Source organism: Pinus tabuliformis, chromosome 6 (genome assembly GCF_031772625.1).
Source record: "Pinus tabuliformis cultivar Carrire ecotype Pingquan chromosome 6, CPIR1, whole genome shotgun sequence".
In the NCBI taxonomy this organism is placed as follows: domain Eukaryota; kingdom Viridiplantae; phylum Streptophyta; class Pinopsida; order Pinales; family Pinaceae; genus Pinus; species Pinus tabuliformis.
Genome location: NC_142292.1, coordinates 1,151,117,952 through 1,151,262,130, shown reverse-complemented (window position 1 = coordinate 1,151,262,130; position 144,179 = coordinate 1,151,117,952). Strand labels below are relative to the sequence as shown.

General features: G+C 38.4%; 2 pseudogenes; one reads left to right on the top strand and one right to left on the bottom strand.

Moving 5' to 3' along the window:
- The first annotated feature begins 64,366 nt into the window (after nucleotides 1-64,366).
- LOC149262908 (putative galacturonosyltransferase 13) lies at nucleotides 64,367-116,773 on the top strand (annotated as a pseudogene).
- A 1,391-nt stretch (nucleotides 116,774-118,164) lies between these two features.
- Nucleotides 118,165-119,474, bottom strand: LOC149262907 (caffeic acid 3-O-methyltransferase-like; annotated as a pseudogene).
- Nucleotides 119,475-144,179: the final 24,705 nt, after the last annotated feature.

Here is a 144,179-nt window from a genome sequence, read left to right as displayed (position 1 = left end):
ATCAGAGAGGCACGAGAGGATTGTTTGCAGCAGCAAAGCGAGTGTTATCTCCACCCGGTGTGGAAGGGGCCTCGATTTCGACATCAGCATCATGGGTACAAGACATAGGCAAGAGGCCAATGTAGGATGAGGGGCCTTAAGGTGAGTGGGAATTTATTCTTATTCAGGATGACGATACGGACATGGGCCCACAAAGTGCACATCTTAGAGAGATCATCCAGGGGCAACAAACAGAGATCAAAGCCTTATCCCTTGACTTGGAGAGGGCTAAGTGGACTATGAAATACTTGGAGCATAGGAACAAACAGCTTGAAGATCAGCAAGAAATCATGGAGTTACAAAACATCCGCGAAAATTGCCAAGCTGCACAAAGGAGGAGGATAAAGTTTACTTCATTGGAGCAGGAGATATAGGCTAATCGAGAGTCTTGGGTTGAGAGGGCCAATACTCATCTTGAAAAGCTATTGGCAAACACAAACAAGGACAAGGACATGCTCAGGCACATGAAAAACCATTATTGGTCACGAAATCACGTTTGCAATGCAAAGATCAAAATCCTGAAGGCAAGACTAAGGAAGGCACTAAAACGACGCAAAAGGCATGATAGGCTCCAAATCTTGGCTGAGGCTTCCCTGGATGAACATGATACTCAATGATAGACCTCCAGCCCAAATTTCAAGGAATTTGGAGAAAATTTTGTCAATTTTGAATTTTTTTGGCTTTAAAACAGGTTTTTCTGCCCAACGCGTAGTGCCACTTCACGCGCGCTTATAATTAGGATATCCTATGGAGGAAAACTTCGCATTTCTAGGTTTTTTTATTGAAATTTATGCATGCTCATGGATTACCTAAGGATTCCATCAAGTTCTGGGTTGCCTAAAAGGTCAAAAACACCCTAAAAATGACCTCTCTGCCACCTTTTGCACCCACAGTAAGAAGTCTTGGATGATTGAATTTTTGGAGGGGAAAATAACATCCAAATCTAGAAATTCCACTTGGGTTGGAGAGTAGACAGGTCGGGCTTTCCAACGAGCTATCTTGGGCTCAATTTGGACTTCAGGAAGTGCCTCAAAATCAGCTCCAAAGTTGTGTTATGCATACAGATTTTGGCGCGGTGCATAGAGAATTTTGGCCTGTTTTTCACTCAGCAGCTCAGAATTTCACCCCGTTTTGACCAGTTTTACTTTTTGATGTAATTATTGATCTATCTTGATGTAACTTGATGACTATGATGTAATTTTGGCACATATTTACTTGTTCTAGAAGATTCATTCACTAAAAAGTGAAAATTTAGTGAATGAATCAGTTTCCTAGCATATAGGGGTAAGTTGTTTGACTACCTAGATTTCATTTCCTTATTTAGAATTGGTTCAAACAGCTCCTAGAATGATGAGCTCGACCCCTAGAGGCAAGGGAATGGGTTGGGCTAGTATATATCATATATTTTCTGAGTCATTTTCAGGGTTGGATACTTGGGATTTCTTGGCACTCCATTGTACATTTGATTTCTGCATTTTTGGCAAAGGAAAGACCAGGGTTTTGCAGCACTTGTTGGGATCCATGTGGCTCTATGTTTTGATGGTGTGTTTCTCTATGTATTTGTAAGTTCACTGATGTTTATGTGTATCATTTTCCCTTCTCTTATCTTCTGAAATTAAACAAATGAGTGATTACGGTAGAATTCATTGGACTGCTATGCTCTGCCTTGATATTTTGTTTAATTCTACATGTTTTCATATGTTTGAGGAGGACTCTTGAGACTTTCTTGCCCTCCTTAACCCCTCAACGGTCTGATCCATCCATTCATTCAATCCAAAGCATCAAAACGATTGCCTTCCTTGCCCCAATCAGAACTCTGCAAAAACTAGGCCTCATCCCCAAACCCAAATTTGCCTTTCCCTTTTTCCAACACAAAACCCCCAAAAACTTAAAACAAATCCTTGCACTTCATACCTAGCCTAAGATTAGTTTATATTTGAGTCATCTCAAGCCCCATAGATCATATTTTGTTGAGATTGACCCGGAGAGATCCCTCTCATGTCCTCGTAGGGCTAGCTACGAGGCTAAGCGTGGTTTGATGTGGACCAAGAACCTTGTCTTTTTAGCCTGAGGCAAATCTAGGCTCTAACATAGTGGCGATCTTACTAGGGAGAAAATGGTTTGCTTGTTGATGTCATTTGTTTTATAAGATACAGACGGAGCCTGAAGTTATGCCAGGTAGCCTTCAAAACGCTTTTGCTTTGCATTAGTGCAAGTAGATAAACGCTGCTTCAGTCAATCTCCAGTCTAGCTTGTAATCGTGACACTTGACTTGTAAATCACCCCAGTACATCTGAGAATTCTAAGCTTTTGGATGATAAGTTTAGAATTTGAAAGGCTGAACAAGTTGTTTATGTCCCTTTGATTTCTTGAAATAATAACACACTGGCTTCCAGAAGACATACCAGAGCAAATCCGGATCCTAATCCTCCTCCTGTCTACGAAAATCCTAATTTGATTCCAAGAATTGTTCGCCAAGGAAGTTCTACCATTCCTGTGTTTAAATCCCGTTCATGTCCTGCAATTTTTAAGTATCTTGAAGAGCTTGATTTTGATGAAAAGTTTGAATTGTCATTGTTTGAAACCAAATCCGAAAGTTCTCTTGGTTCTATAGTCCCAAATCCTGACTTTGCTGCAGCTCTTGAAGTTGAAAGAAAAAATAAATCAATTGAGAATTTTATCTTGAAGCACCTTCAAAGTGAAATTCACACTTAAAATATCACTGATTTCTTAGAAGTTGCATTTGCAACCCTCAGATCTTCCGTAACGGCATCCACCTCAAGAATTCTTACCAAACCGCCCTTCATTCCCACCATCCCTGTGCAGCCTATTATCTCTGATCAAAATTCTACTGCAAAATTCACCTCCATCTACTCCTTCGATATCCAAAATCACTTCTCCTTCGCACAACCCTCCTCATACACCTCACACATCAGCTGCACCTACTCCCCCAACATCTCCAAGGCCGATTGCAAATCCACCAAGAGTGATGGCTGCTCGGTTTGCACCTCTCGTGCTACCTCAAGTTTTGGGTGACATGCCCGCAAATTATCAGAGTAAAATTCCTTTGTTTGATGGCACTCCCCAAGGTACCACGGCTCAGCAACATGTAGACAAAATGATAGATTTCTTCGAGCTTCATGAGATTGATGCAGAAAACATGACCATGAGATTATTCGTGCATACTTTCGTAGGTGAGGTAAGAAAATGGTTCAGAGCCTTGATAGCTAGAAGTATTCCCACATTAGAAAAGCTTCAAAGACAGTTCTTAGATCGCTGGGAAGTTAAGAAAGATCCTCTTCAAATCACTTCTGAATATACCAAGATCAAGCAGAATGCTGGTGAGTCCGTGCAAGACTATTGTATTAGATTCAATGTGGTTTATAATGCAATTCCTGATGATTTGAGGCCATCTAGAAAATCCACTTTGCTTAAGTTCCCAGATGGTTTTGATCTGGACATGGCTTATCAATTAAGAGAGAGAGATCCAGCTACCTTAGAAGAAATGCAGAAGATTTTCGTTAGTGTTGAGGCAAATTTGAATGACAAGATCGCTAGATTAAAAGCTGAGAAGAGAGTCTCAATAAAGGAAGAAGCTTCTACCTCAGATCAAGTGCTCCGCAAGGTAGAGAAGATGATTGAAAGGCTAGCACTTGACAAGCCTAAACCGCAGATCCAGAATCCTAATTTCCGTGGACAGTAGCAACCTCAATTCAGGATCAAACAACGTGAGCAACGAGCACAAGAACCGACATCACAACAGCAGCAAGTAAAGACACCTCTTCAGCAGAATTTTGTTGGTCCCGAATCTGATGATGAAGACAAAGTAATAGGAGAAGAAAATCACTTGTTTACTCTTGATGATATGCCCACCTTTATCACTGAAGATGATGAGTATGCAGAAAGTTCAGTTGTACAGCAGGATGCAAATTTTATCTTGGCAAATGACATAGCTCTTGAAGAAGAGTCAGATGAGTATCAGAGAGGTTATATGCATGCTTTGTCTGCCCAGCAGCGTCAGTATTCACTAAGAAACAGAAATGTCTCCATCAATCCAATCCAGAAGAGAAAAGAAGTTCCAGCATCTAAGAATGAGCCACCTGTCATACCAAATAAAGGAAAAGAAGTTGTTGATCCTACTTCTAGCAAATCTCCATCATAAAATGAAAGAGTAAATCAGCCAATTGTATCAAAAGATAATGCTGAAAAGAAAGATGTTCTAGCCAAAGAGGTAGAAAAGACTTCTGCTTTTAGTTTAGAAAATGAAATTTCTAAATTGAAGGTATCCATTCCCTTGACTGAATTGATGAGGAACAACAGTTATAGAGGTCAGGTTTCCAAAATTTTTAATTTTGATCCAATGTCTGATATGGTGAGTGTGGAAGATGATCAACCTGAACTGATTTTTGGACCAACATTGAATGGTGAGTCTCCAGACAACGATGTGCCTCCTTTTTATATCAGTTTGAGAGTGCATGAGTTTGTGTTGCATAATGCTATGTTTGATTCTGGCGCCTCCCACAATCTTATGCCAAAAGCTATCATGGAGAAGTTGGGTTTGGACATCACTAGGAAATACCATGATCTTTATTCATTTGATTCTAGTTGGGTGAGATGTATTGGGTTCATTAAAGACTTGGTGGTCAGTTTGGATCAAATTCTGGCTAAAAACATTTTGATGGATGTGGTGGTGGCGGATATACCTCCTAGATTTGGAATGCTTCTTTCCAGATCTTGGGGAGAAAAGATTAAAGGAATAATGCAAATTGATTTCTCTTATGCAACGATTCCTGTTTTTGGCCAAATGAGAAAACTTTATCGGGAGAAAAAAATGAAATACATGATTACAAGCAAGGAGAAACCAATTAATCATCCGATTAATTATGTACATACAGATTTAGAGTCTTTTGTTTTGCATTTAGATAGTTTCAATGAGATTGATAGTCAGTTAGTTGCAGTAGATGATATTCCAAAAATAGCAGAGAATTTCAGAAAAGTTTTGAAGAAAGAAAGTCAAGAAAAGGACAATACCATTCAACGATCAGGAAAAGATAATGGACATCAAGCAGAAAAAATACAGCAAACAGAATTTCAACACTTAGAAGAAGATGAAGAGGGCCTGTGGACCATGGATTTCTACGGTGCAGTGGGAAATGATGGTGCTGGAATAGGTATTTAGGTACACAGTCCTTTTTCTGCTCCGAACAAAGTGCCTAGTAATGTGCGCGTATGTTCTTACAAGCTTCTTTTGATTGCTCAAACAATGAGGCTGAGTACAAAGCTTTGATTGTTGGCCTAAAAATCCTAAGAAAGCTTAATGCTAAGAGGATTGTTGTATATGACGACTCCGAATTGGTGATTAAGCAAGTTAAAGGCGAATATCAAGCAAAGCATCCTTAGATGCGGGCATACCGGAATGTTGTTCTAGACATTTTGAAGTTGTTTTCAGATTATACCTTAACGTGTGTGCCTCATATTCAAAATAGTATTGCAGATGCACTTGCTAAGGCAGCGAGTAATTTGAAGATTCCTATGAACTCCAGTAATAAATTTGAAATCCATGTGAAACATCGTCTGACTGTCCCAGACAATTAGAGATATTGGCAAGTTTTCCAAGATGATGAGGAAATTGATGATTTTCTGCAAAACAAAGGTAAGTTCAAAGATACCTCAATTGATGTAGAACATGATGATGGTAAAGATGATGTGAAGATCAATCAAATGGAAGTGATGCATCTCAAGGATAATGTGATTCCTAAGGGCTTGATACCTTTAGAAGAACTCTTTGGTCATGATGACGTAGCCCGCAAACCAACATTGCAGCCAGTAGAGAAGGGAGTCGAAGAGGTGAATATTGGAACAGTTGAACATCCGAAGATGGTAAAGCTATCCAAAACATTGCCACAAAAGGTAAAGGCCAAATATATCAGTTTGTTGTCATCCTTTACTGATGTGTTTGCTTGGGACTATTCCAACTTGAAGACATATGATACCAATATAATTCAACACACAATTCCTATTAAGCCTAATCAAAAACCTTTCAGACAGAAGTTAAGAAGGCTTAATCCAAAATTGTTGCCATCAATTGAGAAGGAGGTAAACAGGTTGTAAAAATCAGGAATCATCGTTCCCATCAGATTTTCTGATTGGATATCTAATTTGGTGCCCGTACGAAAGAAGATGGGTGACATTTGTTTGTGCATTGATTTTAGGAATGTCAACAAAGTTTCATTAAAGGATAATTATCCGCTGCCAAAAATGGATCACATACTTCAGCGAGTAGTTGGAGCATCTCGTATGTCACTACTCGATGGTTATTCTAGATATAACCAAATTTTGGTCCATGAAGATGACCGAGACAAAACAGTGTTCACCACTCCGTGGGGGACTTTTCATTACGCTAAAATGCCTTTCGGTTTGAAGAATGCAGGTGCCACATTTCAGCGGGCAATGGATATGGCTTTTGCAAATGAGAAGGATGTCTTTTTGGTGGTGTACCTTGATGATTTGATGGTGTTTTCTAATTCAGATGAAGAACACATGTATCATTTGAAAACTGTCTTTCAAAAGTGCAAAAAATATGGTGTGTTGCTGAATCCGAAGAAGAGCTTGTTCGCCATGGATGAAGGCAAACTACTTGGACACATCATATCAAAAGATGGCATTCGTATTGATCCAGCACATGTAGAAGTGATTCAGCAAATTGATCTTCCCTGGAACAAGAAGGAGATTCAATCTTTTAATGGTAAGATGAATTTTTTACGCCGCTTTGTACCTAATATTGCTGAACACCTAAGAGAAATTACAAACATGCTAAAGAAGGACAGCCAAGTGAAATGGACCAAAGAAGCTATAAAATCTTTCAATCTAGTAAAATTGGCTCTTTCTTCAGTTCTGGTTTTAATCAGCCCGAATTACACTCAGGATTTTATATTGTTTTCATTTGCTTCAGAGCAAACTATGGCAGCTGTATTAATGCAAAAAAAAGATGAGCATGAAAGACCCATTGCTTTCTTCAGCCGAACTATAAGAGATGCAGCCTTGAAGTACAACATTATTGAGAAGCAAGCCCTTGCACTTGTAAAAGCATTGAAAGATTTCCGCGTATATATTCTGCATTCCCATATTTTGGCTTATGTTCCTAACGCTGCTGTCAAAGATATTTTGGTACAAACAGATCCAAAAGGAAGACGTGGCAAGTGGATTGTAGCTTTACTAGAGTATGATGTGGATATAAAGCCCACAAAACTTGTTAAAGGACAGGGATTGGCAAAGTTAATGGCTGAATCAAATCTGCATGTCTTGGACATAAATCTGATTGCTGCTATGTCCGATGAAAATGAGGAAGGTTTGTCAATTCAGGTAGCTGAAATATTTGTTCTTTCTCCGTGGTATTTAGATATTATATATGTGCTTCAGAATTTGTCCTCGCCGCCTGGTATGGCTAGAAACAAAGCTAGAACTCTTAAGTTAAAGGCTACTAAGTTTTTTATTTTGAATTATGCACTTTATTGGAAAGATCTCGGTGGCGTTTTGTTGAATTGTTTGGTGGAAGAAGAAGCGAAGCAGGTCATGGAAGATTTCCATAAAGGAGATTGTGGTGGTCACCTTTTTTGGAAAACAACAGCAAATAAAATTTTGAGAGCCAGATACTATTGGCCGACATTGTTTGCTGATGTATATAAGACTGTCAAAAGCTATCATAACTGTTAGATTTTTGATGGAAAACAGAAATTACAGCCTTTTTCCGTTTAAACCCATTGAGGTGAGTGCTCCTTTTCAGCAGTGGGGGTTGGATTTCATTGGTGAAATTTATCTTGCTTCTTCAGGTCAGCATAGATGGATCCTCGCGGCGACAGATTATTTCACGAAGTGGATCGAAGCAATTCCCACTAGGAAAGCTACGGATGCGGTAATAATTTCATTCCTTGAGAATAATATTTTGTCTCGTTTTGGTTGCCTGAATAAGCTAATCATTGATAACGCAGCAGATTTCAAATCAAAAAGGATGGTTGAGTTTTGTAATAAATATCACATTACTTTGGGGTACTCAACCACCTATCATCCATAAGGCAATGGATTAGCGGAGTCTTCCAACAAATCTTTGGTTAAAACCATTAAAAAGTTGCTGAAAATAAACAAGAAGAGTTGGCATAAGAAGTTGGTTCATGCACTTTGGGTAGATCAAGTGAGTCAGAAGAAATCCATTGGGATGTCCCCTTTTGAGCTAGTTTATGGAGTTGATACAGTTTTCCTACCTCTCTCGCAGCTCCGGTAGTCAAACTTCTTCAGGAGGCTGGTAGTGAAGATGATCCAATGCAGAGAAGACTAAATCAAATGATCCATTTGCAGCAAACACGTGAAGAAGTTTTTCAAAACATGTTCAAGTTGCAAGAGAGAATTAAGAAAATTTATGACAGAAAAGCGAAGGCGGACAAATTTCAGTTGGATGATGTGGTGCTGAAGTGGGATGCAAGGAATGAGGAAAAGGGCAAGCACGATAAGTTTGAAAATCTTTGGAAAGGTCCTTTTAATATTGCAGCATATCGAGGTCAGAATTCCTTTCTTCTGAAGGAGATGAACGGAGAAGATTGTCCAGGAGGGCCGATCAATGGTCAACTGCTCAAACGGTATCATTTCTGAGTTATTTCTGTTGTTTACATTGTCACTGTAAATACCATTTTATTTCAGTTTCATTGCAAGAGTGTGCTGTGATATTTTCTTCAATCTGGGGCCCTAAGTGAAGGCTATAATTTTGAAAAAAGATTTCAGTTTTGAGTTCAGTTTGTCGAGTCAATTTTTCAGTCATTTCAGTTTCACAATTGAGTCGATTTGAGTCAGGTTTGAGTCAATAAATGAGTCAAAGTCTTGTGTTGTTTGTCGAAATAATGATTCCATAGCCCAATGGATGAAGGCACTGTCTAGCTCTTCCAGAGATCTGCCATTCTTGGCACCTCCCAGGAGCTACCATCCCCATTGGAGCCAATGTTAGAGTCGGTCTGGTCATCCCTCCATCAGAGATCATTTCTCTTATTGCATTTCATTTTTAGGTGTCTTGCTTGATTCACTCAACTACATTCCGCTAGGGGCATGCCATAATCTGACGGAAGGATCTTGTCATTCATTACCCCTCATGCCTTATCCATGCTGGCTCAGGTATGTTCATCAAAATCAAATTTTAAAGTCACTTATAGTCCTGTCTTAGTCTCTTGATCAACGAAGGTCATTTCAGTCACTAGGTCTAGGGTTTCATAAATTTTGTCTTAAAAGTGTCCAATAATGCCAGCAGACCCATGAGGGAGGTTCTTAATAAGTTTTTATTTCCAAATATTTCCATCATCATATGCTCGACTATGTCTTTTCTTCAAAACTCTGTTTTGAAGAAAATTCATCATTTCGTTTTGTAATAAATTGCCATGTAATTTTCAAAAGTTTTTTTAGTTGTTGAATTCTTCAGATGCAGCCCTGGTCATCCTTTGCCGAAACTCAATACCATCATCCCTGCAAAAAATTGACAAGAATTTCATCATTCTAAGCCAAAAATCAAAGAGGAAACAAAAAGAACAGAGTTGTATTAAAGTGAAAAAGTGCCAAAGTTAAAACATAAGAAAGTTGGTTTTTGGAGAAGCAAAAATCAAACCCACCAGTGTGTAAGACATTTTCATTGTTTAAAACACCATTAGTATGCCAAGAGACCATTTGAAGTGGACTTGAGTTTGGAAGGAGCGAATCTACTGTTTGAAAGCCAAAACTGTGCGGTGGAGGAGGTCGCGGCGCATTGGAGGAGGTCGCGGCACATATAGGCCGCGCGGTGCATTGGACCGAATTTTCCTGTGTAATTTTGCACTGTCACGATGCATCCAAGAGGCATGGCACACTGGGTTTTTGCGCAGCACACAAAGCCGACAAGCCAGTTTTTTATCCCTGCGGTCATCAAAACTCAAATAGCGCCATGTCTTTTTTTCCAAGTAAGTCTGAGCATTCTTGCTATTGAATTTAGCTTGGTTGGGTATTGTTTGGAGCGAAGCTTTAAAGGTTTGAAGTTTGAAAATATAAACCCTATGTGCTGCTCCTTTGGGGTTTTAAATTTGTTGTTTTGAAATTATGATGGTGGTGCCAACACTCCTTTCACACCTGTGATCTTTTCCCATGCCCTAACTGCCTAAACCACTCATATCCCAGCTTCCCATTTTCCCTATTCTACAATCATATCAGTCCCTATCATCATTCTCCCTCTCCTATATCATCTATCACTATATCATTCATAAAATCCCTAAACCCCCACTCCCTAAACACAGTCAAGTGACTGTTTGCTCATTTTAAAGGTTTCACTTGACAATTTTCACCATCCACTTTTACCCTTATCCCATATTCCTCACAGTCCCATTTCCCTTTGGCACATTCGGCATTGAAAACCCATCACCTATTTCTCTTTATCAAACCAATCAAACATACACATTGTAGCACCATGACAGAGACAGATTCATCATATGAGCAAGAATATGAGAAAGACAGTGACTCAACCACTGAGCTTAATGTGCCGAGAAGGCCTTGAAAAGGTGGCAGACATGTCAGAGAGGAGCGTACTTCCTTAACTCAATTGCAGGCCTGCCCACTTGCAATGACATGCTTTCAGCAACTGTCATGCTTTTAGTATTGTGAGATGATTGCTCAGATCCAACATCATCAGGAGTTAGTTCGGTTGTTTGTTTTACATTTGCATGATAGTCATGTTACTCTTGTTGGAGTAAACTTCACCTTGACACCAGAAACCATCTCTCAGGCCACCGGGATACCGAATATAGGGGAAGAGTGGAACAAGAGGCAGCAGCTAGATAGATCATATTATGAACCTTACATCAAGCCTAGCTATTTGAAGCAGCTCAGGAGAGTATTCCCATTTCAGTTTCTGAAGGAATCTTATGCGTCGTTGATGAGACTCATTATCAGATACTTCAGTTGTGAAGGTCGCTTCTCACGCCTCTATGCATACCATATCAGGTTATTGATGCATTTCACGAGAGTGAGGTTGATGAACATTCCATATTTCATGTGCCAAAGCATCAAGATTATGACCACTCTTGTGCAGAAGAAGACTCCGGAACAGCAGTACAACAACATTTACCACTACACGCTCATCAAGATCATTGTTGTGCATCGGCTTGGTTTGCAGGGTATCACATGGGAAGATTTCATTTCCCGTGAGTTTTTCACAGCTTTAGTAGTTCATCAAGAGGTTTTCCATCATACCGGTGAACCTTCATATCAGCATGAATGTCAGGAGGCAGAGACTACTAGTGTGTCGGCATATGTCACCTATCAGAGAGGCACGAGAGGATTGTTTGCAGCAGCAAAGCGAGTGTTATCTCCACCCGGTGTGGAAGGGGCCTCGCTTCTGACATCAGCATCACAGGTACAGGATAGAGGCAAGAGGCCAATGCAGGATGAGGGGCCTTCAGGTGAGCGGGAATTTATTCTTATTCAGGATGATGATACAGACATGGGCCCACAAAGTGCACATCTTAAAGAGATCATCCAGGAGCAGCAAACAGAGATCAAAGCCTTATCCCTTGACTTGGAGAGGGCTAAATGGACTATGAAATACTTGGAGCAAAGGAACAAATAGCTTTAAGATCAACAAGCAATCATGGAGTTACAAAACATCCGTGAAAATTGCCAAGCTACACAAAGGAGGAGGATACAGTTTACTTCATTGGAGCAGGAGATAAAGGTTGATCGAGAGTCTTGGCTTGAGAGGGCCAATAATCATCTTAAGAAGCTATTGGCGAAGGCAAACATGGATAAGGACATGCTCAGGCACATGAAAAACCATTATTGGACATGAAATCACGTTTGCAACGCAAAGATCAAAATCCTGAAGGCAAGACTAAGGAAGGCACTAAAAAGACGCAAAAGGCATGATAGGCTCCAAATCTTGGCTGAGGATTCCTTGGCTAAACATGATACTCAATGATAGACCTCCAGCAAAATTTCGAGGAATTTGGAGAAAATTTTGTCAATTTTGAATTTTTTTGGCTTTAACACAGGTTTTTCTGCCCAACGCGTAGCGCACTTGGAGCGCGCTTATAATTGGGATATCATATGGAGGAAAAATTTGCATTTCTGGGTTTTTTTATCGAAATTTATGCATGCTCATGGATTACCTAAGGATTCCATCAAGTTTTGGGTTGCCTAAAAGGTCAAAAACACCCAAAAAATGACCTCTCTGCCACCTTTTGCACCCACAGGAAGAAGTCTTGGAAGATTGAATTTTTGGAGGGGAAAATAACATTCAAATCTAGACATTCCACTTGGGTTGGAGAGTAGACAGGTCGGGCTTTCCAACGAGCTAGCTTGGGCTCAATTTGGACTTCAGGAAGTGCCTCAAAATCAGCTCCAAAGTTGTGTTATGCATACAGATTTTGGCGCGGTGCATAGAGAATTTTGGCCTGTTTTTCACTCAGCAGCTTAGAATTTCGCCCAGTTTTGACCAGTTTTAATTTTTTATGTAATTATTGATATATCTTGATGTAACTTGATGAATATGATGTAATTTTGGCACATATTTACTTGTTCTAGAAGATTCATTCACTAAAAAGTGAAAATTTAATGAAGGAATCAGTTTCCTAGCATATATGGGTAAGTTGTTTGACTACCTAGATTTCAGTTCCTTGTTTAGAATTGGTTCAAACAGCTCCTATAATGATGAGCTCGACCCCTAGAGGCAAGGTAATGGGTTGGTCTAGTCTATATCATGCATTTTCTGAGTCATTTTCAAGGTTGGATACTTGGGATTGCTTGGCACTCCATTGTACATTTGATTTCTGCATTTTTGGCAAAGGAAAGACCAGGGTTTTGCAGCACTTGTTGGGATCCATGTGGCTCTATGTTTTGATGGTGTGTTTCTATATGTATTTGTAAGTTCACTGATGTTTATGTATATCATTTTCCCTTCTCTTGTCTTCTGCAATTAAACAAGTGAGTGATTAAGGTAGAATTCATTGGACTGCTATACTCTGCCTTGATATTTTGTTTAATTCTACATGTTTTCATCTATTTGAGGTGGACTCTTGAGGCTTTCTTGCCCTCCTTAGCCCCTCATCAGTCTGATCCATCCATTCATTCAATCCAAAGCATCAAAACGATTGCCTTCCTTGCCCCAATTAGAACTCTGCAAAAACTAGGCCTCATCCCCCGACCCAAATTTGCCTTTCCCTTTTTCCAACACAAAACCCCCAAAAACTTAAAACAAATCCTTGCACTTCATACCTAGCCTAAGATTAGTTTATATTTTAGTCATCTCAAGCCCTATAGATCATCTTTCGTTGAGATTGACCCGGAGAGAGCCCTCTCCTGTCCTCGTAGGGCTAGCTACGAGGCTGAGCGTGGTTTGATGTGGACCAAGAACCTTGTCTTTTCATCCTGAGGCAAATCTAGGCTCTAACAGGAGGAATAGCATCAGTTAAATGTGGCAGAATATTGTTGGGTGGTGAAAATAGTGGGATGTCAAATGACAGGAAGTGTGGATGGCGAGAGATAAACTGGAAGAAGAGTGGTTTGTGGGGGGAATGTGGCACTGTAAAATGGTATTTAGCGGAGGGGGGCCACAATGGTTTCAGGGCTTCCACATAGAAAAAGAGGGATTTCAGAAATCTTCTTTACTGACCCCCCCCCCCCGTTAACGTTCGAGGATGAGGGGGGTCCCGCTATTAGCTGGGGGCCGTAGATGTAGGTGGGAATAATCTCCACTGTTGATTGTTGTGCCCTCATTAATTGTTAACATGCAACAATCACATCAAACAATTTTATTATATAAAACTAAATACGAAATATAATAATTATAATGGGTGGCATTTAAACGTGTGCAATATTTATTGGGATTTTTACTTTTATTTTATTTTTCTATTCCTTTTTTATTTCTTTGAAATTTTCATTTTCATTTCTTTCTTTTTTCAATCCTTTATTTCTTTTTTTTTAATATTTTATTTTTTTTCTCTATTTCTATTTATTTTTTTCAATTTTTTCTTTTTCTCTTTATTATTTTTTTTTTAATTTTGAACATAAAGGGAAAAACTATAAAATATTAATAGGGTAAAAATAAGTCATAGTAGGTTGGTTCTAGCAAAATTAGTTTTGGAAGCAATTCCTATTTACTCGATGGCATTGGCATGGATCACAAAAGAGATTTTGGAGAAGACTAGGAGGATCTATTTCAAATTTTTGTGGGAAGGTAGTCATGAGAATTTTTTTTGCCTTGGGTAAAGTGGTCAAGGATTTCAAACCCAAAGTTGTTGGGGGGTTGGGGTTTAAGAAACATTTTCCTATTTTCCAAGACTCTAGTAGCCAAATCGAGGTGGAGGCTTCTTTCAACTTCTAGCTTATGGACTGAAGTTATCTATCATAAATAGATCAGCCCTCTCTCCTTGGAGAACAAGATCAGACTCCTAAACAAAGACAAAGGAGACATCTCTGTGGAGGTTTGTGTTGAATTCTTTTGATTTATTAGCATCATTCCTTGCCTAGATCATATGGAATGATTAGAGGGTCCTCCTTGGGTATGACCCTTGGCCTTGAAGTGGCAGATATCACAGGCTCTCTCATAATATTATAATTCATTTTTGAGATGAAGGATATACCTGGTAGCACAAAATAGCAAGTCGAGACTCTACTACTATATGGAACCAGGGGTGGAGATTTGTTGAGGATTTAAACATCCCTGTGGAATATTGGGAGAAATGGAGATAACACATGGAAGCTCTAATAAGGGCTCACATCGGACTCACTGACCGAGAAGATGGTCTTCAACCCCACATGGAATTCACACTCCTAAAATGGGATATATATATCTAATGATCCAGACTCAAATGAACTAGCTGGAGTGGTGGTGGAGACCAGTTTGGAAGGAAAAATGCCAACCAAAATCCAAGCTTTTGGCTTGGTGCATTATGGAAAAAAAAAATCCAACCTAAGAAATTATAAAAGGAAGGTTTATGATCATACCAAGTTGGTGTGATCTATACAAGGGCTCTAATGAGACTATAGATCATATTTTTATATCATTCCCTTTCACTCAACAAATGTGGACCAAATGTAGACAATCCGTAGGATTACAGTGCAATTAAAATGGTCCCATTTTTGCAGACTCCTGGCAATATTTGCTACAAGACCGAGCTAAGAAACTTACTAGTGCCTTCCCCATCATCATCAATTTAGGAATTTGGATTGTGATAAATAAGGAGATCTTCTAGGGCCTCTCCTCATATCCAAGGAGGATTGTTGCAAAACATTTAGCCATCCTCAGTCACTTCCCACATGCACAAATAACTGGGTTGAATCCCTTGCTTGCAGATCTTTGATAGCATATGCCCATGAGAAAGGTTGTGATAGATTACAAATATTTGGTGACTCATTGTTGGTGATGAATTGGTTCAATTCAAATAAACAATGCAGAAACATATTTTTGTCAAAAGATGTGGTGGATATTACATTATTATGTCTTGATTTTGCACACTTCTTTTGTAGGCACATATACATGGAAAGGAACCAGGAAGCGGGTATGATTTCTAAGGAGGGATTTCTCCTAGATAGGGGGACCTTGAATGTAACTGCGATCTGAGGAGAAGATCAATTTCACTACTATCATCGGTCATATGGACACGGTATTGGTTTTTTGAGGCTTGGCTATACTCCAAGCACTGACATGTTTCCTTTTTTTGTATTTTGTGATTGTTATGGTGACTATAGCCTGAGGATATCAAGTTAATCATATTTTGTTGGTTGTCTAGAAATCTAATAAGGAATCATTAGGGTGATTTCTCTTAAACTTGACAATTACTTATGATGTTTTTATTCTTTCTTCTTGAGTATTATTATGTTCTTATCATCAAATAATTGACAAATTATTGAATGTCATGGACAGTAGAAATGAACACAAGATATAAGCTTTAAGCCAGGGAAAACCCCCTCAAAGGGGGAACCCAAAGGAACTTCTATTCTTATAGGATCAATTCAAATAAGACTTATAAGACCCATAATAGAAGACCAAGAACTAGTCCAACCATCAATAATTCTTCTTCAAAACAAGAACAAAATCTTTCAAGAGCAGCGAAGCAAAAACAAGTTTTTTCTAGCCTTTCATCTATCCACAAAGAGTTGTAACACCTTCTATAGTTTTTGGACCCATGGAGAACTTCAGAAGCCCAAGCATACTTCACATGTTTGAGTTATATCAAGGATATTTCAAATATTTTAATTCTCCTAAGGTTATCTACCTCTTTACTAGACTTCTTTCAGCCTTCCAAAAATATTCATTCTTCCTCACCAGCAACAAATCAAACTTCAGTGTATGTGTCCTCAAATATGGCCAAATGGTTTTATATTTATACACTTTTCTGGGGTTTGAATGGCCACAACTGAGCCAAATTTGATTGGCTAGGCCAACTTGTTCTTGGAGGCCTCTAGACACTCTTAAACATAAAAATAATAATTTCTCTTGGTTACAAATTGCTCGAAAGGGTCTTTGACATATAAATAGGACCTTCTTGACTTTAACAAACCCTGGGAGCATTAAATGGATGCTTTACCTAGATGACCATATAAATGGAGCATGAAACACATGCTTATAAAAAAAATTATTTTTCTTACTTTTACAATTTACAATAAGTATGCAATGACAATATGAATATTGAAACTAGTCACATACTTCAACACTCCCTCTTGACTAGGGAGGTATTCATACAACTGGTACAAGGATATTCTCAAATTGAAATGTTCTAAGAAGAGTATCACAATCAAAATATACAATTCTTAGAGATCTTGATCCCATCTAGGCTAACTACCAAGGTATCAATTCATCAAGGGATTAGGTACCATCTAGGCCACCTACCAAGGTACCAACCGAACAAGGATCTAGGTGTCATCTAGGCTACTTTCCAAGACACCAACTCAACAGGGATCCAGGTGTCATCTAGGCTACCTACTAAGACACAAATTCAACAAGTATCTAGGTGTCATCTAGGCTACCTTTCAAGGCACCAATTCAACATAGATATAGGTTTCATCTAGGCTACCTGCCAAGACACCAATTCAACAAGGACCTAGGTGTCGTCTAGGCTACTTGCCAAGGCATCATTTTAATAGGGATCTAGGTGTCATCTAGGCTACCTGCCAAGACACCAATTCAATATGGATTTGGGTACCATCTAGGCTACTTTCCAAGGTACCAACCCAATGGACATGTAGGTATCATCTCGGATACCTGCCAAGATACCACCAAGGATCTAGGCATCATCTAAGCTACCTTCCAATGTACAAACCCTAACAGGGATCTAGGTGTCATCTAGGCTATCTGCCAAGATAGAATCCCAAATAGATCTTGGTACCATCTAGGCTATCTGCCAAGGTACCAATAGAGATATTAGCCAAATCTCCCTCTGTCCATATGGGAGAGTTAAAATCTTCATTATCTTCTTAAATCTAGTTATATTTTATGCCACATGTTTATTACCACACATTCTTTAATGATAATGTCATCCATTCAATTATTCTTCCATCTACATCACAAAAATATGTCCTTTTAGGTAGAAAAATCACATCCTAATGATCTGAATCAGATCCTAAAGGCCCTCTAAGTTTTCATCAACTCGTTCAAATTATGCCAAAAAGATTCAAGTCTTAGAAATATCAAGCTATCAAAAGGAATCCTCGTGATAGTTGCAATTGTGATCAATGCAGAGCAACGAGGACCCTCGGTCAAGCGCATAGACCATTGACCCATGGTAACACGCGCTGGCACAAATTGGAAAAACCAAAGGCTAATTCAAGAAATGGGGGTGGTTTCTGATACGTGAAGCTAATCGCATATCGCAGGACATCCCCCTCAGTGAGGGAAAGCCCTAAAGTGCCTAGACTCGAAATGGATATGAAATGCGGAAAAGTAATAAATTTGGTTCCGTGGATTCCACAAAACCGGCAGGATATCAGAAGGCCTCAAGGCGGTAAGTAGTTTTGACTAAGTCCCGCCCGATGCCACACACTGAGTGACATGCGTCCGGCAGAAAAGAGAGAAAACCGCTCACATCGGACGGATAAACATCACGCTACTTACCGGCCGAAAATGAACGATGACTGTAGGATCTGGGGGGCCTAGATCAATGACGGAGGCGCGTCCCAATAAATGATCGGATTTGACAAGGTTATAAAGCAACATTACATGGGATTTGAAGTCTGACGTTGACGATGAGTTGGCAGGAGATTCATGTTTCTTGGGCATCTTGGAGCAAACGGAAATAATGACCATTCAAATGTGTCCAAGGAACCTGACACACTCACCCATTGCAGAATAGGTGGCCACCTCCCTGTGAAGCGTTACACAGTGATGATGACGTAGAATAGGGGAGTTCGAATGGACAAAGGTGGGAAAACCATAAAGCCAGGAAGCAGAAACGAACCGACAGAAAGCAGACTGGATTTAAAGCCATAAATTGATAGAAGCAGAGGACACACACACATAGAGGAGTTAGTTAGACGCAGAAAGCTAAGAGCAGAGAATAGAGAGAAGAAGCCAAGCTGACCTGAAGGCAGCATTGAGCCAGACAGAGCCAGAGAGAGTTAGAGAGTCTGTGCACTCTAGAGAAAGCTTGAGAGGTTCAAGCGAACTCCTCGGCATAGGCATGTCATGTATGAGTTTCAGATTGGGCTCATACTACTATGAGCAGTAGAGGTCAAGTACCAGTAAGGAGAGTCTGTGTACTCCAATCCTACTAAATCATATCTGTTGAGTGAGACTCAAATGGAGATCACTGTTGTAAAGAAACTCTGCTTTGAAAACATAATAGAGAGGCCACCACTGAAAGTTGGACCAGGAGACGTAGCCCAGGAGCATTGGGTGAACTCCTTATTAAACTTGTTGTATTACATGTTTTCCTATTATGTTTTATCTAACTGCCTCAGTGTCTATGTATTTCGTAATCTTATCAATCACTTGCATAAAGTAACATAGGCACATCCATGCACATGAGTATGTAATACCTTTAATTCTTTGTCTTGGATAAATTCCAGATCAAGTGGTATCAGAGCTCTAGGTTACTAAGGTTAGAAAAGCTTGTGCTAGATTTTGTTGTTGAATGCTAACTAGATCAAAGCTTAAATTAGGAGAAGGAGAGTTGGTTGAAGCTAACCCTGAAATTGGAAGAGTCCACTCTAAGAGGAAAATGTTAGAAGAAAACCCCTTGGAATCAGACTCCCAGGTCATGGATGGTTTCCTGACCATGAAAGCCATGGTGGAGGAATTGTATAGAGAATTTAAAAAAGGCAGAGAAGGAGATCCATCAAACTCCAAACAAGATAAAGGAGCAGAAGAATCTCTCCTCCATGACCACTCTAAAGGCAAAGGTAAAGAAGAAAAACTTACCACACCTCCTAGTAGCCCTGAAAACAAAAAGAAAACATCCTTGATTAAATTAAATGTTAAATTTGATTTACTGATATATGATGGATAGTTGAATGCAAAGAAGTTGGATAATTAGATTAGACGGATTGATGTTTATTGCAGAGTGCAAAGCATCGATTCAAACAAGAGTAAGATTCAGCTGGCCAACCTACACCTTGGAGGCACTGCCTTGGTATGGTGAGAAGGCAGGACACAAGCTGACATGAAGAAACATGGTAAAATTCTTTCTGTCTGGAGTGAATTTGTTTCTGCAATTAAAAAGCAATTTTATCCACTAGCCTATGTGCAACAAGCCATGATGAGCTGGCAAACTCTTCGCCAATTAAAAGGGCAAAGTGTACAAAGTTACACTCAAGAATTTAGGAAAAGAGCTTTGATTCTAGGAATTTCTTTAGACTCACCTGAAACTCTGCTGAAGTATATAGGTGGTCTACGCTACTACTTAAGGCACACTATTCTCATGATTAATCCCACTAGCATAGATGAGGTATCTATTCAAGCTACACATCTAGAAGCTAGAGGAAAGAATGTGAACTCAGAAGTTGGGGGATCATCAAAACCCACTGCAAGCAAAAGCAAGGAAAAGAGAAAATAGAAATGGAAAGAGAGGAAGACCAATACTGTACAAAAGACCAAGTCTTCATGCACTCACTGTCAGAAGGATGGGCATGATGATAAACACTGTTGGATCTTGCATCCGGAGCTGAGACCCAAGAAATTCAAGGGAAAGAAGAAGACTATTGTTGCAGCTATTCAAAAGGATTTAGGGTCAGACTTAGGAGATAAAACAACAATTGCAGCCACAGGTATAAAAGGTAAAAATGCTGAAGCATATACTAGTAATTCTGCACAATCTATTGATAGTGAAGAAAATGAGAGGAAAAGACATGAGTTTTTTCATATTCGAGTTATTTCCAAGCATTAAAATATTGATACTTTGTTTGATAGTGGCTCACAAGTAAATTTATTTTTTGAAGCAATTGTAAAGAAATTGGGATTACTAACCACACCTCACAAAAAGCCATATCCATTAGGTTGGTTATGTGATAAAGCACAGCTACAAGTGACTAGACAATGTAAACTTAGGTTTTCTTTTGGGTCAGTATCTGTAGATGAGGTTGAGTTAGATATAGTTCCTTTGGATATATGTGGAATTGTTTTAGGAAGTCCTTACTTGTATGATAGAAAAGCTATTTTCTATAGAGCCAAGAACAAATATCAACTCGTTAAAGATGGAATCGAATATATAGTAAGAGCTGACAAACTCAAGAATAATTATACTCTCATAAAGTCAGGGCAGATGAAAAGAATTGTAAATTCATGCAAACAATTTTTACTAATGGTTGTAAAGGAAAAGAAACTTGATAAAACCAATGTATTTGAGGGTTGTGATGCTAAACAATAAGCTGATTTAGAAAAAGTTATTTTAGAATATGATATATTGTTTCAAGAACCTAAAGGTATACCACCCAAAAAGGAAATAGTACATGATATTAATTTGCAGTAAGATGCTCCATTGCCTAACATCAGAATGTACAGGTTGTCTACTTTAGAGAATGTAGAAATCAAGAAGTAGGTACAGGAGCTGCTCGAGAAGGGGTTCATCAGACCTAGCACATCACCATGTGGGTCTCCAATTGTCTTGGTGAGAAAGAAAGATGGCTCATGGAGAATGTGCATTGATTACCGAGCACTGAATAAGATAACGATAAAAAATCGTTATCCCCTTCCTCGCATAGATGATCTATTGGATAAATTAAAGGAAGCTGTTTATTTTTCCAAGTTGGACTTGCATAGTGGCTATCATCAGGTCAGAGTTGCAGAGCAAGATGCATGGAAGACTGCTTTCAAAAAAAAGCAGGGATTGTATGAGTTGTTGGTTATGCTTTTTGGCTTAACTAATGCTCTTGCTACTTTCATGAGAGTAATGAATGATGTACTCAGGCCTTTTCTTTATGATTTTGTCATTGTATATTTGGATGACATTCTTATATTCAATAAAACATGGGAAGAACATTTAAAGCATGTTAAGCAGACTCTAGATGTTTTGAAAAAAGAAAATCTTTATGTTAAGCTCTCAAAATGTGAATTTAGCAAAACATCTTTGAATTATTTGGGTCATATTGTAGGGGGTAGTGAATTGAAGATAGACCCCTCTAAGGTTGCAGTCATTGTAAACTAGCCTAAACCCAAATCTGCTACAGAAGTTAGAAGCTTCTTAGGAGCAACACAGTATTGGAGAAAGTTTATTTCTAACTTTTCCTTAATTGCAACTCCCTTACATGCTTTAACGGGATTGAACAAGGCGTTTCAGTGGGGAGGCAAACAGCAAAATCCTTCGACAACTTGAAAGAAAAGATTAGTACAACACTAGTACTAGCATTGCCCAATCTTCAAAGACCATTTGAGATTGAAACAGATGTTAGTGACTATGCCATGGGAGCAGTGTTGATGCAGCACAATAAACCCATATGTTGTCATTCTGATACATTTAATTCTGCAGTAGCTAACTATCCCACATATGATAAAGAATTGTATGCATTAGTACAAAGTGTGAAAAAGTGGAAACATTACTTAATGGGAAAAGAGACAGTTATACATACTAATCATCAACCACATCAATATTTACACTCCCAAACTAAGTTGCGAAAATCAATAAATTATAGATGGATGGGTTTTGTACAATAGTTTCATCTAGTCATGAGGTATAAAAAGGGCATACACAATAAATTTGCAGATATGTTGTCCAGACCAATCATAAATGCATCCACTATATGTAAGCATAATTCAATATTGCATGAAAGCTACATTGAACAATATGCTCAAGATATAGATTTTAAAGATGTATATGCAACTTTAAGTCATGGAAAACAAGTAGAAGGATTGGATTATCATGTTAAGGACCAGCTCTTGTATCATTTTGGGAAGCTATGAATTCCACAAACTGAAAGAGTAAAGATAATTTGAGAGGCACACACTTCTCTAATATCAGGTCACTTTGGTGTAAGTAAAATAGTTGCACAGCTACAAAGATTTTGTTATTGGCAAAAAATGAATGAGACAGTTTCTAGATATGTAAGAGGGTGTACCATGTGTGCTAAAAGCAAGCCCGGCAATAGAAAACTAGGCTTGTACACTCCACTACCAGTTCCTTCTCATCCTTGGGAAAGTGTTTTCATGGACTTTGTTGGAGGGCTGCTTAAATCTAGGAAAGGCCATGACTATTTATATGTTGTTGTGGATAGGTTGAGCAAAATGTGTATTTTAATACCTTGTAACAAACATATTACAACTGAACAAACTACAAAGTTGTTCTTTCAACATGTATGGGTTCATTTTGGATTACCAACTTCCATTATATTTGATCAAGATACCCGATTCGTTGGGAAATTTTGGTCAAGTTTGTGGGAATTGATGGACACCAGGGTGAAGAAGAGCACAACTTTTCATCCGCAAACAGATGGCCAAACAGAAGTAGACAACATGACAGTGATCCAGTTTCTTAGGGGCTATTGCAGCAAGAATTCCAGGCTTTAAGATGAACACTTATGTTATGTGCAGCATGCTTACAACCGAGCTAAACATTATTCTAAGCAAAGATCTCCTTTTGAGACCTGTTTTGGTTTCACACCAAGGTCTCCCTTGGATTTTGTCTTTTGTAAAGACATAACGGTTGATGGACACAGTGATGTGGACAAGGCAACCAAGTTCATCGAACAAATCCAAGAGATTCATCGGGCAGTACAGGAACAATTGGAAAAGAGCCAAGCCAAGTACAAGGCAAGGCATGACAAGCATCAGATGGAACATAGTTTCTAAGTTGGTGATCAAGTCTGGTTGTATATCAGCAAAGACAAAATGCAATGTGAAGGTAAGAAGCTGAAGCCAATAAGGTATGGACCTTTCAAGATACTTGGAAAATTGGTGAGAATGATTTTCGCCTTGATTTACCAGCTTACATGCACATCTACTCAGTTGTTAATGCAGACAGCTTGAGATTATTTGAACCTTCATTAATTAAGGATCATGAAGAGTAGAGTCAATTGCCTTCTATTGATGATATGTTTCCTAAATATCTTAATGAATTGCAAGAAGATACAGTTCTGGATAGGAAGGTGAGAACTACGCGCAGAGGGGATGTTGAGTACCTCAGGATTGGACTCAAAGGTTCAAAACCAAGCAGTGCAAAATGGATAGAAATTGGGCAAGCGAGGATTCAATACCCTCACTTGATTGATGCTTAAAAATAAACTTTTGGGGTCCAAAATAATTTTCAGTGGGAAGGCTGTGATCTGAATCGGATCCTAAAAACTCTCTAAGTTTTCATAAACTCGTTCAAATTATGCCAAAAAGATTCAAGTCTTAGAAAGACAATGCTATCAGAAGGAATCCTCATGACAGTTGCAATTGTGATCAGCGCAGAGAAACGAGGACCCTTGGTCGAGCGCGCAGACCATTGGCCCATGGTAACGCGCGTTGGTGCAAATTGGCAAAACCAAAGGCTAATTCAAGAAAATGGGTGTTATCAGGAAAACTAGTGTCTATGCAGAGCTGCTAGTCCCACTAAGGTTGGTAGCTACCTTAGAAAAAAACAAACTAAAACTACTTTCGTTTTCCTTTATGAGAAATAGATAAGAGGGGAATAAAGGAGACCAACCTCTATCTTGTGCTTGGTTCCTTGCTTGATTCCTCTCCTTTCTGATAGATCTTTTCCACTTGCTTCCTCATATACCCAGCTTCAAAGAGCACCTGTAGAATCAAAGCAGCATAACACTATCCAAGAACATAGATCTATTATCATAAACAATATAGGACCAGATATATATTGCCCACACAAATGCATATATCATCAATCATACAAGAATGTGGAGGAAAAATTGAATAGCTTTATTAATAATCAAGAATAGCAAAGAGGATTACAACCAATTGTTCTGACCCAGCATCATCCTCTCAGCAAGAAAGCCCTTCTTCACCTCATGAAAAGCTTAGATCACCCAACACTATGATGTTGCACCAAGAAACCAGCAACACTTCCTTACAAGATACAAAATTCCAGCCTCCTGGATCTCTGGGATGAGAGATCCATATATAGATGTTTGCAAGGGGGGTGAGTTAGCTTTTGAGAGTTTATTAGTGTCTTCTCTCTGATAGTTCTTGATTCCACTTGGAGATTGATGATCTCTTACTCATCCTGGGCGAATGTAGAGAGGCAAGTGTCACAGGAGAAGTTTCTAGAAGATTCCATGATCCTCCACCTTGCAGATTGACCCTGCCATTTGTCCACTCTCGCCCATCACACCCCATAGAAGGGATTTTCAAGATGCATCGCACCTCCCGTGTGTATTTAGGTGGGATGCAACGCACTTTGACCATGGAGCAGGTGAGATGGTCCAGTTTTGACCAGTTCTGAGCAGTTTTTCATGGAGAACTTCTGGGAGAAGATGTAATCAGTTGACCTTGTTCTTTTAGAGGTTGGAACAACACTTTTATGGACTTAAGAGCCCTTGGTTTATGGACATTTATGATTGGGGTCGCAGTGCCCAAAAATGTCTATAACAGTTGCCCCCTAAAGCATGAGGTCGTTAATCTGTTGATGTCGGGTGAAATGCTTTATCATGAGGATCTGAAGTTTTTTCAAACTGGAAGGCGACCTATAATAAGGTACAGTACAATACATTATCTTCATAATATTTTCATGATCTAGTTGAGGCGGGCATTCCCATGCTCAGCTTTATAAATTCATTTTCATGTACATAAGACAGACAATCGTCGAGTGTAGACTGCTGATTCTGATAGAGCCATCATCCCTTAGGTTGGATGATTATCTGTGCAGTAATGATGTACATTTGATGTTTTTATTTTCCTGAATATATATCACAGCCCGTATGGATGAAACTAGATCCGGGGTCTTCAATCTCGTTTGATATTCACTCAAAGTACAAGTCGATCCATGTGAGAGATGTTCTGGAGTAGAACATGGAAAGACATCGCCTGATTACCAGCCAATGGTGTAAGTTGTTAACAGGCGCGAGAGGAATCGCCGATAATGATGATGACCCTCAAGGTACTACAGTACAATTCACGTGGTGTGAATAAGGGACTTGGCGTCAAACACCAAGCAAAATATTTTGGTCGAAGTCCATTGATGCAAACCTGTCGCCGGAAGTGAGAAACTTGCCAATGAGGCATGCAATCTTCAAAGTACTGAAAGGGTTGTTCCTAGATCAACTTCTTGGATAATGAGCTGATGTCGACAAGAAGTAATCTGTCATACGAGGGCCTTAGTGCATCCCACATCAATGACACAGAATAGAGCAAATTATTTTAATGGAGGTGAAAACGATCTGGTGATATAAGATTCAGGGTGGTGGTCATGAAAGAATGGAGCGTAAATGTGTTGCAGTGGGTGAGACATAGGTGAATTCTCTGAGTGACTTCTCTTAAACATATCGGCGACACTGATATGATGGATTGGTAGAATTAACCCCAAATATGGATGGTGTGACGGAACCATGGTGATGTGACCAGTGAATGGAACAACCCAACCCGACTCGGATGCGGAGAGAAAGTGTCATGTTGATTTGCTACCAATAAAGTTTCTTCAAGTTTTCTTCCCAATTTTCCCCAGTCATTGCTGACCAGTACCTCTTTATTTTTGTCAAGCTTGAGGAGGATAACATATGCTTGTTCTATAATTTTCCCTTCGGGCAAACCATCGCTATGTTTTAACGAGCCTAGCGATAGTGAAACTCGTTCTTGTCTGTATGGAAAAGTTTGTCGCTATTTGGTTTTAACGAGTTTAACGACAAGGATAACTCGGTCCTTTCCAATTTTAGAGAATCTGAAGAAGGGAAGAAAAGAAAACTCCAATAATCCTTTTTCGTCATATAATCCCTTGAGTCCGAAAAAGTATAAAACAATACAAAAGGGATGAATTTTCGGTACTTTTAACGAGCCGAACAAAACAAGCGCTCGATCTTTTTTTGTAATAATCCCTCAAGTCCAAAAAGATTAAAATCTAAAGGAGGGATAGCACTTCCGGTCCCTTTAACAAGCTGGAGAGGCCAATCGCTTGACAATCTTTTGATTTTTTATGAGTCAGTTGAAAAGAGCTTAAAGGAGACTCGTTTTTTGAGGAACGAGTGATAAATTCGGGTAGCAGCTGATTCCAGGTAAGGTTTGGAATTTTCCAATCACGGCAGTGTCACAAGGATGGCTAGCAGGATCACTCTTCGTAGCTGTTCCTCAAAAAGGGTAAATAATCAAATGGAGGTGAATGATCGGCCAAAACAAAGTGGAGGTGATGATGAGAACACGACCAAGGCTTCAAAGGCTGATGGTAATACATTCAAAATGGTTATTTACCAGAGAATGGTTCATTTTTTAATGAGTTTAAACTCCGGGGGAACATTTGTTCATTGCTTATGTTTATTTTTTAACGAGCTTGAATTCCACATTAAAATTGCTTGATATGATGGTCATTGGTTGTCTTGATTTTACCATTGACAACTTTGTTCTTTCAAAGGTTGTACCTCCTGCTCAATTGCTTCATAAAACTAGTTAGAAACAAATAATATATGTTTGAAAAATGAGTTAAAACACTAATATTTACTTGAATTACGTGAAAAGTAATTTAAAAGTGATTTTTACCTCTCATTTTACCATTTCATTTGAACTTTGGTTTGTTGGAGCTTTAGAGGTGCTTTCCCCCTTGATTTTCACTAGCTGATTCTGGGAGATTCTATGGATGATTCTCAACGCCGTCTGGACCAGGTAGGAGCCAAACCTGAGCTCTTTAATTTCATCCTTTCCATTTTGCATTCTGAGCATGTTTTCTGGTTTTTCTGAGCCTCTGGGGTTTGAAAAACTCGCCCTGGCTCCATCGCACCTCTTCTACATCAAAAGGTGCGATGCATTTTGGCTTGGCCATTGGCCAGTCAGCATGCATCCCACCTAGAACACTGCTGGGGGTGCGATGGGCGCAAAGAGGGCCATTTATGCACAGTTTTTCATGGAAATTTTTGCCTGTTTCTCACCAAAACAGGACCTTGACTCTTCTCTTGTTTGTTTCAGAGATTCATTGGAGCAAAATGCCTGTTACATGGTGAGAACGTGAGCATGAAGAAGAGGACATTCTTGCTTTACATGATCCGGTTACGGTAAATGCACTGCGGAATTGTGGCCTGTTCAAGTTTTTCTGCATCTCTTGCATGAGGCAACAAATCAACTTGTTGCAATATTTTATTGATGGATGGGATCCTACCACCCAGGTGTTCTAGATTAGGGGCAAGTCCATCCCCTTGAATATTGTGGACATCTATTGTTTGACCGACTTATCGAGGCGGGGTGCCCCTATCTCATTATCAGGTTCGGTCCGTGGGGGTGAATCTGTGAGAGATTACATTCGCAGGTATTGCAGAGAGGGATCTCAGCTGAGTAAGGACAACAAAAAAATCATTATCCGAGATGTCACTGACAAGTCCCTGAGGACCATTCTGTTCACTTTTGCTACACTGGCTGGTAGTGCGGCACTTCACGTGGCCAACAGGTATTATATGCAGTACGCCTTGGAATTCCTTGAACCAAAGGTGTTCAACTGGTGTGATGTACTACTCTCCATGATGAAAGAACAACTGACCAAGGTGAAAAACGGAAGATTGAAGAACTTTGGATATGGTTCTATCTTGACAGCTTTCGCCTTGGAAAAGATCCTGTTGATGCAGCCGCAGTATGTTTCACATGGTTTACCTCCACTAACTGAGCCACGGATGCAGAGATGGGTCGACCTCATGGCTAGACATGCTAGTCATTCCCAGATTTCCTTTTCTGATACCTTTTTCGAGTGGTTCAACTGTCAGGAGATGGTTTTTTCCGAGTATCCATATGTTGGTATGGATTTCTGGGGTGATCCGGATTTGGTACTGCCTGCTGGCGAGCAGTGGGGTGTCATCGGTAAATTCTCTGACCATATCTCTGTTTATCGTTTCTCTTTATGATGTTCTTGTGCTTTCTTCTATCAGGATTAATCAAAACTCATGTGCTCATGCAAATGTTGGACCAGTTTGACCAGTAGTATGCCTGAGAGTGCCAGCTGTCACTCTAGCAGGAGAGGGTGCGAGAAGGGCTATCGTTCGCGACCTTGATGTGGTCGAGACTCTTTCAACATTGTAGGACTAGGTCGAGGGCCTTACTCTTGGTATTCTAGATGTGAGGACCGACTAGCTGCCCTTGAGGTTACAGCGACATACTACTGGTGTGCCGAGTCGGTGGACTAGGTTTTTACACATGATTGCACAGGCGGTGACTTGTTATCACCAGCACCATTAGACTAGGGTGCCCCCTAGTATTTTGAGTTTTGGGTCGTTTGACCAATTTTGTCTTGGTTACAGAACATTATGTGTAAACCATAAATAGTTATATATATATTTTTGATTTTCGGAGCTTTATTTTGGTTAAGTTACATGATCCTGATGCAAATGCTGATGAAATGCTTATTTTTACAAATGTTGCAAATGTCTATCTAACACATAATTTTCCAATGAGTCTGTTAATGTGTTTAAGTTTCTCAAAATATGCTGATATTGAATAAAATCAAATTGTCTTTCCAAAATTTTGACCCTTAGTAACATGCGATAGATAGTTGGACTTCGGACAGAGTGGATACCAGTGAGTTGTAGTATGACGAGCTGTGAGTCTAGCCTAACGACAAGTCAGCTTATGCCATGTGTGATGGCATCATAGAGAAGTTATATCAACACGCTATATTTGACGATGTTATTTGTTGACCGACCAATACATACCCCTCTGAAACTTACTAACTCGCCGCTTGGATCAAAAATGGCCCAGGCCGCAGAAGATAGATTTCACGAACTACAACTCGCTCCGTCGGCATATCCAACGAAAGATTCCAATAGGTTTGACATCTGCGACAAATGTAAAAAGTGGATTACTTGACCAAAGCAATTACTCTTAGCGAAAACAAAAATGTAACAAAAGCATATGGGTTACCACACTGAATCACGCATAGTAACGTTTAAGGTACAACCCGTTACAGGGTTGCGCCAGTGGAATCCCGCCATAATCCATTAACTCGTAGGCTCCTTTTGCTAACACCTGCTTAACAATATAGGGGCCCATCCATAAAGACTTGAACTTACCTGCTCCCAATTTATCAGATTCCTGGTCGTAAAGTAAGACCAAGTCACCTTGTGAGAAGACACGGGATTTGACATTTTTGTCAAACTGCACCTTGACTCGTTTCTTATGGGCTTCATTAGCCAAAGCGGTATCAAGACGGGTTTCATCCAATTGGATTAGTTCCAAGAAACGAGCCTCCTCTTCTAAAGTTCCGAGGAGAAGGTCGACTGTGAGTTTGAGGGACGAGATTTCACAATGAACTGGTAAGATTGCTTCTAGACCATACACCAGTTGAAAAGGTGTAAACCCGATCACATTTCTTACCGATGTTCGGTATGCCCATAAGGCTGAGTACAGGATTAGGTGCCAACTCCTTTTGTGGACTCCAACCATTCTTTGCAGCATCTGCTTCAGGACTTTATTGATTGCTTCAACTTGTCCATTGGCCTACGGGTAATATGGAGTAGAGTTGTCGTGGGACATCCCTAATTTGGCAGCCAATTCGACCATCATGTGAATGCGAAAATGTGATCCATGATTTGTGACTATAGCCTGTGGAATGCCGAATTTGGCGACTACATGATTGAAAAATAAAAGGGCAGTTGTTTCACCAGTGTTATCTAATGTAGGCATCGCCTCGGCCCATTTGGTAAAATAGTCTACTGCAACTATGATATACCCATGCCCCTCGGTCGACGTGGGATTACATGTCATGAAATCAATGCCCCATTTGGCGAATGGCCCAACAACAACTATCAGTTGCAGAGGTGCGGGTGGTTTTCTGTCTTTGCTATCGAAAATTTGACATGCATGGCAACTTCTGACTACGGTTATGCAATCTTTGAACATTGTTGCCCAGAAGTATCCTGCTCGTAAAAATTTTTGCGTTGTAGTGTAACTAGATTGATGCCCCCCACACGCGCCTGAATGGCAATCGTTCAGGAATTTTTTGGCCTCCTCTTAGGTTAGGCACCTTCTCAGAACTGTATCGACACCACGACGGTAAAGTGTATCACCGATGATCATGTAGTCTTTTGATTGGTATCCAATACGTTTTTGTTCCAAGCGGGAGGTATTAGGCCTATATTTTTGGGTTTGGAGATAGATGATTATATCTCCATACCACGGATTGTTCCCCAGCGGAGTCACCATTTTGTTATTGGGAAAACTAGTGTCTATGCAGAGCTGCTAGTCCCACTAAGGCTGGTAGCTACCTTAGAAACAAACAAACTAAAACTACTTTCGTTTTCCTTTATGAGAAATAGATAAGAGGGGAATAAAGGAGACCAACCTCTGTCTTGTGCTTGGTTCCTTGCTTGATTCCTCTCCTTTCTGATAGATCTTTGCCACTTGCTTCCTCGTATACCCAACTTCAAAGAGCACCTGTAGAATCAAAGAAGCATAACACTATCCAAGAACATAGATCTATTATCATAAACAATATAGGACCAGATATATATTGACCACACAAATGCATATGTCATCAATCATACAAGAATGTGGAGGAAAACTTGAATAGATTTATTAATAATCAAGGATAGCAAAGAGGATTACAACTAATTGTTCTGACCCAGCATCATCCTCTCAGCAAGAAAGCCCTTCTTCACCTCATGAAAAGCTTAGGTCACCCAACACTATGATGTTGCACCAAGAAACCAACAACACTTCCTTACAAGATACAAAATTCCAGCCTCCTCGATCTCTGGGATGAGGGATCCATATATAGATGTTTGCAAGGGGGGTGATTCAGCTTTTGAGATTTGATTAGTGTCTTCTCTCTGATAGTTCTTGATTCCACTTGGAGATTGATGATCTCTTACTCATCCCTGGGTGAATGTAGAGAGGCAAGTGTCACAGGAGAAGTTTCTAGAAGATTCCATGATCCTCCACCTTGCAGATTGACCCTGCCATTTGTCCACTCTCGCCCATCGCACCCTATAGAAGGGCTTTTCAAGATGCATCGCACCTCCCATGTGTATTTAGGTGGGATGCAACGCACTTTGACCATGGAGCAGGTGAGATGGTCCAGTTTTGATCAGTTCTGAGCAGTTTTTCATGGAGAACTTCTAGGAGAAGATGTAATCAGTTGACCTTGTTCTTTTAGAGGTTGGAACAACACTTTTAGGGACTTGAGATCCCTTGGTTTATGGACATTTATGATTGGGGTTGCAGTGCCCAAAAATGTCTATAACAAGGGGGTGGTTTCTGATATGCGATTAGTGCTAAAGCGCTAATCGCGTATCGCAGGGCATCCCCCTCAGTGAAGGAAAACCCCGAAGTGCCCGGACCTGAAATGGCTATGAAATGAGGAAAAGTAATAAATTTGGTTCCGTAGATTCCGCAAAACTGGCAGGATATCGGAAGGCCTCCAGGTAGTAAGCAGTTTTGACCGAGTCCCGCCCAATGCCACACACTGAGTGACACGCATCCGACAAAAGAGAGAGAAAACTGCTCACATCAGACAGGTAAATGTCACGCTACTTACCCACCTAATATGTACGATGACTATAGGATCTCATGGGCCAGATCAACGACAGAGGCGCATCCCAATAAATGACCAGATTTGACAAGGTTATAAAGCTAGATTACATGGGATTTGAAGTCCAATGTGGACGATGAGTTGGCAGGAGATTTGTGTTTCACGAGCATCTTGGAGCAAATGGAAATAACAACCGTTCAATTGTGTCCAAGGAACCTGACACACTCACCCGTTGTAGAATAGGTAGCCACCTCCCTGTGAAGCGTTACACAATGATTATGACACAGAACAGGGGAGTTCAAACAAACAGAGGTAGGAAAACCAGAACGCCGGGAAGTAGAAACGAATTGACAGAAAGAAGACTAGATTTAAAGCCATAAACTGACAAAAGTAGAGGACACACACACATAGAGGAGTTAGTTAGAGATGGAAAGATAAGAGTAGAGAATAGAGAGAAGAAGCCGAGCTGACTTGAAGGCAACATCGAGCCAGACAGAACCAGAGAGAGTCAAAGAGTCTGTGCACTCCAGAGAAAGCTTGAGAGGTTCAAGCAAACTCCTTGGCATAGGCCTGTCATGTATGAGTTTTAGATTGGGCTCATACTACTGTGACCAGTAGAGGTCAAGTACCAGTAAGGAGAGTCTATGTACTCCAATCCTACTGAATCATATCTGTTGAGTGAGACTCAAATTGAGCTCACCATTGTAAAGAAAATCTACTTTGAAAACATAATAGAGAGGCCACCACTGAAATCTGGACCAGGAGACGTAGCCCAGGAGCATTGGGTGAACTCCTTATTAAACTTGTTGTATTACATGTTTTCCTGTTATGTTTTCTCTAACTACCTCAATTTATATGTATTTCGCAATATTATCGATCCATTGCATAAAGTAACATAGGCACATCCATGCACATGAGTATGTAATACCTTTAATTCTTTGTCCTAGACAAATTCCAGATCACCTAATAATATTGGTTCAATAATTTCCAAGTCAATATGATGGACTCTACAGCTACCGGCCTCTTCGTTCCTCAACTTCACATTGATTTATATAAATCATCATGTTCTTGGAATGAACTAGTCAGCAAGCTTTGGATATATGATCCAAGAGGGATTTTATATCTTCCATATAAGTTGTCTTTTCTCCCTTTCTTAAAGAATCTTACAATAGATGTTGATCAATATCAACAAGCTTCTTTTACAGATCCATTTTTCCATCATGCTCGTCATATTTAACAGAGTTATCAACAGGCATGAATACTTTTATTTTTCTTATCTTGCTTCACCCCTTTATTATGTACCAAGCATGATGTCAATTTTGTTAGTCTAGGGTTTCTCCTTACTGGGAAACATTTGTTTCTAGGGTCCTAAGATCCATTTGCATCCCAACCTTAGGTAGGGTGTAGTACATACCCTACTCAAAACTCCATTATGGTTTTGAGATACTTAGCAAAGAAATAATTCAGCTAGCAAACCCTAGATGTCATATCGCAAGAACTAGGGATTCATAGGGATAAAAAACAATTATGGTTAGGGCTTTTGTTTCTAGGGTTTACTTCCATCTAGGGTTTGGAAACCCTAAATACCGGAAAACCATAAATTATCAAGATATACAAAATAGCTTCAAAACCTCATAGGTACTCTACATAAATATTTTCAAATAATTACAAAGACATAATATAGAAAACATACCTTAAACATTATTCTCCTTCCTTTTGGACTGCACTTCAGAGAATTCATGTTGCAATTCCATTCTGGTATAGGATCCTTATGATGCCATAATATTGTTGCATAGGATCCTTAGGATACTACTAATTTTAAAAAATTAAGATTTGAACTTCTCCTTCTGAATCTAGCCATAATCTTTTGACTTCATTTACCTGCAATCCTTTTCAAGGAGATCACAAAAGAAAATATTATAATAAAGTGATAATACAACTATATATAATAAGGAAGTCAACAACAATTTAATGAAAGAAAATAAATAGAATACTTATCTTTTGTGAAAAACAGTGGCTCCCTCTCAAATGTAGAGGATATCAATACTCCTTTTCAACATAGAGGAATATAAACACAAGCCCTTAGCTTGTATCATATATGAAACAGCTACCATTACTTCTGTGGAGATATTCAAGTGTAACTTCATAGGATTCTTTCTTGCATCACTTCACATGCTTGAGATTTTCACTATCTTGAATGTAGTCAAACTCTTTCTTTAATCTAGGATAAGGTAATGGTCATCAACCTTTCGCATCACTTTCCTTTCTTTTCAACAAGATCATATATTTGAACCAATTAATGTAGAGTGATTTATATGATCCCCTAATCATTCAGGAACTAAATTTCTTCATGTTCATCAGGTAATATTTCGTATTGCTACCCCCTTCTCGTATATTCATCCTTGTCATATCTTCCTCACAAGACTCTTAAAGTCATTCACTTAATTAAAGTATTGAATCCAAACCAAAACAGTTGTAGATATATCATATCAATTTTCATTATGCATTTATGCAACATCCTCATCGGTAAAAGAATCATATCCCAACTAGATAATCAATTCATCAATACTAGAATTATTTTGTCATGATAGTCTTTTGTCAAAATAGCAATTTCCTTTTGGAGATCAACATCTTCTTGCATGTTATTTCTTCATACTACAACGGAATCCATCTCCAAGATATCCATGAACCAATTAGCAAGGTTCTCCTTCTTTTTCATATCCATTAGAGACTTACTTCCTTCATTATGTGTTTGTTTTCCATAAATCTAGTCTTTCTTCAATTCTCCAACATAGATGGTTCAACTTTTCCTACGTTGAGCAGCCATCTTTTTTTCAACACTACTTTAAAATGGAATGAGGTAATCTTTTAATTTCATCCTTTAAGTGTTTATTCCAATCCTTGGTATTGTTTTTTTTAGGTTCTACAATTTTTCTTGATGATGTGTTCAAATTTCCTTCCATTGTAGGTTTGTTCTAAAGATGGTCTCAAGATGCTTGCCTTCATAAATGTCTTTCAAGAATTATTGTAAAATGTTGATTAAAGATTTTTTTCCTAAGCAGATCAGTTTTTGCTCCTCTTAACAGTCCTTATAATTCATCTTCTATTACTTTTCCTTGCTTCAAACAATACTCGGATATATTTTTCAAATACTTTTCTTATTTTGGTGCCTTCAAAAATAGACCTAGTACCAATGTATATTGGACTTGTGCTATTACTTTGCAACCTCAACCTTCAAGTTAGGCCTTTTTGTTGTCATTGTAATAGTCTTCCAGAATAGGCCTAAGATGCTTCTTTGATTGTGGTATTGATCCTTTTTTAGTTTTCTTGCCTTCGATGGACTATTAGCCCACTGACAATCCTTATATGGACTATTAAGTCTCGATCTTCCTTATAAAGGAATACAAGACCCTCGACCTAGTATAGGCTTCTTGTTATACCTCTCAGATCTACCTTAAATATGATTTGAATGCCTGAAGTGTGTTATTCAGGTCTTCTAAACATCTCAGAACCCTCCATCCCTTAGCCCAAGACTACAGTCTTATTTCAAAGGTTTGGAATTACTGGAAAAAAAATTGTACAATGATAGCCCATAAATATCCTTATCTTGCTTGGATCTTGATCTAATTAAGATAGTCTTCAAGAAAATGAAAACAATCCCTTTTTCTTCACTGTGAATACTTCAAAGATATATAAACCTTTGAGAAATACAAGTGATCAAGCTGCCATAAAATTTGACCTTAGCTCTAATACCATGTTGAGAAATCTAATAAGGCGGCATTAGGGTGATTTCTCTTAAACTTGACAATTACTTGTGATGCTTTTATTATTTCTTCTTAATTATTATTATTATGTTTTTATCATCAAATAATTGCCAAAACACTGAATATCATAGACAATAGAAATGAACACAAGATATAGGCTCCAAGATAGGGAAAAACCCCTCAAAGGGGAAAACCAAAGAGGAACATATCTTCTTATCGAATCAATTCAAATGAGACTTCCAAGACCCAAAATAGAAGACCAAGAACCAAGCCAACCATCAATACTTCTTCTTCAAAAAAAGAGCACAATCTTTCAAGAGTAATGAAGCAAAAACAAGGTTCTTCTATCCTTTCGTCTATCCACAAAGAGTTGTAATGATAGACGAAACCTATTTTTGGACCTGTGGAGAACTTCAGAAACCCAAACATACATCGCACGTGTGAGCTATATCAAGGATATTTTAGAGATTTGAATTCTCCTAGGGTTAGTCACCTCTTTACTATACTTCTTCTAGCCTTCCAAAAATATTTAATCTTCCTCACCAACTGCAGATCAAACTTCAGTGTATGTGTCCTCAAATGTGGTCGAATGCTTTTCTATTTATACACTTTTCTAGGGTTTGAATGGCCACAATTGGGTTGACTTTGATTGTTTGGGCCGACTTGTTCTTGGAGGCCTCTAGACACTCTTAAACATAAAAATAATAATTTCTCTTGGTTACAAATTGCCCAGAAGGGTATTTTACATATGATTAGGATCTTCAAGCCTTTGACCCTAGGAGCATCAAATGGATTATTTACCTAGATGAACATATAAATGGAGCATGAAACCCCTGCTTAAAAATAATTTTCTTTTTCTTATTTTTACAATTTACAATAAGTATACAATGACATATGTATAATGACAATATGAAGATCGAACCTTGTCACATACTTCAACACTGGCGACAGCGCTAAGGAACACTGCTTTTTGTTGACTCACTACCAGAGGGTTAGACTTCACATAGGTTTATTTCACGGATTTGCCTTTGCGCCATTCTATGTGACAGTATCAACTCCTTCTAATATTATTGTTTGGATGTTATATTATGATTGTGTTTAATTATGGACTAAAAGCATATCTGTAATTTGTGAATCTTCTTGTTATGCTCATACAGTTTGATATGTGGTAAGCTATGTCAAAACTATCAAATGCACTTTTATAGAGTATATGTTGAATGTAATTTTGTTTGAAATATTAATGAAATTATGGACTTTTCATGGAATATATATATACCTGGAGAGACTTAATCCCTCTTTACAATTAGTAAATCCATAATTAAGATGGATCTATACTGGTTCTTTAATTATGGATTTACTAAGTGTAAAGAGGGATTAAGTCTCTCCAGGTGCAAACCTTTCTTTAAGTTTTATACTCAAAAATAGTTTGCATCTTAAAAAATTTGATTCCTCTTTGTACTTGGTAAATATGAAATTAAGATGGATGTGAACTAATTATATACTAAATTATCTATTATTGGCAATTTAATTTATACATTAATTAATATATGAAAATTACATCTCTTTTTAGTTTATGTAAATCTTAAATCATAATCATCACAATATTAACATATTTGAAGATTTTGAAATTTTATTTTTCTATTTTTTGAAAAAAAATTAGACAGTGAGAAAACCTATCATAACTCAGTTGTTGAACCAACAACCGGACAACCATCATTGGTTGTTATTTGTGAATGTAGGTTGACTCATCCTTGTTACTTCAAGGAAAACTATGCCTAGTAGTCACTAAGGAGGCAGGCTTTCACTCCTTCCAGTTTCCTCTGGGTTTTGGTTGTTAACATATTTCCTTGTGTCCAAAAAAACAAACTCTTAGCCAAACAAAAGTAATTTGAAAATTTTAAATATATACTTAAATTCACATTTTATCATATATTTATTTATTTATCCATTTTAAAATTTTATTTATATAATTTTTCATTTTTGTTTTACCCATTATGAAGAAAATGAACACAAACATTTAAACTAAATATCAATATTCAAAAAATTTCAATATTCAAAATTATAATAAAATATTAAAATAGATAAAAATTTATTTATATAATTTTTCATTTTTTATTTTACTCATTATCAAGAGAACCAACATGAACATTTAAACTAAATATCAGTATTCAAATTTATAATAAACTACTATTTTTTAATTTAAATTTTATGTAGAAAAGTAACACTTTAAAACACTTTTGCATCGTGGATATGCATTTAAACTAAATATCAGTGTTCAAATTTATAATAAACTATTATTTTTTCAATTAAATTTTATCTAAAAAAGTAACACTTTAAAACACTTGTGCATCGTAGATATGCATTTGGTGACAATGGTTGAGATACACATAAAAAAATATTATATAATTTAAAAAGTATTTTTTATATAGAGTTTAAAAAAGTCATATTTATTTATAAAAGGTAACATTTATTATAAATATTTTATTTGGCAAGAGGGTTGTTAATATTTAACGTAATATTATCGGATTGAGATGTGCTTTATAGTATAGTATAAGTGAGATGTGTAAATATAATGTAAGAAAATTTGTTATTTTTACATTTTTTGAGTAAGACGCAAAAACTTAATAGTAATAAAAATAATAAAATTTAATTGTTATATTATAATTTTGTTTTTATTGATAAAATTATGAATAATTTTGTAGATAAAAAAAAAATCATAATATAGATATACATTAAAATATATAATATATAAGTAGTAGTTATAAGTTCAGATCCATTTTAACGTGTAAATTAAAATAATGATTATGTAACCATAAAAACTGTAATGCTCACAATATACGAATATTTTTAACCATGGATATTCACGCCCACTTTACCATAGATATTATTAACTTGTAAATAGGTTTTGATATCATGCATTGGAGCAATACCATGGCTCATCAATACCACATGCCCAAAAACCATCTCTCATTTCACACTCAAAATATTTTATCAATAATTAATTTTATAACTTTTTTTTTAATTAAATCTAAAAGCAGAAATATTATAACTACCTTTGACATATATCTAAACTCTCTATCACATTAACAATGGATATTCTCACTTTACTATAGGTATTATTAACTGGTAATATCACATTAACTATGGATATTTTCACTTTACTATAGGTATTATTAACTTGTAAATAGGTTTTGTTACAATATCATGGCTCATAGATACGACATGCCCAAAAATCATCTCTCATTTTACAATCAAAATATTTTATAGATATTTTATTTGAATTTAATTTTACAACATTTTTTTTAATTAAATCAAAGAGCAAAAGGATTATAATTATTTTTGAGATATATCTAAACCCTTTATCACATTAAAATATTTATTTGAATTTAATTTTACAACATTTTCTCAATTAAATCTAAGAGCAAAAGGATTATAATTACTTTTGGGATATATCTAAACCCTTTATCACATTAAAATATATAAGATATAAATAATAGCTATAAATTAAGATCTATTTTACCATAAAAATTAAAATAATAATTTTGTAACCATATTCAAATTTCATTAATAAGCACATAAAAACTTAGTGCTTAAAATAAACAAGAATTTTAACCTTGGATATTCACCCACACTTTACCACTTTACCATGGATATTAACTTGTAAAGAAGCTTTGTTAGAATACCATGGCTCATCAATACCACATGCCCAAAAACTATCTCTCATTTCACAATCAAAATATTTTATAAACATTTTTATTTTATTTTATTTTATTACATTTTTTCACAGAGAGACACTCTCCAATATGGAAGATATATTGTAATATCTTATGTTATGTTATGTTATAGAAAAATTTTGAATCAGTCAAATTACATAACTAGAAATCCCACCACATGAAAAGTTAGCATAGGAAAGAAGATGTGATATGTTATGTGATTTAATTGAATATTTAAATTATAAATATGAGTTATTTTATTTAAAAAGAAATTTTAGGTTTGAAGAAATTTTGGATAAAGAAATTGGTTTTTATAGCCTAAGGTCATTATAGATAGTATATAGAGTATATTCACTGAAGGACACAACAAACTAACTCTACAAGCAACAATATAATTGATGTAGAAATTATGTTGAGTTATAGTGCAATGTTTATGAAACAATGTAATGAAGACTATATGTAATGATAATTGTTATCATTGTGAAAATTATCTATAAGTCAAAATATTTAGAATTCCAACAGTGAGAATTGTTGGTCATTGTATGTTGGAGCCTTGAAGGAAAGTTGATTAGCCTAATGGATTGTTGACTAATGAAACTAATCCCATTACTTGGAATACAAGCTGATGGGAAAGAGTGTTATGTTGGAGCCTTGAAGGAAAGTGGATTAGCCTAATGGATTGTTGATTAGTCACATTGATCCCATTACTTGGATTACAAGCTGACGGAAAAGAGTGTTATGGATCGGGGTTGTTGTGATGACCCCGGAAAAATGTAGATATTTAAATTTTACTGTGGTAAAAGACGAAATTAAGAATAACATTGGAAGACTGTTTAAAAACCTTAATAGTATTCCTTTCTATTTTTATATGTGCATTAAAATATATTAATAAAGAAATACTTATGGTAATGTTGGCAACTTCCGAGAGGGAGTTGGAAAAGAAAGTCAGTTATTGAAACTGCATATAACTACCTTCCCTAACTGGAAAGGCTTCCAGGGAAAAGGGAAGGGGTATGGAAAAAATCTGCGCTGTAGGGACAGGCAGAGGAAAAAAGCAAAAAAAGAAAAGATGGAAAGACTAAGTTTGGTAAGGACCAGATAGTCAAGCACGAAGTGTAACCTTGCTGAGGATAGTGATCCGGCAAGAGAAAGCTAGGGGGGAGACTCTGGTCTTGAAGGACGAGTCTCACGGATGGGCGGATAAACAGAAATGCACAGATTTTGCAGGTGATATACTGAGCGATTTAACTACTGGCAGCGACCAGGTAAGTAAAAAAAAAAACCCTTGAGCATCTGCAAATTTATCTATATTGTTTGTTTCCTTGAAAAGATATAATCAATACTTAGTATAATGCTACATTGGAAAAGGCTGGAAATGATAGATAACTCAACATAGAGACTGTGTTCTTTTACCCCTGTAAAGGGCAAGGAAAAGGAACCGGTGTAGGGCAGAAATATTTTTAAGCAAGGGTTTCAGGCACAGAGATTCGGTACTGAGGTTAACCTCACCAAATCACTGAGCAGAGAACAACCCTGAGCTGCAAAAGTTTTCAGTCTCACTGTCAACAAACAGGGACAAAACTGTAAAACTAGTCGTAATTAGGGTTATCTGTAAAATTGTTCCCCGAATATTTTAGAAGAAAACCTTTGCCAGAACTAAGAAATTACATGTATAAACGTAGTGGAATGAGATAATAATAGCTCGAATCCTAGTATAAAAAAAATGGCAAACTCTTGAAATTGTAACGAGTTCTGGATACATGTAAGATCAAGGAAGGAACAAGACAGACTATAGCCGCATGCTAAGAGAACCGAGATAGGTTTGTTAAACTGGAATAAAACAAAACATAAACCCTTAGAGCCGGGTAAATTTCTATGGTACAGAACCTTCTTTCAATAATACTGTAAACAAAGTATACATTAGCGAATATCGGAAGTGTGATAGCATATTCCGGCAATCCACAATCTCACAAGAAAATAGAGCTATAAATCAAGCTATTTAGCCGAGAAATAATCTTTGAAAATAGAGCTATACATTGAGCTATTTAGCAGGGAATTAATCTTTGAAGACAGAGTTATAAAACGAGCTATAAAACAGAGAACCAATCTTTGCCTATTTGACATGAGCGAAAACAACAGTCGTTTTACTTATACAAGGTAATGCATAAAGTCGAAACATGACCGAAACTACCTTTAATCAATCATGTGAATTAATCCATGAATTTTCCTTACCAAAACCATAAGGAGGGTTTCGCCAAACAAATATATATGAACCTTTACCATTAAAAAAACGACTATGTAACATTTTTAGTGAACAACGAGTGATTGTTGAGAATATGCACAATATCTGGGTCGTTAGTACCCATAATAACCCTCTTAACTAAATTTCCAATCATAGGAATAAAAGACAAAGATCTAATGTTAAAAATAAGCAAAGGCCGCAAGGCTACAACATTCTGATTATAAGAAATAAACAGAAGTCTGGGTCCAAGAACTGTAACCAACAGGAATGTGCTTCGAATTTTATTTCCAAACACATATTTAGAATATCAAGTCAGATTTACAACTCTTTAGATTAGCCGCTTACAGGCCTTTATAGTTTAAACAACTCTTCCAATTCTGGAACTTGAAATGTTAGGGTTCCACCTGGAACCCATACATTTGCAATCAGAGGAAGTGCAGAGCAGATCAAATGTGAGCCTCCCGTCGCCATCTACGACCAACAATGGGAAGGGTAAGGTAAGGAATCACAAGGCTACGGCCAGGGCACGAGGGAGACCCTCTGCTGTCAGGTATAAAAAAAACGAAACAATTAACCCAGAACTATTTACCTTAAGAATGATTGAAGGAACGCACCTGTTGGACAGCCGGATAACCCGTAAATCTTGAAAGAGACCCTCCTCTTCTTGTATCGAACTCGGAAGGCCGGGCAGCCCGCACCCACAAAACAATAAACCAGCAAAATGACCATTAGCTCTGTTTCATCTCAGGAGAAAAAAAAATATTAAAATACAGACAGAAGTTGAGAATGATAAAACTTAGAAAAACACATGATTAGCCGATGTAACCATACCAGGAATTCATTGATGGGTGCATATAATGCCTCAGGATGGTCGCTCGATAGTATGAGGAACTCAAGTCGATCCTCTAGTCGCTGTGAGGTGGAGTGGATGGAAGCAGGATCGCCAAGCCTTGCGGAAATCTCGATGAGCTGAATAGGAACTATGATATAGAGTTAAACTCCGGGAGTAACGCCAGAGGGCAGCGCAATCCTTAGATTCACACCAAATCATCCTAATCGTCGAATGACGCGGTAAAACCTAAGGCACGAACCTTTGCACACCGGGACCTCACCCCCTTCACGTGAACAGGCCGGCGTAAATAAATGTCATGGCCAGGTGTTAACTGTTGGTAATGCCAGCTGTTAGCTACCTATACCAATAGGTTTCATATTTCATGATTGGCAAAGAAAGGTCCAAATATGCTCTGCTTTGGTGATGCAAAGATCCCATATTTCCAAGAGAAAATAATGTGTGTACATAGCTTGAGGTTGACTAAATTTTGATGGGTGGTCCAACAGCCTAATCTGGATCATACCATATTTCAATTTTCTGTTGTAAAATAGAGAAAGAAGTCTGTCCAAACTGTTTAACCTTGGCAGACAAGTAGCTTAGGTAGAGAAGTAAGGTTCCCAACTGCTTAATCGGGACCTTGGAAGCAATAAGGGTAATTCTAGATAGAAAATCAAAAGAAAAAGCCAAGAGAAAAGAAAAGGCAAATAATGGTCTGCAAGTCTAAGTGCACCCTCCAAGAAGAAACAAAAAATGCTAGGCAAATAGATGGGTAGGCAGATGGGGTTGCAGAAATGTCATTCCTTACAATTGAATGTGTGCTAACCTATTCACAAAGGAAAATCAATGGATTGAGAAGGTCTTCTTCTCCATCATGTTGCAGCAAAGCAAAGGAGCATGTCTAACTTCACATTTTCCCCTTTCACATTCAGTACTAACATCCCTTCATCAGTTGAGATTTAGGGAAGAATTTGAGGTTTTATGGTGGTTCTTATTCCTTTAAAAGCCACATTTCTTGTCTAAAAAACCTTTATTTTGATCTACTCCCTAAGCTAAGTTATCTGCATATAAACTTAGTGATATCACTCCTCATTCACTTTTCTCACTCATATTAACCCCTAACTTCTTATTATCTAAATCCCTTATGATTCCCTTCCCCCTACTACTATAACACCATGGTGTATAAATCCCCAACATTATATAAATATTCTCCCTTTTAGCACTATAGCTAAATAAGTTTGTTGAGGGAGACATTGGTCCACCAGGGACCAGGGTCAACCCTGTCATGGGATTGCTCTAGCCTCTGGTTGGAGTAATAACCTCCCCCTAAACACGCACCTCCCCTCTGTTCAGAAATTCCACAAAGAACCCCCTTAGCTCTGCTAAAAACCCACTAAAAACCCTTTTTCCTACAAAGAAAACCCTTAAACCCACAAAAAACCCTTAAACCTAAAGTTCTCTGCCCAAAATATTAATTTGAATATTTTAATATGCCGGCGGGACCCCCCCAACATGCACGATCCGTCGGGAGGCCCGCCAGCCGTCCATCATCTGCCACCCCCGATCCAACGGTGGGCGGGTATTTTCAGATTTGGATCTGCCGACCTTTAGCGTCCGGGGAACGGTGGTTTTCCGCCCCGTACATGGGACGCATGGCAGGCGGCGGGGTTGTTCGGAGCCCTCCTCCCCGGTACCGCCTTTGCCCAAAGGTGGTGCGGGGAAACCGCTTACCACCATCCCCGTTACCACCTCCCCCTTATGTCATCCATGCGTCATCATGACGTAGCACCATCTCCCGCCCCCGCGCCGTGTGGCCCTCCACGTAGCCCTGCCACCTTATCCGCCCACCACCGTGTCCGGCCACGCTGGCCTACACCTCAACAGCCACGTCACCCTCCGTACCCGGGCCCGCCATGACGTCATGCTGACGTCATCGGCGGAAAGGCGCCAATTACTCAATTTTTCCGAATTCGTCGTTAAAAGTCACGGTTTGGGCCGTTTTATGTCATTTTCGAATGAAAAAGACATAGCCGTTGCCACTGGTTCACTGCCAAATCGCCTATGGACCTCCAAATTCAAACTTGCGACCGTGCCAACTCATCAACTCAGCTACATTCAGCCTTCACAGTTCGGCCCGCAGGCTTTCTAAGCGATTTTATACAGGTATTCACCATAATTCTCCCATTTCGCCCATGCATACCATTTCTCTGCAAATTCACCATTTCTCTGCAAATTCACCATTATAACACCTGTCAAGTTCCACAATTAAGCATTGTCTGCTACTTAAATGAGAGCTAAAGAAACCTGCATTGCCCCAGCACTATAATTCGACATTGAAACAGTCAATTCGCGGACCAAAATTGTAAATTTGTCCTCCAGGTGCCCAGCATTGTTCCCTTTTGCCGGGTGTAGACCAGCTGCAGCTTCTTACCAGAGTAAATCTCACATACCCTCTGCAATTTACCCCTAGCAATTCACAATCCCTGTGAATTTACCAAAAACTGCAGAAACAAGCCTGCCTTTTCCACTGAGAAAAACATTTCAAACATTGTCTACAGTGAGTCTATCACTTAAGCTCTGAGGAACCTTGCAATCCATTGCACTCACCTTGTTCAAAATCAGATTATACAATGGCTGCCCCTGCACCCTCAGCCCTCAGTGTAGCTCCATTAAATCCACCAAATAAAGACCTGGAAGCCTTGCCCTTTGCTGACAAGGACTACCTCATTGAAGACTTTGTGGGTAACAGGGACTTTCTGCAGACCTTCAGGCAATTGAGAGAGGACTACCTGAATGGTCATGATACATATGGGATATGGGAGTCAAACCTGCCATACTATTGTCTCCCCTCTGTCAATGTCTTTCCTGAGATCATTCGCCTATGTGCAGAAAACTATGATGTGCAGCAAAGAGCTATTAAGTCTCCATCTGGGAGCATCCTCTTTCACATCAATCCTGAAACCATCAATAAGATGCTCCACTTTGATCAAACTGAGCTGTTGTTCCCATTTTCTATGAATTATCTGCTGGACAATGGTGCCAAGATGACCAGTGAAGAGATCCAAAGAATCACCAAGACATTTATGAGGCCTGAGTGCCAGCCCACAGGGCCACCTCCCTACCTGGATGTCTTTTTCACTGATGTAGGCAGGCTTTTGCTGGACATGATTGCCTATGTGTTGGGGTACAGAACCAGTGAGCATGTAGATGCAACAATGCTGGTATTGTTAGCTGCTTACAGCCCAGGCCAGCCCCCTGCCCGCAAGTACAACTTTGCTAAGTTCATAGCTAACAAGATTCATGATCAGTTGAGCAAAGTGGACAGACAGGGTGTCTTCAAGTACTCAGCCTATATCTATCACCTTTTCATGTACTATCAGTCTGAGGCTTTTCCATGCTACATCAAAAAGCTGGATTATAGAGGGGAAAGAAGATTTGTTATCTTCTGGAACTCTGTGTATCACAAAATCTCAAATTCACCTTATTCCTATTGTGAATTTGTTGACCAATTTGTATACCCAGTCTCTTGCCTATTGATGAGGTCCCCTCCTCCCAGAATATCAACTGAGATACAGAAAGCTCTGCAGCTTTCCAAAAAATACAAAATAGGTGATTGGTACCTATATGAGAATCATACAGTCATCAGAGTCTATGGCTGTGAGCTCTGTCCATACAGGCTCCCAAGATATGTGCCTATGAGGTTATTTGCCTTGGAGTATTACAGGCAGTTGATTCAGTCCGACCTCACCCACTTCCACAGCTCCAAAAAGAAGGCCCACCTCAAGTTCAAACACCAGTTGGGCCCCTTCATCATGAATAAGAAAGACGGATGGGAAGATGCCGACCTAATCCTCAAAGATAAATACAAGCTGTCATATAGTTTTCGGTGGGTCCCTTATGACCCTCAAGGCTTCATCACTGCTAGAAGAACCAAGTACAGGCTTCTAGGTTATAGGCATTGTCAATACCCACACATTGAAAGATATGCCAACCAGCAAGAATGGCAGCAGGGTACTCTAGTTGAAAAGCTAACTGAAGAAGAGACAATGCTAAAGAATGTAAAGGAGCTTGAAAAAACTATTGACCTAGACTCTGTGCAGCAGGTACCCTTCAAGCGACCGCACTCAGCAGGAGAAGGGACCTCAGCCTCAACAGCTGCACCAACTACACGGATACCCTCTACAACAGCACCAGGTACTGACAAAGGCAAAGGAATAATGGGTGCAGAAGAAGAAACAGTGAAAGAAAAGCCTGCCCCCTCAAATGAGCAGCAGCAAGGGCAGCAACAAGAGCAGACTGCCCCTCCACAAACGGAGCTACCAGCAGCTCCAGCAATGCAAACTCCACCTCCACAGACTGAGCCATTGACTGCTCCAATTTTGCAGACCCCAGCACACGAGGAAAGGGGTATGAAAAGAGATAGAGAAGAGTCCACTCCTATTAGTGGATCCTCCCAACAACCAGGAGCCAAAAGGCAAAAGGTAGACTCCCCAGAGGTAGAAGACATCACTGAAGAATTCCTGGATAGTGCAAGGAAAGACATAGAGGGCAGCCAACAGACAGGTACAAGCTCCTTTCAGCAGGAGCAAGGATTACAACTTGGTTTGGAGGTGTCTTCCTCCTCTCAGCAGAGCAAGAAGCCTAAAAGCACTAAGGCTTCTTTCAAGCAAATAAAGGCTCAGAATGATCTGCTAAGGGCAGAGGTCTACAAACAATTTATAGATGCAACACCAGCCCAGCAAGAAAGGCTAATGTCTGTATATGACATTAAAGAGGAAAAAATCATCCTCAGTCACTTTAAGCCTACAATACCGCAGCCTAAGTCAGCTGCAGATTTTGTGAAGACAAGGGTGGAGGTCATGGCCAAAGACATCCATCCCATGGACCAAATTGAACTCCACAAGCAAGCTGGAGAGATGGTTTATGCAACCTTGGTGGAGAGGGCAACCATGGCCCATGAGCTAAAGGATTCCCTGAAAAATACCAACACACAGTTGGATTTTGAGAGAATGTCCTCCCTGGCCAAAGACAATAGAATAAAGTCACTTGAGGACATCATTATTGATCTAGGACATGATCTTAGTGATCTAAAGGGTGTAAAGGCCCTTCTGAAGAAGAAAGAAGATGACCTAAATGCATTAAAGAAGAGGTTAAAGCTGCTGCCCACAGAACACCCTCAAACAGCAGAGCTACAAAGGGAAAAACAGGTTGATGACCAACTGGACCTCATAATGCAGCTAAACCAGAGGGTCCTAGATTTGGAGAAAGAGCTGGAAGGAGCATTACAAGATAAACAGGGAGAGTCCACATCCCAAGCTCCTCCAACTACTTCAACAACAGCAACAACTACAGAGGCAGCAGTGGCCCCCACAACAGAGGCAGCAGTGGCCCCCACAACAGAAGCATCAGGAACAACAACAGCTCCAGATGCTAGCACAAGTGTAGAAGAATTGACTAAGGCCATCAAGGAAATGGAGCTCCAGGCAAATGAGATAAAGAAGGCCAAGGAAAAATTGGCAGAACTGGATGCCAAGTATGACAAATCAAAAGTAACTGTAGCAGAGCAGGGCAGAGAAATAAAGGCCCTAAAAGACAAGATAAAGGCCTTAGAGAAGGAGCTGAATCTAGAGACTGCCATGGCCGACATAAAAAGGATTCTATGGGCCAAAATTGGCCAATCCATCAATCAACAATGGAGGTCAATCAAAACAATACATGAGCAGATGGACTTAATGGGCCAAGCACAAGCAGAAATCCATAAGGCCAAAACATTACTGGGAGACAGACCTGAACAGGCCAACAGAATGATAGACTTCCTGAACAGGCAAGAAAAGGAGGAACTGGCAGCCATAGGCATTGCCAACAGAACAGAGGCTGTCCTCACTGCCAAGAAGGTACTAACTCTCAGGAATTATGTACAAACAGTGGAGAGGAAGTGCTATGAGATACAGGGTGATGTGGAGGAATATAAACTCAAGATGGCAGTGCTGCAAACAAAGGGCCTGCCCAGCCTCCTAAGCGGTGCAGGAAGATTGATCTCCCGAGATCAATTTGCCAACAGAATGGCAACCTATATTGAAAATCAGATTACTGCATCTGGCAGTACATCTGAGCAAACAGTGCCTCCCACGGGACAGAGCTTATATGATAAACTTGAAGGCCTGTTCTTCATTGAAAATGAGGTGAATCATCTTTTTGAAACTCCTCCTAACTTTTATAGATATACAGAGGCCGATGAGACTTTGATAAAAATTTGGAGACATCAAATGCCTAAGGAGGGTTGGTGGCAAGCAATGCTTCAGATTTTGCCACAGTAGCCTCAGTTGTTCGGTCACTGCCAGCTCCAGGTCACTACAAAACAAACAGCATGACAAAGTCAGCATTAAAGGCAGCTGAAAGTTGACTCAGCGCATGGACAATGACAGCTAGCCTAAGGGATAAGACAATACGCAAATTTTGACAGCGTATCCTCAGCCGACTCCAACAGCCGCCAAACCAACTGCTTCTGACCATTTTTGACAGCTAAGGCACTAAAGAGTTATTTCAGCATTAACTCTCTCAGCTACAATGCTCCAGGAGTTGGCATAGCATAAATGAGCCATTAACTCATTCTCTGATATTTCTCTTATGTAAATTTTGTATATATACCCCCCTTGGCAACGCATTAGGGGTTGATGATCTTGACTCTAAGCCAAATCTATTGTATACTTTCAGTTGATCTAATACAAAGGGTTGGACCAGCTCAGTGATTTCCTGAAATATTTGATGTCTGGATGATGCTATGTGTGCTGATGCAGAATTCCTGTGCTGCCTGATGAAATAACAAGTTTTCCTCAATCTCTGTTTTTTGTCTTCTTATGTTTATTAAATCATACTCATGTTACACTAAACTAGCAGTAGAGAAAAAGAATAGTGCAGGATTTGTTTTATTACACCTTGCACTCAATTTTTACTGCTGTAAATGTTTGTCTTCAGAATTAACCATGGACATGAATTCTTAATTGCTCATGTTTCTATTAATTCTATAAGTTTGAATGTTATCTAGAAATTCTTCATTGCTTCCAGAATAATATTCTCACTGTCTTTCTTTAGCAGTTTATTGTAAGATTCTTAATTGCCTTGCATAAACTGGATACACCACATTCAATCACCATTTCAAAAAATTGTTTCTCAGACACTAATCTGGCTCTGCAGCATCACTTCATTATCACACAGCACATCAAGCAAACTAAAGGACCACTGACTCCATGCCCAATGGACTAAGACATGCTAGTAAGCACCTATATATATTGGCTGGAATCATCACCAAACACATTCCAAAAACAAAACCTTGAACATCAGAGCTAGCCTAAAATACTATCAGAACAAAGACAAATCATAAAGAGAGAGCCCTCTCTGATTACAGTTTGGCTAGAAACTGTAACCCAAAGATTGGTTAGTGGTTACCCCAGCCGTATTCCCTTGGGAGTCATAGGGAACAACCTGGGTGTTAACATAATTGGCGACTCCACTGGGGACGTCTTATTTCTCAACTGTTGTCTGTCTATAGACAGTGGTTCTGAAAATTTGAGCAGTCCCTTGAAAAAGTTCTAAAAATATCCTAAAATATCAAAAAACAAGTTCAGAAGCTGGCTCCTAAAAGGGAAACTAGACATACTAGGTCAAACCCTGACCCCAATCCACCAGCTATTTTTGAAATTCCTAATACCATCCCCAAGATCATTAGGAAGCAGCGGGAACAGGAGACCCTTGCTGACTCAAGTCCTGAGACAGCTCATCCAAACCCTGTGCCAACTCCAATCAAGGTTTTATTTCGGTCTACCCTCGGTTCCCCCAGCTCACCATCCACATCTCAAAGCCCTCCTTTCACACCTTCAGCCACTGCACATATTCCCTTGACCAACACTCTAGTTTCTACCAGTCCCATCAACCCTGTAGTACCCATCGTCCCTCTTATCCCGTTTATCCCTGTCAATCCCATAAACCCTGCAAATATGGCCAATAGGTATGCACCCTTGCAGTTACCTGCTAATGCTGCAGCTCTACCCCAAGACTACCAATCTAAGATCTCATATTTTGACTCCACTGGCCCCTTCACAGCTATTCAGCATGCCAAAAGGATGCAAGATCATTTTGAGACCTATGAAATAGATGATGACAGTGTGATAATGAGGATGTTTGTTCAAAGTCTGACTGGGGATGTAAGAACTTGGTTTAGATCCCTGAATGCAAATTCCATCACAACTCCTGATGAGCTTTATCAAGCCTTTACTAACAGATGGGAGAAAAAGAAAGATCCTCTGCACATACTTGGTGAATATGACACTATCAAACGAGGTCCTCAAGAGACTGTTCTGGAGTATTGTGCAAGATTCAACAATGTATATAACGCAATCCCACAAAATTTAAGACCTCCTCCTGATTTGGCCTTGTACAAATTTCCTGATGGTTTTGACCCTGATATGGCCTATCAGTTGAAGGAGAGAGCTCCTGAAACCCTTGCAGATGCCCAAAAGGTTGCTGTCACAGTGGAAGCTAACCTGATTGCCAAAAGAAACAGAGCAAGGTTGGAAAAGAGAACCACCTTCAAAGAAGAACCCTCAGCCTTTGATCAAAAACTGGATGCAATACTAACTGGTATGAAGAGATTGGGTGATAGAGTGGAATCAGTTGAGAGAAAGTCATCATGGGAAGCACCACAAAACAACCCTCCTAGGAATCCAAATTTTAGGAGAACTCAAAATCCAAACGTTGGCAAGACCAGTTCTGACCCAGACATAAGACCCCCTTTCCAAGAGAATTATGCTGACACTTCCACATCAAGTGAACCCAATGACATTAATTTAATGGGTTTGGATGGTGAAAGTCAAGTCTTTTTAACACAAGAAGATCATGAGAATGATGAAATCAAGCTATTCCAAACCAAATCAGGTGAGTCATTTGACTTTAAACAAGGCTATGACACAGCTGTTTATGAAGTCCATAAACAATACAAGTTAAGGAGTAGAACTGTAAATGTAACGCAGCCTGAAAAGATAAAGGATAGCCAGCAGCCCAAAAGAGCCATAGTCACAGAGCCAAATGACACAACAGAATCACTTGCAAAGGAAGTAACCATTGAAGAAGTCACTGAACCATTTTCTTCAAAACAGCAGCCCATGGCTACATCATCCTTGCACCCTAACCCAAGTGTCACTCCTCAAGAGATGAGCAAGAAGGACAAGCCTCAAGATCAAGATAACAATCAAGAAGAAGAGTTAGTGAACAAGGAAAGAACTGTCATCCATAGCCAAAAGACCCAATCTAAAAAACCCTTTGACCTGGAAACTGAAATTGGTAAATTGAAGGTAGCTATTCCTCTTTCAGAACTAGCCAAGCATGACATTTATAAACAACAAATCAAGAAGTCCCTTCAACTTACTAACAACAAAGATGATGTCAATGTGTTGGATGATACCCCAGAATTGCTGTTCAGTCCAGAAGTTGATGGAAAAACAATAGTCACAGGGATCTTACCTTTTTATGTTAGTTTACATGTTCATGATAAGATATTGCACAATGCAATGTTTGACTCAGGTGCCTCTCACAACCTCATGCCAAAAGCAGTCATGGAAAGATTGAATCTAGATATTACAAGACCATATAAGGACCTATTCTCCTTTGACTCCAGCCAAGTCAAGTGCTTAGGTCTAATAAAAGATCTATGTGTATCCCTTGTTCAGTACCCAAATAAAACAATTCTAATGGATGTTGTAGTTGCTGATATCCCTCCCAAGTATGGGATGTTGTTATCAAGGTCATGGGGGGCTAAACTTCAAGGTTCCCTACAACTGGACATGTCATACGCCACCATCTCTGTTTTTGGGCAACCAAAGAGACTGTACAGAGAAACACTAATGAAATACATGGTCAGCAGTGAAGAAAAACCCCAAAATTTTCCCATATATGCTGTCCATTCAGACATAGACTCATACATTCTCTTCAATGATAATACAACTCCCTCAAACAAGGATGTTGAAACCAATACACTCATACAAGGGGAGGACACTGATGAACAAACCGCTACCCAAGAAATAATGGTTAAACCATCTCTAAACAAAGCTGCTATTCTAGAAATCAAGATAATTCAATCAAGTGATCAGACTGTCCTAGAAGACAAACCAGGTGAAAAACCAAAACTTCAACTTATGATCCCAGATCACAGGGAAGTTATTAAATCTCCCCTAGAAAAAGAGAACCTATGGTTTCTTGAATTTGATGGGTCAGTCAACAAATTAGGGGCAGGAGCTGGAGTTTGGATACATAATAGACAAAACAGTCATGCAGAAGGCCGAGCCTACAGACTAAATTTCAGATGCACTAATAACATGGCAGAATATGAAGCTCTTTTACTAGGCCTCAAACTAGTAAAATCCCTACAAGCCATAAAAGTGTCAATTCTAGGAGACTCAGACCTAGTTATCCAACAAATAAAGGGAAATTTTGTCACCAATGACAAAAGACTGAGATCTTATAGATCTGCTGCTACTGAACTGCTACAGTCCTTCACTGAATTTCAAATAACCAAGATTCCCAGAATCCATAACTTGCATGCTCACAGTTTAGCCACATTTGCAAGTACCTGCAAACTACCTTTTGAGCCTCACCATTGTTTTACAGCTGAGGTAAAACACAGACCTTCTGTCCCAAACAATGTCAAGGACTGGCAAGTATTTGAAGATGATGCACAAATAAATAATTTCTTAACCTTACAGCAAGAATTTTCAGGACTAAACATTGACACTCAAAGAGCAAGTCAATCACAAATACCTGAAAGAGCAAGTCAATCACAAATACAGAGTAAACAGAATAACAAAGCAATATCACCCAAAACAGCTAACCAAATGCTACATCCTACAATTTTCAACAAAGACAACATACAAGAAATCCAACAAATTAGTTGTGAGGAGACAGCCGAAGATGAAGCTGAAGTAATACAATTGAAGGACAATTTTCTTCCAACAGGCTTAGCTCCTTTAGAAGACATTTTCGACTCCAATGATGTTCCCAACAAACCAAAAATGCAGCCCCTCAACACTGCCATAGAAGAATGTAACATTGGGACTGCTGAACAACCCAAAATAATAAAATTGTCTGCTTCCTTACCTCCTGACCAAAAGCCTAAATACATTGACCTTTTTAAAGAGTTCCAGGATGTCTTTGCATGGAGTTATGAGGATTTAAAATCCTATGACACCTCTGTAATTCAACACACTATCCCTCTCAAGCCAGATCAAAAACCCTTTAAACAAAAATTGAGGAGAATCAATCCTATGCTTCTCCCAGCAATGGAACAAGAGGTACAGAAAATGTTTAAGGCAGGCATCATAGCACCAATCAGATTCTCTGATTGGATTTCAAACTTAGTCCCTACAAGAAAGAAAACCGGTGAAATAAGGCTATGTGTTGACCTAAGGAACTTGAACCAAGTATCCTTGAAAGATAATTACCCCTTACCCAAGATGGATCACATCTTGCAGAGAGTAGTGGGGGCCTCAAGAATTTCTCTACTTGATGGATTCTCAGGTTTTAACCAGATCCTAGTTCATCCTGATGATCAGGACAAAACAGCATTTACAACCCCATGGGGAACCTTCAAATATGTTAAAATGCCTTTTGGGTTGAAGAATGCAGGGGCTACATTCCAAAGAGCAATGGATATTGCTTTTTCCAAAGAGATTCATGACTTTCTTGTCATTTATTTGGATGACCTCACACCTTTCTCCAAATCTGACCAAGAATATTTGAAACATCTAAGGCAGATATTCATAACTTGTAGGAAATATGGGATTTCCTTAAATCCTAAGAAATCCCTGTTTGGTTTGGAGGAAGGTAAACTGTTGGGCCACATCATTTCTAAAGATGGCATTAGGATTGATCCAGACAAAATCCAGGCCATCTTACAAATGCCTCATCCAAGAAATGTAAAGGAATTACAAGCCTTTTTGGGTAAAATCAACTTCCTGAGGAGATTTATCCCAAATCTGGCCGAATTGAGCAGGTTACTAAATAACATGTTAAAAGAGGATTCAAAGGTAAAATGGACGATAGAAGCAAGTCAAGCCTTTGAAGGAATAAAGTTGGCCCTCACCCAAACTCCAGTCCTAACAAATCCACAGTTTGATAGGGAATCTATCATATTTTCCTTTGCTTCCCAACACATAATTGCTGCTGTCTTATTACAGAAAGATGACCAAGGAAATGAGAAACCCATTGCTTTCTTTAGTAAAGCTCTTAGAGATGCACCCCTGAAATACCAGATTATGGAAAATCAAGCATATGCCTTGGTCAAAGCTATTAAAGACTTTAGGATCTACATCCTATACTCCCATGTTATAGCCTATGTACCAAGCCCAATTGTGAAAGACATACTTACTCAAGAGAACTTGGAGGGCAGAAGAGGAAAATGGATTGCAAATATTTTAGAATTTGACATTGAAATAAAACCTACAAAACTAATAAAAGGACAAGGTCTGGATAAATTAATGTCTGAAACAAATTTCCAAGCCTTGGACATCAACCAACTGGACAGTGAACCGGAGCTGGCGACTCCAAAGATCAATGTAGCCTTTGAACAATCCCCCTGGTACTCTGATATCTGTTATGTGTTACAAAACCTGTGTGCTCCCCCAGGATTGTCCAGAACTAAGTGTAGGTTCCTAAAAATGAAAGCTTCTAAATTTTGTGTTATAAATGGCAATTTGCTTTGGAAAAACCATGAAGGTATACTGTTAAACTGCTTGATTGAGAATGAGACTAACAATGTCACCAAAGAATTTCATGCAGGTGACTGTGGTGGACACTTGTATTGGAAGTCCACTGTGGATAAAATAATGAGGGCTGGTTACTATTGGCCCACTGTTTTCTCTGAAGTCAAGAAATTCACCACCTCATGTCATAAATGTCAAGTGCTTGAGGGAAAGAGAAAGTTACTGCCACTTCCTTTGAGGCCTATTGCAACAGAGAGACCTTTTCAACAATGGGGCTTGGACTTCATTGGGGAAATTCATTCCTCATCTTCAGGCCAACATAGATGGATTCTAACAGCTACAGACTACTTTACTAAATGGATTGAAGTTGTTCCATGCAGACAAGCTAATGATTCCACTATCATTCAGTTCCTTGAGACCAATATTCTTTCTAGATTTGGTTGTCCTGATAAGATAATAACAGACAATGCTGCTGCTTTCATATCTAAGAAGATGGTGAATTTCTGCCACAAATTTCACATTACCTTGGGCCATTCTACTGCATACTATCCCCAAGGAAATGGCCTTGCTGAATCATCAAATAAAAGTCTGGTAAACATCATAAAGAAAGTGTTAGAAGAAAATAAAAAGAATTGGCATAAGAAACTTGTGAATGCCTTATGGGCAGATAGACTAACAACCAAGAGATCAATTGGGGTCAACCCATATGAGTTAGTCTATGGATTAGAAGCTAAATTCCCTTCATCACTAGGGATTCCTATCATGAAACTTCTTCAAGAAAGTCAAGCTGAACCAAATGACATGCAAAGAAGGATCAATCAAATAATATGTTTGCAGCAAACTAGAGATCAAGTTTACAGCAGGGTTCAAATTTTACAAGAAAAATTAAAGAAAGCTTTTGACAGAAGGACTAAGGCAGAAGATTTCAATATTGGAGACCGAGTCCTCAAGTGGGATTCAAGAAGAGAGGATAAGGGAAAACATGGAAAATTTGACTCCCTTTGGACAGGGCCTTTTGTCATACAAGCAATACAGGGAAATAACACTTACTTTTTGGAAAATTTGGATGGCACTGACTTAGGTGAAGGTCCTGTGAATGGCAGGATGCTGAAGCACTATTTTGACTACCATCCATGAGTGCAGCCAAATTTTCCTTTGATAATCAGCTGTATATATTTTCTTTCAGCAGATAAATAGTTCAGTTTGAGAAGTCACTATAAATAAATAGAAAGGGGGCTTTACATGCCAGAAAGTCCACAGAGGTAATAGCTTCTAGTTTTGAAATACAAAGAGAGAATTTTCAAATTTTGGCAAGAATAGATCAAGGGCCAAGGCATTCTGACCTGCTGTTCTTGGTCTTTCAAGAAGAAAAACCATCCCCAAGTGGAGCCACTGTTAGCTACCTATACCAATAGGTTTCATATTTCATGATTGGCAAAGAAAGGTCCAAATATGCTCTGCTTTGGTGATGCAAAGATCCCATATTTCCAAGAGAAAATAATGTGTGTACATAGCTTGAGGTTGACTAAATTTTGATGGGTGGTCCAACAGCCTAATCCGGATCATACCATATTTCAATTTTCTGTTGTAAAATAGAGAAAGAAGTCTGTCCAAACTATTTAACCTTGGCAGACAAGTAGCTTAGGTAGAGAAGTAAGGTTCCCAACTGCTTAATCTGGGACCTTGGAAGCAATAAGGGTAATTCTAGATAGAAAATCAAAAGAAAAAGCCAAGAGAAAAGAAAAGGCAAATAATGGTCTGCAAGTCTAAGTGCACCCTCCAAGAAGAAACAAAAAATGCTAGGCAAATAGATGGGTAGGCAGATGGGGTTGCAGAAATGTCATTCCTTACAATTGAATGTGTGCTAACCTATTCACAAAGGAAAATCAATGGATTGAGAAGGTCTTCTTCTCCATCATGTTGCAGCAAAGCAAAGGAGCATGTCTAACTTCACATTTTCCCCTTTCACATTCAGTACTAACATCCCTTCATCAGTTGAGATTCAGGGAAGAATTTGAGGTTTTATGGTGGTTCTTATTCCTTTAAAAGCCACATTTCTTGTCTAAAAATCTTTTATTTTGATCTACTCCCTAAGCTAAGTTATCTGCATATAAACTTAGTGATATCACTCCTCATTCACTTTTCTCACTCATATTAACCCCTAACTTCTTATTATCTAAATCCCTTATGATTCCCTTCCCCCTACTACTATAACACCATGGTGTATAAATCCCCAGCATTATATAAATATTCTCCCTTTTAGCACTATAGCTAAATAAGTTTGTTGAGGGAGACATTGGTCCACCAGGGACCAGGGTCAACCCTGTCATGGGATTGCTCTAGCCTCTAGTTGGAGTAATAACCTCCCCCTAAACACTCACCTCCCCTCTTTTCAGAAATTCCACAAAGAACCCCCTTACCTCTGCTAAAAACCCACTAAAAACCCTTTTTCCTACAGAAAAAACCCGAAAAACCCACAAAAAACCCTTAAACCTAAAGTTCTCCGCCCAAAATATTAATTTGAATATTTTAATATGCCGGCAGGACCCCCCCAACATGCACGATCCGTCGGGAGGCCCGCCAGCCATCCATCATCTGCCACCCCCGATCCAACGGCGGGCGGGTATTTTCAGATTTGGATCTGCCGACCTTTAGCGTCCGGGGAACGGTGGTTTTCTGCCCCATACATGGGACGCGTGGCAGGCGGTGGGGTTGTTCGGAGCCCCCCTCCCCGATCCCGCCTTTGCCCAAAGGTGGTGCGGGGAAACCGCTTACCACCATCCCCGTTACCACCTCCCCCTTATGTCATCCATGAGTCATCATGACGTAGCACCATATCCCGCCCCCGCGCCGCGTGGCCCTCCACGTAGCCCTGCCACCTTATCCGCCCGCCACCGTGTCCGGCCACGCTGGCCTACACCTCAGCAGCCACGTCACCCTCCGTACCCGGGCCCGCCATGACGTCATCGGCGGAAAGGCGCTAATTACTCAATTTTTCCGAATTCGTCGTTAAAAGTCACGGTTTGGGCCGTTTTATGTCATTTTCGAACGAAAAAGACATAGCCGTTGCCGCTGGTTCACTGCGAAATCGCCTCCGGACCTCCAAATTCAAACTTGCGACCGTGCCAACTCATCAACTCAGCTACATTCAGCCTTCACAGTTCGGCCCGCAGGCTTTCTAAGCGATTTTATACAGGTATTCACCATAATTCTCCCATTTCGCCCATGCATACCATTTCTCTGCAAATTCACCATTTCTCTGCAAATTCACCATTATAACACCTGTCAAGTTCCACAATTAAGCATTGTCTGCTACTTAAATGAGAGCTAAAGAAACCTGCATTGCCCCAGCACTATAATTCGACATTGAAACTGTCAATTCGCAGACCAAAATTGTAAATTTGTCCTCCAGGTGCCCAGCATTGTTCCCTTTTGCTGGGTGTAGACCAGCTGCAGCTTCATACCAGAGTAAATCTCACATACCCTCTGCAATTTACCCCTAGCAATTCACAATCCCTGTGAATTTACCAAAAACTACAGAAACAAGCCTGCCTTTTCCACTGAGAAAAACATTTCAAACATTGTCTACAGTGAGTCTATCACTTAAGCTCTGAGGAACCTTGCAATCCATTGCACTCACCTTGTTCAAAATCAGATTATACAATGGCTGCCCCTGCACCCTCAGCCCTCAGTGTAGCTCCATTAAATCCACCAAATAAAGACCTGGAAGCCTTGCCCTTTGCTGACAAGGACTACCTCATTGAAGACTTTGTGGGTAATAGGGACTTTCTGCAGACCTTCAGGCAATTGAGAAAGGACTGCCTGAATGGTCATGATACATATGGGATATGGGAGTCAAACCTGCCATACTATTGTCTCCCCTCTGTCAATGTCTTTCCTGAGATCATTCGCCTATGTGCAGAAAACTATGATGTGCAGCAAAGAGCTATTAAGTCTCCATCTGGGAGCATCCTCTTTCACATCAATCCTGAAACCATCAATAAGATGCTCCACTTTGATCAAACTGAGCTGCTGTTCCCATTTTCCATGAATTATCTGCTGGACAATGGTGCCAAGATGACCAGTGAAGAGATCCAAAGAATCACCAAGACATTTATGAGGCCTGAGTGCCAGCCCACAGGGCCACCTCCCTACCTGGATGTCTTTTTCACTGATGTAGGCAGGCTTTTGCTGGACATGATTGCCTATGTGTTGGGGTACATAACCAGTGAGCATGTAGATGCAACAATGCTGGTATTTTTAGCTGCTTACAGCCCAGGCCAGCCCCCTGCCCGCAAGTACAACTTTGCTAAGTTCATAGCTAACAAGATTCATGATCAGTTGAGCAAAGTGGACAGATAGGGTGTCTTCAAGTACTCGGCCTATATCTATCACCTTTTCATGTACTATCAGTCTGAGGCTTTTCCATGCTACATCAAAAAGCTGGATTATAGAGGGGAAAGAAGATCTGTTATCTTCTGGACCTCTGTCTATCACAAAGTCTCAAATTCACCCTATTCCTATTGTGAATTTGTTGACCAATTTGTATACCCAGTCTCTTGCCTATTGATAAGGTCCCCTCCTCCCAGAATATCAACTGAGATACAGAAAGCTCTGCAGCTTTCCAAAAAATACAAAATAGGTGATTGGTACCTATATGAGAATCATACAGTCATCAGAGTCTATGGCTGTGAGCTCTGTCCATACAGGCTCCCAAGATATGTGCCTATGAGTTTATTTTCCTTGGAGTATTACAGGCAGTTGATTCAGTCCGACCTCACCCACTTCCACAACTCCAAAAAGAAGGCCCACCTCAAGTTCAAACACCAGTTGGGCCCCTTCATCATGAATAAGAAAGAAGGATGGGAAGATGCCGACCTAATCCTCAAAGATAAATACAAGCTGTCATATAGTTTTCGGTGGGTCCCTTATGACCCTCAAGGCTTCATCACTGCTAGAAGAACCAAGTATAGGCTTCTAGGTTATAGGCATTGTCAATACCCACACATTGAAAGATATGCCAACCAGCAAGAATGGCAGCAGGGTACTCTAGTTGAAAAGCTAACTAAAGAAGAGACAATGCTAAAGAATGTAAAGGAGCTTGAAAAAACTATTGACCTAGACTCTGTGCAGCAGGTACCCTTCAAGCGACCACACTCAGCAGGAGAAGGGACCTCAGCCTCAACAGCTGCACCAACTACACGGATACCCTCTACAACAGCACTAGGTACTGACAAAGGCAAAGGAATAATGGGTGCAGAAGAAGAAACAGTGAAAGAAAAGCCTGCCCCCTCAAATGAGCAGCAGCAAGGGCAGCAACCAGAACAGCAACAAGAGTAAACTTCCCCTCCACAAACGGAGCTACCAGCAGCTCCAGCAATGCAAATTCCACCTCCACAGACTGAGCCATTGACTGCTCCAATTTTGCAGACCCCAGCACACAAGGAAAGGGGTATGAAAAGAGATAGAGAAGAGTCCACTCCTATTAGTGGATCCTCCCAACAACCAGGAGCCAAAAGGCAAAAGGTAGACTCCCCAGAGGTAGAAGACATCACTGAAGAATTCCTGGACAGTGCAAGGAAAGACAGAGAGGGCAGCCAACAGACAGGTACAAGCTCCTTTCAGCAGGAGCAAGGATTACAACTTGGTTTGGAGGTGTCTTCCTCCTCTCAGCAGAGCAAGAAGCCTAAAAGCACTAAGGCTTCTTTCAAGCAAATAAAGGCTCAGAATGATCTGCTGAGGGCAGAGGTCTACAAACAATTTATAGATGCAACACCAGCCCATCAAGAAAGGCTAATGTCTGTATATGACATTAAAGAGGAAAAAATCATCCTCAGTCACTTTAAGCCTACAATACCGCAGCTTAAGTCAGCTGCAGGTTTTGTGAAGACAAGGGTGGAGGTCATGGCCAAAGACATCCATCCCATGGACCAAATTGAACTCCACAAGCAAGCTGGAGAGATGGTTTATGCAACCTTGGTGGAGAGGGAAACCATGGCCCATGAGCTAAAGGAGTCCCTGAAAAATACCAACACACAGTTGGATTTTGAGAGAATGTCCTCCCTGGCCAAAGACAATAGAATAAAGTCACTTGAGGACATCATTATTGATCTAGGACATGATCCTAGTGATCTAAAGGGTGTAAAGGCCCTTCTGAAGAAGAAAGAAGATGACCTAAATGCATTAAAGAAGAGGTTAAAGCTGCTGCCCACAAAACACCCTCAAACAGCAGAGCTACAAAGGGAAAAACAGGTTGATGACCAATTGGACCTCATAATGCAGCTAAACCAGAGGGTCCTGGATTTGGAGAAAGAGCTGGAAGGAGCATTACAAGATAAACAGGGAGAGTCCACATCCCAAGCTCCTCCAACTACTTCAACAACAGCAACAACTACAGAGGCAGCAGTGGCCCCCACAACAGAGGCAGCAGTGGCCCCCACAACAGAAGCAGCAGGAACAACAACAGCTCCAGATGCTAGCACAAGTGTAGAAGAATTGACTAAGGCCATCAAGGAAATGGAGCTCCAGGCAAATGAGATAAAGAAGGCCAAGGAAAAATTGGCAGAACTGGATGCCAAGTATGACAAATCAAAAGTAACTGTAGCAGAGCAGGGTAGAGAAATAAAGGCCCTAAAAGACAAGATAAAGGCCTTAGAGAAGGAGCTGAATCTAGAGACTGCCATGGCCGACATAAAAAGGATTCTGTGGGCCAAAATTGGCCAATCCATCAATCAACAATGGAGGTCAATCAAAACAATACATGAGCAGATGGACTTAATGGGCCAAGCACAAGCAGAAATCCATAAGGCCAAAACATTACTGGGAGACAGACCTGAACAGGCCAACAGAATGATAGACTTCCTGAACAGGCAAGAAAAGGAGGAACTGGCAGCCATAGGCATTGCCAACAGAACAGAGGCTGTCCTCACTTCCAAGAAGGTACTAACTCTCAGGAATTATGTACAAACAGTGGAGAGGAAGTGCTATGAGATACAGGGTGATGTGGAGGAATATAAACTCAAGATGGCAGTGCTGCAAACAAAAGGCCTGCCCAGCCTCCTAAGCGGTGCAGGAAGATTGATCTCCCGAGATCAATTTGCCAACAGAATGGCAACCTATATTGAAAATCAGATTACTACATCTGGCAGTACATCTGAGCAAACAGTGCCTCCCACGGGACAAAGCTTATATGATAAACTTGAAGGCCTGTTCTTCATTGAAAATGAGGTGAATCATCTTTTTGAAACTCCTCCTAACTTTTATAGATATACAGAGGCCGATGAGACTTTGATAAAAATTTGGAGACATCAAATGCCTAAGGAGGGTTGGTGGCAAGAAATGCTTCAGATTTTGCCACGGTAGCCTCAGTTGTTCGGTCACTGCCAGCTCGAGGTCACTACAAAACAAACAGCATGACAAAGTCAGCATTAAAGGCAGCTGAAAGGTGACTCAGCACATGGACAATGACAACTAGCCTAAGGGATAAGACAATACGCAAATTTTGACAGCGTATCCTCAGCCGACTCCAACAGCCGCCAAACCAACTGCTTCTGACCATTTTTGACAGCTAAGGCACTAAAGAGTTATTTCCGCATTAACTCTCTCAGCTACAATGCTCCAGGAGTTGGCATAGCATAAATGAGCCATTAAATCATTCTCTGATATTTCTCTTATGTAAATTTTGTATATATACCCCCCTTGGCAACGCATTAGGGGTTGGTGATCTTGACTCTAAGCCAAATCTATTGTATACTTTCGGTTGATCTAATACAAAGGGCTGGACCAGCTCAGTGATTTCCTGAAATATTTGATGTCTGGATGATGCTATGTGTGCTGATGCAGAATTCCTGTGCTGCCTGATGAAATAACAAGTTTTCCTCAATCTCTGTTTTTTGTCTTCTTATGTTTATTAAATCACACTCATGTTACACTAAACTAGCTGTAGAGAAAAAGAATAGTGCAGGATTTGTTTTATTACACCTTGCGCTCAATTTTTACTGATGTAAATGTTTGTCTTCAGAATTAACTATGGACATGAATTCTTAATTGCTCATGTTTCTATTAATTCTATAAGTTTGAATGTTATCTAGAAATTCTTCATTGCTTCCAGAATAATATTCTCACTGTCTTTCTTTAGCAGTTTATTGTAAGATTCTTAATTGCCTTGCATAAACTGGATACACCACATTCAATCACCATTTCAAAAAATTGTTTCTCAGACACTAATCTGGCTCTGCAGCATCACTTCATTATCACACAACACATCAAGCAAACTAAAGGACCACTGACTCCATGCCCAATGGACTAAGACATGCTAGTAAGCACCTATATATATTGGCTGGAATCATCACCAAACACATTCCAAAAACAAAACCTTGAACATCATAGCTAGCCTAAAATACTCTCAGAACAGAGACAAATCATAAAGAGAGAGCCCTCTCTGATTACAGTTTGGCTAGAAACTGTAACCCAAAGATTGGTTAGTGGTTACCCCGGCCGTATTCCCTTGGGAGTCATAGGGAACAACCTGGGTGTTAACACCAGCAGTGCCGCTAACCAGTGCCGTATCAATTTGTTATTTCCGGAAACGAAAAAGGTGATGATGCTTAACCAAAGTTCATATATGGTGGACTTTGTGTGAAACGTTAAACTGAAGTAGTATTTCGTACATGACTAATGTTAATCCATGGTAAATGTAAATATCATTTTTTTTTTTTTTTTATCTTCGGGGTATGTGACAAATTGGTATCAGAGCAAAGGTTTCCATACTGTGACCTCTAGGACAAGTCTAAACACATTAAACATGTGGTAGTAAACACATCATTTTTTTTTATGCAGTCACTAAATATTATGTACAAAATAACTAATAATGCCAATTACTCTTCTGATTTCATTTTAGGCCAAGGCGAAAAAAAAAAGAAAAAAAAAAGGGCAACAGCGAGACACTAGACAGTGACAGTAAGTATGCAGAGAGCTAGCAGTGCTCCGCACAGATCGATAGCAGGCCAGGAACCTGCAATAAATCCTAGGAACAACCTAGAGCTGTGGGTACAACTTGGCGAGGAGACACGTAACACGAACCTTGCCATATTAGAGACAGTCCAGGAACTGAAAAATGAGATGGCCCGATTGCGAGAGGATAATGCACGACTGACGGTGGAGCAAGAAAGAATTTTAAAGTGTTTGTCTGATAGGCAGAACCCGCCACTAGCCAACCCCAGCACGGAACAACAGAGAATGACAGAAGAGAAAAATTATCAAACAGAGCCTGAAAAGTCAGAAGAGGGAGAGGATCATTCTGATAATGCATCCGAACAGCAGACCTCAAAACGTCAAAGGGTGGAATTACAGGGAGAATTTCAGAAAATTAAACCCCCACACTTTGATGGGGAACAGGAGGAAGCGGCTGAAGCATGGCTAATTAACATGAACAAATATTTTCAGCTGTATGAATATGACCATAACCTGAAGGCACGACTGGCCATATTTCAGTTACAAGGGAAAGCGACCCTGTGGTGGGAAGAGGTTAAGATCGTCAAGGGGGTAAGTGAACGAACCATAACGTGGGAAAAGTTTTAGAAGTACTTCAAAGAAAGATATCTGACCGAGTGCTTTTATGATGAAAAGGTAAGGGAATTCCACGATTTACGGTTAGGACAGCAGACTATGGACGAGTTTATTAATCGTTTTACCTCCCTGCTTCGCTATGTGCCCTACATTAAAGAAGAGAAAGCCAAGGTGCAAAGATTTGTTAGTAGTTTACCCATGTATATACGAGAAAGGATTGAGTTTGACAATCCTAGGATGATGGACGAAGTTATCCGCAAAGCTAGAATCTGTTATCAGCAGAATAAACAGAAAGGGGACGCTTCAAATAAAAGATGGAATGAAAAAAGGGGTAGTAAAACAGCTGGAAACAGTAAAGGAAGTCGCGATAGTGGAATTAAGGGAGGTAGTAAAGGGCAGAACAACAGAACTGTACAAAGAGGTTCGTTCAGGTCCAAGACAATCGGTGAATCCAGAATGAGCGAATACTCTGCCAGGCTGGAGGGCGAAGGAATAACCAGACCCCCAGTTCAATGCTGGGGTTGTGGAGGACCACACTATGTCAAAAATTGTCCGCAACGGAAGGGAACTAATCAGATATCCCAGATTCATGAGGTATCAACCGTCGGCGATGTGGGACGTAGCGTGCCAAGGATTAATGCAGCCCTAGATGACCGTTAGGCGGAGTACCAGCCAACCATGGTGGAATTTGAAGGTAAAATTTCAGACCTTTCTATAGCTGTTCTAATTGATCCAGGAGCTAATTTAAGTTATATTAGCCCAAAGATAGTAGAACAATGTAAGCTACAGCCTGAAAAATTCAAGAATCCATGGCTGGTACAGCTAGCTATGGGGGCCAAGAGACGAGTGTTGGCAAAGATTAATAACTGCCCCTTAACAATAGCGGGACAGCCAGTAGTGGCAGATCTGAATGTGCTTCCTCTTGGTTTGTATGATGTTCTGATTGTGATGGACTGGCTAGAAAAGCACTAGTCACTAGTAAACTACAAGACGAAAACCATTTATTACAAAGATGACTTTGGAAACGAACAGGAGATGCAAGGGATTAAATGACCAGTGCAGGTTCGGCCAATCACTGCATCTCAGCTAGCTAAGTGTATCAGAAAAGGATGTCGAATTTATGCCATTCAGGTAAGCTATGCAGATTCCAAGGATAAAACAACCATGCTGGAAAACCTCCCTGTAATACAAGAATTCGGGGATGTATTTCCAAAAGAGATACCCGAGCTGCCCCCAAAAAGGGATATAGACTTCACCATTGAATTGATACCAAGGGCAGCACCAGTATCGCGGGCACCTTATAGAATGAGTGTACCTGAGTTGACCGAATTAAAAATGCAACTACAGGAACTGCTAGTGTTATAGACATTTTTGTACCTTACAGCTATAAGCAGGAAATGTCCATAATCCAAGGGATCCAAAGTCCCTAAAGATGTTGTTACAGCTCCTAAAGGAACAAGGTCAACCAATGACAGCTTCTCCCAGAAGTTCTCCACCAAAAACCACTCAAAAACAGTCAATTCAGGATCAATTCAAATGCTCCACTAGCTGCCTGCGTTGAGCGGGAAAGGACAAGTGGCAGAGTCATTCAACGAGGTGGAAAGACCATGGAAGCTTCCAGAATCTTCTCCAATGACACTTGCCTCACTGAATTCGACCAAGTGATGAGTAAGAGGCTCTCAGTCTCCAAGTGGAAGCAAGAACTGACAGAGAGAAGCCACAAGTCAAAACATAAGCTGACTCATCTTCTCTGCTTACATCTATATATGGATCCCTCATCCCAGAGATCTAGAGGCTGGAATTTTGTACTTTGCAAAGAATTGCTATTGGTTTGAGATTGAGATTAGTACATTGGGTGATTTATGCTTTGTTGGAGGAGAGGAAGGGATTCTTTTGCTGGGAGGTAGATGCTGGATCGGAACTCACTTGGTTGTATCTCCTCTTGGACTTTCTTATTCTATCAATAAACTATTTGAGTTTCTCCTACATGCTGTGTATCAATGATGTTTTGTTATATTTGCATGTTTAGCTTAATCTAATCTTGAGCTTTTTATGAATGTATATCTATATCTTCGTGTAGTTTCTCTCTCTTGTGACCTTGCAGGAATTCGGTGAAGCTGGGCCGATAAAGGAGCAGGGAGCTGGGAGCTATTGAAGAGAGGAACGATTGGATCAACAAACTAGCGGAAGACACAAGTTAGTTACATCCTTCCTCCTCATTTACATTTCATAAAGAAGAAATATTCAAGTAGTTTTCCTTGTTTGTTGCTAAGGCACTATCACACCTTAGAGTGGGATAGGGGCGTTCTAAATAGATACTTTTCCCAACAACAAATTGGCGACTCCGCTGGGGAATGTATCTAGTTAGTTTATTTTTGTTTATATTGTTGTTCTTCTCATAAACTTAGGAGTGCTGAATCGAACTGCATTTTCCATTTACAAATGCAAAGTAGAGATTTGCCACTCTAGTCCACTCACTGAGCCTATTTATGATCTGAACAAACTGATCCACAAATGCTCTAACTGCCCTTTGTGATAGCTCTTAGTCCTCCTTTAAATCATCCTCCTAATTGTACCTTATTGATAGCTTTTATCCGGCCAAAAACCTCAGATCAAACTGCAAACCGTGACCCAGAACCCAGAGACAATTCTCGTTTCTGCTTCAGCGCAAGCTCTGTGAAGAGACTCTGCATTTCAACGCAGGTCCCGAGAGGGCTACCTGCGCTGCAATTCAATTTCTCTGTGCTGCAGGTGCGCTGATCAGCCTTTTCCCTGTGCAGCTGTGGTTCTTTGCATCCTTGTGTTCAGTTTCATCTCTGTTTTTGCAACCTGTTATCAGTGTGTGTACCTATCTGAAAACCCCTTTTCTCTGCCTTAATTCCGCCTCGGTTGTATAAAAGAAACTGTATTTGTTTTTGTGTATTTTTTACATCATTTGCAGTTTCCCATTACAAAAGTAAACTAGTCATACTGTCGCCCTTAGATCTAGACCTATCGTAAGTGTCATTTTGATCTTAGGAGTAAGTTTGTTTGCTGTTGACAGTTGATTGCGCTTTTATTTTTGTCTTTTGGTTTGAATTTATGAATTTCTAGTGTCGAAACAAGTGTTTACTTCAAAATCATAAAGTGTCGTAATCGTCTTTTTGATTTCAAAAAGAAACTTGTTTGTGTTTTCACTTGAAATCGAATTCAAAATTTGTACAACAGCTTTCTTTTTAGGCATCAATATTAAGAAAGTGAAAACAAATACATGCATTTGTGCATTTGCATATTGATAGTTTGTATGGTTTGATTTAGGAAAATTGCATTTACAGTGTGCTCTTTTCTCTTTGAGAAAAGTTTGTGTCTTTCTTTTCCCCTTGTAGCTAGGATTTTCATTGTTGAAAAGAGATAAAAGCTTGCTTATCATCTTTAGGCTGCATTTAGGAATTGTATATACATCTCGTGGTGATCCAAAAGGGAAAACTTCTAAGAAAGATCAACCTAAAATAAATTGAATGAACTTAACAACGCTTTGTAATTTAACGCACAACATAGAGGTCTAGGCTAGAGACGTGTTCCGGCGTCATAAAACCTGGTGACTGTCGATCTCGCTGATGGTTGGGTGATTCCTCCTGAGAGACGATAAGCACCAGTACGGATTGTGCTCCCACGTACCGTCGAGTATATATTGGGATACCCCTATAGGCATAAAACCTTTATCCATAGGAAGCCGTGTCGGCCACCCTACTGATCGCAATGCACTGAACACAACATTCGGGAAGATTGACCGCCCGTACCTTAAAAAGTATTTTGTGGTTTTGCGAAAAGTTTGGCACACCCTCTACCTAGAACTCCAGAGCAGTCCCTTTCGTTCCTTTTCAGACTCCTTAACGGAAAAGGTCCATCTGAGCACTTGTCACTTCAGGCTCATTAAAAATCGAAGGAGACTAGAGTCATCTTTTTCTTTTTCTCGACTCTTTAAAATTGAAAAAGAAAGTTGTGTCTAAAGCGTCTAAAATTCATTTAATTCGAAAACACATTTCCCTTTTTGTATTTTAGTTGATCGAGTAATCCGCAATCGTGGAAGAAAGTCAATTGAAACCCCGTCGTTCGCAGAGGCTTACGAGTCAACCGTCTTTGTCTCCGGAATCGAAAACAGTACGGACAAAGCGAACTCGTTTAACCGGTTTGAAATCTCCTATTAAAGTTAGAACAAGTGTTCCAACAACATCCGAGATTCCGGTTACTCCAAACATTTCTACAACCCTGCCTCTACAGAAGAAGTTCAACAGCCACAGAGGGACAGTGATACTGATCCTAGTCTAAGAGCAAACACTTGTGTTACTGAGCCAGTTCCATCTACAACCGGTTCGAAGAGTCTTGCTCCTCAAACATCGGTCACTGTCGATTCAACCCCTTCTTCGGCACCAGAAATATTTTACAGACCTGACGGTCTTCCCCTTCCACCTGGTTTGATTGCGATAGAGGAAATTGTAGAAGATTCGCAAGCAAGTACTCCAACACATTTTGGAGTCGGGGTCACTCTATTTCCTTCGACATCAGAAGTTAGTCTACCACCAGTGGAAGTTCCTGTAGAATCGCTAGGTAATCTTTTGGATAGACTCAAAATGTCTGAACAACTGTCAACATCTAGGACTGTGTCGACTGACACAACGACAGCAGAACTCCCTGTCGTCACTCCGACAATGTTTTCCGGCATACCATCTGTCCCGACTAGCTCACAACCGCTAGAAGGAGTCCATCCAGGGGCTATTTCGACAGTATGGTCCGTTCCTGTTTGTTCCTCCGGAATAATATCCGACAACTCTTATTTTGAGACTCGCCAAATTGATCCATTTGGAGGTCAATTTGGGCAATCCAGTCCCCAAGGGCAGACAATCTCTTTGAGTTCCGGATTGCCACCGTATGGGGGGCAGTATGCCCTTCATTACCCCCTCCAGGAGGATATCCATACGGGAGTTCGCAACAGTATTCAGGTTATACTGGAGTTACGTCAAGTGGTTGGGTACCTATACTACCCCAACAACCAAGGGTTGTGTATTCTATGCAACAATGTGTACCTATGTCGAACATCCCGACTACGCCAGCTATTGTGACAGTGTCACAAGTTCAAACGCTGCCTGTTGTATATCAACCTCATATTTCTCAGGTTGTAATGCAACAGCCCCTTCACCCTGTGACTCAACCACAATCGCCGACTGGTGGGACGACACAGGTCCAAACGGGTACAATTACCCCACACCTTGGTCCAACGGTTAGTATAGCGCAACAGAACATGGCTTCACAACCATGGCTGGTGCAATACCAACAACCACAATTCCAACAAGTATACCAAGGTTCTGAGCAGCAGATATTTGCGAACAGTGGACAGCCGTACATTCAAAACGGTCAAAATCAACCACTTTACAATGGTCATGTCCACCAACCATATCAGTCATACCAGCATCAACTACATTATGCTGGTATGCAAAGGCCAACTGCTCAGGCAATTCCATCATATCCTGGGTATGCTTCACCTAACCTAAATCAACAATTACCATTCGTGGCAACTTTAGAGTTACCTGATTTACACCGGTTAACGAACGATCCAATTGCTTACGCCCCTTGGTGGCTAGTGATCCCTCATAAACTTCCATCAGATATTCCTAAATTTAATGGAAATCCAGGTGAAGATCCATCGAATCACGTGATGACATTTCATCTATGGTGTTCGTCAAACACCCTAAACGATGATTCGATAAGGCTTCGCCTTTTTCAGAGGACGTTAACGGGTCCAGCGGCAAAATGGTATATTGAATTGCCTAGAGCTTCATTCGACAACTTCAGTACCTTAGCCACGACTTTCTTAACCCATTTTCAATTACCGATAAGGTATGAAACGGGAACGGAAATCCTAACCAACTTCAAGCAGACAACGGCCACTCACATATCTGATCATATACATGAGTGGCGACATCGTTGTAGGATGGTAAAAATGTACGTTCCCGATCAGCTATTAGCTGAATGGTTTATCAAGTCATTACTTCCTGCTATAACGAAAGATGTGGCAAAGGGGGGAGTCGTAACGGAAGAGCAAGTCATCGCTCGTGCACAATATCTAGACTTGGTCTATACTCAGTCTGGCACGCTCTACGACAAAATACCTGATGCCCCTAGACCGGAATTTTCAATTCCTCCTCCTCCTAAATCAAACAATGACTCTCACACCGGCGATGGCGTGATTGGCATGACAAACGCGAAATCGACAAAGGCTACGTCCAAGAAAGCCCGTAAGATTTCAGATCAAAATGCAAAAGACGAAATTCTTGCTTCGGAAGTAAATGCCGTATCGACAGATAAGGGCAAAGAAACCAAACAACCAGGAAGCAAGAAGAAGCAAGGCAAAGGGAAGAAGAAGAAACAGGGTGAGCCATCTCCTGAAAAAACTTCTTCAGACCCTCCTGGAAATAGGAAACCCCCCTTTGGGTGTTAGATATGTGATGAGAATCACTGGACGAAAGAATGTCCATACAAAGCTGAGCTTAAAAGATTATTTAAGAGTTCACAAACCTCAGCTGTGTTAACTGATCCATTTCCAAATCCAGGAACAAATCTGGTTGATAGTGGAAATGCTTCCCCGTCGCAACTGCTAATGTTGTCGATTTCGAAGCAGCAAAATGATGCTTTGATTTCGACAAGGAACAAAGATTACGGGAATCCGCAGCTGTCGAACGACAAGGATAAAGATCAACCAAGTAGTTCGACGACAACTTCGACAGAAGTTGTACCACCCATCATTCCTGAATTAACAATAAAACCGCCAAAGGGAGTAGTACACAAGTTGACGTTTAATCCCCGCGCTAGAGCGGCGCAGCATTATAACATAGTGGAAGATTTGGCCCAATCTCCATCCGCTATGTCGACTCTTGAGGTGCTACAAAATTGCCCATCCCAAAGGCAGGCTTTGTTATCAGCCATTGGTGGGGTTGATCCTAAGGATTCCAATCTTGTATCCTTCGACCACAAAGGATACGATCCTCAGTTACCAGCACAACTAGCTTTCCTTATTCAAGTGAAAGCCCTCAAGAAAACTGTTCATCGAACAATTATTGATGAGGGGGCATCTACATGTATTATGTCGATGAGTTGGTGGAAAACTTTAGGATCTCCAACCTTGTCGCGATCTTCGACGACATTAAAAGCATTCGATGGAAGGTCATATACCCCATATGGTGTCCTAAATAACTTGAAGGTTGAACTAGGGGGAAAAACAGTAGAAATAGATGTTGAAGTCATCGATGGAAATTTTGATTACAACATCCTACTAGGAAGACCATGGATATATGCCATGGCAGCTGTTGTGTCGACCTATTTTAGAAATATTGCATTTCCCTTTCAAGGAGGGATTACAATCGTCGATCAACAAAACTTCCTCCCTAATGGTTCTCAAGTTATAGGAAGCATTCCCATGATCCATGGAAGCCCCAATTCGCTTCAGAATATCGGAGTAGGCCTACTTAAAGATCCTATACTAATGGGAACTTTCGCTCTTCCACCTCCAATCAATCTGGCGGAAGTAGCATCGATAGGAACCTGCAATATGATATCTTCCACAAAGATTTCAGAAAACGATATCGACATGGATCATGCTATGGTTTTACCCCCAAGCCCAATAGAAGTATTATAGCAATCAATGTTTCTAGCATGGGAGGCAAACCCGAATCAACGCTCGTCAAGCGTTTGGGTAGATAGGTCTAGAGAATATGGTACCCCTTCAGATCCTTGGTCGCGAGTGCATGGAACCGACGAAGGAATTGTACAATCAATGTTGATTGAAGGGGCACCATGGAATGATTTCCACCATCGTTCCCTTCTTCTGGATTATGAAGAAGATACTCAAGATGACCTTTATCATCCTTCAGTTTTTGAATTCCTTTCAAATACTGTAAATACGGTGGATTCCGAGCGAAACTTATCCAACATTGAAGAGACTATAGCCATAAATATCTCGACTAAAACAGATGTTGTAGAGAATATTTATGTTGGCAAATGTTGTTCTCCTTCGGAACTGGAAATATATAATGCTCTTTTTCGCGAATTCAGAGATGTATTTGCTTGGTCATATAGTGAAATGCCAGGCATCGACTCGAGTATCGTTGAACACGAAATTAAGATGTATCCAGATGTCAAACCGGTACGACAATGGCTCAGGCAGGTGCACCCCAAGAAAGCCGCTGCCATTAAAGCAGAAGTTGAAAAACTTCTCCATGCTGGTTTCATCTACCCGGTTCCTCTAACCGATTGGGTATCAAATATTGTCCCCGTTATGAAGAAACAAGGAACAATTAGAGTGTGTGTAGATTATAGGGATGTAAATCAAGCTTGTCCGCAAGACAACTACCCTACACCCTTCATCGACCAGATAATTGATGAATGCGCCGGATGCGAAATCTTTTCATTCACGGATGGATTTTCCGGGTATAATCAAATAAATATCCGCCCACAGGACCAGTGAAAGACTGCATTCATTTGTCCGTGGGGCACATTCGCATATCGAAAATTACCCTTTGGTTTAAAGAACGCAGGGGCGACGTTTCAGAGGGCAATGAATTATGCCTTCCATGACATCAAGAACATCGTTCAACCATACCTCGACGACCTTTCGGCTCATTCGCGAAAGCGGACTGATCATCCGCAACATTTAAGGGCGATATTTCTACGTTGCCGACACTACAAGATACGACTCAATCCGCACAAATGTGTATTTTGCGTCAGTTCTGGTCGTTTACTAGGCTTTGTAGTCTCCAAGGATGGGATTCGTCTCGACCCGTGCAAGGTACAGGCAATCATAAATTTGCCTCCACCTTCAAATTTGCTTCAGATTCCGAAACTCCAAGGGAAAGCAAACTTTCTGAGGAGGTTCATTCCAAATTACGCCGAACTTGCTAAAGGTTATACACGTCTTTTGAAAAAGGAGGTACCCTTCGTCTGGGATCAGGTTGCGCAAGCTTCCTTTGATGCTTTAAAAGATTCCTTAATGAAAGCATCATTAATGTACGCCCCCGATTATCAAAGAGATTTTAACCTGTATTTGGCTGCAGCAGATACAACCATTGGAATGGTATTAGTTTAAGAAGTCGATGGACTTGAACACCCTATATATTATTTAAGTAAAAACTTAAATGATACAGAAAGTAAATATTCTTATGTTGAAAAACTAGCGCTTGCAGCTGTTCAAGCGATACAAAGATTTCGACACTATGTCCTCTTTCGGAAAACTACCATTTTGTATGATTGCAACCCCATGACTTATATATTGTCGCGACAGTTGCTGGGGGGCAAATATTCAAAATGGATAGCAATCCTTCAAGAGTTTGATCTGGAATTTGTAAAATCCAAATCAAAGAAAGCTCTAGTTTTTGCAGAATTATTATGCGACCTCCCATCGTCGTCCAACGATGAAACATCCGAAGAATCAATCATGGACGAGAATTTTTTTCTGATATCCACAAGAAATGAGTGGTATGGAGATATAATAATTTATCTCCAAACCCAAAAGTTTAGGCCTAACACCTCTCACTCCGAACAGAAACGTATACGATACCAAGCAAAAGACTACATGATCGTCGGTGATACGCTTTACCGTCGTGGTGTCGATACAGTTCTGAGAAGGTGCCTCACCCATGAGGAGGCCGAGAAAGCTCTGAATGAGTGTCATTGAAGAGCTTGTGGGGGGCATCAATCTGGTTATGCTACAGCACAAAAAATATTACGATCAGGATACTTCTGGCCAACCATGTTCAAGGATTACATAACCGCAGTCAGAAGTTGCCATGCTTGTCAAGTTTTTGATAGCAAAACCAGAATACCACCTGCACCTCTATAGCCAATAGTTGTTGTTGGGCCATTCGCCAAATGGGGCATCGATTTCATGACATGTAACCCCACCTCGACCGGGGGGCATGGGTATATCATAGTCGCAGTTGACTATTTTACCAAATGGGCCGAGGCGATGCCTACATTAGATAACACTGGTGAAACAACTGCCCTTTTCTTTTTCAATCATGTAGTCGCCAGATTCGGCGTACCACAGGCCATAGTCACGGATCATGGATCGCATTTTCGCAATCACATGATGCTTGAATTAGCTGCCAAGCTAGGATTGTCTCACGACAGCTCTACTCCGTATTATCCGCAAGCCAATGGACAAGTTGAAGCGATCAACAAGGTCCTGAAGCGTATGTTGCAAAGGATGATCGGAGTTCACAAAAGAAGGTGGCACCTAATCCTGTACTCAGCCTTGTGGGCTTACCGAACATTGGTAAGGAATGCAACCGGGTTTACACCCTTCCAACTGGTATATGGCCTGGAAGCAGTCTTACCAGTCTAGTGTGAAATCTCGTCTCTTAAACTCGCAATTGATCTCCTCCCCGGAACTTCAGAAGAAGAGGCCCGTTTCTTGGAATTAATCCAATTGGATGAAACCCGTCGCGATGCCGCTTTGGCTAACAAAGCCCATAAGAAACGAGTCAAGGCGTAGTTCGACAAAAATGTCAAACCCCGTGTCTTCTCAGAAGGTGACTTGGTCTTGCTTTACGACCAAGAATCCGATAAATTGGGAGCAGGTAAATTTAATTCTTTATGGATGGGCCCCTATATTGTTAAACGAGTGTTAGCAAAAGGAGCCTACGAGTTAATGGATTATGATGGAATTCCACTGGCGCAACCTCGTAACAGGTTGTACCTCAAGCGTTACTATGCTTAAATAGTAACCAATATGCTTTTGTTGTATTTTGTTTTCGCTAAAGTGTTCGTTTTGGTTGAGTAATCCACCTTTTTACATTTATTGTAGATGTCAAACCTTTTGGAGACATGTGTTGGATATGCCGACGGAGCAAGTCGTAGTTCGCGGAACCTGTCCTCCGCAGCCTAGGCCATTTTTTATCCAAGCGGCGAGTTAGTAAGTTTCAGAGGTGTATGTATCGGTCAATCAATGAATAATATCGCTGAGTATAGCACGTTGATAGAACTTCTCTCTGATGCCATCACCCATGGTATACGCCGACTAATCGTCAGGCTAGATTCACAACTCGTAATACTACAACTCAATGGTATATATTCCGTCCGAAATCCAGCTATTTATCGCATGTTCCTAAGGGTTAAGATTTTGGAAAGACAATTTGATTTTATTCAATACCAACATATTTCCATAAACTTAAACACATTAAACGACTCATTAGAAAACTATGTGTTAGATAGACATTTGCGACATTTGTAAAAAGAAACACATCATCAATTTTTTACATGTGGATCATATAACTCAACCAGAATAAAACCCGAAAATCAAAATATATATATAGTTGTTTATGGTTTCTTATTATGTTCTGTAACCAAGACAAAATCGGTCACATGACCCAAAAACTCAAAATGCTAGGGGGTACCCTAGTCTAATGGTGCTTGTGATAGCAAGTCACAGCATGTGCAATCATGCGTAAGAGACGAGTCCATCGTCTAGGCACACCAGTAGTATGTCGTTGTAACTGCAAAGGTAGCTCATCGATCCTCACATCGGGAATACCGAGAGTAAGGCTCTCAACCTGCTCCTGCACAGCTGTGAGAGTCTCAGCCACATCAAGGTCACGAAGGATAACCCTCCCGACAGTCTCTCCTGCTGGGGCAGCGGCCGGCACTCTCAGACGGACTACTGGACGAACAGGACCAACATCTGCATGAACACAAGAGTTTGATTAAAAGTCTTGATAGAATAAAGCACAAGGACATTATAAATAAAAACAGTAAACAGTGATATGGTCAAATATTTTACCAATAGCGCCCCACTGCTCGCCATCCGGTAGTACTAAATCCGGATCACCCCGGAAATCCATGCCAGCATATGGATACTCGGCATAAGCCATCTCCTGCCGATCGAACCACCTGAAGAAGGTATCGGAAAAAGAAATCTGAGACTGACCAGCATGCCTAGACATGTGGTCAACCCATATCTGCATGTGTGGTTCAGTAGGAGGAGGTATGTCGAGTGCAATGTACTGCGGCTGCATCAGTGGTATTTTCTCCAAGGCAAAGGCGGTCAAAATGGAACCAAACCCAAAGTTCTTCAACTTCCCATCCTTTACCTTGGTCAACTGGCTTTTCATCACCAGAAGTACTGCATCACACCAGTTGAATATTTTCGGTTGGAGACACTCCAAGGCATGCTGCATATAGGACCTGTTGGCTACATGAAGAGATGCACTCCCGGCCATCCTACCAAAAGTGAACAGGATAGACCTGAGGGACCTGTCAGTGACGTCTCGGATGATGATATTGTCGTCTTTACTCAGCTGAGATCCTTCCCTGCAATACTGGTGGACATAATCTCTCACAGAGTCACTCCCTCGGGCCGAACCTGACAAAGAATGGGGGCACCCCGCCGCGACAAGCCAGTCAGAAGTAAATGTCTACTGCAGTCAAAGGGATGGATTTGCCCCTGATCTGGAAAACTTGGTTGATATGATCCCAAGCATCGAGAAAATACTGCAGTAGGTTGATCCGCTGTCTCATGCTAGAGATGCGGAAGAACTTCAGCAAACCACAGTTCCGCAGCGCGTTCACTGTAACAGGATCATGTAGGGCAATCATGTCCTCTTCTTCATGTTCTCGTTCTCGCCATGTAAGGGTCATTTTGCTCCAATATCTCTGCAAAAACAAACAAGAGAGGAGATTAAATCCCAATTTTGATGAGAAACAGGGAAAAATTCCATTAAAAACTGTGCTACATCTTTCCTTTCTGCGCCCAACGCACCTACACAGGTGTTATGGGTGCATTGAATGTCAAGTCACCTTCATGGTGACCCACAATCAGCGCAGGTTTCGACATGCCTAGGGTGCGTTGATGGCAGAACGCTCCCATCAAACCCCAGGGGCTCAGAAAAGCAGGGACTGAAGCACAGAATGCACAAAAGAAACCATGAAATGAAAGAGCTCAGGTTTAGCTCCTACCTGGTCCAGACAGTGCCGAGAATCGTCCACAGAATCTCCCGAAATCAGCTGATGAAATTCAAGGGGGAAGAGGCACCTCCAAAGCTCCAACAAACCAAGTTCAAATGAAATGGTAAAATGAGAGGTAAAAACACTTTTTAATTGATTTTTACGTAGTTCAAAAGTAAAATATTAGCGTTTTAATCTCATTTTCAAGCAAATGTTGTTCATTTCTAACTAGTTTGATGAAGCAATTGAAAGAACAGTACTATCTTTGAAAAAGTAAAGCTATCTATGGTAAAAATCAAAACAAGACCATGTTATCGAGCAGTTTGCACATAGTTCATGCTCATTAAAAAAAAACATAAGACCGAGAAAGTGTTTCAACCCGCATTTAAGCTCGTTAAAAAATGAACTATCCTCCGGTAAATAACCACCGTGAATGTAACATTATTAGCCATTAAAGCCTTGGTCATGTTTGCACCGTCACCTCCACTTTTCTATTGGCCGATCATTCACCTCCATATGATTGTTTACCCATTTTGAGGAACAGCTGCGAAGAGTGATTTCACTAGCCATCCTTGTGACACTGCCGTGCTTGGAAAATTCCAACCCTTACCTGGAATCAGCTGCTACCCATTTTTATCACTCGTTCCTCAAAAGACGAGTCTTCTTTAAGCTCTTTTCATCTGACTCGTAAAATATGAAAAGATTGTCGAGTTTTGGCCTTCCAGCTCGTTAAAGCGACCGGAAGTGCTATCCCTCCTCTAGATTTTAATCTTTTTGGACCTGAGGGATTATTGCACAAAAAGATCGAGCGCTTGTTTTGTTCGGCTCGTTAAAACTATCGAAAATTCATCCCTTCTGTATTGTTTTATACTTTTTCGGACTTAAGGGATTAGATGACGAAAAAGGACTTCTGGAGTTAACTTTACGTACCTTTTCAGACTCTCTAAAAATGAAAAGGACCGAGTTATCTTTGTCGTTAGACTCGTTAAAAACATTAATAGCGACAAAATTGTCTTTAGACGAGAACGAGTTTCACTATCTCTAGGCTCGTTAAAACATAGCGATGGGTTTGCCCGAAGGGAAAATTATAGAACAAGCATATGTTATCCTCCTCAAGCTTGACAAAAATAAAGAGGTACTGGTCAGCAATGACTGGGGAAAAATTGGGAAGAAACTCAAAGAACCTTTATTGGTAGCAAGTCGCTCTTTAACATGACACTTCCACTCCGTGCCTGAGTCGGGTTGGGTTGTTTCATTCACCGGTCACATCACCATGGTCTCGCCATACCATCCACCTTTGGGGTAAATGCTACCAATCCATCACACAAGTGTCGCCAATATGTTCAAGAGAAGTCATCCAGAGAAGTCAACCGTGTCCCATCCACTACCATACATTATACTTCATTCTTTCATGACCGCCACCCTGAACCATATATCATCAGATCGTTTTCACCACCATCAAAATCATTTGCTCCGTTCCATGTCACTGATGTGGGATACATCAAGGCCCTCCTTTGACGGATCACTTCTTGTCGACATCAGCTCATTATCCAAGAAGTTGATCTAGGAACACCCCCTTCAGTACTTTGAAGCTTGCATGCCTCAATGGAAAGTTTCTCACTTCCGGTGATAGGTATACATCAATGACCTTCGACCGAAAGATTTTGCGTGGTGTTCGACGCCAAGTCCTTTATTCACACCACGTGAATTGTACTGCAGTACCTTGAGGGTCATTATCATTATCGGTGATTCCTCTCGCGCTTGTTAACAGTTTACATCATTGACTGGTAATCAAGCGATGTCTTTCCATGTTCGACTTCAAAACATTTCTCACATGGATCGACTTGTACTTAGAGTGAAGATCGGACGAGATTGAAGACCCCGGATCTAGTTTCATCCATCCGGGCTGCGATATATATTCAGGAAAAATAAAGACATTGACATGTACAGCACTGCAGAACATATAATCATCCTACCAAAAGGATGATGATTTCATCAGAATCATCAGTCTACCATCAGACGATTGTCTATCCTATGTACATAAAAATGAATTTATAAAGCTGAGCATGGGAATGCCCGCCTCAGCTAGATCATGAAAACAGTATGAAAAATAATGTATTGTATTGTATCTTATTACAGATCTCCTCCCAGCATTGAATGAACTTCGGATCCTCCTAATAAAGCATTTCACCCGATAAACGGCCTCATACTTTAGGGGGCAACTGTTATAGACATTTTTGTGCCTTACAACTATAAGCAGGAAATGTCCATAATCCAAGGGATCCAAAGTCCCTAAAGATGTTGTTACAGCTCCTAAAGGAACAAGGTCAACCAATGACAGCTTCTCCCAGAAGTTCTCCACCAAAAACCACTCAGAAACAGTCAATTCAGGATCACTTCAAATGCTCCACTAGCTACCTGCGTTGCAAAGCACCCCAGTACACTGTCTAGGTGCGTTGCAACGCACTTGAATGCACTACCCAGGTGCGTTGAGCGGGAAAGGACAAGTGGCAGAGTCATTCAACGAGGTGGAAATACCATGGAAGCTTCCAGAATCTTCTCCAATGACACTTGCCTCACTGAATTCGACCAAGTGATGAGTAAGAGGCTCTCAGTCTCCAAGTGGAAGCAAGAACTGACAGAGAGAAGCCACAAGTCAAAACATAACCTGACTCATCTTCTCTACTTACATATATATATGGATCCCTCATCCCAGAGATCCAGAGGCTGGAATTTTGTACTTTGCAGAGAATTGTTGTTGGTTTGAGATTGAGATTAGTACATTGGGTGATTTATGCTTTGTTGGAGGAGAGGAAGGGATTCCTTTGCTGGGAGGTAGATGCTGGATCGGAACTCACTTGGTTGTATCTCCTCTTGGACTTTCTTATTCTATCAATAAACTATTTGAGTTTCTCCTATATGCTGTGTATCAATGATGTTTTGTTATATTTGCATGTTTAGCTTAATCTGATCTTGAGCTTTTTATGAATGTATATCTCTATCTTCGTGTAGTTTCTCTCTCTTGTGACCTTACAGGAATTCGGTGAAGCTGGGCTGGTAAAGGAGCAGGGAGCTGGGAGCTATTGAAGAGAGGAGCGATTGGATCAACAAACTAGCGGAAGACACAGGTTAGTTACATCCTTCCTCCTCATTTACATTTCATAAAGAAGAAATATTCAAGTAGTTTTCCTTGTTTGTTGCTAAGGCACTATCACACCTTAGAGTGGGATAGGGGCGTTCTGAATAGATACTTTTCCCAACAACAGCTAGACAAAAATTATATTCGCCCCAGTGTATCTCCATGGGGAGCTCCAGTGTTATTTGTCAAGAAAAAGGATGGAACTCTTCGAATGTGTATAGATTATCGTCAACTGAACAAGCTCACGATCAAAAATAAATATCCTTTACCTCGGATCGATGAACTTTTTGATCAAGTCAAGGGTGCAACAGTATTCTCTAAGATCGATTTGCGATCAGGTTACCATCAGATCAGGATTAAGGAGGAAGATATCGCTAAAACAGCTTTCAAAACATGGTATGGGCACTACGAGTTTGTAGTGCTACCTTTCGGGTTGACCAATGCACCTGCCACCTTTATGTGTTTAATGAATAGTGTGTTTCATCGATTTTTGGATAAATTTGTGCTAATATTCATCGATGATATTTTGATTTACTCTCGTTCTAAGGAGGAGCACGAGGAACATCTCAGGTTAGTACTGCAAACTATCCGAGAACACCAACTGTATGCTAAGTTCAGCAAGTGTGATTTCTTCAAAGAGGAGATATAGTATTTAGGCCATATAATCACAAAGGAAGGGATTGCAGTGGACCCTGAAAAAATAAGGACCATAATGGAATGGCCTGTACCAAAGGATGTGGCAGATATCAGGTCTTTCATGGGGTTAGCCGGTTATTATAGAAGATTTGTGGAAGGCTTTTCAAGAGTAGCATATCCTATTACTTCCTTGCAAAAGAAAGGAAGGGCATTCAAATGGACTTCAGAATGTCAGCAAAGCTTTGAGCAACTTAAGCGTTTGCTCACCTCTGCTCCCATCTTGAGTATAGCTGATCCTAATAAGGATTACGTGGTATGTACTGATGCAAGTAGGGAAGGTGTGGACAGTGTGTTGATGCAAGAGGGAAGAGTGATCGCTTATGAATCAACAAAGCTGAAGGAGCATGAGCAGAAATATTCTGCCTACGACTTAGAATTAGCAGCCGTCATACATGCACTAAAAATGTGGCAGCACTATCTTATGGGAAGAAAATTTCTGTTGTTAACAGACCATCACAGTTTGACAAATTACTTCAGCCAGCCTACCTTGAATACGAGGCAAGCCCGCTGGGCAGATTTCTTAAGCGGATTTGATTTTGACATTAAGCATTTGAAAGGGAAGGAAAACTGCGTGGCTGACGCGCTAAGTCGGAAGGTGCAATGTTTATATGAAATTTCATCTAGTAAATGGAAGAATCCCTTGAAATAAATGATAAAAACAACAACAGATCAAGATGTTGAATACCAGCAAATAAAACAGCAGGTACAACAACTTTCCAGCAAGGAAAATCAGTAGGGATATGAAATAGATGAGGCTGGAATGCTGCTCTATAAAAAGAGGTTGTATGTACCTAGTAAAAATAGTCTTAAAAATCTGATTTTGGATGAGTTTCACATCAGCCACTATGCGGGACATCCAGGGTACCAAAAAATGCTCACTGCACTTCGAAAAGAATACCATTGGCTAGGAATGAAGAAGAATGTAGCTGAATATTTAGCGCGGTGTTTGGAATGTCAGCAGATCAAAGCAGAGCATCTCCATCTAGCGGGGTTATTGCAACCTTTACCCATTCCGGAATGGAAATGGGAAACTATATCTATGGATTTCATAACAGGGCTGCCTCGGACAAAGAGGAACAATGATTCTATTATGGTAGTGGTAGACAAATTGAGTAAGGCAGCACACTTTATACCCATGCAATCTACCTACAGGGCTGTGCAAATTGCCCACATTTTTATGCAGAATGTGTTTAAATTGCATGGACTCCCGAAGACAATAATATCTGATCGTGATGTAAAATTCACGTCAACCTTTTGGAGAGCATTGTTTACGGAACTGGGTACACAGCTGAATTTCAGTACAGCTTATCATCCCCAGACTGACGGTCAGACAGAACGAGTGAATCAAGTGTTAGAGGACATGTTAAGAGCATGCGTAATGCAGAAACCGACACATTGGGAAGAATATTTACATTTGGTTGAATTCGCATATAACAACGGGTATCACACATCAATACAAATGACCCCCTTTGAGGTCTTGTACGGACGGAAATGCCGTACACCCTCAAGTTGGAGTGGACCTGAGGACAAATTAATATTGGGGCCAGAAATGCTGAAAGAAATGGAGGACATGGTAAAAAGGGTACGGACTAATTTAAAGGCTGCTCAAGACAGACAAAAGAGCTTTGCTGATCGGAAAAGAAGGTTCAAAGAATACCAGGTCGGAGACCATGTTTACGTAAGAATTCAAGCCAGAAAGAGTACCCTGCAATGGAGCGGTTGTGCCAAGCTTACACCTCGTTATTTTGGACCTTTCCAGGTCTTGGCAAGAGTTGGGCCGGTAGCCTACCAGCTCGCCCTGCCAAGCCACATTAGAATCCACAATGTCTTCCATGTTTCTATACTTAAAAAATACATTTACGACCCTAAACATGTGATCAAATGGCAGGACATACGGGTAAGGACTGATTTCAGTTGAACTAATTAAAAAATTTATTTTGAAGGAAAAATGACTGGTAATGTTGCTGATTGTAGGTCGAACCGGAAGGAGAGGTCCTGGTCGAGCCGCTGAGCATCCTCAACCGGAGAGAAGTACAACTGCGGAAGCGAGTTATTACCCAAGTTAAAGTGCAGTGGCAGCACTATGGGCCTGATGAGGCCACTTGGGAAGATGAAGAGCTTCTTAAGAAAGCTTATCCGGGGTTGTTTGTGAACATCAGACATCGGGATGATGTCCAATCTCAGGAGGGGGAGATGTGATGACCCCAGAAAAATGTAGATATTTAAATTTTACTGTGGTAAAAGACGGAATTAAGAATAACATTGGAAGAATGTTTAAAAACCTTAATAGTATTGCTTTCTATTTTTATATGTGCACTAAAATATATTAATAAAGAAATACTTATGGTAATGTTGGCGACTTCTGAGAGGGAGTTGGAAAAGAAAGTCAATTATTGAAACTGCATATAACTACCTTCCCTGACTGGAAAGGCTTCCAGGGAAAAGGGAAGGGGTATGGCAAAAATCTGCGCTGTAGGGACAGGCAGAGGAAAAAAGCAAAAAAAGAAAAGATGGAAAGACTAAGTCTGGTAAGGACCAGATAGTCAAGCACGAAGTGCAACCTTGCTGAGGATAGTGATCCGGCAAGAGAAAGCTAGGGGGGAGACTCTGGTCTTGAAGGATGAGTCTCACGGATGGGCGGATAAACAGAAAATGCACAGATTTTGCAGGTGATCTACTGAGGGATTTAATTGCTGGCAGCGACCAGGTAAGTAAAAAAAAAACCCCTTGAACATCTGCAAAGTTACCTGTATTGTTTGTTTCCTTGAAAAGATATATTCAATACTTAATATAATGCTGCATTGGAAAAGGCTGGAAATGATAGATAACTGAACATAGAGACTGTGTTCTTTTACCCCTGTAAAGGGCAAGGAAAAGGAACCGGTGCAGGGCAGAAATATTTTTAAGCAAGGGTTTCAAGCGCAGAGATTCGGTACTGAGGTTAACCTCACCAAATCACAGAGCAGAGAACAACCCTGATCTGCAAAAGTTTTCAGTCTCACTGTCAACAAACAGGGACAAAACTGTAAAACTAGTTGTAAGTAGGGTTATCTGTAAAACTGTTCCCCGAATATTCTAGAAGAAAACCTTTGCCAGAACTAAGAAATTACATGTATAAACGCAGTGGAATGAGATAATAATAGCTCGAAGCCTAGTATAAAAAAAACGATGGCAAACTCCTGAAATTGTAACGAGTTCTGTATACAAGTAAGATCAAGGAAGGAACAAGACAGACTATAGCTGCATGCTAAGAGAACCGAGATAGGTTTGTTAAACTAGAATAAAACAAAACATAAACCCTTAGAGCCGGGTAAATTTCTATGGTACAGAACCTTCTTTCAATAATACTGTAAACAAAGTATACATTAGCGAATATCGGAAGTGTGATAGCATATTCCGGCAATCCACAACCTCACAAGAAAATAGAGCTATAAATCAAGCTATTTAGCCGAGAAATAATCTTTGAAAATAGAGCTATACATTGAGCTATTTAGCAAGGAATTAATCTTTGAAGACAGAGTTATAAAACGAGCTATAAAACAGAGAACCAATCTTTGCCTGTTTGGCATGAGCGAAAACAACAGTCGGTTTACTTATACAAGGTAATGCATAAAGTCGAAACATGACCGAAACTACCTTTAATCAATCATGTGAATTAATCCATGAATTTTCCTTACCAAAACCATAAGAAGGGTTTCACCAAACAAATATATATGAACCTTTACCATTAAAAAAACGACTATGTAACATGTTTAGCTAACAGCGAGTGACTGTTGAGAATAAGCAGAATATCTGGGTCATTAGTACCCGTAATAAACCTCTTAACTAACTTTCCAATCATAGGAATAAAAGACAGAGATCTAATGTTAAAAATAAGCAAAGGCCACATGGCTACAACATTCTGATTATAAGAAATAAATAGAAGTCTGGGTCCAAGAACTGTAACCAACAGGAATGTGCTTCGAAGTTTATCTCCAAACACATATTCAGAATATCAGGTCAGATTTACAACTATTTAGATTAGCCGCTTACAGGCCTTTATAGTTTAAACAACTCTTCCAATTCTGGAACTTGAAATGTTAGGGTTCCACCCGGAACCCATACATTTGCAATCAGAGGAAGTGCATAGCAGATCAAATGTGAGCCTCTCATCGCCATCTGCGACCAACAATGGGAAGGGTAAGGTAAGGAATCGCTGGGCTACGGCCAAGGCACGAGGGAGACCCTCTGCTATCAGGTATAAAAAAAAACGAAACCATTAACCCATAACTATTTACCTTAAGAATGATTGAAGGAACGCACCTGCTGGACAGCTGGATAACCCGTAAATCTTGAAAGAGACCCTCCTCTTCCTGTATCGAACTCAGAAGGCTGGGCAGCCCGCACCCACAAAACAATAAACTAGCAAAATGACCCATAGCTTTGTTTCATCTCAGGAGAAAAAAAAAAATCTTAAAATACAGACAGAAGTCGAGAATGATAAAAATTAGAAAAACACATATGATTAACTGATGTAACCATACCAGGAATTCATCGATGGGTGCATATAATGCCTCAGGATGGTCACTTGGTGGTATGAGGAACTCAAGTCGATCCTCTGGCCGCTGTGAGGTGGAGCGGATGGAAGCAGGATCGCCAAGCCTTGCGGAAATCTCGATGAGCTGAATAGAAACTATGATATAGAGTTAAACTCTGGGAGTAACGCCAGAGGGCAGCGCAACCCTTGGATTCACACCAGATCATCCTAACCGTCGAATGAAGTGGTAAAACCTAAGGCACGAACCTTTGCACACTGGGACCTCACCCCCTTCACGTGAACAGGCCGACGTAAATAAATGTCATGGCCAGGTGTTAACTGTTGGTAATGCCAGCAGTGCCGCTGACCAGTGCCGCATCAATTTTTTATTTCCGGCAACAGAAAAGGTGATGATGCTTAACCAAAGTTCATATACGGTGGACTTAGTGCGGAACGTTAAACTGAAGTAGTATTTCGTACAGGACTAATGTTAATCCATGGTAAATGTAAATATCAAAAAAAAAAATTATCTTCGGGGTATGTGACAGTTGTTGTAGGTGAAAAATTGATTGTGAATAGAGGAATTGGACTATGTGAAGAGAGTTAAAGTCAACCATAGGTAAATCACCTTTGTGGATTCATAGTTTTAGCTTAAGGGTTGGCCTCTATTACAATGAGAGTTGGTGCAACAGGGAGCCTATGGTTGGGTGGAGTGTCCCTTTTTCACAATCAGTTAGTAGATACTTCCTAGAAATGTAAGTGTTCATAACTTGTGATTATGTTGCATTAATATTGTTTTGTCATGGATTATATTACTTTCTTGTTTGTTCAATTCTATTTGCAAGTTTAAGTCTGCATTTTAAATTTATGATTTATGATGACCAAATGGTTTAATTATATTGTATAAGCTCGTATTCTAGTGACTGCATATGTTCATTCATTAATAGTGTAGTTATCAAAACAGAAATTCAGAAATCTAAGTAACAAATTTGGAGTATAAATTGGTGGTTTCAAGAAGGGTATTGGGTAGATAACCATAATGCCTCAACCTAACTTTGCACTAATTGCTCTAGACGCTCAATATCGACAAACTGCAAAATTGGATAAAAATCAATATGATACACAAACGATCATGTAAGATGGAGATTTCCAATGCTTGATTTTAGTACTAGAACTAAATAGCATGAAAAATTGGATGAAATGATAGATTGGAGATTCATATTTTTCTGGAATTCCATTTCAAAGTTACAACACATTGAATATCAAGCAATTTTGAAATCGTAAGTGGATAACAGAAGAAGAGAAGAAGAGCATAGATGAAGACATATGTGATATGTTACAGAAGTCAACCCAATTATTGCAATTTAACATAACAACATTGAAACAATTTTTCAACATATTTTAAGTATATGACCATACAAGGTAGAAAAACATGTGAACCCTAATTGAAAGCCATATTGTTTCCTGATATCCCATCTTCTGGATACCCTGCATCTCAGTGCCCGTGATATTTTCCACTCCCACTCCATGAGATCATTTGTCATCATGTTCTCATTTAATTAATCTCTTGACAGCTTCTCAATTGTGCTTGACATTGGGCCCAAGGCTAATTAAGAAAGATCATACGCACAATATGAACTCTCTCATCACTCTCATCTATTTCACCTTCTTTAATCTCTTCATCTTCTCTTTGTTTCCCTATATTCTTTTCGCAAGAAAATTCTTTTTATGTTTCTATGCCCAAAAAAATTATTGTTGCAACAACAAACTACTTTTCAGCTAAATCACTCTTATACATCTTAAAACAATTAATAACAATGTTAAAAATTTAAATAAAAAATATGATAAAAAGAAAATTTCAAACCATTATTTACCAAATTCCCATATTGAACAATATGAAATGAAATGAATTGTTAAACTCAAGCATATGAAGTCAATAATAATTTGATAATTAATTTATAAATGGAAAATGCCTATAGGTAAAGTTTGTCTCCGTCGTCTTTCTTATGTATATGAACTCGATAATTAGAAATTTTAAGTCATAAATTATATAAAGATATAAAGTGATATTGTTATAACGTTATATTATATTTCATAGTTATAATGTTATATTAAAATTATATAATGAATTCATTTGTAAACATGTTATTAGATTTTATGAAATTGTATATTAAAGATTAACATTATAAATTATATGCTTATAATTATTTATAAAATAAAGCTATTAAAGTCTAATACATAATACAAATTATAAATTTTATTTTTGACGCAGGGTTATCCCTGCTTTACCCATAGTATGTATACAGACCTATGCATAAATCGTTTTCCCAAGAATAGATATGACCTACCAGGTCAAAACTTCATCAATAGTGATGGTTAAGGCCCTTTTCATTATCTTTCATGTGGAAACATATTAATAGACTAATCATAGTCTAAACCCTCGTTATCGGGACTCATATCACCCCGCTTAAAACTCATATCAGAACTATTTACCTCCTCATATCCTTCATTTCAAACTTCGTTAAAGCCTTCCCCAAATCTCTCTTATCGAGACTGTTAAAACCCTTCGCAACCTTTATACAACCCTTTTAGCCACATATATATAACCTTTCCCTCTTATCATTGGTTATATATGGTTAATACGTAAAACTTACCCATCGGCGCTATTTTCCTTATAAAACTAATTACAAAGGAAAACATACGCAAACACACCTTTTTCCGCCTTTATACGGCTTCAGCACAATTCCCGAGACTACCTTTATCGCAATCACTCATCGCGACTTACATGGTTATGATCTTATCACCCCTCCAACTTCGATATGTGACTATCGGAACATTCAAACCACACCTTTGCATTAAAAGACTCATTCACAACACTTTACGATCACAAAGGAAATACACCAAATTTTCACCCGAACCATATAAGCAGATCTAAAAAGCTTATACACCCATGTGTATATTTATCATTGGATCTGCCCTTTCATATCAAAACTTCTGTTGCATTGCTCCTCCTCCGATCTTCGATCACCGAAGCTTCCGATCAAATCTTGACCGTCTGTTGTATCCTTCGATCCAACGATTGATATTACCCCTGACCGTTTAAACTTGCGCGCCTCTTCTCCACCATTGATTTGTACCCAACAGATTCGACGGTTGTCATTGATATCAGATAGATAAAAAACATGAGGATTAACCACCTGATAAAGTGGTTTCCTCTCTCCTCTCGCTACCACGTGTCATTTGATGAGTGGAATCGGGTGCGCCGCACTCAATACCACTTACGGTTTTGAGGCCGCCCAAAATCCGCTTTCACTATTACAAAACCGCCCTTTGTTGATTGTTCTCCACTACCCCTTTTTACTTAGCTTTACGTTGTTTTCCATTGTTGATGTGGTTGTCAGGTTTCTTCAAAGGTTTCACCCTTTCGCTCTTCCACTGCACCATTTACTCTCGAACTCGTTTCTGCGTCTTTCTTCAAATGTTGTCCCTTTAAAGCTCTACTTTGGTCCTCCAAATGGATTCAAAGATCCATTACACTCCTCTGTCTCGCTCTCCTCTTTGCATTCACGGAAGTTCGCCTGCATGAATATATATATTATGCAATTCTCTAATATACTCATAATTTATCAGTCAACACTCGAATCACACATCTACGCACTCAGAATTGAATTCTCTGTGTATAAATACATAAACAAATTATTACATATTGAGACTCTGTCTCTCCTCGACCTGATCTTCTAATTAATCGCCTTTGTTCATTATCTGCCCGTAGGCTTACAAACACTCCAATCTTCTATCTGTCTATCCTATCCAATCTCTCCAACCTCTCTATTTCTAACCTCCGTCTATGCCTTTTAGGCTTTCATTTATACAAATGGATTCTAAAAATGATTCCTGGTTTAGATCCATAGATTTCTCAACAAAATCCTAAAATCTCTTTCTCATCCCAAGGATTCTCTCAATCCACAAAATCATGAACTGACTCCTAATTTAAGATTTACAATCAATTCTAAATCCTCTCATCACTCAACTATCCTAAATCTCTTATGTTCTCCTACATTCGAGAACATTTACAATTATGCCTCACAATATTCAATTAATTCCTATTCTCATTAAAATCACTCAAAACATTAAATAATTACATTAACTCAATGCTCAGGAAACCAACTTCCTTGAAACACACGACCCCCTATGTCTACTAGAATAAAATAATGATGTTGAGCTGAATACTCATGCATCAGACTCCCCATGTAAGAAAATTTATGACCACCTGGTCATAAGTCTGGATAATTGTTTCCTCCTGGATCCCAGACTTTATTTTGTAATCTATCTTTGCTTGTCAATTGTTCTATTGTTGTTGTTGTCTGTTGTTGTTCTCTAGGTCTCCATACCTTATGCTGCAATGCTCCACTTGCCTTGCTTTCATAGTCTGCTACTGTCTTCCTCTTGTTGTCACTCCTCTCCTTTCTTGTTGTTATCTTCTTCTGACACACTTTCATCATTATCCTCCTTATCAATTCAATATCTCTATCCAATATATCCTCTGTCTATTGATTGTTTCCACCTCTTGATTGTTGAACTCTCATTCTTGCTTGTTCTTCACTTATCCTGATTGCCTCCTTTTCATCCTTACCCTCTTCTTTACTGTTATCTTGCACCTTTTCTGCTGCTGCTATATTGGCTTTCAGAACAATTTCTTGCTTTTGTTTTCTGCACCTGTCAACTTCTTCTTGATTATTATTTATGACAACTTCTTTGTCATCCTTCATTAGCAATTTATCCTGAACATTTATCCTCTGCTCTTCTAACTTCCTCCTTTGAAAGTCTAATTCTCTATATAACTCAATGATTTTACTTGGAGTGAACTTTGGAAATTTTACACAATCTCCCATTTCTTCATCTGTTATTGATCCATCATCACATGGTCCTTCTTCCTCTGCTAAATCTTTCTTGACATCCTTCAGTAGATGTTCTTCCTCTTCTTCTTTCATTTGGTTGTCCACCTGTGCCAAATATGTCCCAACTTCTGCAACAACATCTTCAATTATAAGACAATCATTATAATAAAAAACATAAGGTCTTTGTACCTCTTCTTCCTTTGGCAACACTTCAGTATGATACTCATATCTCTCTTCTTCTATCAACATATCAGTATGCTGATTCAAACTCAAAGAACTCTTGATACTGTCAACTAGTCTCTCCTTCTCATCATTTGTTTCAATGAAGTGCTTCGGCACTTGTCCACTGTAGTGAAATGATTATTTTCTAATCCCCTTGTCATATTCTTCTTCATAAATTTCATCTTCTGGAAGGTATTCTTTCATGTTTTTGATAGCTTTAAAAGATTGTCTATCTTCTTCCAAACCTGCAATCATACACAAATCATTAATTTTAAAAATGCAAGACCTTTCAGTCTCAATTAATGCTTCAGTCATCAAGTCTTTTGGTTGCTCTGAATCATTCATATGATTCAACTCCTCTGGCTCTTCATCACTTTCAAAAAGTAATGGTCCACATTCTAGTTCACATATAAAAACTTCAACATCTTCCTTTTGTTGTAGCTCAACTCTTTCTAGCTTCTCTATATTCTGTTCAACTTCCCTTATCTCCTTTACTATCTGCATTTTCACCTGTTGTTCACTCTTCTCTTGTAGCCTCTGCCACTTCACTTTCTTTCTCATTACATAACCATTCTTCTGGTATGCTTCATTTCTTTGCAACATTTCATTTAATACTTCAAGCTGAACTGTTATCTCAGCCTTATCCCTCTCATATTCTTCTTTACTTAACTGTCTCTATATGCCATTTTCCTTGGCACCCTTCTCCTTTTGGCCTTGGCTGTGGTTTCTTTCAGAACCCCTATAATGACTATCACTACTCATCATCCTCTCCATCTCTATGAGTTCTTCACTCACTTCACTATGAGTTGCACTAAAGCCTCTACAACAGCAAGTCCTCCCTGCTACCACTTACCTCACCAAGCTCCCCTCACTCAGTCTTTTGGCAAGAAATTGGTTCTCTATCTCTGGAACCTCCTTTAAGAAATTCTCTTTTCTCCTTCTAGGCTTCACTCATCTGCACCTTCTCAAGAACAAAACTGTCCTCTTTATCCAATCTCTGTTGGAATTATTCAAGGTTTTGCCACATTTTTGCTTTCACTTAGAAACTCTTACCAAATTCCTTTATCTCTTAGCAATTCTACCCACATCCTTTGTGGAATTGCCTTTGGGAGTTGCAATAATACTTTTGCATCAATGCAAACACTACAACTTTCTAATCTTCAAATCCAAATAAACCATATCATTTTACTTTCAATATCTTTGTCTGATCTTGTCCTCCCATTCACCTGCACTTTTGAATGGAATGTTCTTTTCACTAGCCTTCAGCTGTATCTTCAAACTCTATTACTTTAAGAATTTACAAAATCCCTCTTACAATTTAACTACTGTAATCCTGCTCTAAAATTTCATTCATTCAATATCTGTTAATCATTGGACAAAAATGCATACCTTCACCTACCTTCAGGATCTCGCCATTTTTGCAAATCTATTCCAACAGATCTTTATGCTTCCAATGCACAAATTCTCAATATTCAGCTACTGTCAATTAGATTTAGAATCTAATTTTTTTCTTCCAATCTTCTGGCTTTATCTTGGCAAAGCTTAACTATTGCAACAATTTCTCCTTTGCAGAGTTTTCTTCTACTCAGAAATCCTTAACAATTTCCTCCATTACTGCTTCTTAAGGCTTGACCTTCCTTTGCTGTATGATTTCATAAGCAGTCTCCATCCACTATTCAAATTCGAATGAATCTCCATTCTCCAAAAAATTGTTGTAGATTCTTTATATTCCTATAATCTCTTCTTAATTCTGCCTTACCTACCTCTAAGAACTTAACTGTTCTTCTCCATTCTCCCAGTTGTACTCTGGTTTCTTAACTGTAAAATTAGAACATGAACTCCCTTGCATGCATATACATCTTTCCAAATATCTCTGTTTTAAACTCTTTCAAAGAAACTTTCACACATAATTTCTTTGTTCAGCTCTGATACCAAAATGACACAGGGTTACCCCTGCTTTACCCAAAGTATGCATACAGACCTATGCATAAATCACTTTCTCAGGAATAGATATGACCTACCAAGTCAAAACTTCATTAATAGTGATGGTTAAGGCCCTTTCTATTATCTTTCATGTGGAAACATATTAATAGACTAACCATAGTCTAAACCCTCGTTATTGGGACTCATATCACCCCGCTTAAGCCTCCTATCAGAACTATTTACCTCCTCATATCCTTCATTTGAAACTTCGTTAAAGCCTTCCCCAAATCTCTCTTATCGACACTATTAAAACCCTTCGCAACCTTTATACAACCCTTTCAGCCACATATATATAACCTTTCCCTTTTATCATTGGTTATATATGGTTAATACGTAAAACTTACCCATCAACGCTATTTTCCTTATAAAACTAATTACAAAGGAAAGCATACACAAACGCACCTTTTTCCGCCTTTATTCGGCTTCTGCACAATTCCCGAGGCTACCTTTATCGCAATCGCTCATCGCGACTTACATGGTTATGCTCTGATCACCCCTCCAACTCCGATATGCGACTATCAGAACATTCAAAACACACCTTTCAATTAAAAGAATCTCCCACGGCACTTTACTAAATACAAAGGAAATACACCAAATTTCTGCCAAAACCATATAAACAGATCTCAAAAGCTTATACACCAACGTCTATATTTATCATTGGGTCCGTTGTTCCATATCAAAACTTTCGCTGCGCTGCTCCTCCTCCGATCTCCGATCACCGAAGCCTCCAATCAAATCTTGGCTGTCCGTTGTATCCTCCGATCCAACGGTTGATATTACTCCTGACTGTTTAAACTTGCGCGCCTCTTCTCCACCATCAATCTTCACCCAATAGATCTAACAGTTGTTGTTGATATCGGATAGATAAAAAACGCGAGGATTAACCACCCAATAAAGTGGTTTCATCTCTCCTCTCACTGCCACGTGTTGTTTGATGAGTGGAATCGGGTGTGCCACACTCAATACCACTTATGAACCACCTGAAATCGGCTTTCACTGTTACAAAACCACCCTTCGCTGATTGTTCTTCGCTACCCATTTTTACTTAGCTTGACATTGTTTTCTAGTGTTGATGTGGTTCTCAGGTTTCTTCAAAGGTTTCGCCCTTTCACTCTTCCACTACACCATTTACTCCCGAACTCGTTTCTGCGCCTTTCTTCAAATGATGTCCCTTTAAAGCTCTACTTGGGTCCTCCAAATGGATTCAAAGATCCATTACACTCCTCTATCTCTCTCTCCTCTTTGCATTCACAGAACTTCTCATGCATGAATATATATATATATATATATATATATATATATATATATATATATATATATATATATATATATATATATATATATATATATATATATATATATATATATATATATATATATATATATATATATATATATATATTATGCAATTCTCTGATATACTCATAATTTATCAATCAACACTCGAATCACACATCTACGCACTTAGGATCAAATTCTTTGTGTATAAATACATAAACAAATTATTACATATTGAGACTCTGTCTCTCCTCGATCTGACCTTCTAATTAATGGCCTTTGTACATTATCTACCCATAGGCTTACAAACACTCCAATATGCAATCTGTCTATCATATCCAACCTCTCCAACCTCTCTATTTCTAACCTCTATCTAAGCATTTTAAGCTTTCATTTATACAAAAGGATTCTAAAACCAATTCCTGGTTTAGATCCATAGATTTCTCAACAAAATCCTAAAATCTCTTTCTCATCCCAAGGATTCTCTCAATCCACAAAATCATGAAATACCTCCTAATTTAAGATTTACAATCAATTCTCAATCCTCTTATCACTCAACTATCCTAAATCTCTCATGTTCTCCTACATTCGAGAACATTTACAATTATGCCTCACAATATTCAATTAATTCCTATTCTCATTAAAATCACTCAAAACATTAAATAATTACATTAACTCAATGCTCAGGAAACCAACTTCCTTGAAACACACGACCCCCTATGTCTACTAGAATACAATAATGATGTTGACTTGAATGCTCCTGCATAAGACTCCTCATGTAAGAAAATTTATGACCACCTGGTCATAAGTCTGGATAATTGTTTCCTCCTAGATCCCAGACTTTATTTTGCAATCTGCCTTTGCTTGTCAATTGTTCTATTGTTGTTGTCTGTTGTTGTTCTCCAAGTCTCCATGCCTTACCTTGTACTGCTCCACTTGCCCTGCTTTCATAGTTTGCTACTGTCTTCCTCTTGTTGTCACTCCTCCCCTTTTTTGCTATTATCTTCTTCTGAGACACTTTCATCATTATCCTCCTTATCAATTCAATCTCTCTGTCCAGTGTATCCTCTTTCTGCTAATTGTTTCCACCTCTTGATTACTGAACTCTCATTCTTGCTTGTTCTTCACTTATCCTAATCGCCTCCTTTTCATCCTTACCATCTTCTTTACTGTTATCTTGCACCTTTTCTGCTGCTGCTATATTGGCTTCCAGAACAATTTCTTGCTTCTATTTTCTGCACCTGTCAACTTCTTCTTGATTATTATTTATGACAACTTCTTTGTCATCCTTCATCAACAATTTATCCTGAACATTTATCCTCTGCTCTTCTAACTTCCTCGTTTGAAAATCTAATTCTCTGTATAACTCAATGATTTTACTTGGAGTGAACTTTGGAAACTTTACACAATATCCCATTTCTTCATCTGTTATTGATCCATCATCACATGATCCTTCTTCCTCTGCTAAATCTTTCTTGTCATCCTTCAGTAGATGTTCTTCCTCTTCTTCTTTCGTTTGGCTATCCACTTGTGCCAAATATGTCCTAGCTTCTACAACAACATCTTCAATTATAAGACAATCATTATAATAAAAAATATAAGGTCTCTGTACCTCTTCTTCCTCTGGAAACACTTCAGTATGATGTTCGAATCTCTCTTCTTCTGTCAACATATCAGTATGCTGATTCAAACTCAAAGAACTCTTGATACTGTCAGCTAGTCTCTCCTTCACATCATCTGTTTCAATGATGTCCTTCAACACTTGTCCACTGTAGTGAACTAATTATTTTCCAATCTCCTTATCATATTCTTCTTCATAACTTTCATCTTCTGGAAGGTATTCTTTCATGTTTTTGACAACTTTAAAAGACTGTCTATCTTCTTCCAAACCTGCAATCATACACAAATCATTAATTTTAAAAATACAAGACCTTTCGGTCTCAATTGGTGCTTCAGTGATCAATTCTTTTGGCTGCTCTAAATCATTCATATGATTCAACTCCTCTAGCTCTTCATCAATTTCAAAAAGTAATGGTCCACATTTTGGTTCACATATTGAAACTTCAACATCTTCCTTTTGTTGTAGCTCAACTCTTTCTAGCTTCTCTATATTCTGTTCAAATTCCCTTATCTCCTTTATTATCTGCATTTTCACCTATTGTTCCCTCTTCTCTTGTAGCCTCTGCCACTTCATTTTCTTTCTCATGACATAACCATGCTTCTGGTCTGCTTCATTTCACTCTGCGTAGATTGACTGAACGCAGAAACCCTGGAACTGGCAGGTGATCATGTTTTTCACATGATTCATCGTTACTCATGTCAGCATTCTCACTTCTGATATCTCGACATAACCATGCTTCTGGTCTGCTTCATTTCTTTGCAACATTTCATTTAATACTTCAAGCTGAACTGTTATCTCAACCTTCTACCTCTCATATTATTCTTTACCTAATTGTCTGTGTATGCCATTTGCCTTAGCACCCTTATCCTTTTGTCATTTGATGTGGTTTCTTTCATATCCTCTGTTATGATTGTCATTAATCATCATCCTCTCCATCTCTATGATTTCTTCACTCACTTCACTATGAGTTGCACTAAAGCTTCTACAACAACAAGTCCTTCCTGCTGCCACTTACCTCACCAAGCTCCCCTCACTCAGTCTTTCGGCAAGCAATTGGTTCTCTATCTCTGGAACCTCCTTTGAGCAATTATCTTTGATCCTTCTAGGCTTCACTCATCTGCACCTTCTCAAGAACACAATTGTCCTCTTTATCCAATCTCTGTTGGAATTCTTCAAGGTTCTGCCACATTTCTGCTTTCACTTAGAAACTCTTACCAACTTCCTTTATCTCTTAGCAATTCTACCCACATCCTTTGTGGAATTGCCTTTGGGAGTTGCAATAATACTTCTACATCAATGCAAAGACTACAAATTTCTAATCTTCAAATCCAAATAAACCATATCATCTTACCTTCAAGATCTATGTCTGATCTTGTCCTCCCATTCACCTGCACTTTTGAATGCACTGTTCTTTTCACTAGCCTTCAGTTGTATCTTCAAACTTTGTTACTTTAAGATTTTACAAAATCCTTCACCTACCTTCGAGATCTCACCATTTCTGCAAATCTGTTCTAGCAGATATTTATGCTTCCAATGCACAAATTCTCAATATTCAGCTACTGTCAATCAGATTTAAAATCTGATTTTTTCTTCCAATATTCGGCTTTATCTTGGCAAAGCTTAACTATCGCAACAATTTCTCCTTTGTTGAGTTTTCTTCTACTCAGAAATCCTTAACAATTTCCTCCATTATTGCTTCTTAAGGCTTGATCTTCTTTTGTTGTATGATTTCATAAGCAATCTCCATCCACTATTCAGATTTGAATGAATCTCCATTCTCCAAAACATCATTGTAGATTATTTATATTCCTGCAATCTCTTCTTAATTATTCCTTACCTGCCTCTAAGAACTTAACTGTTCTTCTCCATTCTCCCAGCTCTACTCTGGTTGCCTAATTGTCAGATTAGAACCTGATCTCCCTTGCCTACTGTTGTGGTCACCAACAACCCCCCTCTTTGTTTGGTATTAGCAATAACACCAAGCAAATGGGGACCCTTAACAAAAATCCAAAAAACATTTTATCAAAATTTTTGTATTTTAACTCCCTAAAGCTATATCGCATCGCGAAGAGAGAGTGAAGCGTTTTCCTATGCGCATAAATAAGCTGCGAAGAAGCGACGCGAAATTCATTGCATCGCATATATTGAAAAGCGCTCTTAAAATGAAAAATTAAAGAATCGCCGACGGCCGACATGTGACGTCGCATATCGCAACATTGCATAAGCTGCACACAGTGATTGGATGATTAAACGCGATTTGCGATCTTGCGATCTGCGATTTGCGATCTGTGATGAATGCGACCATCAATTCCTGCGATGACACATCTTGACACCACAATCCTCGACACTGCGATGCAAATTGCAGAAATCACTCATCGCAAAATTTCCTCGACATAATGTTCAAGGAAAGCTGTCTGTAGATCAAAATTGGGCGTGCGCCTTAAGAGAAATTAATGATTGTATGCCAAAGTCTCCAAGAAGGATTGTGTTGTGTTTTTCGAAGAGTCAAGTCATTATGAGTGTCATGATTATGCATTCATTAGAAATTAAAGCTTTCATGTCAATCTTTTCGTCATTTCTCTTTTCCTTTGCGTAAACTGTAAGGCAGCAACTAATATAAATCAATGTGCAGGAAACATCTAAGGAAAAGGGGAAAGCGTCAATACTCGGAGAACAGAGAAGAGATGCCTTCGCAAACGAATGCCGCATGTAGCAGGACCACGGATTCCAGAGTATCACTCAACAGATACTGATGGAAAATAGACTATCCAAGACTCAGAGTCAAAGGCGCACAAAACCAGCATGTTTACAAAAGATCCTGAAGCTCAGACTGGGTAAAGGCAAAAGAAAAACGCTAAAGAAGGAAGACGCTCCAAAAAGCCTGGAACAAAAAACGGAAGCAATTTTCAATACGGAAAATTGTTTAGAGAGCAAAGTCCCTAACTTATTGAGTCATTCGCACGGCCGGAAACCGAAATAGCAACAGCACAATCAGTTTGAAAGAAATTTGGGTTATACCAAGTATACACACAGCGAATACACCAAGCCAGAGGAAGATTTTCAAAAATATCTTCTAGTTTGTCAGAAAGCGGTGCCATCTCTTGTTATTTCTATTTTCATCGCTCGAACGAAAGGAGAAGACAACCAGCCGACTCTTCCCAGGCGAACGTTGCATTGCTTACAACACTAAGGAGCAAATACAGAAACAGTTAGAAATTAGATTCAATTTTTAGAAATAAATTTGCTTTAGTAGAAGGGCGGTCATTTGAAACTGTGTCCTAAATTTATGTAATTAAGATTAATTAGTTAGTAGTATTTAACCCTTCTCATGGCATTTGGAGAAGGGTCCGGAAATTTGTCAAAAAACTTGTCCTCAGAACATGCACTTTTGCACCCTCGGAGGGGGTTTTTGATGAATGGATGGATTGAGATTTATCAATGTTTGCATTTAATGTCTGCTACTGATGTTGCACTTTTGTACTCTTAGTAGATGTTTGAACAAGTAGAGATAAGTCGTTATTGCTTGAAGCTTATGAGTGGAACCAGTCATAAATGGTACTTTTATCTCTTGACCAATTTCTGCTTATATTCTTAAAGTGATATGCAGTTTTCAGTTGTTTATATGTTAATGCATGAATGTGTGGGTTACCATTTGGCACTTCTGTATGGTGGAGTCATTTATTTGTGCTTGATATATGAATAACTCATTATGCGGTATGTTGTTCACAACTGTTTTGCTTAACTTTTTATGCAAAGTGGTTTATCTTAATTGATTTCTATTCTTATGATAGCTGAATGATCTTTATTACCAGTTATTGCTCGAAATCTTTTTAGATCGCATAATAGAAGAAATACACCCCGGGTTTGCGTAGATTAGATGTGTTGTTTCTTATTATATTACAATAGCATAGAGTTAGTTTAGAAGGTTGAATTAAATTAGCTTATAATACCCCTAGATCAGCATCATCCAACTCTACACACACACACACCCCTTAGATTGGGAAACTGGTCTCATTATCCCCAGTCGGACCCGCCATACCAAACGGATAAGGAGCTGCCAACCAAGGTCCGGACCGGGTGGGTATCCCCCTTGTTGTCGACCCGATTTTCGGGGCTTCAACATATTTGGCGCTAGGAGGGCCCGAACTATGAATGGCACCTAAATCAAAATCTAAATACCATTCTGAGAGTAAATCACCCTCATCAACTCCCCCGACTTCTCCAGTACGTTTAAATCCAGAGTCAAAAGTCGCTCGAGTATCAACCGCTGCTACATACCCTAATATTTCATACCAATTTATCATTGAACCCCCTGAAATTCAAACTCTGATTGGTAAACTCCAGGGATTCTCTATTTTTAATCAGAGGTCTGATAAATCTCAAAGCAGCGTGACTTCGCAGTACAATCCTGCTCATCCCCTGACCAGATTAAAGAGCGAAAAATTTGGCATCCAGCCAACTGAACTCCCTCTCCCCACCAGGAAAAGAGCAAGGAAAACACCACCAGAGTCTGACAGTGAGACTCTTTCATCCACGTCGTCCATTTCAACTCCCTCACCGTGAAGTCAACCACCCACGTCTTCATTCCAAACCACTCATCCATCTTCCACAACCCATCCTCTTCAATCCTCAAAGATCATAATATCTTCATCTTCCCAGCATCAGGGATCATCCTCTGCACTTTCATTTACTAGCAGCTCAACGATGGCCCAGTCTCCATGGAACAATCCTGGGGCGGTTTTAATGCCTCCACCCCTGAGCCCAATACCGGCCCATCCTCAGAAATGGCTACTCAAATTCAATCTAGAAACAGGCATGCTAGCTGAAGAGCATATCAATAATTTCATGCTTTCTGTTAATCTCAATGGAGTTACCAACGAGGATGCTGTCGTCCGGCTTTTTCCCTACACAATGCAAGGGACAGCCGGGTCATGGTACTTTTCATTACCTTCCGGGTCTATCACAAGTTGGGACATTTTTCAAAGTCAATTCCTCACCAAGTTTGGGGATGACAAATCAACGGCGACATTGATCAATGACCTATCCAATCTTAAAGCCGAGGCTAGAGAACCCATCAAAGATTTTAATTTACAGTTCAATAAAATCCTCAACAAAATTCTCGCTGCTTCCCAGCCCAGCGAAGAAGTGAGATGTGAATGGTATATTACAGCCTTACCATCAAACTTGGCAATCTTCGTCGATAGGGCAAATAAGACAACCTTAGTTGAAAACTTGACAGAGGCGATAGCAGTAGAGAAACGCGTAGTAGCCCTGGAAAAAAGATCTGCGATAGAGGAACGCAAATCTAAGAAAGTCTCCTACAAGGAAGACCCCAAGAAGAAATAAACGAAAGATCCTTTCGATTTGGAAGGATTACAAAAAGTGTTAAAAACCATGTCCAATGAGATGATTGACATAAAAAAACAAGTAGCAGAAACTTCTTCAAAAAAGCCCTACAGAGCTTTTAAAAGAAATCCTTCAATGGATGTGAAACCACCCAACACTATCTCAAACGTCGAATCCGAAGAAGAGGAAGAAGAAGATAATACCACTGAAGGGCAGATCGATGACGAAGAAGTTGTGGAACTAAAAGGAATGTGGGATTTCATCCTCCCACAAGAAGAAGATCAAGAAGCATTTCCGGTTAGCACACGAAGCAAAAACCAACTTGATCCTCCCCAAACTACCCCTAAGCAGAAGGGCACAAGCCTTGCAGCAAAAGATAAAGTCGCAACAAAGAAAACAACCGCTAAAGAGACTCAACATAGCCCAGTCCAATCAGATCAAACACCTCCATCAAGAACACTCATTGTGTCAGATGAAATGGAGTATAACATTATCGATGACATGAAAAATACTAGGGCTAATATCACTCTTTACGAGTTGAGCAAATTGAAACATCAACAGAAGATAATGATGAAAGAATTACATGTCGTGCCTACTACATCTTTACCTACAGCTGTAGCTTCCCACAACATGGGAAGACCTCCAACCAACACGATCAATAAGATTGACCCAAATGACATCGCCTTGATTGGAGGAAGATCAAGGTCTCACACTCCCCCTTTTCTTCTCACTTATGAAATTTTCAATAAAAACGTGCACAATTGTTTGGTAGATTCTGGTGCTTCAACAAATATTTTACCCAGATATATATGTGCCAAGTTGAATGTTCAACCACAAAAATCCGCGGTGCGCATAGTTCAGCTTGATCGATCTCAAGTCGAAGTGATTGGTGAACTTAATCAAGTGACCATAAGATTGTCGTCTAACCCGAAGGTATGTTAGGTTATTGACATTCTAGTAGCTGATATCCCTGAATTCTATGGTTTAATTCTTAGCAGGGATTGGTCCGAAAAACTCCATGGATACTTCTCAACCGACTGGTCGCACATGTGGTTACCCTACAATGGTAAACCGAATCAAATAAAGGTTGAACGAGAGTTACACTAGAAGTACATAGTGACGGAATTGGAGGGAGAAAACGAAGCAATAGCATACAACAGCAGTATCATAGGCAATTACTCGGTAGATTCTTTCCTCAGCAATTTCAATGCTCATATCTCACCTTACTTAGAAAATTCAGTTTTGTCCCAAGTCGAAATTTTTTCCCAAACTGATAATTCAAAATGTGTTAATTTTTTAGATAACCCTGTAAATACATCTTTGTTTTGGAAATTATATTTTGATGGCTCTAAATCTAACGAGGGAGCAGGAGCAGGATGCGTTCTGATTAGCCCAGACGGAAATAAGACCATGCTTACGTGCAGACTTGAATTCGATTGCACAAATAGTACAACGGAATACGAAGCCTTGGTGCAAGGCCTATACAAAGCAATCGGGTTGAACGCTAAGTACCTTCAAGTCTTTGGAGACTCTGAGATCGTCGTCAAACAGGTGCGTAACACCATACATTGCCTATCAGGTCATTTGAAACACTATCAATCTTTAGTACAAGATCTGACTGCACATTTCATAGCATTCAATATTTCGTCAATCCCAAGACTTCAAAATGCGAGCGCAGACCTGTTAGCTAACGTAGCCTCTAGACTTATTCCCTCCGAAGATTTTAGTCCAGATAGATTCTCAATAGAATTAATCTTTAGACCATCCATCCCTGACAACATTACAAACTGGAGAGTATTCAATGACGATCCTGACATTGTAAATTTCCTCACTTCTGAAGGATCCTACTCAAATCAAATAATTGACGAAGACCATCATGATCACCAAATACAACAAAATAGCACTGATAATGCTATACCTAAATCGGTGGTTAAGTTAGAAGACTTATATGATTTGAAAAGTCGGTTTAAAAGGTCTACCAATTCTAAACTCTACAGTTCGACTCTGAACTACGAATTAGTAAACCTAGGAACCGATGAGAACCCACAAAATGTTAATCTAGGCCACGGCCTAGCCCCTGAAGAAAAATTAGCATATATCCGTATTTTGAGGCAATACAAAAATGTTTTTGCCTGGAATTACGATGAGATGAAGACATACGACACTTCTATCATTCAACACACTATCCCTATGATTGACAATGAAAAACCTGTCCAGCAGAAACTCAGAAAAATCCACCCCAATTTAGAAAATCAGATAAAAACTGAGCTAAATAAGTTGTTGAGAGCCAGGATAATTTTCCCCATCAGACATTCCAAATGGGTATCCAATATGGTACCCGTTATAAAGAAAAACGGAGATATTAGAATCTGTATCGATTTCCGGAATCTCAACAAAGCCTGTCAAAAAGACAATTTTCCCCTCCCACCTATGGAGCAGATATTACAGGCAGTAGCAGGCTCAGAATTAATGTCTTTTTTGGATGGATTTTCAGGATATAATCAAGTGCTGGTACATCCCGATGATTAGTTAAAAACCACATTCCGAACTAAATGGGGCACATATGCATATTGGAAGATGCCATTTGGTCTGATCAATGCCGGCGCTACCTTTCAGAGAGCCATGGACATCGCATTTAAAGGTTTAGTCAATAAATCTGTAGTGATTTACCTGGATGATATAAAAATGTACTCCAAGAAGCGAAGTGACCATCTCAAAGACTTGAAACAAATCTTTCAACGATGTTTGAGGTATGGGATTTCACTTAACCCAAAGAAATCTTTTTTCGCATTAAGTGAAGGAAAATTGCTAGGATTCATCGTGTCAAAATCTGGTATTCACATTGAACCTGACAGAATCAAAGAAATTTCTGAAATATCCATGCCTCATAACAAAAAAGCCATGCAATCTTTCCTTGGTCAAATCAATTTTGTGAAGAGATTTGTCCCAGACTTCTCACGTATTGTTTCTCCTTTGCAAAATATGATTAAAAAGAATTCAAATTTTAAATGGGGTCAAGATGAGCATGAAGCATTCAACTTGATCAAACAAGCTATCATTAACGCTCCATCTTTAGCGACCCCGAATTTTTCAGAATCTTTTATCTTATACACATTTGCCTCAGAGAAATCTTATGCCGCGATTCTAACTCAAGCAAATCAAGAGAAGGCGGAAGCTCCAATCGCATTTTTTAGCTCGAACTTACAAGGTGCTGAACTCAATTATTCAGACGTGGAGAAACAAGCATATGCTGTTTTCAAAGCGATCAAGTATTTCAGACCTTTCTTACTTAAAGCCCATACCAAAGTCATAGTACCGTTTCCAGCGGTAAGAAACCTTCTGATACAGAAGGATGTGGGCGAAAAAAGAGCAAATTGGATCACCGCTTTACAAGAATACGATCTTGAGATCAAACCAGCAAACATTGTAAGAGTTCAAGGCTTCTGCAAGATGTTGGTTGGAGCATTGCAAATTCCTGAGAACTCATCTGAAGAGGTATATACGTATGAGGTAAGCCTAAACGACGCAGAATCATTATATGCTGACACCATTTATTATCTTAAGAATGGGTATGCTCCATCACACCTGGATCACACCAATAAAAGAGCTTTGAGATTGAAAGCTAAACAATACCAGCTCATAAATGATGTTCTATTTAAAAGGAATTACGATTCTGTGCTTCTTAGGTGTCTTGAGAAAACTGAAGCCGAAAAGGTTTTGCAGGAACTCCACGATGGACCAGCAGGCGGACATTATGCTAGAGACGCTACTGCACATAAAATCTTATGTGCAGGATATTATTGGCCCACGCTGTTCAAAGACTCACACAGTTACCTGAGGAAATGCCAAGTCTGCCAGACTGCTACAGGGAAACAAAAGAAACCGTCCATGCCACTACAGCCGGTTAACATCGAGCAACCATTCAGTCAATGGGGCTTGGAAATAATAGGTGAGATCGTTCCTCACTCTTCTAAGTAGCATAGGTACATCCTCATGGCAATAGATTATTTGGCTAAATGGGTAGAAGCAGTTCCTCTCAAGACAGCTAATTCTGAAAACATTATTGAATTCATAGATCAATTTATAATCACTAGGTTTGGATTGCCAACGGCCTTAATGTTTGATAATGCTTCATACTTTTCTGGAAATACAATGACTGAGTTTGCACTTAAAAGAGGGTTCAAACTGAAATATTCGGCCAACTACTATCCGCAAGGTAATGGATTGGCTGAATCAACAAACAAAAACCTGATCAGGATTATTAAAAGAACAATCGACCAAAACCAAAAGAATTGGCACAAAGCGTTGGTAAATGCTTTATGGGCAGATAGAATAACGAAGAAAGCTTCAATCGGCACTTCTCCCTTTAATTTAGTTTATGGGAAAGAAGTGGTTCTTCCAACTCACTTAGTCATTCCCTCTTTGTCTTTAGTACAACACATCGACGAGGTATCTACCTCCTCCATACAACTAAGAAAAATGGAAATAATAAAATTGGAATAACAACGAGAACAAGCTAAGAAAACCCATGCCCATCATCAAGCGCTGATAAAATCCTCTTTTGACTCAAGCATAATGACCAGAAAAAACTTTCAGATGGGAGATTTAGTTTTGAAATGGGATAAGGCTCATGAAGAAAAGGGCAAACATACGAAATTTCAGAAGCTGTGGCTTGGTCCTTTTCAGATTGTAGAAGTCATAGGCCCATCGACGTTTGTGTTGCAGGATTTGGCAGGTAGAAGAGATTCTTTGCCTGTTAATGGACAGATTCTTAAAATGTATTTTCCATAGAAGATCACTCTTCTATTTTTGTAGGATAGTTTTAGTTTTTATTTGTTTTTCTCTTTCTTATAAATAAAACCAGTTGTAGATGGTCACTATAAGGGTTCATGAAAAAGACACCAATTCTCTATCAGATTTTGAGCTTTTCGCTTGTACAAGTAGCAAAACTTTTCGAAAAATCTAATTTTTATTATTGACAGGTAGAGTTAACTTTAGCCTAAACATGATGCTAGTTTCAACCTCAAAAACTTTGATGAAAGCAACCTTTGGTAAGAAATTGTTTTATATCAGCACAATGAAAGGTATCAATAATAAAATAAATATTCTCTGTAAAGCTGCTATTTTCAAACTCTATTATTGTCGTCCAGAGCTTTCTTAAGGAAAAACAATGACTTCCTCCCTGCTAAAGGAAATCGCAGCATTCAAAGGAACAATCCAAGAAAACACTATATCTCAAAGAATAAGAGGTCTCATCACGAGCCGGCTTATCATGATCACAGATATTATAACTTGCTGACTTTGCCAATACTGTCTACCAAAACAGGGCAACGACTCAAGATTGTTGCAATCAAAAGACAAGGGGTCTCATCACAAGCCAGCTTGTTCAGCAAAAGTGTAAATCGAGTGAATGACTGTGTCATAATTTGGCCACCAAACCAAGACATTGTTCTTTAGAGAATAAAAAAGGAAAAAGTGTCAAAAAGGGTTTTTCTCTGAAATGTTGTAAATAACCTCAAGCAGGATAAAGGATCATTGCTGGATAACAGGTAACCCTGTCGAGGCTATGGACGCTTGCGGGCAGCAGAGGCTCTACCTACGACAAATGAGCATATTTTAAAAGCCAGTACGCAGAGAAGACCTTATTTTATCTTTAAAAAAGACCGAGTAATGTCTGGTGTGAATACAAGAACTAAGCCTGAGGAAGCAAACAATTGGAATATGAAAAGGTTGAGACAAAGTATCATTGATAGGATAAGGAGTAATGTACTCTATCTGTCCATAACAAAATTTAGACATATGAAAATTTTTCTGTTTCGGAAGTGGAAATTCAATAGAAAAGCAGAGATAACTGGTTCTTCACAGTGAATCGCCATTGTTGTGGTCACCAACAACCCCCCTCTTTGTTTGGTATTAGCAATAACACCAAGCAAATGGGGACCCTTAACAAAAATCCAAAAAACATTTTATCAAAATTTTTGTATTTTAACTCCCTAAAGCTATATCGCATCGCGAAGAGAGAGTGAAGCGTTTTCCTATGCGCATAAATAAGCTGCGAAGAAGCGACACGAAATTCATCGCATCGAATATATTGAAAAGCGCTCTTAAAATCAAAAATTAAGGAATCGCCGACGGCCGACATGCGACGTCGCATATCGCAACATCGCATAAGCTGCACACAGTGATTGGATGATTAAACGCGATTTGCGATCTTGCGATCTGCGATGAATGCGACCATCAATTCCTGCGATGACACATCTTGACATCGCAATCCTCGACACTGCGATGCGAATCACAGAAATCACTCATCGCAAAATTTCCTTGACATAGTGTTCAAGGAAAGCTGTCTGTAGATCAAAATTGGGCGCGAGCCTTAAGAGAAATTAATGATTGTACGCCAAAGTATCCAAGAAGGATTGTGTTGTGTTTTTTGAAGAGTCAAGTCATTATGAGTGTCATGATTATGCATTCATTAGAACTTAAAGCTTTCATGTCAATCTTTTCGTCATTTCTCTTTTCCTTTGCGTAAACTGTAAGGCAGCAACTAATATAAATCAATGTGTAGGAAACATCTAAGGAAAAGGGGAAAGCGTCAATACTCGGAGAACAGAGAAGAGATGCCTTCGCAAACGGATGCCGCATGCAGCAGGACCGCGGATTCCAGAGTATCACTCAACAGATACTGATGGAAATAGACTATCCAAGACTCAGAGTCAAAGGCGCACAAAACCAGCATGTTTACAAAAGATCCTGAAGCTCAGACTGGGTAAAGGCAAAAGAAAAACGCTAAAGAAGGAAGACGCTCCAGAAAAGCCTGGAACAAAAAACGGAAGCAATTTTCAATACGGAAAATTGTTCAGAGAGCAAAGTCCCTAACTTATTGAGTCATTCGCACGGCCGGAAACCGAAATAGCAATAGCACAATCAGTTTGAAAGAAATTTGGGTTATACCAAGTATACACACAGCGAATACACCAAGCGAGCGGAAGATTTTCGAAAATATCTTCTAGTTTGTCAGAAAGCGGTGCCAGCTCTTGTTATTTCTATTTTCATCGCTCGAACGAAAGGAGAAGACAACCAGCCGACTCTTCCCAGGCGAACGTTGCATTTCTTACAACACTAAGGAGCAAATACAGAAACGGTTAGAAATTAGATTCAATTTTTAGAAATAAATTTGCTTTAGTAGAAGGGCGGTCATTTGAAGCCGTGTCCTAAATTTATGTAATTAAGATTAATTAGTTAGTAGTATTTAACCCTTCTCATGGCATTTGGAGAAGGGTCTGGAAATTTGTCAAAAAACTTGTCCTCGGAACATGCACTTTTGCACCCTCGGAGGGGGTTTTTGATGAATGGATGGATCGAGATTTATCAATGTTTGCATTTAATGTCTACTACTGATGTTGCACTTTTGTACTCTTAGTAGATGTTAGAACAAGTAGAGATAAGTCGTTATTTCTTGAAGCTTATGAGTGGAACCAGTCATAAATGGTACTTTTATCTCTTGACCAATTTCTGCTAATATTCTTAAAGTGATATGCAGTTTTCAGTTGTTTATATGTTAATGCATGAATGTGTGGGTTACCATTTGGCACTTATATACGGTGGAGTCATTTATTTGTGCTTGATATATGAATAACTCATTATGCGGTATGTTGTTCACAACTGTTTTGCTTAACTTTTTATGCAAAGTGGTTTATCTTAATTGATTTCTATTCTTATGATAGCCGAATGATATTTATTACCAGTTATTGTTCGAAATCTTTTTAGATCGCACAATAGAAGAAATACACCCCGGGTTTGCGTAGATTAGATGTGTTGTTTCTTATTATATTACAATAGCATAGAGTTAGTTTAGAAGGTTGAATTAAATTAGCTTATAATACCCCTAGATCAGCATCATCCAACTCTACACACACACACACCCCTTAGATTGGGAAACTGGTCCCATTATCCCCAGTCGGACCCGCTATACCAAACGGATAAGGAGCTGCCAACCAAGGTCCGGACCAGGTGGGTATCCCCCTTGTTGTCGACCCGATTTTCGGGGCTTCAACACCTACATATACATCTTTCCAAATATCTCTGTTCTAAACTCTTTCAAATAAATTTTCACACACAATTTCTTTGTTCAACTCTGATGCCAAAATGACGCAGGGTTACCCTTGCTTTACCCATAGTATGCATACAGACCTATGCATAAATCATTTTCCTAGGAATAGATATGACCTACCAGTTCAAAACTTCATTAATAGTGATGGTTAAGGCCCTTTCCATTATCTTTCATGTGGAAACATATTAATAGACTAACCATAGTCTAAACCCTCGTTATCGAGACTCATATCAGCCCGCTTAAACCTCCTATCAGAACTATTTACCTCCTCATATCCTTCATTTTAACCTTCATTAAAGCCTTCCCCAAATCTCTCTTATCGAGACTGTTAAAACCCTTCACAACCTTTATACAACCCTTTCAGCCACATATATATAACCTTTCCCTTTTATCATTGGTTATATATGGTTAATACGTAAAACTTACCCATCGACGCTATTTTCCTTATAAAACTAATTATAAAGGAAAACATATGCAAACACACCTTTTTCCGCCTTTATACGACTTCTGCACAATTCCCAAGGCTACCTTTATTGCAATCACTCATCGCCTCTTACATGGTTATGCTCTTATCACCCCTCCAACTCCGATATGCAACTATCAGAATGTTCAAATCACACCTTTGCATTAAAAGACTCGCCCACAACACTTTACCAAATACAAAGGAAATACAACAAATTTCCACCCGAACCATATAAGCTAATCTCAAAAGCTTATACACCCACGTATATATTTATTGTCGGGTCCGCCCTTCCATATCAAAACTTCCACTGTGCTGCTCCTCCTCCGATCTCCGATCACCGAAGCCTTCGATCAAATCTTGATCGTCTGTTGTATCCTCTGATCCAACGGCTGATATTACTCTCGACCATTTAAATTTGCACGCCTCTTCTCCACTGTCGATCTGCACCCAACAGATCTGATGACTATCGTTGATATTAGATAGATAACAAATGCGAGGATTAACCACCCGATAAATGGTTTCCTCTCTCTTCTCGCTGCCACGTGTCATTTGATGAGTGGAATTGGGTGCGTCGAGCTCAATACCACGTACGGTTTTGAGGCCGCTCGAAATCCCCTTTCACTGTTACAAAACCACCCTTCACTGATTGTTCTCTACTACCCCTTTTTACTTAGCTTTATGTTGTTTTCCAGTTTTGATGTGGTTCTCAGGTTTCTTCAAAGGTTTCGCCCTTTCGCTCTTCCACTACACCATTTACTCCCGAACTCATTTCTACGTCTTTCTTCAAATATTGTCCCTTTAAAGCTCTACTTTGGTCCTCCAAATGGATTCAAAGATCCATTACATTCCTCTGTCTTTCTCTCCTCTTTGCGTTCACGGAACTTCGCCTGCATGAATATAAATATTTATGCAATTCTCTGATATACTCATAATTTATCTATCAACACTCAAATCACACATCTACGCACTTAGAATTGAATTATTGGTGTATAACAATGTAAACTTTGAAACGGGAACTATAAACTCAAAACGGGAACTCTGGCCAAAAAACCTCGTAAAAACATCAAAAACAGTGCTAAAAACGAAAAGTGTTGGTGCTGGAATAACACCTTTTTTTTTCTAAGGTAAATTTTCAACATGTTTTATAAATGGTGGAGAAAACCAATTTTTTGTGCAAAAATTGTCCAATAAACATCCTCAAAGCAAAGTGTTGATGTTCAAATAACATTTTTTTTTTTCAATCGTAAATTTTGTGCAAAAAACACCCTCAAAACAAAAAGTGTTGACGCTGGGATAACAAAAAAAAATTCAAGGGTAAAATTTCAACATTTTGAAATAATGGTGTAAAATATTTTATCATGACCCTGAAAAACATTAAAATTTCAAACAAATAATGGAAACATAAAAATAAAAATAAAAAGTAAAAATAAAATTAAAACAATGAAATAACACAAAACAAAAAAAAAATAAAAAAAAAATAGCAAAACATAAATTAAAATATATGCTAAAAACAAAACATAAAATTAAAATAAAAAACAAAAAAAATCCGACAAAAAAAAATAAAAATAACCTATAAGAGATAAGAATTAAAAAACAAAAAAAACAAATTACAAATTATAAACAAATAAATAATTAAAAAAACATATTTGGAAAAAATGGCAAGAAAAGACAAATATGTAAACCATAAAAAAATGTGGAAAAAAAAAACAAAGTTAAAAACATATATATATATATATATATATATATATATATATATATATATATATATAAAGTTAAGTAACTAAAAATAGAAAAATTAAAAAACATTAAAAAAACTAAGAAAATAAAAATAAAATTTTTAAAACAAACTAGATTAAACAAAAATAGAGAATTAACCCCCAAAAAAATTTAAAAACTAGTAAAATTAATATTAAAAACATTTAAAAAAAATAAACTAAAAAAACAAAATTAAACTAAAATTACTAGAAAAAAACTAAAAAAGATATGAAAATTTTACTAATATATGACTTTTTACATTAAAAACATTAGTGAGAACTGCTTATTCAACTTGTCCTGACGATGAACCACACTGGCTGGTTCGAAATGCGTCAACAAAAGTTTTTCTATGTGATTTTCGCCGAAGATTCCTCAGCAAATTGATATGGATCACAGAAGTCTCAATTCAATAAAAAAAAGATAATTAAAAAACATTTTAACGTATAAAAAACTGTGTTTTTTATTAAAAAAAAATGTTTTTAATAAATTTTTCATTGTTAATTTAAAAACAATTAAATAAAAACATAAAAAATTTATTTTTTTTTTCCTAAACAAATTTTTGTGTTTTTTATTTAAAAAAAAAAGATTATTAAAAAATTTTCAAAGTTTTTTTTTTTAATTTTTGTTTTTATATTAAAAAAAATAAAATTAATGCACCCCTCTGCCCACGGCCAGCCGCCCGCCCGTACCCCGGTGGGGGCGCGGCCGTGGGCGGAGGGGCTGTGTGCAGCCCTCCACCCACGGCCACGCCCCCACTGGGCAACGGGTGGGCAGTTGTCCGATTCCCGGAATCGGACAGCCGCCCGCCCGCCCGCCGCTCGGTGGGCGCGCGGCCGTGGGCGAAGGGGTGGGTTATTTTCTTTTTTTTAATATAAAACAAAATCTTTTAAAAACAAAAAGAAAATTTAAAAAAAACTTTGAAAAATTTTTAATATTTTGTTTTTTTTTTAAATAAAAGACACAAAAATTTGTTTAGGAAATTTTTTTTTTAATTTTTAATGTTTTTATTTAATTGTTTTTAAATTAACAATGAAAAATTTATAAAAAACCAAATTTTTTAATCAAAAATACAGTTTTTTATACGTTAAAATGTTTTTTAATTGTTTTTTTTGTTTTTAATGTAAAAATACATATATTATTAAAATTTTCATAGTTTTTTTAGTTTTTTTATCTAGTAATTTCAGTTTATTTTTGTTTTTTTAGTTTTTTTAAATGTTTTTAATATTAATTTTACTAGTTTTAAAAAAAAAAATGGTTAATTCTTTATTTTTGTTTAATCTAGTTTGTTTTTAATTTTTTTTTTTTTCCTAGTTTTTTTAATGTTTTTTTTATTTTTTCTATTTTTAGTCACTTAACTATATATATATATATATATATATATATATATATATATATATATGCTTTTTTTAAGTAATCAACTTTTAAAAAAAGAAAAATAAAACAACTTGAAAATTCGTTAAGTAATCATAATTTAAAAAAAATTGGAGATAATAAATTTTAAAGTTTGAAAAATAAGTCCTCTAAAAAAAAGGTATGTTGCATCAACAAGTTGCATCCACAAATTTCAAAATCAGCATGAAAATCACTAATATTTAAAAACAAATATTTATATTTAATACATAAGAAAATTTAAAATGTCAAAAATATGCCCCCAACAAAAAGAAGTGTATTTTGTTTAACCACTTTTGAAAATCAGGTCATGTTTTTACTACCCCTACGAAACGGGTAATTGTATCGGTTATTTAAAGTGTCAAAAACTATGCTCTAAAAAAATATGTGTGTTCTGCATCGCCCCTTTTCAAAATCGGGTCAATTTTTTGCTATCTCTACGAAACGGGTAACAGTATCAGTTCTCATTTCAAATTTTACATTGTTGTATAAATACATAAAGAAAATTATTACATATTGAGACTCTATCTCTCCTCGGCCTGATCTTCTAATTAATGGCTTTTGTTCATTATCTACCCATAGGCTTACAAACACTCCAATCTACTATCTGTCTATCCTATCCAACCTCTCCAACCTCTCTATTTCTAACCTCTGTCTATGCCTTTTAGGCTTTCATTTATACAAAAGGATTCTAAAACTAATTCCTAGTTTAGATCCATATATTTCTCAACGAAATCCTAAAATCTCTTTCTCATCCCTAAAGATTCTCTCAATCCACAAAATCATGAACTGACTCCTAATTTAAGATTTACAATCAATTCTCAATCCTCTCATCACTCAACTATCCTAAATCTCTCATGTTCTCCTACATTCGAGAACATTTACAATTAAAATCACTTAAGACATTAAATAATTACATTAACTCAATGCTCAGGAAACCAACTTCCTTGAAACACACGACCCCCTATGTCTACTAGAATACAATAATGATGTTGAGCTGAATGCTCCTGCATCAATTTTTAAAATAATAAAAATATATTTACATTATTTGCACTTGCTCCACTGTATTTATATCTCAGCATTTCAAAAATCTAGTGTATCTGCATCTGGTTCTGGATCTAAATCTTAGTAACTTTTTTCTTTCTTTTTTCAACATAACAACTATAATGCTTCAACCATAACTAGTGAACCCGACTTCTCACAATGTTATATCCACGATTTTAAATCATAATTATATGCCCTGAAGTTAAGCTTGAGATGGTCCATTTATTAGTAATTTAATCCTCATCTTACTTGCAATTATTACTGAACAATAGTGTTGCATCCACACCTAGTGAACCCAACTGCTTCAAAGTCTATATCCATGACTGTAAAGTTAAACCTTAGTGTTATGCTCAAAGGTTAAATTTTATTTGGTACATTTATCAATAATTTAATCCTAATCTTACTTGCAATTATTACTCAACACCATTGGACATTAAATAACTTCCACCTATTTACTTTGTCTTATTGGTTGGATTTCCATTTTTGAAATTTGATGAAAGCTTTAAACAAAGTAGAACTTTTAGTATAGAATCTAGATATCCTTGTATAAGATTATCAACATTTTTAAGGTTACACTTTGGAAAGAAAGCAATCCATCTCTATTTATTTGAGGAATTCCAAAAAAATTGTAGTTATTTTGCATTCATATTGTTCTTTGAAAGTCTTACATGCATCCATGGCGGGAAGGTTATTACACAAACAAAAAATTAGTATAAATTAGCATTTATGTTGTTATTTTTTTTAATTCACAAAGGCACTTGAGCTATATTCCACTGTATTATATTCCTCAATAAGTCTATGTTTAAGGTTGACCATGTTGCTGACGTAGTTTGTACTTTCCAGGTAGAGCAATTGGAGCAACAAACCTGGTCATCAAAGCTACAAGAATATTTGTATAGACATTTTGCATCCAGTGGCATTCCAAAAGGCATGCATTGTCTCACTCTTCGGTTAGCAGATGAGTACTCCTCCAATGCTCAAGCCAGAGACAATTACCAGTGCCTGAATTGGTTCCTCACCTCACAAGGAATTCATACCATCACTTTGTTCTAGCAACTAACAATGTACTTCCAGCATCAGTGGTAGTTGCATCAGTTGTAAGAGCTTCCTCCAAGCAAGAAAATATAGCCTTTCATGTCATGATATATAAAAATACATGCAGCAATGCATTCATGGTTTGCTTTGAATCATCTTCCACCTTCTATTATAGAGGTAAAAGGAGTACATCAATTTGACTGGTTAACAAAAGATAATGTGCCTGTCTTGGAAGCAATGGAGACTCATATTGAAATCCAAAGGTACTACCATGGAGACCATGTTGTTGGTACAAATTTAAATGACTCTCCAAGGATTGTAGCTTCCAAACTGCAAGCTCGAAGCCCAAAGTACATATCAATAATGAATCACTTACGCATCTATCTTCCAGAGGTAATTAAAATTTAGAAAATCTAAAAGCCTGATAGCAATATTTTAACTTTTATTTTTTTCCTATTAGAGAAATTACTTAAGTTTAGACTTCTTTTGATTAGAAGCATTATGAAAATAGAATTAGAGAATTATCTAATTGGTAGATTTCCAGTTTCATGCATTTCCTTTAGAGAATGATGTGGGTGTCTATGTATATGTTTTAAAGTTTACTGAAGTTTAACTCATCTTTGTGAACAACTCTTCCCAAACCTCCATAAGGTGATTTTTCTAGATGATGACATAGTTTTTCAGCATGATTTATCTCCCCTCTAGGATATTGACCTTCATGGAAAGTTCAATGGAGCAGTTGAAACATGTAGAGGTGAGGGTCACTAGGTTATTTCCAAGCAATTTAGAACTTATTGAATTTCTCTCGTCCCCTTATATCAAAGAATTTTGATCGAGAGAAATGTGCATGGGCATATGGAATGAACTTTCTTGATTTTCAAGCCTAGATAAAGACAAACATCTGGGAAACTTATCATTATTGGCTTAAAGAAGTAAGTCAAACAATATCCTTGTTTATTCAAATCTTTGATCAAGCCCAGCTTATAAATTTTGGTTTACCATTGGTATTTTATACCTAGATCTACAAGTTAATAGTTTGTTAAGCATGCACATGGTATTTTTGGAGAATTTGGCTCTCTGGTGTTTAGGGACTCTACCACTAGCATTGATTGCATTTAATGGTCGTGTTCATCCTATTGATCCTTCTTGGCATATGTTGGGATTGGGATACCATCCTGAAACAAATCTCAATAATGTTTGAAAAAGTTGTTGGTATCCACTATAATGACCAGGTAAAGCCATGGCTAGATATTGCCTTCCTCAAGCTAAGACATTTCTAGACAAAATATGTAAATTACTCCAATGAGTTTATTAAAAATAATCATATTTTGGAGCCCTAGTTTTCACATTTAGTAGTTTCTAATCTATTATTTTATCTCACATTGTAAATGAGTGGCTTGAGGGAAAGGGTGAACTAACCAGTAATTTTGCCTGCATTTTTTCCCAATACACATTGATACAACAAAGGCTTAGCATTACATGAGCCTTTCATTCTGGTTTCCTTATTGTTATTTTTTGGCATCGGTAAGTGGTAAAAATGGTCATAATGGTACATTCATCAAAATTGATATCTATGGAAATTTAGGTTCCTATTGAAAAGCAAGTGCTGAGAAATTTCATTCAAATATTCTATTCATTTGTATCAATGCAATCATTTTTTAGTGAAACCTTTCAGCCAAATTTATGGGTGTCATTTTTCTATGAGAAAGCATCGCTTTTCTCTCACAGCAAAGTGCATATGATTACTAACATAAAATTGATGTTTGTACAACCATGCATTGACACAACAAACATTGGTAACTTGAAAAAGCATTTAGAGGACAATGATCTTTATTTATATCTTCAGAAGGACACAAACAAAAGTAATCTTTATCTGTATCCTCAAAATGATAGAAACAAAAAGAATCATACTTAGATAATATACTATGCAAAAGTATGTAGCAATTTCAAGATTGGATTTCAATATAAAAAATATGCTTCCCAATAGAAATTGAAATTCAAGCAGTGTTCTAACATTTCCTACCATTTGGGGATACATGTTACCTGTGTCCCTTAGGATTAAATGTTTTCCACTTGCTTAAGAGAAGGAAGAAAACCCAAGACTTTGTGGGAATGGGTGTTTTCCGGGAAGTGAAGCCCATAATTGCAAGTAAAAAGTGCTAGATGAATCAAAAGCCTAAATCAGAAAAAATCACCCTAGATACCATCGTTTTCATGGAATCATAAAAATTCACTCTAGATACCATCATCTGATAAAATATGGAAAATATTATGTTAATTGATGTTATATTTTACATTGAAGATAAAAATTACATAAATAAAAGAAAAATTAACGAACTTTCCATAAAAGAACACTTAACAGGATGATCATTGCCATTCATATGTCTCTATCAACTTGTGAAAGACATTCTTCCCAAAAAAGTCAGTGTAGGGTATTGCACTCAGATTTTTAGGCAAGAATTAGTAGAGATGGCAGTATGGTTTTGTTTACCAGATAATGCTCTACACAAACTATCTATGAAAGCTTCCTCCATAAATATTAGAAGAACCGTCATTTGTCAATCGACATGGTTACTAAAATGGAAGTGCAAGATGACCAAATAGGAACTCGAATGCGGGAGCAGAGTATTGATAGGGTGAAAGAAAGGTGTGTCTAGCACACAACTGCTATTGTTGCTCTTTCTGTGCTTGTTAACTACATAAAACTATTTTGTCATTTCCCATTTTCTTTTCAATAGATTTTGTGATGAGGGTATTTATATGTTCTTTCTTTCCCATCATCAATATAAACCATCATTCCTATGTCAAATAGTAATCCCATGTGCCTCAAACATCCTTCTTCAGCAACATCTTCTTCTTCGATAGTTACATCCAAAACTATCACCTTTACTGGAGTAGCCTCATAGCATTTCTTCAATATTTTTATGAAATCCTCATCATTCTAATCATGCAAAACCCACTGTCATTTCATTCATAACAATTAATTAAAACAAAATATCAACAAATAAATTTTAGAAACAACAAAATTTACTAAATCAGTGAGTTTACATATATATAATTTACTCATTTCTCAAATGAAGTGAAGGAAATGGAGAGGGAGTACCTTCATAAACGCATCATTTGTCGGAGGTATATGGTCGAACATATTACCACCACGTGCTCCACTCTTGCAATTCAAACACCCAATATTGATCATTCCACCAACTTCAAGTGATCCTCTAAATAGTTACCATGCTTATGACAAAATAATTTAATAGACGAGATATGTATAGGTTACTTGGTAGAGTAGGGGCATTGGAATTACATGTGGGAGATCAAGATTTATGGCATGAATGTGAATGTGTTATTTGACAATCATGGATAAGGCATCCCTTGTTCCTCCTCCCACATCCACCAAAGTATTTATATTCTTAAACCCATCATTACAAATCTTGACAAAAGAAGCCATGACCAAGTGAGTTTCAGTTTCCATATCCTTGTTAAATATTACGCTTCTTTTGGGGTCACTCTTCATATGTTCCCAAGTTCCTAAGCTAAAATATTTTTGGAAGGCATTGTAACCTTCATTCACAGATTTTTGATGATGCTCCCATAAATAAACATGTCATTTATGTCGATTACAAGTAATAGAGGTGCGTAATATTCATCATTTTCTTTCTGCACCAGCAATTTGGACAAGCTGGTGAGACCATATTTGTATTGCTTTAAGTCCTCACTAGTGTCCCTACTCTCGGTGAAGACATGGTATGAGGAAAGACACCTGAGAAGGTGAAACAAGTATTCTGAGTGAGGGGGATTCTTGTTGGAATCTGCAATATAGCAAGTGATCTCCTCTACAGAAAGAGCGCAACCTCCACTGTGGGTGGAGATAATGTTTGGAATGTTGACGAGAACGACAATTTTCAAGTGCATGGGCTTACCCATAGAATATATCAAGTCGCGAAGTTGGAAATGAGATGAGTTAGAATCCACTACTTGGGAGGTTTTGGAAGGTGAAGTAGGAGGAGGAATAATTGTAGAAGAAAAAGAAGTGTCGACCATGGCAGACAAACATTGAGTGATCAAAGCACAACCTTTGTTTTCTGCCCCAAAAAAAGGTAGGAATAACCAGTTCCCAAGGGCATCTTTATAATTGCCTTGGTGATGTTACCTCTAATGAAATACATTCCAACCACCTCCAACCTTCTCCGCCTTTTAACTACCTTCTACTGTGATGATCCAATGGTTGAACATCCTCCACTCGTCTAAAATATAATACAAGGATGCAAAGTGATGACAGGAGGGTAAGAGGGAAGTTCTTCTCAAAGGGAATGCCTTACGGCGTAAAAACAAAAATTAATTATTAATTAAAACATTTTGACTAAAATTACATAAAATTACATATAATATTATATATATATATATATACCATTGGAAAAACTATGGGTTGTTAAAACTTGGAGCCTAAAATCCGCCACTGGTAAATAAATTATTTTACCTTAATTTTATTTTTTAATTATTAATTTTATTTTTATTTTTAATTAATTTGACCAAGTCAAAATGTGTAAATGACAAGACAATACGAAACATTACAATATCTCTTCCATATTGACCAAATTACAATATCTCTTCCATATTGAACTAGAGAATGCCTCTCCACACAATAAGAAATATTTTCTATTCAATATGAAGAATATATGTGTTTTGATTTTTGAGGGACCTTCTAAATTCAACAATAAGACTCAAAGTTATTACAACAATGTTCATCTGGTCATTTCTACGAATTGAATCAAGATAAAGAAAATAACCATCATTTCTACCAATTATTCAAAATAAACTAAATTGACATGATATATATTATTTTACCAATGTATATAATTTATTTTGTTTTATTTAGAAGATATACATAATTTGGATAGCATTTCGTAACAATACCATTATTGTGGCCCTAGATTGGGTGTCAAATCAAGGTAGACACATGTGGAGATGGATGTAGGTTATAACTCTAGTGACTACGTCCTATACAAGCTTACTTAATTGTATTTCACCTCGTTGCGCAATTCCACCTTCGGACATGAATGGCATGTCGCTTTCCATTAACAACAGAGGAGATGGAGGTAGGTTATAACTCTAGTGACCACGTCCTATACAAGCTCACTCAATTGTATGTTACCTTGTTTCATAATACCACCTTCGGACATGAATGGCATGTTGCTTTCCGTTAACAACATAAATAATAGGGGTGGTTCAACCGTTGGGTACTTTGCGCAGGTGATGGATGATGGGACATCACATGGAATACATGTTTGGATCAAAGTATGTTTGATACAACTACCATGATGTGGGATTCTACTCAATGGAGCCGCATGTTAATTTCAGGTACTCCAACCGATTCCTCGAATGATGAGTAGGTCTTGATGGAGGGTGATGGGTGGTACTTAAATTAACGAGGATTGCAATGTGTTTGCTTCATATTCATTCAATAAAGTGATTAATTGGAAAATAATTATCACAGTTAATAATTGTTTTCTTAACCATAGAGGTCAGAGGTTAAAATCATAGATAATGCATAATAATAAACAAAATAAATCTCTTAACCATAGATGTTAAAATCATAGATAATGCATAATAATAAACAAAATAAATCACAATACTAAAGTGAAAATCGAATTGCACGATGATTTTAATTTTACCATCATAATTATGATACTCATTTATGGTATTCACTCATGGATTTTGTAAACCATGGTATTTACCCCTGGTATCATAATTTATTATATTTGAGAGTTTCATAATTTATTATATTTTCCCATGGTATTCACCCATGGATTTTGTATACCATCGTAATTATGATACTCATCCATAGTATTCACCCATGGATTTTGTAAACCATGGTGTTTACCCATGGTCTCATAATTTATTATATTTGAGGGTTTCATAATTTATTATATTTTCTCATGGTATTCACCCATGGATTTTGTAAACCATGGTATTTGAAATGTAACAGAAGGCATGACTATGTAAAAAGTATAAATACATAACTTCACCGTAGAGTAAATCATATTTTTCTCACAACGTAGTCTCATAGGATATTATCAATTCAATAAATATTTGGTTCATCCTTATTGTTTTTCTACAATATGGTTCCATATTATGAGTTATTTTTATAATGTTTTTCTGCAATATTTCTCTTACGCATTTTGCCCTATTCTCAATTCCTTTTATAATGTTTTGGCTGAAATATTTCTCTCACGCATTATGACATATACCTTTGTCACTCATGAAGTTGCAACTTGGATCACACCAACATTAATGCATCAGATTTCATGAGAAATTTGTAGTTAAGTGTGCTTGGGCTAGAGTAGTACTGGGATGGGTGACTTGCTAGGAATTTTCTTTTTTACTCTTTTTTCACTCTCTAAATCTCATTCCTCCAATGATCTGGAGTGGTATCAGAGTGGGGTTGCTCTTGTCTATTTCTTTGCACATGTCCCCAACGAGGTCAGGGTAAAAGGAGCTCAGACTCAAACTATTGCAACCTTTGTAGGACCATCCTCACAGACCTAACAACTTCACGTGGTGGACAGAAAGAAAAATGATAGAGCAGGAGATCTAGGACCATCCTCATAGACCTAACAACTTCACGTGGTGGACGGAAAGAAAAATGACAGAGCAGGAGATCATGTCAAACTATTGCTCGAGGAAGCACTTCATCCTCATAGACCTAACAACTTCACGTGGCGGACGGAAAGAAAAATGACAGAGCAGGAGATCATGTCAAACTGTTGCTCAACGAAGCACTTACACGATAGAGGAGTTATATGATGGAAGCTTTTACAACATCTCATTACATGGTGATAATTTACGAAGATAATTCATCAAATCTCTACCAGGAAAATCGACAAGCCAAATATTTGAGCATATTTATGGGTCAACCACACAAAACCACAAGCACTTGAACGACAAGCATTGCAAGTATCTCTATCCCCCAGTCTTTGTTCATCATGATTATGGGTCAACCACACAAAACCCCTGCCTCTAAAGTCCATTTCCTAGGCCGCACACTATCAGCGTCACAGTTGGACCACTTGCATTACAGGATATCTCTACCCTCGGATATTCGTTCTTCATGGCTCAGGGTAATCTACAAACCCATGGTTATGGGTCAACCATGCAAAACCCTTGTCTTCAACAACACTTGGTTTTGGGTCATCCACAAACCCACAGTTATGCTCCTATTCAACAAAGGGTTCCTCGAAGGGAACTTTACATAATGGGAACCATTGCTTCTTAGGGGGCAGGATTGATCCAATTGGAAAATAATTACCGCAATTAATAATTATTTTTTTATTTATGGTTGTTAAAACCATGGATAATGCATCATAATAAACAAAATAAATCATAATATTAAAGTGAGAATCTAATGCCACGATGATTTCAATTTTACCATCGTAATTATGATACTCACCCATGTTATTCACCCATGGATTTTGTAAACCGTTGTATTTACCCATCGTATTTGAAATGTCACAGGAGGCATGACTCTTGGTGAAAGATATTTGTAAAAAGTATAAATACAGAACTTCACCATGGAGTAAATCATCTTTTTCTCACAATGTAGTTTCATGGGATATTATTAATTCAATAAATAATTGGTTCGTTTTTTTTTTTTTTTGCAATATCTCTCTTGTGCATGTCGCCTTATTATGAGTTATCTTTATAATGTTTTTCTGCAATATTTATCTTACTCACTGTGCCCTATTCTCCATTATTTTTATAATGTTTTGGCTGAAATATTTCTCTCACACATTATGACATATACCTTTGTCACTCATGAAGTTGTAACTTGGATCACACCAACATTAATGCATCATATTTCATGAGAATTTTCCAGTTAAGTGTACTTGGGCCATAGTGGTATTGGGATGGGTGACTTTCTAGGAATTTTTGTTTTTATTATTTTGTCACTCCCTAAATCTCATTTCCTCTAACGATTTCGATGATGAAGCTTCCAAAATAGTTGCAACACTTGCAAAAACAACTTAAATAGTATATCAAATTGGGTCAATGTTTTTGTCCACGGAAAGTGTATCAATTTATGGCTCCTACCAAGAGATGAAATGTTAATGGGAAGAAGCCAATGGTGGCCTCTAGAAGCTTGGTGCATAATTGAGAGATGGGGCCAAGGCTAATTTACCAGGATGAACAAGACATGATTCAAGCTTGTAGTTAGTTCTTATTTGGGTGTCTAACATAAGGCAAAGAGGCCATGGAGGAGATTGAGGAACCAATGCATCAACTCTAGGAACTAACGAATGAATGGTTGTTTTCCAAGACCTAGGGTTGGGTTTACAACCCAGGAAATATGCAAACTAGGGATACCATATTTTTTCATTGGATGAAATGTATTTGCATACAAAGGCCATGTTGGCCCAAGCCATATTTCTAGAAATATTATAAATTTATGAGCTAAAGAAGTAGTTATCTCTCTTTGAAGGAAAATATGAAGCCATTATCAAAGGTTTCTCCAGACTCACCATCAAAGTTTAGGGTCAAATAGGTGATAGGGAGTCAGGGGATGATAGAGATGGTTCATGGGGTTCAAAAGGTTCCTAAGACAATCCTATCCTAGTCACTGAGGACCCTATATAGCCTTATACTAGTTATGTCAACACTCTTGGCTTGAGACTTCCAAGTATAGTGTAAGAGGAGGTTACTCCAACGCCTTCCCTGGAGTGTTGTTAATCCTCTAGTGTCTTTGAATAATGTCTTCATTATTGTTGTTTAATTCAACTATCTTGTCTATTGAGTCTCCTTTACAAAGTAGTAGATATAAAGCGTAGACTTATAGTTTATTTTTATCTATCATTTAATTGTAGTATTTTTTTATGAACCTTCTTAAAACTTTTTTTGCTTGAACATTGAAATTTAAAACTTGTTTTCCCATTATGACAAGTTTTTTGAACATAAAAAAATCTCAATTTCCTAGATAGAAAGGCCCCTCAATATTATTTTTATATACCAAACAAAACCAATGACAAGTTTTTTTTAACATTCAAAAAAGCTTAATTTCCTAGATGGAAAGGCCCCTAAATACTATGTTTATGTACCCCAAAAAGCCATTATTATAAAGGGTTAAATGACCTTCGATTAAATTATAAGACTTTTCATAATTTACATGCTCTTGGTAAGAGCATGTTGCATTATTTACTCGGGCTTAAAGTAGGTGATGGTTTATTAACTTTGAAATAGTTGTTAAATAAATAGTAAAGAGATGATATGTATATGTATTTTATGTTATTTAAGTTTTTATTTGTTGGTATGTAAAATATTTTTTTTTTATTTCTAAAACGAAGTTTTATTTTATTTTATTTTACATATAGGTATTAGTTTTAATGGAGGTTTGAAACTTATGAAATCGGGTCTTTCACTATCACAGTCAACTATTGTTTGTCATTGATCATATCATATGAGTTAGTTAAAATTTTATAATGCAAAATGTCTTATAGTTATTAGCATATATATATTCATAAAAATTAATGAAATTGAAGTAATTATAGTTAAATAGTAGGGGAAGGACTTTCCTCCACTATTATCTCCACAATTGCCTTGACCCTTCTCCATAGTTTGATGCTATTTTGTTGTATAATTATCCTTTGTGGTCACAATAAGATCATCATGAATCCCCCTAAACCATGGGATATTCTACCTTCCCACTTTTCGTATCCTCTCCATTAGTCGGGGCAACAAAATCTCCACCCCAAACATGCCCTTGCAAAAGGATTCAAAATTGCCCTTAAAGAGATGAATTGAATGGAAGAGGTATTGTAGCTCTAGTCTTTTTGGTTCAAGTGCTTTGGACATCAATGGCTTGAAGACTCAATGAGTTTCCAGTAATATAAAGTATTTGGTATCATGAGTTTGAGAGTAGACCATGTCACTAACTCACCCATCTAATTATTCCAACAACTGGTTGTTAGATATCCCCTATCCATTCTTCCTTACAAACTTGTCCAATTCCTCCAATAGTGAGTGACTCCGTCCCTCACCCATATGATGAGTGAGAGTTAAAACCCTCACCATATGAATAGTGAGTGACTCCGTCCCTTTAGGGGGCTCGACTGATAAGGAGAGGAGAGGGAGAGGAGAGGGCTTCGCCAGGGTTCCTAATCGGTAAGGGGGGATTGACATAGTTTCCCACGGGATGCGGAGATATATGGGTCACAACTCCCACTTCGTGGATCCCGCTTCTAGTTACGGAAAGACAACTTTTTCAGGAGCGATTCATCCTTCCCGAACGCAGCATACAACTTCCTCTCCGTTGTACTGCGCTCTCCAAGTGTGCTTGTTCCCCTTTTCTTTTTATTTCCTCACCGAGCCAACGGCGAGCAAATGGAAATCACTTTTGATGAGAAAAGGAGGCGTTGAAAGACCCTCCTGGGAAGGAGCATTGTTTGAATAGGTTTAAGCTCTTCGAACAATGCTTGGTTCTGTGAGTCCCTCTTTTCCCGACTCGAGGGCTTCCGGCAAATATAAAAAGGCTAAAGGGCTTAAGGCTATTTATTCTTCCACTACTCCTGGACTTCTGGCAATTCTTTCCAATGCTCCTGCTACTTCTTTTCTATTCATAATGGGGTGTTATAATCAAAGGACAGCGGGGTGAAAGCAACGAAAAGGGCATTTTCCTTCTTTGCCTCACTTAAACACCCATGTTAGAATTTGTGTTCTACCACTACCACAATCTACTCTACCCTTGTTATCTTTTCTAGCCAGATGCTTCTACTTGCTTCTTATGACGGGTATTTCTTTTGCACTTCATTCCATCTATTGCATGACCTACTAGTAATGCCCTTAAGCTTCCCTCGATACCAATTTCAAAGATCTTTTTTTTCCCTACCTATATGCATCTCCCTACCTTTGTAGCGTTGGCATTATGATACAGGTGTTGTCCTTGATGACAACTCACATAGATGATAGTTCACAGTGGAACAGGTTAACAGCAAAGGATTACAAACCAGACTCCATAAATGGTTTAAGAAGTATACGCGGGTTGATTTTGTCCAAGTAGCATATACATGCGGGTTAACAGAACAAAAGGAGCACATACTTATACACACACTTTCACATAAGGAAAAGTGTGTATGGGATGGAAAATTAGGGTTTTGGTCCAAGGTATTGGTCCGAGGTATTTGTTCCAAGGTATTGGTCCAAGGTATTCGGTCTGAGGTATTCGGTCTGAGGTATTGGTCTGAGGTATTTGGTCCAAGGTATTGGTCCTAAGTGGTTTTGGTCCAAGGTATTGAGAAAGGCCTAAAACTATATAAGGAGGAGAAGATCATTAGGCCAGAGTGTGAAAGTGAATGGGTTTTTGAGGAATACTTCTATCTGAAGTATATGTTATGTTTCAGGGGCTATGATTATGAGATGATCTGAAATATTTTGTGCACCTTGGATACAATGTTAGATCATGATCATAAGAACTGAAATGACTTATCATTTCATGATTTGATGTTGATTCGGCTAGTTATGAATACTAACACATGTTTTATTCTGCAAATGTTATGATCTGGGTATGACATGTTGGGTTTTGTTATATTCTTTACATGACTAGCCCACGTAATTAACCGGGGGTTTGAGGGGGGAGGTCATAGGGGGTTTGAGGGGTACCCATAACCCCACTTTATGGGGTCTGGGGTAGTGCCTTCGAAAATTTTGGTTTTGGAGCCTATGTTAGGTTGGGCGGACCCACCTATGGTTTTGTGCATGATTTTCGCACATGTTTTTTGGAAGCGATGGTTTTTGATCCATGGTTTTGGAAGCGATGGTTTTTCGGTCCATGGTATTGGATGCTTTGGCATGTATACATATGTATTGTAACATTGAAAGGAACATAATGAAAAATCAAGCTAGTAGTCCCAGTTTTTGGATCCAGGGGAAAATATCTGTGTATATTTGTTTTATGTGTTATGCTCTTGCATTGTTTATTTTATGTGTTTTAGAATTTGTATGCAGGTAATTTCTATATGGGGTTAAAACCTACATTTGGTATCAGAGCTATTTGGGCTTCAAGGGGACGCCTTTGTTGCTAAGGGGTTTCGCTCGAGCCTGTGGTAGACCCTGTTCAGTGGGAGATTTGCAAGATCGATTCTGGTGGTGAAAGAAGATGGCAAGTAGTGGAAAGATAGAGATTGAGAAATTGAATGGTCGGAGTTTTGAGTTGTGGAAACTCAAGACGGAGGATCTGTTGGTGGATAAAGATTAGTGGATCGCTATAGATCCAGGTACTAAACCAACGGGAGTGTCTGATGAAGAATGGAAGAAGTTGATCGGAAGGTAAAGAGCACAATACGATTGTGTGTCTCAGATTCAGTATTGCTAAATGTATTAGGGGAAGCTACGGCAAAGGCTTTGTGGGACAAGTTAGGGACTTTGTACCAATCTAAGTCTCTAGTGAATAAAATGTTCCTATGGAAAAAGCTGTATAACCTGAGGATGAAAGATGGAGACTCGGTGACACAACATCTAAATGCATTTAATACTGTGGTAAGTCAGTTAGCATCTGTTGATATTAAAATTTCAGATGAAGATAAGTGCATCAGTTTGTTGTGTTCTCTACCAGATTCGTGGGATAGTCTGGTTATTACAATAGGTAGCAATGCAACTGCCTTGTAGTTTGATGAAATAGTCTTAGCCTTGCTGACGGAGGAGATGAGACGGAAAAATATGAAGAGCCAGAATGGTGATGCCTTGTCTATATGAGGACGGTCCCAGAACAGAAACAAAAATAAGTCATCGAGTGGGAGATCTAAATCTCCAGGAAAACCTATAAAGGTGGTGTGATGGAAATGTAGAAAGGAAGGGCACTACAAAAGGGACTGTAAATCTAAAGCTCCTGAAAAAGGAAAGGGATCTAATGATGCTCCTTTTGTAGAGGCAAAAACCACCTCAGATGAAGGTGGGCATGTGTACTTAGCTTCTTCAAGTACACATGTAGATCATGAGGCATGGTTGATTGACTTAAGTGCATCCTTTCACTTCACTCCCCATAGAGAGTGGTTCTGCGAGTATGAGAAATATGATGGTGGCGATGTCTTCTTAGGGGATGATAGGAAGGCTAGAATTGTTGGTTGTAGAAAAGTAAACTTGAAGTTGCAAGGTGGAAGGGTTAGAATACTTCCAGGTGTTCTACATATTCCTGCATTAGCCATAAATCTGATTTCTGTAAGAAAGTTAGATGATGCAGGTGCAAAAATAGTGTTTGAGAAGGATACCTGCAAAATGGTTCGGGGAGCACTGGTATTGATGCGGGGAGTTCAGATTGGAACTGTGTACAAGCTGCAAGGTAACATTGTTATTGATGGGTGCAACAGTTCTGTGGTTCCTGAAAGTGGGGCAGAAAATCTAGTGGTCTCTGGAGAGAAGACCATGCTGTGGCATCAAAGGCTTGGACATATTGGAGAGAAGGGCCTTCAAATACTTCATGGTAAAGATATGGTAGAAGGTATGAGTAATAGCTCTCTGGATTTTGATTTCTGTGAAAATTGTGTATATGGGAAGCAGAATCGGGTGAGTTTACCCTCTGGTAGTAAGAGGGCGAAACATATATTAGAGCTTGTGCATAGTGATGTGTTTGGACCTGTGAAGGTTCCATCACTGGGTAAGTCTGTGTACTTTGTATCATTTATAGATGACTCTTCAAGGAATACATGGGTATATTTCCTTAAGAAGAAATCTAAAGTCTTTGACAGGTTTAAAGAATTAAAGGCTCTTGTGGAAAATCAGACAGAGAAGAAGATAAAGGTGCTGAGGACAGATAATGGTGGAGTGTTTTGCAACAAGGAATTTGAAGAATTCTGTAAGAAGTGTGGTATAGCACGGCAGAAGACTACTCCATATACACCTCAACAAAATGGAGTTGCAGAAAAAATCAACAAGACGTTGATGGAAAGGGCAAGAAGCATGCTCAATGGTGTCGGGTTAGGACATGAATTCTGGGTAGAGGCGGTGGATACTGCATGTTACCTGGTCAACAGGTCACCTTCATCAGTGTCGGAGGATAAGACTCCATAAGAGGTATGGACTAGTAAGAAACCCTCTCTTTCACATCTAAGGGTATTTGGATGTGATGCATATGTACATGTTCCAAAGGAGAAACGAACCAAGTTAGATAGTAAATCTGAAAAGTGCATCTTTATTGGGTATAAGGATGGTTTAAAGGGTTATGAGTTTTGGGACCCAGTAACAAGGAAAGTTGTGTATAGTCGAGATCTGGTGTTCAGAGAAGTAAAAGATGTTATTAAACATGAAGTCCAACCAAAGGAACCTGAGAAGATAGATTTTGAGCTAAAGGAGGAAGAATTAGACTCTATAGCAAAGGAGGAATCAGAAGATGAAGAGCCACAAACTCCGGCTGTGAGAAGATCAGTTCAAGAAAGAAGGCGGCCAGAAAGGTATAGTAAATCTGCTTTCTGTTCAAATTTTGCTTTGTCTATTACTGATGATGATCCCGGAACTGTGAAGGCAGCAATGGATTCAGAGGATGGAAAACTCTGGAAAGAGGCCATGGTTGATGAAATGGCATCTTTGCACAAAAATGAGGCTTGGGATCTAGTGGAGTTGTTGGCTGGAAGGAAACCCATTGGCAGCAAATGGGTGTTCAAAAAGAAGACAAATGTAGAAGGAAAAGTGGAGAAATACAAAGCTCGGTTGGTAGCAAAAGGTTATTCCCAGGTGTCAGGAACTAATTTTGGTGATATTTTTTCTCTTGTTGCCAAGGTAACTTCTATTAGATTACTTTTATCTGTTACTGTTGCTTTTGATTTTGAGGTAGAACAAATGGATGTGAAGATAACATTTCTTCATGGGGATCTGGAAGAGGAGATCTACATGAAGCAACTTGAAGGCTTTGCGGTGAAGGGTAAGAAAGAACTGGTATGAAAGTTAAAGAAGTCTCTATATGGGTTAAAATAGTCACCAAGGATGTGGTATCAAAAATTTGATACATTTATATGGGGACTTGGCTTCACTAGAAGCAAAGCAGATCACTATGTGTATTTTAAATTAATTGGTGACCGTGTTATTTATCTGGTCTTGTATGTGGATGATATGTTGCTGGTTGGAAATGAAAACGAAGTTATACAGGATTTGAAGACCCAAGTGTCCTCCAAATTCAACATGAAGGATCTTGGTGCTGCAAACTATATTTTGGGCATGGAAATTAAAAGAGATTGGGAAAAGAGGAAGATCTGGTTAAACCAGAGGAAGTATGTTGAGACAATATTGCAGAGGTTTAATATGCAGGATAGTAAATCGATGAAGCTTCCTATTCTTGTAGGTGTGAGGTTATCTACTGAACAGTGTCCCAAGACATAAGAAGAGGAAGAGGACATGTCCCATGTTCCATATGCAAGTGCAGTCAGTAGCCTGATCTATGCAATGGTCTGTACTAGACTAGACATTGCACATGAAATGGGAGTATTGAGCAGGTTTATGTCAAAACCAGGAAAGGAGCATTGGACAGCAGTGAAGCGGGTTTTCAAGTATTTGCGTGGCACTAGTGATTATGGTTTGTGCTACCAAGGAAGACGAGGATTGGACAGAGTGTTGGATATTCGTGGCTTTGTTGATGCAGACTGGGCTGGAGATTTGGATCAGAGAAGATCTACAAGTGGGTATGTGTTTAACCTATTTGGAGGTGCAGTCAGTTGGATGAGTAAGAAACAATCTGTAGTGGCACTATCAACTACAGAGGTAGAATACATCGCAGCCACTCATGTAAGCAAGGAAGCAGTTTGGTTGCAGAGATTGTGTTCAAGTATGGGGTTAGTACAGGAAGCCATAAGGATAGACTGTGACAGCCAAAGTGCAATTTTCTTGGCAAACAACCCTGCTTATCATTCAAAGACAAAGCACATTGATGTTCAGTATCACTTTGTGAGGGATATGATAGAAGACAAAAAGGTGTTGCTGGTAAAGGTGGACACTTTGAAGAATACTACAGATGCATTGACAAAATCTGTGAGCTCTGAGAATTTCTCTTGGTGTAGAGAAACAATGGGCATTGCAGAGCTGGATAAATGACTAAGCTCTCTTATGGCCCCCTATAGAAAGAAAACAACAAGTGGGAGAATGTTGGGTTGTGTTATATTCTTTCCATGACTAGCCCACGTAATTAACTGAGGGTTAGAGGGGGGGAGGTCACAGGGGGTTTGAGGGGTACCCATAACCCCACTTTATGGGGTTCAGGGCAGTGCCCCGGAAAATTTTGGTTTTGGACCCTATGTTAGGTTGGGTGGACCCACCTATGGTTTTGTCCATGATTTTTGCACATGTTTTTTGGACATGATGGTTTTCGATCCATGGTTTTGGACGCGATGGTTTTTCAGTCCATGGTATTGGATGCTTTGGCATGTATAAATATGTATTGTAACATTGAAAGGAACATAATGAAAAATCAAGCTGGTAGTCCTGGTTTTGGGATCCAGGGGAAAATCTCTGTGTATATGTGTTTTATGTGTTATGCTCTCGCATTGTTTATTTTATGTGTTTTAGAATTCGTATGCAAGTAATTTTTCTACGGGGTTAAAACCTACATTTGGTATCAGAGTTGTTTTGGCTTCAAGGGGACACCTCTGGTTCTAAGGGGTTTCGCTCGGGCCTGTGGTAGACCCTGATCAATGGGAGATCTCTGAGATCGATTCTGGTGGTGAAAGAAGATGGAAAGTAGTGGAAAGATAGAGATTGAGGAATAGTTGTGAAGTTTTAAATTAGTATTTTCAGATCTGTACATTGGTTCGCTTTGATAAAAGTGCGTATACATGTTGGTTCAACAGCATATACATATGAAATATGATGCTTGAAGTTGCAGTTGGTTCTGGTTGTTCATGCAGAGTTATAGGTTCTGCTATGTGTTCTAGTGACAATGTTCTGAATCTTCAGATTGATTGATTATTATTTGCTTAAGCAATGATGGGTTTTCAATAATTGGTTGTATTGTAGTGGTGATTGATTTTGAGCTTCAATGTTGCTAATGGGTCCAGTATGAAAATTTGATGAAATGAGGCCTTCATGTGCATTGTTGTATTCCAAGAGTATCCATTCTGAAAATTTATGAAACGCAGTCCCTAGAGGAAGAGTGAAGGTCGTAGCCTTCTGTAGGCCAGCACCTATGAAATGGTAAACATATTGGCCAGTACAAGAGCCAGGGGGTCGGAGCTCCCTTCCAGTAGCAGCTAGAAAATGAGTGAAGGTTGGAGCCTTCTGTAGGCTGGTGCCTACGTACTAGTAAACAGATCAGCTATTACAAGAGCTAGGGGGTTATAGCTCCCTTCTAGTAGACGCTGGAGAAGGAGAGTAGGTTGTAGCTTTCCGCAGGTGGGTGCCTGCATACCAATATGAGTCTGCACCAGTACAAGATTGTAAACAGATTTTTCTTATATTAAAAGAAGACAACAACAGGTGGTTTTTGTCCCGCATTGGGTTTCCACCTTAAATATTGGTGTTCATGTATGTTGCTTATGTGTGATGATTTATTTTGTTATTACTGCACATGGTTATTGTTTATATGTTTAATGAAGTACTAATGCACTTATTAAATATCAACATATGATTAATTAACTGAATCAAAAGTTTGTTGGATATACATTGGTTACTTTAAAGACAGTTGTGTGTACATGCGAGTTACCTTCATTGAAGTAGCGTATATAAATGTGAGTATGAAATGAAAAAGTTATTGATTTGATAATACTGTGATATGATAATGAGATCTTAGACAATTATTAAGGTATTACAGACTCATGTGCATTGATTTTCCTATGTTACTTTGTGCAATGGATCGATAAGATTGCGAAATACATAGACAATGAAGCAGTTAAAGAACATAGTAGACAAACACACATAAACACAGCAAGTTTAATAAGGAGTTCAGCCAACACTCCTGGGCTATGTCTCCTAGTCTAGCCTTCAGTGGTGACCTCTCTATTATGTCTTCAAAAACAGAGTTTTACAGAAGTGAGCTCAATTTGAGTCTCACACACAGATACAAACAACAAGGCTTTACTTGGATCACCCAAGTCTTTCTGAGTACACAAACTCTCCTCACTGACTCTCTATCTCTGTTTGCTCTCTGTCTCGGCATTGTTTGTCTTTGTCTCTATCAGTCTGTGGCTTTAAAGCCAATCGACATTGTCTATTCGTTTCTCCTTCTCAGGCTCTCTGGCTTCCCAACCTCTGTCCGCTTAGATCCCCCTCTGAGTGTTAGCAATCATTTCTAAACGCCTACAGGGATGGTGGCCAGCTGCTTTGTAACAGAATGGGTCATCGGGCCTTTGATATCCCCAGAAACAGCGTTCTCTAGTTGCATAGAGAAATATACTGAAAACACAAGAAACTTCACCAAACTGTCGTTTACTGGGCTTCAAATCTCCTTAAATCTGCTCTATACTCCTATTGAGTCCACCTTTTGATTGCTTATCGCATCTCCACCATTGAACTGAGAGATTTGGATCCAACGGCTAAGGTTCATTTCGGGCGGCTCATTCATACCAGGGTTAACCACCTGAAAAGAGTGGTTTTCTCTCTCCAGGGCCTGGACACGTGGCAGCCAATGTATGGGCTCGGGCAGATCCCAGCCAAAACCTCTTACCACCTTCGGTCCTCCCGAAATCCCACTTGTTTTGTGGTTTCATTTTATATTTAAAAATACATTAAAACATGAAAATCCCACTCATATCGGACTTGAAATAATATATATTCACATTAACAAACCCTTTCGGGTCCGATTTCATTGCATCGGTGCTTTATCCTTTGTATTTCATTTATTTAACAAAAATGTGATTACATTGAAAAACCCCTTTTTCGAAACTTGAAATTATATCAAATATCGTTTATAATTTTATTGGGTTCGGTTTATCACAATCACATTTGTTATCGGCCCTGCTCCCTTGCATTGCTCCAATGCCATATTGCGATATCGAAGTCGTATGTCGCTGATCCTCCGAGCTGCGGTTAAGTCCATATATATATATATATATATATATATATATATATATATATATATATATATATATATATATATATATATATATATATATATATATATATATCAGCGATGCAATAGCGCGATTAAATCTGGATCATTGATCTGCGCGCATAGATCAACGACTCTTATTTAGTCATGCTAATTGCTATCACACTTCCCATATAGACGCCTCTGATAAGCTCTGCTTACCTTCCCCGATTCTGATATGCCAATCAGATCTGGACCATTGATTGGCAGATCCGATGACTCTCATGCAAAATAGTTTTAAACTACCGATACTCTGTTTTTCAATGTTTTCTCTATGTTTTTGCCTCCCGAAAGTATTATCTGAGTTTTCCAAAATTTCTTCTCCTGCGATAGTTTTGAATGTTTGAAGAATTAGAGGGTGTTTTGGATCCATTTTGGATCATACTCACTCACCCCCCCCCTCTTAGCATTATTTCCAACAATTGGTATCAAAGCAGGTCCTTCAGAAGAAGCTTGATCTCTTGAAGGGAGATCTTTCAAAATGAACTATCACGGAGGCATGGGATCTATCAGACCACCAATATTCAACAGGAACAATTTGGTATGTTGGAAAACATGAACTAGAGCATATCTTCAGCCACTGGAGCTGATGTTTGGGCAATTTTGGAGAAAGGATATCAATATCTAGCAGCAGTCCCCATGGATCCAATAGAAAAGAAAACATATGAAATTAATGCCAAAGTTGTCAATGCCTTATTGGGAATTCTATCAGAATCAAAATTTGTCAAAGTCATGCAACTTAACAAAGCCAAGGAAATATGGGATGAAATCATTCAGAGCTACGAAGGTGACTCCCAGGTAAAACATGCTAAACTACAAACTCTTAGAATCCAGTATGAAACTCTCAAGATGCATAGTGATGAAAGCATTTCTAATTATTTCTTGCGAGTAGATGGGATTGTAAATCATATGAGAAATCTAGGTGAAGAGATAAAGGAAGCTACTTTAGTTGAGAAAATCTTGAGACCTTTGTCTTCTAAATTTGAGCCAAAAGTGTCTGCCATAAAAGAAAAACAGGATCTTCAAACTATTGCTGTGACTCAACTCCATGGAATCCTAACTTCCTTTGAAATGAGAAAAGGAGGTCCATCATATATGAAAGAAGCCACTTTTAAAGCATCAAAAAATGGAAAAGAAAAGGAAGAGTATAGTGAATCAGGACACATTTCAGAAGAAGAAGATGAGGTAAATTTTGTGAAGAAACTTCAACAGGGTTCCAGAAGATTCATAAGTAAGATACCATTCAAATGCTTTGCTTGTTGTAGAGTTGGTCATTACGCTCCTAAATGCCCTCATGTCAAAGGAAAGATGTTTGCAGAAGGTAATAGAAGTTATTATACACATGATGATAGTGATGGCTTGTCCAATAGTGATGAAGATGATCACGAAATTAATCTACTCATGGCGTATGAAAATGATGCCTTAGAAAATGAAGATTTCCTTAAAGTCAACTCAAAATCAATTTGGCAGAAAAGGATACAGTCATAAACACAGTGACACATAAACTCACTGAAAAGGACAAACATAATGAAGTGATAGAATGTGAAGTAGTAAGTCTAAGAAAATAACTTGAAAAGACAAAGACTCTGAATCTTAGATTTGCTAAAGGATCGGAAACATTAGATGAAATCATCAAAGTTCAGCGTTCGCCTATTATAAAGACTGGTCTTGGTTTTCATGGAGGTGAATATAGCTCACAAGATGAGGTAAGGAACTCCAATGCAAAATAAGAAATACTCAACAAGGAGATGAAAGGTCAACCCCATCAACAACCAAGGAAAGAAAGACTTCAAAGAAAAACATTTCCACCTAACTATGGAAGGGAGAACTGCTTCTTTTCTCTGAAAAACAATGTTGAATGTTTTAAATGTCATAATTTTGGACATGTTGCAACCAGATGCAGAAGTAGAATGGTTCAATACCGTCACACAGAAAGATTGTCAGTTTCCAGGTACTTTAAGGGACATTGTTCTTCTTGCAATATGTTTGGTCACAAAGCTATTGATTGCAATAGAAGGAATATGAAACATGCAAGATGTTATGCATGTAACAAATTTGTGCATAAAGCAAAGGAATGCAGGAGCAAATTTTGGCCACCATACTAAAAAGAGAAAACATCATCACAATCCAAGGTATTGAAGAAGAAGGAATTGTTGTCAAAAAGATGTGGCATAGCTCAGTTTATAGACATAACAGACCCACGGGGAGCTAAAAGTGTAAAACTTCAGTATTCCAATTCTCATACGAAGTTATTATGAAGATAAGTCATGTATATACACGAGTTAGAAGCTACGCAGTCGTGTATATGGTGTTTTGAAGAAAAAGAAGTGGGACAGACTCAGGAAAAGGGGTCTGATATGGTTCAGTCAATTATCTATTATGTTCTGATTAATGATGGTTACAGTATGATGATCATATGTGGAAGTGTTTTTCGCCCTCATAATTTGTTAATAAGTTGATGGATAACTGGTTGATGATGATTCCTTCATGATTATTACTAACAAATGCAATGATCAGATCTAATAATAAACAATTGGCACAGGTTCAGGGGAAGCATATGTTTCTAAAATGCATTGTTGGCATTATATTAGAATACCTTGGTACATGATGATAATTATATTGCTTGATCCACATAGTTGTTTGATTCAGGTGACTCTTTTGATTATGGACATATACAAGTTGTTGATATTGATGCTGCTAATAGATGTTGATGGTGCAGATCATATATGGTGTATGATAGTTGCTGATGACTATCATGTTCTTGTTTAGATTTTTGGTCCTTGTTATAAATGTCATGTATATCATTTGATGTAAAGGTCATGAAAAGACCTAATTTGTAACCCCACTATGCATGGGAAGGATGATGTAATAATTTTGATTTCAGTCATGTATAAACATTTGCTATATCCCCACTTGGTTGGGTGGATGAGTCAAATTTGTTGTATCCCCACTTGGTTGGGTGATTGATGTATGTATGATTCATTTTTATTAGGGAGGTCATACTCACTTAGTTGAGTTATAGAGTCATGTTATTCTTTTGAAAAATATCTTTGCAGACTTTGCATGTACTCAGGGGGAGCATGGACAACATAATGTATATCAAAGGGGGAGAATATCTTGGTCTGCCATTTTCCCTTGACGTTAAAGGGGGAGAGTATCTTGGTGTTGTGATTGCCATCAATTCCAAAGGGGGAGATTGTTGGCATTATGATACAGGTGTTGTCATTGATGGCAACTCACATAGATGATTGTTCACAGTGCAATAGGTTAACAACAAAGGATTACAGACCAAACTCCAGAAATGGTTTACAAAGTATAGGTAGGTTCATTTTGTCCAAGTAGCGTATACACACAAGTTAACAATACAAAAGGAGAGTATACATATGCATGCACTTTCCCAGGAGGAAAAGTGCTTATGGGATGGAAAATCAAGGTTTTGGTCCGAGGTATTTGGTCTAAGGTATTGGTCCGAGGTATTTGGTCCAAGGTATTGGTCTAAGGTATTTGGTCCGAGGTATTTGTTCTGAGGTATTGGTCTGAGGTATTTGGTCTGAGGTCTTGGTCCTAAGTGGTTTTGGTTCGAGGTATTGAGAAAGGCCTAAAACTATATAAGGAGGAGAAGATCATTAGGCCAGAGTGTGCAAGTGAATAGGTTTCTGAGGAATACTTCTATTTGAAATATATGTTATGTTGCAGGGGCTATGATTATGAGATGATCTGAAATATTTTGTGCACCTTGGATATAATGTTAGATCAAGATCATAAGAATTGAAATGACTTATCATTGCATGATCTGATGTTGATTGGGCTAGATCTGAATACTAGCGCATGTTTTATTCTACAAATGTTATGATCTGGGTATGATAGAAGTCTGGAATAGTTGTGAAGTTTTAAATTAGTATTTTCATATTTGTACGCTGGTTCGATTTGATAAAATCGCGTATACACGCTAGTTCGGCACATCGAATTAGTGTATACATTATGAAATATGATGTTTGAAGTTGCAGTTGGTTCTGGTTGTTGATGCAAAGTTCTAGGTTCTACTCTGTGTTCTAGTAACAGTGTTTTGAATGTTCAGATTGATTGATTTTGATTTGATTTAGTGATGATGGGTTTTTAGTGATTAGTTTTACTGCAGTGGTTATTTATTTTGGGTTTTAATGTTGCTGATGGGTCCAGTATGAAAATTTGATGAAATGAGGCTTTCATGTGTATTGTTGTATTCTAGGAGTATCTAGTCTGAAAATTTATGGAACGTGGTCCCTAGAGGAAGAGAGAAGGTTGTAGCCTTCCTTAGGTCAGCACTTATGAACTGGTAAACATATCAGCTAGTACAAGAGCTAAGGGGTTGGAGCTCCCTTCCAGTAGTAGCTAGAAAATGAGTGAGGGTTGGAGCCTTCTGTAGGCTGGCACTTGCATACTAGTAAACAGATCAGCTAGTACAAGAGCTAGGGAGTTGTAGATCCCTTCCTGTAGAAGCTGGAGAACAAGAGAAAGTTATAGCTTTCTGCAGGTGGGTTCCTACGTACTGGTATGAGTCTACACCAGTACAGGATTGTAAACAAGTTTTTATTATATTGAAAGAAGACATCAGCAAGTGGCTTTTGTCCCGCATTGGGCTTCCACCTTAAATATTGGTGTTCATGTTTGTTTCTTATGTATGATGGTTTATTCTGTTATTACTACACATGGTTACTGTTTATATGGTTAATGAAGTATTGATGCACTGATTAAAGATCAACATATGATGGATTAACTGAATCATAAGTTTGTTGGATATACGCTGGTTACTTTAAAGACAGTTGTGTGTACATGCAAGTTACCTTCATTGAAGTAATGTATATAAATGTGAGTATGAAATGAAAAAGTTATTGATTTGATAATACTGATTCACCCCTCCTCTCAGTATTATTTCCAAGATTTATTTGTGCAGTCCTTTATATGTTGCCTTGAATCACCTCCTCGAACCAGGATCCCTAAGACTTGCTCTCCTTCACATAGTCCTATGCCAAACTCCTCCCTAATTAACTATGAAAACAACTAGAACACAAAAGTACACAAACTACTAGAATAATCACTAGAAATTGAGTAAGAAAATCTCTTTAGTCCCATCTTTGTAATCCCAACCCGATGTTCATCCTTTAAAATTCCATTGCCTTGATCCATGCCTCCATATATAAGGGTTAACTTATCGACTTGAAGTCCACAATCTTTCTTCAGCAAACTCATATATTTCATTACCCTTCAAGTGCCAAACTTCTTGCACAAAAAAACAAGGGGGTCGAAGACTCTAGTATTGTTAACTTTTATTACCCAAACAATTTATATATTGCGAGAGATATCATCCCCTACCCATTGGAAAGAGTGGAGTGTTGACCACCAACCATGGTGACCAAGATCAAATGATGATTGGTTGTACTGCCATATCCCTCCTTTAACTCTCCCATTATTCGAATTAACTGGATATACCTCCTCCTGCCACTAGACCCCACTACTCTTAATCGCTACATCCATGTGGTGACTTGTGTCAGTCCCATCATATCTTCGATTAGACGTCCCATTCAAGGGTATTTTAAGATCTATTATATTATTTTATATAATAAATAAAATTATACTTTGAGTGACTCTATTATTTAAAAAATTAAAAAATAAAGAGTGCACACACACACACACATTGTCAAGTTATTATCATATAACACACACAAACGCACACATGTTGAAATGATTAATATTTATATAAAAAATATTGTGGTCACACTGAATAGTATAATAATGCAAATAGAGGAGGGTTTTCCAAGAATTAAAATTCAGAATTCAAAAATGAGCTTTATATTATGAATTGTTTTGTCTTACAGAAGATTGTTCAATAACATATTACTGATATTTATCCTAATATACTAGCCTAATAACAAATTTGTTTTGTAAAATATGATTCAACCTATAATAAAAAAAATCATGTTCACTTTAGGCTTCATGTTCATCTTGTGTTACTAGCATGAGCTCCTCTTCCATGTGTTTTATCTCTAGGTCACCAAGGGCTTGTTGTATTATTTCATCTTCTTTTTCCAAATATGAAGTAGACCTAATTGACATCCTTGGATTGGAAATTGTAGCCAATGAACTTCTGGTGAGGTTAAGAACCAATTGATACAACATACTACATTAAGCTTCAAGTCTTTTCTTCTATGTCAATATCTTTAATAGTTATGCATGGCAAATGTTTTGAGGTTCAACCATGTAAGACACTCAATTCTACAAGTGGAAATGGCTACCTGAATATCTACAAGAAGCCTTTGGTGTCTCCTTGAGGCTCAACATAGGTCTAAAGATTTGCACAAAAGATAGTTTCTAGGGACCACATTGTCATGTTCCAACTCTTCTAGGTGCTACTACAAAGGAAAATTAACACCTCGTCATTCTACCCAAAGTAAACTCTAGAATGGTAAGAAAATTCCCATGTTTGGCTTGAAACAAAACCCATATCCAATGCAAATTCTAGTCTGCCACTTCCATATTCATCCAAACATAGTGATTTAAATAAGCATGATTCAAATATAACAATCCAAATAAACATCAAGAGGATAGAGCAAGCCAAATTTCTCTAATATTCTCAATTTGATCAACCATTTGAAAGTCAACTAAGTCTAAATCTTGATTATCCCACCTTCAATCATCATAATCATTTTAAGGCCAATACTCCATCATGGGTGAAGTGACAAGGGTTCTCGTAGTTTGGGGATGTTATTGTCCATCTCTTCCACTTAAATGAGCTCTCCTCCATGGTGACCCATGACAATCCCGTCAAACCTTCGACAAAACATCCCATCTACAGGAATTGTAAAATATATGAATTTGATATAATAAATAATAATAATATTTATTTTATTTAAAGTATTATTTTGAGTGAGTCTCCTAAAATTTATTATTTTATATATTATTATTAATATATATATATATATATATATATATATATATATATATATATATATATATATATATATTAAAAGACTCACTCAAAATAATACTTTAAATAAAATTATTATTATTATTATTATTATTATTATTATTATATAAGTTATAGTAATATAATAAACATAGACACACACATAGAGACACATATATTGAAATGATTAATATTTATATTAAAAATTATTGTGGTGGCAATGAATAGTATAATAATATGAACAGACGAGGATTTTCCAACAATTGAATATTCAGAATGCAAAAAATAGACTTTATATTATGAATTATTCCATCTTATATAAAATCATTCAATAGTATATTAATGTTATTTACCTTAATGTACCATCCTAATAATAAAGCTATTTCACAAAAGACAGTTGAACCTAGAATCAAGACAATCGTGACCACTATGGGCTTCATGTTTATCCTTTATTACTGGTTTGAGCTCCTATGTGATACGTTTTATTTCTAAGTCACCAATTCTTGTTATATTATTTCCTCTACTTTTTCCAAATATGAAGCAGACCAAATTATTGGAAGTTGTAGCCAATAAAATTCTAGCAAGACCAAGAACAAGTTGCTATATCATACTACAAGAAGCTTCAAGCGTTTTCTTTATTGTCACTATCTCTAATAACTATGCATGGCCAATGTTTTTAGATTCATCTATATTAGATACAATTCTAAAAGTGTAAAATGGCTACCTAATTAGCTACAAGAAGCTTGACATGTCTCCTCGAGGCTTAACATAGGTCTAAATCTTTGCATGAAAGACAATGTCTAGGATGATTATACCTTGCCATCTTCCAACTCTTCTAGTTTCTACTATACAGAACAATCAAAATGCCACTAGTCCACACATAGTGAAATCTAGAATGACAAGAAAATTCCCAAGTCTGACCTGAAATAAACCTCATATGCAATGTCAAATATCACCCACTACTTCCATGTTCCTCTAAACATAGTTATTCAAATAAGCATGATTCAAACACAACAATCGAAACAAACATCAAGAGGATAGAGCAAGCCCAATTTCTCCATATTTTTAATTTAATTGACCATTTGAAAGTCAATCAAAGTCTAGATCCTGATTATCCCACATTTAATCCTCATAATCATTTCAAGTGTAATATGAGATAAATACTCCATCATGGTTGAAGTGTGGAAGGATACTTGCAAACTTTGGGGTGTTATGGCCCATCTCTTCCACCTAAATAAGCTTTATCACTAGTCAATCTTGTGCTACTCACTATGATCATGGATTAATAATGTTAACACCTAACTTGGGGTATTGGAAATGTGAATAACATCCTCCTTTTTGTACTTATGATTTCATCTTTCAAATGAAATAAGCTTCCCTTGATATTGATTTCAAAGATCTTCTTTTTTCCCTAGAATTATGCCTCTCCTTCCTCCCTCTATAGTTGTGCAGTATTTTATATGTTGCCTTCGATGACCTCCTTGAGCTAAGCTCCCCAAAAATTCTTCTCCTTCACATAGTCCCCTGCAAAACTCCTCCCTAATTAACTATGAAAACAACTAGAACACAAAACTACTCAAACTACCAAAATATTCACTAGAAATTGAGCAAGCAATTCTCTTCAAACCCACCTCTGTAATGTCAGTGTGATGTTTATCCTTTAAAAGTAAACTTCCTTGATCCATGCATCCATAATTAAGGTTTAAATTTTTGAGTTTAAGTCATGATATCTCTTATCATTACCCTTTATGTGCCAACTTTATTGCACAAAAAAACATGGGGGCAAAAGACTCTAGTATTGTTAGCTTTCATTACCCAAACCATTCGTATATTGTGGGAGATATCATCCCCTACCAATTAGCAAGGGTGGTTACAACCAACCATGGTGACCAAGATCAAATGATGAAGGTTTATGTTGCTCTATCCCTCCTTTAACTCTCCCATTATTTGAATTAACTTGATATACCTCCTCTTGTCACTAGTCCCTACTACTCTCAATTGCTACATCCATGTGGTGACTTGTGTTGGCCCCATCCTATCTTCCACTAGAAATCCCATTCAAGGATATTTTAAGATATGTTATATTATTTTATATAAAAAATAAAAATTATATTTTGAGTGAATCTACTATTTAAAAAATTAAAAAATAACACACACGCATTGTCAAAGTTATAATTATATAACACACACACACACTTGATATATATATATATATATATATATATATATATATATATATATATATATATATATATATATATATATATATATATATACATAGACATACATATATATATATATATATATATATATATATATATATGTATGTATATATATATATATCATACACATACATATATATATATATATGTATGCATGTATATATATATATATATATATATATATATATATATATATATATATATATATATATATATATATATATATATATATATACATATACATAGACATATATATTGATTGTGGCCACACTAAATAGTATAATAATGCAAATAGAGGAGGGTTTTCCATGAATTGAAATTAAAAATTCAAAAATAAGCTTTATATTATGAATATTTGTGTCTTATAGAAAATTGTTCAATAACATCTTATTGATATTTATCTTAATATATTAGCCTAATAAAAAATTTGTTTTTCAAAATATGATTGAACCTATAATCAAGAAAATCATGTTCACTTTACGCTTCATGTTTATCCTTTGTTACTATCTTGATCTCCTCATCTATGTGTTTTATTT